General features: G+C 38.9%; 5 protein-coding genes and 1 long non-coding RNA gene across 9 annotated transcripts; 3 read left to right on the forward strand and 3 right to left on the reverse strand.

The window, feature by feature from the left end:
* Positions 1–9,913: 9,913 nt before the first annotated feature.
* On the reverse strand, positions 9,914–35,109 carry hsf4 (heat shock transcription factor 4). Its single transcript, XM_044356988.1, has 13 exons — positions 34,848–35,109; positions 32,557–32,665; positions 32,229–32,356; positions 30,090–30,214; positions 26,641–26,716; positions 22,524–22,591; positions 21,544–21,643; positions 19,665–19,783; positions 19,060–19,290; positions 18,769–18,886; positions 18,472–18,537; positions 13,449–13,546; positions 9,914–12,588 (listed from the first exon to the last, which is right to left on the reverse strand). Exons 1-12 carry the CDS (start codon positions 34,971–34,973, stop codon positions 13,487–13,489), a joined length of 1,326 nt encoding a protein of 441 aa, XP_044212923.1. The 5' UTR covers positions 34,974–35,109; the 3' UTR covers positions 9,914–12,588; positions 13,449–13,486.
* A 1,440-nt stretch (positions 35,110–36,549) lies between these two features.
* On the reverse strand, positions 36,550–51,236 carry LOC122986529 (cytochrome P450 2D15-like). Of its 2 annotated transcripts, XM_044357854.1 has the most exons (12): positions 51,156–51,236; positions 44,177–44,270; positions 43,437–43,599; positions 42,322–42,486; positions 41,944–42,104; positions 40,827–40,895; positions 39,916–40,020; positions 39,690–39,828; positions 39,368–39,453; positions 39,115–39,216; positions 37,661–37,802; positions 36,550–37,461 (listed from the first exon to the last, which is right to left on the reverse strand). In XM_044357854.1, the coding sequence occupies exons 1-12, from the start codon at positions 51,203–51,205 to the stop codon at positions 37,274–37,276; spliced, it is 1,464 nt and encodes a 487-aa protein (XP_044213789.1). In that variant the 5' UTR covers positions 51,206–51,236; the 3' UTR covers positions 36,550–37,273. The 2 variants fall into 2 exon arrangements, with proteins under 2 accessions (XP_044213789.1, XP_044213787.1); XM_044357852.1 differs by lacking the exon at positions 51,156–51,236 and having other exon boundaries at positions 44,177–44,338.
* Positions 49,084–57,995, forward strand: LOC122986530 (cytochrome P450 2F2-like). The gene is made up of 11 exons (XM_044357855.1): positions 49,084–49,264; positions 50,107–50,269; positions 51,165–51,317; positions 52,636–52,796; positions 54,172–54,240; positions 54,386–54,490; positions 54,599–54,734; positions 56,228–56,313; positions 56,860–56,961; positions 57,261–57,402; positions 57,518–57,995. Exons 1-11 carry the CDS (start codon positions 49,106–49,108, stop codon positions 57,703–57,705), a joined length of 1,464 nt encoding a protein of 487 aa, XP_044213790.1. The 5' UTR covers positions 49,084–49,105; the 3' UTR covers positions 57,706–57,995.
* Positions 57,996–59,758: 1,763 nt separating this feature from the next.
* psme3ip1 (proteasome activator subunit 3 interacting protein 1) lies at positions 59,759–69,309 on the forward strand. Of its 2 annotated transcripts, XM_044357546.1 has the most exons (8): positions 59,759–59,863; positions 62,295–62,431; positions 62,544–62,642; positions 63,632–63,753; positions 66,736–66,875; positions 67,519–67,601; positions 68,199–68,405; positions 68,876–69,309. In XM_044357546.1, exons 2-8 carry the CDS (start codon positions 62,305–62,307, stop codon positions 68,878–68,880), a joined length of 783 nt encoding a protein of 260 aa, XP_044213481.1. In that variant the 5' UTR covers positions 59,759–59,863; positions 62,295–62,304; the 3' UTR covers positions 68,881–69,309. The 2 variants fall into 2 exon arrangements, with proteins under 2 accessions (XP_044213481.1, XP_044213480.1); XM_044357545.1 differs by lacking the exon at positions 68,876–69,309 and having other exon boundaries at positions 68,199–68,496.
* Positions 69,310–72,565: 3,256 nt separating this feature from the next.
* cpne2 (copine II) lies at positions 72,566–120,530 on the reverse strand. Of its 2 annotated transcripts, XM_044357531.1 has the most exons (17): positions 120,315–120,530; positions 116,904–117,104; positions 108,780–108,959; positions 108,429–108,503; positions 106,941–107,012; positions 106,120–106,203; positions 105,784–105,873; positions 105,368–105,466; positions 102,889–102,975; positions 100,717–100,776; positions 90,824–90,957; positions 89,894–89,948; positions 89,419–89,470; positions 86,904–87,037; positions 86,232–86,255; positions 79,490–79,726; positions 72,566–73,956 (listed from the first exon to the last, which is right to left on the reverse strand). In XM_044357531.1, the coding sequence occupies exons 2-17, from the start codon at positions 117,078–117,080 to the stop codon at positions 73,849–73,851; spliced, it is 1,668 nt and encodes a 555-aa protein (XP_044213466.1). In that variant the 5' UTR covers positions 117,081–117,104; positions 120,315–120,530; the 3' UTR covers positions 72,566–73,848. The 2 variants fall into 2 exon arrangements, with proteins under 2 accessions (XP_044213466.1, XP_044213467.1); XM_044357532.1 differs by lacking the exon at positions 86,232–86,255.
* LOC122986325 lies at positions 99,139–117,260 on the forward strand. The gene is made up of 3 exons (XR_006404288.1): positions 99,139–99,259; positions 105,161–105,167; positions 117,249–117,260. It is a non-coding gene; the product is annotated as an uncharacterized LOC122986325 (long non-coding RNA).
* Positions 120,531–121,987: the final 1,457 nt, after the last annotated feature.

Raw genomic sequence — 121,987 nt, forward strand, 5'->3', positions numbered from 1 at the left:
GGCATGGCTTTCTTTGCCATGACCTTGAACAGGCTTTCAGTTGTGCTGTTCTCGTTCCATGCTCCACCAGTTTCCTCCCTCCATTTATTTTGAAAAGACCTTAGGAATTTTGCAGGACACTCTTCATCCCTTAGTCTTTCTCCCTCCAATTTAGATGGGTCCATCTTTTCAGGGTATTGTTTCCTCAGCTGGGCCCATATTCGGCTCCGATATCCATTAAATCCTAATGGATCGTGGCTATTTCCTAGCAGCACCGCCGGCATGTGTGCTCCCTTAAAAACTTCTTCTGTAGCAGCGGTTCCTGCCATGTGCATGAGCAATGCTTTGATGTCACCCAAAGCCAAGGTGACTCCTGCTGTGCTTTCTTCTAATGCTGTGATCCACTTATTAGCTCCCTCATTCAAGTCTGGCAGTCTTCCTGCTAGACCAATCATGTCACAGAAGGACCACGGAGTATATTGAGGAATCTGGTTTCGGCCCTTGGTCACTAATGGCATCTGGCGAAGGGGTGTCTGTTGAGCGTTTGGTCCTGTAGTTTTTCCATTTCGGAGTTGCATATCTAGGGGGCTGAAAGAGGCTTCTGGCCTGGTTGTCCATTCTGCCAATTCTATTGATTCCCCTTGTAATACTCTTGAATGTCTTTGCATCTCTTCCAGTTGTTCCATCTCCTCCAGATGTTCCAGCACCAGCCATTTTTTCTCCAAATTTTTTAGCATTTCTCGTTCTCTCTGCTCTTTCTGCAGACGCTCCTCTAGACGTTCTTTTGCTCTCATAAACTCCTCACGTAATATTGCTCGGCGTCTTTTTCCCTCCACTTCATCTTCTACTGTGTGAGCTTCTCTTGGTGGTGGGAGCTGAGTCTCCTCACATCTTGGGAGGGAATGAGCGCGGGGTGTCATTATATCGTCAGTTCGGTATCGTCGTTCTGTATACTGTGACCCCTTCTGGCTGCATCCCTCCTTTTTCTGGCTCTGCACAGGTAAGGCATGTCGTCTCTCTGATCCACAGGCTGTCATTTCCTTGTCGTTATATGTTGTTTTGGCTTTGTTTGGATCTAATTTGTCCACCTGGGAGCGTGTCTTCTGTCCATAAGCCTCACAGGCATCAAGATATGCTGTCCTGGCTTTATCTGTATCTAATTCATCCTCCAGGGTGCATGTAGCTTGCCTGTAAGTCTCATAGGCGTCATCGGACCGCACACCTCCTTTTTCTTCCTCACAGAGAGGGGAGGCAGCTGATACCCTTGATGACTCATTGCGTGCTGGAAGATCTTGTGTGTCCCAGTTCAATGTGAATCGTCCGGTGATTTCTCCCTCTGCTATAGCTTCTCGTCCCACCAGTGGGCACTGCTTTACTCGTACAGCCTCTTGCTGGGGGGAATATGGAGGTGGCTGGCTTGTTTCCATCAGAGCTGAGGGGGTAATTTGCTGCTCTGCCTTCTTTTTCTTGCTCTTTAAAGCGGGCATCTGTTTTATGTCCAATATATGTTGCTTAGCAGTGTCTCTAAACCATCTGAGCACTTCACGTTCTCTGGCGCGCTTTCCTTCCCTGCTATTGCTGGTGTCTTTTGCCTTGTAGTGTTTGATGTTAGCTTCTACTTCTTTACAGCAGGCCACATCGAAAGTCCCCTTCTCAGGCCACTGAAGGATGCCTGTTGTTCGCTTATGCCACGTCTTCATACAATGTCTTATTTGTTTGACCTGGTCTGGATGCTGTCTTATTACTAGCTCTACTGGGGTTAGCAGCCCTTCCTGTTTTGTTATTTTAGCTCCCATCACTCCTTGTTTAGCACTGTCTTCTTTTCTGGTGATTTCTGGCTGTCCGTCTTCCCTTGTTAGTATTAAAACTAATATTTTGCCTACTGTAGTAGCCTGTTTTAACCTTGGTACTAACTCTGGGTTGTACTTTAAGAACTCACTCCCGTCTTCGGCTCGGGTTTTTTCAAGATACCCAAATTTACCTGTCTCCCACTCTACGTTCCTGGGAACAATCCAAATCTGCAGCCGCGGATCTACTGCCCCTCTATGTCTCCCTGCGATTGCTAAATTTTCAGGGATTCCTAAAAAAGGGCGCAAAGGAAGAATAGCTACACCTTTGGGGTATAGGCAAAGATTTTCCAATATTGCAGCTAGGGTGAATGGCACCCATAAACTGCGTATCACGTCTTCCCAAGGTACTGCTGGGAACTCTTCTTTTGTTTGATTCAAATTTATGATCTTTGTCAATTGCCACAATTTCTGGTTAATTTCTTGTTCAGTCTGCCAGTGTTCCACGCCGTCCTCGTCAAAATATGTGTGTTCCAGCCAAAAATGTGTTTTTATGCCTTTAGTTTCCACATTTCCCTTATTCAAAAAATGACTGGGGGCCTGTATTTCATTATCACTATTACTTTCTTCTCTTTGTTGATCCATTCACTATTTTTACACTCTATTCTATTTGTTTAATGTTATTCTTGAGTTTGTGTATGTTCATACACTTTCTCTGCACCTGTGTATGTGGGAATGTGTGTATATGTTTGACACGATCATCCACTTTCTCCTGCACTTGTGTATGTGGGAATATGTGTGTGTCTGTTTGACACAATCATCCACTTTCTCCTGCACTTGTGTATGTGGGAATATGTGTGTGTGTGCGTGAGTGTGAGTGCGTGTAGGTGTATAAGCGTATGTGTGTATGTGTGTAAGCGTGTGTGTGTGTGTATGTGTGCAAGAGTGTGTGTGTGTGTATGTGTGTGTATGTGTGTAAGCGTATGTGTGTGTGTGTATGTGTGTATGTGTGTGTATGTGTATGTGTGTAAGCGTGTGTGTGTGTGTGTGTGTATGTGTGTAAGAGTGTGTGTGTGTGTATGTGTGTGTATGTGTGTAAGCGTATGTGTGTGTGTGTGTGTGCTCTGCACTCCTTATCTACACCTGCTCTGGCTTCGCGCCCAGATTTATGCACAGGCCTGCCTTGGCACAATGCCCAGGCTTACTATCTGTTGTCTTTGGGACTTCTAGCTCTTCACTTCTCCCTCCTTTTTTCCTCTCCCTTATACACTAGAAAGGGGCCTCTTTTTTTTTTTTTTTTATAATCCTTTCATACATGTATATTATATTTTTGTACACTACTTCATACTAACTTTAACAGAATTATCACCTCTTCTAGGTGATGTAAAAGATAAGCCTTTATCCTGAGGCTTAAAAATTAGCTCGTTTTACCCTTAAAACGCTAATTTCTGTTTCTCGAGATATATTTTGTTCACCCATGCAGACCCCCCACTCTTTGGGAGCGGTATCGTGAACTTTAAGATAAGCCTTTATCCTGAGGCTTAAAAATTAGCTCGTTTTACCCTTAAAACGCTAATTTCTGTTTCTCGAGATATATTTTGTTCACCCATGCAGACCCCCCACTCTTTGGGAGCGGTATCGTGAACTTTAAGATAAGCCTTTATCCTGAGGCTTAAAAATTAGCTCGTTTTACCCTTAAAACGCTAATTTCTGTTTCTCGAGATATATTTTGTTCACCCATGCAGACCCCCCACTCTTTGGGAGCGGTATCGTGAACTTTAAGGTACGCCCTTATCCTAGAGGCGTGACCTTTGACCTTTGACTCTAAGCGCTTACAAAAACTCACACTTATGTTTGTTTTGATTAGGTATGGCAGTCTAATTTAAAAAAACCTCAACCTTTGATCTGTTGGGCTGATTGGCATGGAACTTCACTCTACCAGATTCAACTTAATGAATGTTCCAGGATGAAAATTCCATGCCGCACAACCCAACGCTCAAAAAAAAAAAATAATAATTTTTTTTTTTTTTTTTTTTTTTTTTTTTTTTTTTTTTTTTTTTTTTTTATTATTGATCACCCGTCATTGATCACCCGTCGGTGAATTACATCGCATTCGACTCTACCAGATCCAATTTAATGGATGTCCCAGGATCGAAATGCGATGCGAATCCCAACTTGGCGCCCTTTTTTTTTTTTTTTTTTTTTGGATCGGGTGTCAGGGAAATACTGCTCTGATCTTTCTAGCTATCCCTGGTTTACTGCCAACCTAATCAACCCTCCCGCAAAAACCACAGTTGCTAACATCCAAACAACTATACATACATTAAATATGATCTCATCACATTCATTCTTTTCCGCACCATGGTTTTGCTGAGGCATAGCAAACACAAACATCAAAAGACAGACAAAACACTTAACACATATTACACCAGCTACTTGGCCTCTTATAATTTGCTTAAATTTAGACAGGTTAGGTTCAGAGGAATAGATCATTTACCTGGGCGGATCACATCTCCCACACAGACACCACTATTAATTGGCAGATATAAAAAAGGCTCTGCTTACCTCAAGAATTTGGTGGCCCGTGGGTCTTTAGGGAGGTGAGAGTGCCGCCCCGGCGAAAGGATCCGACTTCCTCCTGGCTGGCTCGCCATTTGTTGTGTCGAATTGTTGCAGAAAAATGTATCAGAGCAAAAAGAAACTCTCTCTTAATAAAAAGGGAGTCAGAGGTCCAAGTAGCAAAGTGTTCTTTAATGCCGGCAAAAAAGGGGAACGAGTAGCACTTTTTACAAAGTATCAAATCGCTCCAAAGGTTTTTCTCTGGGGCATTGTTTTTATGTCCTTGGGTCAGCTTAGGCCACACCTTATCATCCAGCCTCCCTAATTTTTGACCAATTATTATGTTACTTTTTCCTCGTCACTCGTTGCTGGCAAAAACTCTTCAAACCATGTTTTGAGCTGTTTGTGGGCATATCTCGGCCCACATAATTCTTCCTGATTGTGTCCAATTTTTTATATATAAGTATTGGGAATCATTTTATACCATTATTGTCCAGTTGTCTTCTGGCCTCTTATTTTATTCTAGTTATTCTTAGTCATTTTACACCCTTATTTCTTGATCTCTTCCAGAGGGTATTTTTCTAAAAGGTGAAGACTTTAATGCAGACCCAAGCAACATGACATGTAATACAAACACACTCAAATTTCTCCAGTGTATGATTATGATTCTTCTACTGTGCCTCTATATGTACAGTGTGATTAAATATGGTTCGTGAGATTATAACTACACCAATACAAATTGTATCCCACTAGCCCTTATTGCTTATAAACTTGTAAAATCAATCTGCATAGCTTAATATAGTCTTTAAGCACACCAATGACTTTTAATGAAACTACACCACAACACCCACTGAGATAGAACATATTTTAGGAAAGTGGGGATCATTTCCTACTTGGCTACAGTTATGGTATTCCAAAAAAATGAGCTCTTCGTTCACAGCCCTGCTTTCCCATTGGTGGAGCTGAAATCACAATAGCATGTCTGTGCTGACATAAGTTTTGACCAACAACAGCAAATATTACTCTGTGCACTTTGCACAGTTACTCTGTCTAGTGACAGACTGTTCAGTCCCCTCCTGCTAACTGCTTACACTGTGTTGTAAATCAGCCTAGCTCTTGATATGGTTGTTCTCATTTAGATAGTTTTCTGTTTCTGTTGTCAGACAACAAAACTAATATGAAATAGTGTTTTAATCAGGGCCCATACAGACTACAGTACATGTTAACCAGCAGTCGATTCCAAGCTTCTGCACTGCAGTGATAAAATCCTTCTTTTATAATCCTGGTGTCGTCTGACAAAATCAACATAAATACAGGTTAATGACAAAAGCTGAACTGTGGATTCCGCTGTATTAACACTGAAAATGATTGATCACAGAGAAAGTTAGAGGCAACAGAGAGTCTTTCTTTACTGCCACACAGCCCCTGACTCTCACTAGGATGTTTAGCCTACATCCTTGTTAAACAAAAGCTCTGTTTACCCCGTACACAGCGTTGCCAGATGTACGATAATCATATTGGTACAATAATTTTGCTCTCTGTATGATGTACGATCAAATGAGAGGGAAAAGGAGAAAGACTGATGGGAAATAACAGAAAGAACAAGAATCTCTGGTGAGTTCTGAGTTCAGAGGCCTACAAGGATATTGTCCCTTAACGTAAAGATCTCAGGTTTAATCTTATATACTATATTCCACAATTTCATTATGTGTAACAAGTTCTTGAGCAAGACTCTGAACACATACTGAATCACAAAACATAAACAAGTAAATGTCATAGACATAAAGACACAAATACCAGACATGAGGGTTACATACAGTAATATGAAAAACTGCAACTATAATCAAAAGAAAAGTGAAAATAAAACATACAAAATCCTTGTCTAAAACAACAGCTTTTAATAACTGAAGCTGCTCAGGTAGCTATAACACTCCCAAATATGGAAGGATCAAACAGCAAACCAAACAAAGCACAAATAAATCTAGGTTGCACCTTTTAAATATTTGCTGCACTGCTGCTGAACAAAGGCTCTAGCTTCAACAAACTATATCACTTTGAAATGCTAAACAGAGGTTTTTTATACGTGAATCATTCAGTCACGAGGACATGAATGGCATAATTTAAGGATAAATAATAGGCTGCTAAAAGTAGTAAAGGTAAACATCAGTGATAATAACAGCTAATGGGGCTGCCCCCGTGAAAGGTTGATTTAATAAAAGCATTAAACAGCAGCAGCAGCAACAACAAAGAGATCAGCAACATTAAAAACAAGACGAATGACAAGCTGAAGTTCAAAATTTAGAAAATTCAAATTTGTGCATGTTATGGGAAACAGCATTCAGCTTGCTTCATATCTGACTTCAACTCTTTATGTGCCAGTAATCAGAGAAAGCAACATTTTCTCTGACATCACTGTTGTAAGAATATTTCAGACAGTGATTTTACCACTAACACTCAGGTTGATGGCTGGTTGAAAGGGCTGAAATCTAATTTGGAGGATTCACAAAGGGAATATCTGCTACATCAGAGGCGTAACTGGAGAGGAGTGCGGCTCAACCACCATGAAACAAGGAGAAGACAAGAAGGAGAGAACCTGAGAGACAAGTTGAGAGGAGAGATAATGATATTTATAGCAGCTGTACTTCCCGTCTGTGTGTGTGTGTGTGTGTGTGTGTGTGTGTACACACATGCACTTTAGCTCTAAAGCCCAAACAATTAGATGCATCACACAGTATAACCTATAGTAAAAGTAGTCTGCAAAACTCTGAAAAATTAAAGTGCCACCAAAATAATAACATTCAGAATTTTTTACTCCATTTATTTTGGTAGAACAAACATAAATAGTAATGCCTAATATATATGATTTTGAAATGAACGTCATCTTCAGACAACTTCAAAACACTATTTTTTTTAGCTGTAATACTGGACAGCTGGCATATGCAAACTATATGTCCACAGTAAGTGTCTGTATGTTTTTGTTTGTATTTTTTAATGTTGTCTTAAATCAGAAGGTTCACAGCAGGTTTAAGTTTTGGCTTTGACTTGTTGGGTCAAAACCAAGACCAAGTCCTAAACTTTGTGTCACGAGTTCTTAACAAGTCATTATGCACCCTTTAACAAATTATATATTACATTTATTAAACAGAATTACAGCAAGTAAATTAAATGTATAGAATTATTGAGTGCTTTTTAAAATTTGTATGTATTACTTTAAAAAAAAAAACTTTTATTACTGTGAAACAATTACAGACATTGGTAACACGTTATAATAGAGCCTGTGATTTACAGTGTCATTTCACTGTATGAGTCTGGTAATAAAATACTTACCAGTTGCTACTGATACTTAAATTCAGGTACAGTGGATGAAAACAAGACTAAGGGGAACAAGACAGTAACAAATGGGCATTTTAGAGGAAAGGAAAAATTAATTATACTCTGAAGTATTTTTGTAAATATTGGGTACCTACGGGATACAGTACTAAGAAACCAACCTGAAGTTTGGGGAAAACAGTAAAATATAAGTAAATGAACTGAAACGATAACTAGTTTATTCACTAAACATTAAAGATTAGCTATGTTTGCTCCACCTACATATATGTTCTATTATTACATGACTTCATTATATTATCATTTTTCCTCCTCAGATGACAATAGAAGCCCTTCAATCCTTTGCTAAATATATCCTTGCAATGTCCTGATATCTGGCTGTCTTGGAAATGAGCCTTGTTAAAGGACAACAATTGCAGGTCTGTCTAAAAAGCGACATGCAACTGTCCAGGATTGCAGTGCTAGTCTTTTGTGCCACAAGGAAGACAAAATATAATTTTCATTCCTAATACAAAGCATGTTTTTTGAAGCCATTCTTTCAGATATTATATGCCGGTTACTACAGATGACCCCAACTCAGCGTCTGTTGTATGTCCTCAGACATCCTGTGAAGATAAAACTTTTATTTGTATAGTGCTACTCAAAATAGGGTTTTGTACGTTTGAGGATAAAGAAACAGCAATGTAAATAACATGTAAATTTAATGAAAGGAAAAGAAAGAACAACAAAGTGAATAAAACATAACAGACAGACAGACTCATTCTGGTTGGGTATTATTTATGGTCCTTGATTGATGGATGTTTACTGTACCTGGGATGAATAATCATTCATTCATTCATTCATTCATTCACAATCAAAAGTCCTCCAGGAAAAGTTTTTACCAACTGAGATCCAAACATACACCTCCTACTCTGGTGTGGCTCTAATCACCACACTATGGGGCTTTTTTCCTATCTTTATTCAAGAGCGTGGTCTCTCAATTTGAGAGCATGATTTATTGATTTCACATTCAGGTTTTGTAATTCTCTCCCTCAAACCCTGCCCTGGCACTGCAATAGCCCCTGCTTGCACTTAGATTTGCTCTGCTTCTGCTCAAACTGTATGCTTGCACTCAGATATATTGTTGCTTGCACATAGTTCCTGCTCCTTTCCTGCTTCAGGCCTTCTCCTTGCATTCAGGCTGCTTCTGTGCACTTGTGGAACGTCTATCTTAAAACGATAGTCAGGTGTCCATATGAACAGTGAAAGAGGTTTTCCTCACTGTAATCATTCCTCCTGTTCATACTGGCTGTTAAAAGATCCCCCTCAAATGTGCTTTCAATGTAAAAAAAAAAAAATTAAAAGTTGATGTGAAGCTTATATGAGGCTTCAGCAGTCTGAGTTAGATCATATCAAGTGGATATCTGACACATTTACAGTCTTTTTAGCATCAAATTCCCTCTTTGTGTTTCCTCACACAGTGTTTCCCTGTTGAGCTGCAGCACTAAAAAGACTGTAATGTTGAAAGATATCTATTTGATTTGACTCATTTAATGGCTGAAGCTTCATATTAGCTTCAGATAAACTTTTAAATACATTTTTGCACAGAGGGAGGCTTGCAAATTTCACAGCAATAAGTCCTCCTAATGAAACAACGGGATACATCGCTTCTCCCTTTTAGTAATCAGCAGGACAACATCATTTAACTGTGCTTTCCGAAACTGTTACAAATCACTGTTAAAAAATAATAAAGTTTTATGATGTGATAACACTGTGGTTAAGGTCTGGCAGTTAAGTTTAGGCACAAAAAACACTCAGTTAGGTTTAGGAAAAGATCATGGTTTGGGCTAAAATGATCATTTTGTTAAACAGGTGATGTGGGTTGAAATGACTATGTCCTTAAAGTTAGGCCTCCCATGCTGTCATGGTTACAATAATAATGGGGTGAAGGTTAGGCGACAACCATAGTTACAGTTTTTGTAAAAATCTCCTGATTTGCAGTTGGAAATGGGACATGTGAAATGAACAGCGGCTTCCTGAGGTGAAGTCCAAGCTCCAGGTTATAATTAATACAGCTGCTAGATGGCATCTGTCACTCAAATCTAACTGTATGTTGTTTCTGTGCGACTGACTTCACAACCTATTGTGTTGTTTTTCTTGAGAGGACAGTTTCTTTCATAGATAGAATATGCATATGCAAATGAATCAAAGTGTCTCTTTCAAAGTGTCTGCTTTCTTTCATTTTATTTATATTTTTTTAAATATTTCATTCACAGGTGGAATACATATTCAGTTTATTTGACTCTCTGTAACAATACACTTTAGTCTTTGCAAAAAGCCATTTAAAACAATTCACATTTTCAGCAGATTGTGGCCCACTTTCAAAAGCATCTGAACACTAAGACCGTTTCCGTGTTTTTACTGGCAGCGGGTGTGTTTGTTGTAACAGGAAAGGGTTGTTCTGTCTGTTGATTTGGTGATATATGTTAAATTTATTTATGATGTATTACTGTGCATTATGATGTATTATGATGTATATACAATGTATGTAGTGGGCAGTTGTCTTTCTATGTCCGTTCATAGTGCAGAGTTGCTTTTGAGATGCCAGGCTTTGTTACAGCAGAGATCTATTCACTCAATGAACAAAAATACTTCCTTATCAATCTGCAATCCTGACAAGCATAAATGTCATTTGAACACACATCCGTTCATTTCCAGTGCAAATGATTAAATGGAAAACAGAATAAATTAAGAACACAACAGCAACTGAATGTGTGTATCCATCACTCCTTGAAAAAAAAATCATTAACACTCATATTATTGTGAGGAACAAGAATAAATGCTATTTCTAAAATGTACTGTATACTCTCAAATATCATACAACTGTGATTTTTAGTGCAATTTCACGTGTCATACACCACAGCTCGCTTTCTCTCCCTTCTCCCCGAAACATGCACAGAGAAGAGGGTCAAAAATGTTTACCTCAGAGAGACAAGTGCAGGGGGCAGTTTGCATTAGCTTTTAAACATAATTAAATTATTATAATTACAAAATTTAGGTAAATCTACAGAATATTAACGTACTCTATCTATTCTATGTCCTCTTCAAGCTACTAGCTCAATTTCAATCATGTCTGTACCAGATTCATTTTTGACTTTTTGACTTTTGCATGGAAATCACACGTCTTGAAAGTTGTGATAGTTGTAGTTATTATAAAGTTAGTAGCAGTAATAGTGCTCAACAGATTCAATCTTTGAGAAAATTAGATTTTTAGCTCTTTTCAAAAAGCTAATGCAAATCGCTGCCCTGACTCATAGCCCTGCTACCAGGAACATGCAGGTCTGACAGCAGAGCTGCTGGTCGGATCTACAGTCATTTGGCTCAAATCACTTTGGTCCGACTCTGTGTAAAAGGCCAGCAGGGCCTTCAGACTCACAGGCTAACATTATTCCTCTGCAGTGCATTTCTCTATGGTGTGTTCCAGTCCACCACTCACAGTTGCTGTTTCCTACATTCCTATGGTCATCCATGTATTGCAATTATGTGAGTTCTCACAGTTCTGTACAGTATTGCACAATTCAACTCATCTCCAGGAAGCTTCCCAGAAGTATATTTAGTACTAAGTTAACCTTTAAACTGTTGCCTGCAACCAGTGCTGAGGAGTAATATATTACATTGAATGGCATTATCAGTTACAGTTATTAAGCATTTTTAGTAATCCAGAGAATAAATCTGCATTTCTTTAAGCAGGTATTCATAGTTTTATAACAGATTAAATGCTCAAGTAACCACCTCACCATACATTTAATGAAACACAGTCAACCATAATGAAATTCTTTTCAAAGACTGGCTGGTTGAGTTTTTTTTTTTTCTTTGTTTTTTTAGTTTTGTTTTTACAAAGTATGAAAGGCAGTACCCCACTCTGTTGACTGTTTACCAGGGTTTCCGTGCTCTATGCACACTCATTACGAGTTTGATTAAACCCTGCCATTGAGGCCAGTGTGTCTTTTTGACATGCAGGTGTAGAATGATGGTCATTTACAAACAGAAAATGAATGACCTTTGTCATAACTGTATATAACTAGTGATACAGATTGTGCAAAAATGCAGTGGTGTTCTTGGTTTTGTCAAATGAGAAGCCCATCTTTTTATATTTCCTTAAAACTTCACATTTAAATGGACAGAAGTAACTCTGAAGAGAAGTCTCTGGCTACATGTCAGGCCTGTGCAAAGATACATTAGATGGGTGTTGAAAGTGTGTAAAACCTCCTATTGTGTTATACTTTAAAAAAAAAAAAAAAACCTAAGGTTTCTCAATGGATTTTAGAGTGGCTTGAATCCATAGTTTTGCTAGAAGAACCTTTCATATTACTGAATGCTAACTCATCTCTCATCTATCTTAACACATTTAAAATGATTTGAAATGCATGAAGTATATGAGGAGCCCTTAAATGTTCTACACCCTTACACAGACAGAAAAAAAAAAAAAAAAATCACAGACACACTTGTAATATATGCTACATTGCCCCTCCAAGATGGTTTTCCACAGCGACTATTTTGCCAAAGTTTGCTCCTAGATACAAGTACAGTATTTTTGTGATAAGGATAAAATAATAAAAATATTCACTTGTATACATCCGTAATAGATTCTTTATAGGAAGAAAAAGTCACTTCCACAAGCAGGAACTCCCTCTCACACAAAGACTAAAGTGCTGGAGCCAAGAATGCACTGTCTGCATCCAGCTGGCTTAATATTGGAGTCTTGATATAAGAACTTTGATCAGTTCATTAAAAAAAAAAAAATATCACATGATCTATACAGGCTTTTTCATTGCTGCATTTTGTAGGTATGTGGATGTAAAGAAGGAAAAGTGAAGCCACGTGTATGAAACAGCCTGGCAGGGCCGTGGGATCAAACTCATGCAGAGTGGAATGAGGGACCGGCAGCTTCTGTGGCCTGAGGAGAGAAGTACAAAAGGATGGCAGAGTCAGTCTTTGGGCATGCAGAGACCCTCCATATTTACACATACACTATGGAAAGCAACAGTAAGCAGAATAAGCTGTAAGATGAAAATATGGTAAGTAATGGTGATCTTTCTTTCATGGAGGGGGCTTTAAGTTCCAGTTTAAATGAAACTGTTAGTCTAGATTTTTTCAAGTTTGTCTAATTACAATACTTACATGTCATGTGTACATTAACAACATTATTAAATGCTGTAATCATCCATCCTTCAACACTAGCCATGTGGTGATCCCTTCCTAACATGACTACTCTGTAAAAATTGGTGGACAAAAGTTCAACCAAAGCTGATATGAAAAAAATAAAACCATCAATGAGTTGATCTTACAAACAAATACTGTCTGCTCAGCCAGTGCTTCACATATCTCGATTCCAAAAACACATCAATGAGCCACACTGGTGCTCTGGCTGACGTGTTCCTTCATTACATGGGCATTGTAGTTTATTTTGACTCAACCTCACATACACTGTCTTGTTGCTGTAAATACTTGTTAGTGTATTAATCTGTGGAAATATCCCCCATCAAATAAATGTTTTACACATGTTTGAGAAGTGTTTGTTAAAAACTGCAGTGCTTGCACGTTTTAGGTAATTATTATTCCCTTTTGTTAAAAAAAGAAAAGAGTATGTATTAATGACCTTTTTTTTAAAGATTTATTTCTTCAGCAGGAACAAACAGTCTTGTGGCTAACACCGACTAACACATTGTTGGCTTTGACTTGACACTGTCAGATTAGTATGTCCTCCATTTGTTGAATTAGTCACCACTTCACTAACAGAAGTCACAGGATTGTTACCTTGCACTTCAGAAAGGACAGTCCACAGCACAGATCCATCACTGTTCCTCGCAGCCAGAAGCTGGAAAAGCCTCCGCTTCCTGGTTCTGGAACATGTACTGTGAGCAAAACACACACACACAAACACACATACATTTAGTATCTTAACCCCAAACCTTTAATTTTATAATCAAAAAATGAATGCTTGTGCCTCGTAGCAGTGCTTCCCAACCTTTTTCCTTAAGGGACCCCTATTTTACTATTGAGAACACTGATGACTCTACCCCTCTGTAGGCAAGTAATTTCTTAATGACACCATCATTTGTGGGATAGAAAATCAGCCACAGGAAGGAGTGACTGGATCATTCAGTAAAAGCATCAATGTATTATTTCTTCCCAAGTCAGGTTTTTCTCTTGACCAAAAAAGATTTAAGTTGAGTTAGTGCTGAGACTCCTATAAATGTCTTATAATCATGTAACATATGATAAATCAGTAGAACATGAGGCAAACAAGGCACAAACAGGCTGTGACTGGAAGTGGAAAAACCTGCAGCACACTCTAATTACTGGGAGTAGTATTGACTGCCAACTGCACAAACAAAACTAAACAGAAAGTGAGGAGAAATGAGCTCTCTTTTAGATGAGACTATACTCAACATCGAGTGTCTGCTTTTTATGCAGAAAATTAAAGAGCTAGTGTGTAAGATTTAGGGGGATCTATAGGCAGAAATTGAATCTAATGTTCATATTCATAAGTATGTTTTTATTGATGTATAATCACCTGAAACCAAGAATTACTGTGTTATCGTTAGCTTAGAACAAGCCTTTAATATCTACACAAGCAGCGGGTCTTCTATCTACAGTAGCCCAGAATGGACAAACCAAACACTGGCTCTAGAGAGGGCCTTTTGCATTTTTTCACAAGTTTCGTGGCCACTGTAGGTTCTCCTACACGCTTGGAAGGGGAGGGGTTATCAGTTGGTTGCAGTCTGCGACCTCACCGCTAGATGCCACTAAATCCTACACATTGGTCCTTTAAAGCTCTGGATGATGGATGATAATGTCATGCTGTCATGTTATGATCCATTTTTGTAGGAGCATTTGCGGAAAATGAGGCATAAAAGTATTATAGGTAGATCAATGACCAGTTTCTGGAATTTAAAGATTTTCATTAAAAAGCAGGAAGTGGAATCGTTGCCAAGATCAAGAGTTGTATATTGCATGACCAGACTGCAGAAGATAAGGTTACACTATGATAATCTGCTGGACAATCAGTACCACCATCAGTTAAGTCAATAGAAAGTGTTTATAAGTTGTTACAAACAACTTTGTTGATGGTCAATAAAAAAATACATTTTACAACATATATAAAAAACAAAATTCCAGAGTCTATTACTGTAAAAATATTTCATCCCAGAAGTTTAACTGCTGGACACAAGATGTCTCCTCCTTCACTGTAAAGCCCATTCTCAGTGTTTGTACACTGGAGGTTTCAAGCTTCCACTTCACACTTTGTAAATTGAATAGTGGACCAAGACTGGCTTCCAAACTAGTTGTAATGTCACAAATCCTGCTCATAGGCCCGCCCCTTAAAATCTGATCTTCCATGAGCGGGAGGAAACTTTCCACTTTCAGCAGATGAACATGAAAACAAACTCTGCACATACATCATCCTGTACAGTGAAGCTCAAACTTCCAACTGTAGGAACAAGAAGAAAAACACATTTTTGAGTGGAGGAGGACTTTTGTACAAATCATAACAACGGGCATGAATTGTGACATCACAACTAATCTGGAGTCAATTGAGGTCCAGTGTGATGTGGAAACTTGAAACCACCAGTGCACATACACTGAGAATGGACTTAAAAAACATTGAAACCTTTTTTAAAATTACTTAACTGAGTGTAATTGGAAAATTGATGTTTATTGCCCTTTGTTATTGACTTACTGACATTTGTAATTACTTACCTATGTATAACTACTACTTAATGACTAATTAGGAAGTGAGAAACTCATGAGTGTTTCTTAATGACACAACTTTTAATGACTCACCAGAAAGAGATTTTTCACAACCTGGCAACCCAATGCTTTTATTAATGGCATATAATTGATCTATTAAGTATTAACAAATGTTGCTTAGAACTTAACAAAGGGCGCCATATGAAAAAGTGGAACCAGAAAATCGTCTGGGAACTTACTTTGCACTGCTCATATCCTTAAGGTAAGGCAAGTTTATTTGTATAGCACATTTCAACAACAAGGCAATTCAAAGTGCTTGAAAAAGGAGTAGTTCAACATTTTAGGAAATATGCTTATTTGCATATTATTATTATGATTTATGCCTCTTTAATGTCTGTTTGTTAAATATGAAGTAAGACCTGGGAGACAATTAGCTTAGCTTAGCATACGGACAGGAAGCAGGGGGTAAAAGCCAGCCTGGCTCCAGCCAAAGTTTAACGAAATTTACCTACCAACACCTCTTCTCTGCCTCTCAGACTGCTCTGACCATTGGTAACACACTTCCCCATTGAGGCCTTAAACAGCATGTTCTCTTCATGCAGTCGGACAAATTAAGCAAGATAAACTGGTCTCAAGAAATATTCCATCTCTTTCAATGCAATTAAGCATTTGGCTCAAAGTATTGCATTGCATCTCCAATCAGCAAATATCTCTCATGATAAAGAAGCAACAAACACAGAGGGACTGAAACATGACTGCATGAGAATTCACTGTCTAAAGCCAATCTTGTGCGACAGGTGTTGCACCCCAATTCCACAACGTAGCACATTACAGGAAACGAAAACATTTTCGTGATCACAGCTGAAGATAAGAGTGCAGCTGTTGTGTTTCACAATACAGTTGCAACAGCATGATCAAAAATTTTAATATTACAAAACAGTAGCAATATTTAAGGAACTAACTGCTGCTGGACATTCAGAGTCACTGATGAGGACACGTTTGATATGGCACATAAGTATTCAATGATTTAAACCTGTTTGCAAATCAGTCATAATTTCACGGCACTTATTTCCCATCTAACCTCTCTCCTCTCCTCCTTAGCTGTTAGATGAAATTTTAAAATGCTAATGTAAAGCATTTTTGGAGAGGTGCTGTATGTTCTTGGGCTGTTGTGTACACTTCCTGTGGAAGTTGCTGGTAATGTGAGAACTTTTCACAAGGTGAATCACATGAACAACTATCTCTCTACAGTGTGTTGAGACAGACTGAACAGCCTCACCAGCTTATCTATTCAATGCCAGGTGGCCAGAAAATTAGACTTCAGTTCCATTATTGATTACTTTGCTAGCAAGCACATTTAGCAAAGGGCTCTCTGATAATGGTGGTAACAACATTCAGCAATGCTCCTGTTTGTATTACACCAGATCTCGAAGCTAAGACTCAAATTGGACAATTTGATCTTCATCCTCAACTGCACAGCATTAAGCATTTATAGTAGCTCCTCGAAAAACTGTGAGCTGTGTGTAAAATCATTACTGTAGTTTCAAATACGTACAACCACAGATTCCTCATATATTACTTAGTAACATTAATGCCGCAGTTCTGTTTAATTTGCAGCTGTTGAAACTTGAATCCTGTCTCATAGTACTATTAGCTGCTGTTCAGTGTTTGGGCATCTGATAATCCTTGACATGTCATGGATCTGTCACTCAAACTGGACCGGCAGCAAAACACGCACAGCCTCATGTGTCTGTTTTAACACAGTGCTATTTTCAGTCTCAACAAACCCTTAAAGTGAAGGCCTACCAGCCACAGAGCCCAGTGAGGAGATACCCATGTTATTCATTTGACATGGGATCTGAGTGAATCACTTCTCAGGGAATTGTGGGGCAGCAACTGACACATTTTTGGCATGACTGTGCAAGAGAAAAGGTAGGGTTGAAAGTTTAAACTAAGCTGATCAAGCAACTTCAACTTCATATTTTTCTCAGGAGTTGGTGGAGACCAAATCAGAGCTAAAAGGAGTGTGAATATTGGACTCACATTCATCAGGTGGCCAGAAACACAACTCCAAATGAATGCTTATGTCACTTCCTGTCTGCTATATGTTTAAATAAGCAATTGTTTGCTGACAAGTTTTCCATATCAACTTTATAAGGTGATATCAATTGTTTCCGCAGGTTAAAAGAAAATAACTTTACACAAATATATTTAAAATAAAGACCTCCTCCCAACAGGTGGCATAAGAACATACATCTACTTCCACCTTCACTAGTGAATGTAATCATACATTGTTTCAACAAATGCTGTTGTATTTCTCGAGAGGACAGTCATTATTCACAAAGACACATGATGTGGTTTGTCAGGAAAATTTAAATGTGTTTTTTTGGAGTTTCAACAAAAATGCCAAATGCTTTTGTTTCTCTGGAAAGAACTATCCCCGTCTAGTCTTTAAAAGGAGCTTGAAATAACCAGAGGGTTAACAGTGCTTTGTATATCCAAACTCTGTGTGTTAACACAGAATATAAAGTGAATTTTAGATGCAGCGCGATTATATACAAAGTCAATGTAAAGATGACATGAAGTTGCCTGGAGCAGTGCGAATTGACGCGAAGATACGTCTGAGTTGAAAATGTTGAAAATGTTTCAACTTTTACAGAAAATGTATGGCTTTATGAATCTATTTATTAATCTGCTTTATGAATCATAAACATACAGAGGGAAATAATAGAAAGAATCAGAGTTTTCTGGTGAATTCTGAGTTCAATCAGAGGCTGAACTGAACACAAACACGCAGAAACACTCCTACAGACAAGGTCAGTGCTGGATAGCTTACAGCTAAAATCCAGTTGGTACATCAGTACACCACCTTGAGTCCTGCTTGATATTGTTGTTATAATCCTCAGTTATCAGTTAGTAACATAATAAGTAAGGGTGCGTTATCTAAACTTGGGAAGCTAATGTGCATGTAAGTAGTCAAACAGAAAGTCTGCCATCACGTTGCATGATGGTTACTCTTGAGTGGAAAAGGCATCTTCCCTTAAGCGCTGTTCACGTTATCTATACAAAGTTGTATGTGACTTACTGATTTGAGGTTGGACTCCATTTCTGTGAAGTTCCACTCAGTCAGAGGCAGGCTTAAACTGAAGGGCTGAAAAGAGAATAAAATGTATTCAGAAGAGAGAGAAAAAATGTATTCATTCAGGTCAGTGTTTAGGAATAGCTCAATTCATCAGTCACTGTGTACTTTGTAAGCAGTGACGGATTAAACTACCAGATCATACATATCTGAATCTATGTGCAGTTCACCAAGTCATCTGTCAGTGTGTTTCTATATGTGCATGTGTAATGGTGCATCTATATACAGTATAGGCCTACTGACATCCATAACAGCACTGGTCCCAGCTTCCACAGTACTCTGCTGATGGCTCCTGAGCAGCAGCTGCTGCAACTCCTCCAGGCTCATATCCACGTTCTCCACTGCATCTGAAACTTCCACTCTGCACACACACACACACACACCCACAGTAGTATGTAATATATGAAATGACACACAGGGTTGCTTGCTCACTACTTGCATCAGTGTGCTGTTTAGTGTGTATGCAAATAACTGCTTGTACATTGCATTCTGTATGCATGTGTGTGCAACTGTGATCTGTATGTGAGCACCTACCTGTCCAGGGCAGGTCTCTTACTCCTCCTCTCTATCATTGAGGCCGTTGAGCCCCTCCCCTCCAGAACAGACTGGACCATTGCAACGGGGAGGACAGGAGGTTCTGAGGAGCACACCTCACAGGAGGAGGTCAATGCTACAGCCTCTCCTCCTCCTACACTGCCTCCTTTCCCTCCTCCTCTCACTCCTGGACTCACAGGCTCTTCTTTGATAAGCATCAGGCACTTCTCCCTGTTAGTAAAGTCAAATACTGCGAGTCAAAAACAGAACTACCAGTACAATAAGGCACGGTTCAATTTGCCACATCAAGCGCATCTCTATTAAGCCCGCGATCAGTTTGATGAATCAGCACCAACTGCCTCATCATACTCGTAGTACTCAATAATAAACATTGTTCTAGAAAAATGGTTGTTACATGCTGCAATGGATGTAGAGCTGATGTTGGACGTTTATGATGGGAAATGTCACATAGAAGAAAACCATACAAGAAATGATAAAGCAAAATCTCCATTATGGATGACATCAATCCATTTAGTAGTAGTGGTATTAATAGTAATAGTTGTTGTAGCAGTATTAATAATATTATGGGTATTAACGTCACTTACCTGGTGTCATCAGGCTGCATCTGGAGAGCCATGCTGGCCTGAGACATGTCAGTAACATCTGATATGATTGGTCCTCCTGTCAGCCCACTGGTGGAGCAAGAAGCAGTATCACTGGATGGCTTTGGAAGGAGAAGAGAGGACTGTGATGCATGTCTGCTCATGGCTGTAAAAACTCTCCTCTGCTCATATTTCTTTTCTTGATTTAAGTTGATAATGTAACATTGCAGATCTACACTGTCCTAAACATGTCAAATACATATTTGGTCAAAGTTGAGTAAAAATTAAAGAATCTGAATCTGATATTTGGACATTTGTTTCACCATTTGAAACATTTATGTCATAGACATATATACAGCATAATATTTGCAGTAGCTACAAATGGAGCTAAAAATCAAGTCAAACCACAGTAACTGCTCTCTGGCTGTACACTTACTACATCTTGGTTTTGCAATGCAGCTCAGGCTGTAATATTTGGACTGTAAATCCCACCATCACACTTACTGCACTCTCACAGAGGAATGGACAACTACACAGAGGTTTTCCTCGCTGTAATCATTCCTCCTGTTCATACTGGCTATTAAAAGATCCCCTTCAAATGTGCTTCAACGTAAATGAAAGAATCCACAGTGTGTCCACACTTTTTGTGCAAAAATACATTTAAAAGTCTGAAGCTGAATCTGAAGCTTATATGAGGCTTCAGCAGTCTGAGTTAATCATATCAAGTAGATATCTGACACATTTACAGTCTTTTTAGCATCAAATTCCCTCTTTGTGTTTCCTCGGACAGTGTTTCCCTGTTGAGCTGCAGTGGAAGTATAGTAACAAAAAGAGGGACTTTGGCATTAAAAAGACTTTAACGATGAAAGATATCTACTGAAGCTTCATATTAGCTTCAGATAAACTTTTAAATACATTTTTTCACAGAGAGAGGCTTGTGAATTTTGTCCCCCATCACTCACATTGTAAGAGCAATATGAAAGGATCCTCTAATGGTCAGTTTGAACTGGAGTAATGATCATAGCAAGAAAAACCTATTTCAATGTTTATTTGGGCACCTGACTGTTGTTTTAAGACAGACTTGAAAAATTGTGAACCTGTCCATTAAAGGCATGAAATTAAGGCATTAAAACCCAGTTACTGCTTTGTAGGGCAGTATGTTCCCCTTGTGTGACTAGTGTTACAAACTAGGATATAAAAATAGTCATTTCACTTCAAGGCTTTGTTTCTCATACACACCACATCCATAGCCCTCCAAATCTGTCACTACGCACTGCTTCCCTCTAGTGTTGATATAACACAACAACTAACCTGATGGCAGCAGGGTGCTAAAGGAGATTTATGTCCAGATAATATATTAACTATGATGTAGTGGATATGCCATGTTTCAAGTACACTTTAAATTTTGATTCGAATAAATGTCTTGAGCTGCTGAAGAAAGCGATTACTTCTGTATCAGGCATGCTGTGTGCACTAAATCAAGTGGCTTTAAAGATAAATTTGAAATCCCAACATGGCGAAGCACTTAGAAATGCCAGCCAGTAACTACAAAGTTGATGTTTACGGCATGTGGCTGCCAACATCATTTGTGCTGAATGTGGAAGGTCAGCAGCACAGTAGTGTACTAATTTTAGTTCCCAGCAAAATGACAAAGTGTCATTAAAAGAGGCTGCAGAACACTGATAATTCTGCAAGAGCTTCATTTTTGGAAAAGAGACACATTTACATGTTAGTACTCTAGAAAACACCACAACTAAAATAATTTTCCTCATGTTATACGTCCTTAGGGGCTTCAGGGGTTATGAAGCAGCTACAGTATATTTTGTCACTGTGGTAAACACATTAGGTGTAAAAAATGTCTATAATTTGCATATTTTCTCACCGACTGGATGTAGAAGGGCTCATGCATGGGCTCCATCGGGTTATTATGACTGAACTTCGAGGCAGGAGGGCTGGGAGAACCATCATCAAGCATCAGGGGCCTAGGAGGTCATTCGTTTTCATTCAGTTACACATCTGGAGTTATAGCGGCTATGCAAAGTCAATGACAGCACAACCTGATGAAACTAGTACTGACTTTTAGCATTTTTCCTGTTTTTGAAGGTGCTGAATTGTTGTATGAATGAATGGTTGTATGATAGATAAAATGAATACTGGGCATGTTTAGCCTTGATTAGACAATTCAAAGTAAGGATGTGACAAGAAATGAGAGGAAAGAAAGGGGTTCCAGTAATCTGGGATGTTATGATGTCAGCCTAAATACTGTAAAACTGAGAAAAAAACCCAGTATCTAACTATCGATAGTTATCATGTCTGTGATATTCAAAATAACTGATGTGTAAGTTTAATAATGTGGTCACTTAGAGTAAAAGATGGTGCATAATTGCACCTTTGCCAGGTAACACAACACTGACCCTGAAATACATGTTTCTTTAGTACTTTTGTGTTCCAGCGTGCCTTTCCTTTCTCATGTCGGCCTTGTTCACACTCAGCAGCAAAGCTGAACCAGCATTTTACACACACAGGCTGTAGCAGGGTCATGCACTCTGCTCTGCCTTCACTGTGTGCGAATGTGTGTGTGTGTGTGTGTGTGTGTGTGTGTGTGTGTGTGTGTGTGTGTGTTTGTGTGTGTGTCTGACTGACTGATTCAGCACTTGTCTCCATTCACTGCGCTTGTTGAGTTAGATTGTTCAGTTTGTCAGCTGAGCCAGCCCTTCCCTCTGCCCCACTGTGGCCCTATTTGTCTCACTTTTGTTGATTGCTCCCCTGTGTGTGTATGTGTGTGTGTGTGTGTGTGTGTGTGTGTGTGCGCGTGCGTGCGTGATTGTGTGGGTTTGTGTGTGTGTGCATGCATGTACTCACAGCTTTCTCTTTAGGCCCACAGTGCTGGGTGTGTTGGACTGCATCTGGCTGAACAGAAACTGAATCAGCTGGCAAAGAGAGAAAAAGCACAGCATGAATCAGCATCCTCCTCACACACACACACACACACAGAAAACACACACATACTGTCCCATTATTTCTTTCTTGGAACATAAAAGCAAAGAAAGGAAAGTGAATTGCATGACCCATAACCCCCCACCTCCCACTGTGTCATCTTATCAAACACAACTGTTAGTAAATGTTCCCTCGACTTTATCAAGAATTGTTGCTAGAAATAAATGTTTGATATGTCTTTGGGAAGGACTTCACTGCGTGGCATTTATATGCTGTAAATGTTTGAACCAATGAGAACACTGGGTTACATGATGTAACACACTGCACACATTAGCTTAGCACATGAGGAAAATATTGAGCATTTGTGTGTGATAGAGTAAGAATGTCACAATGAACTTAGCAACCAAAATCCCAGGATGAAAAAACAATGAATCCAAGGAATGATATCTGACAGTGAAATGATACTAAATTTCACACAGTGGCAGATATCTGGCTGGCTGCATCAGTTGTAGTAGTAGTACTGTAGTAGTGGTATTCGTTCAGAGTTATTTAGTTGTAACTGAAGCAGTGTGTCAAGGTAATAGAAGATCGCTCCTCATCTCTGCTTGAGGCTGAACTGTGACTGTACAGTTGTATTGTGGGTCGAGATGTGCCGGTTTACTGTTTTTACTATGTACTGTGGTGAAACATTTCCATTACCATCATTACTGCAATTATCAACATGAACACAACATAGCTCTCCTGTCTTTATTTAGCAGTTTAATTTTGATAAACCACAAGAAAAAAAAACTTGTTACAATCAAGCAGAGACACAAAAGTCACAGCAAGACTAGAGAAGCAGGCTTCTTGTTTGTCCAGCTTTAGCTACACTGGATATGACTTACTATGCTAAAATTAGCTAGTCAACTTATTCATGTACTTAATTGCTCTGCGGACCCCCCATGAGCTGTGTCCTTAAAGGGGACCTATCATGCTTTTTGTGATTTTCTGTTATTTATATACTCTTATGATATTGGATATCTATATTAAACATGGTCCAAAGGTCCAAAACCTGAGGTGAACATATGTAGAAATGCTGTTTGTGATGGTTTTTTATACCTTACCTTTTCTACCTACATCAGCTCATCATGCATGCCCATTAACAGCCATCTGTTCTATAGGCTCGGTTGCTAAGGTTGTAGCTAAGGTTTTTCCACGTGTTGTTTGCGTTGTCCGCTCTCATATTTCAGATTGGATTTCGGCTCAAGCATGTACGGATGTATTTGAGAAGTTGATGTTTCGAGTAAAGAATGAGAAAAAAAGTAATGAAATCCTACTGCTATAGTTTGTTTCATGGTTTGTTGACGTAGCTGTTTGATGTCTGCCAAGGGGCAGCTTCTGAGAGCTGGCCAATCAGAACAGAGTGCGCTCATCGGAAAGAGCCTTAAAGAGACAGGCACTAAAACGGCCTGTTTTAGACGGAGGCTGAACCATAGGCTGTATAAAGAAGGACATAGCAAGATGTGACGTCACCCATTGGTTTGTATTGGAGCCAGTTTGAAGCCCAGATTTGCAGATTATGGTCAGCACCATTGTTTCTGTTTGGAGCCAGGACCCTCCAAATAAGGAGTGTGGAGTGCTGCCTTTCCTGCTCTGGAAACACATCCCCAGAGCCGCCGCTACATATACGCGCATCACGGACTGTGCGTAGGGCACCAAGTGCCGGATGGGCACCAAACAGCACCTTAATAATTCATGAGTAAAATGCTGTTAAAACACAAACAATGCCTCTCTCCTACCGTAGTAAGATAGACAACAAGCTACAACTCAATTTTCACCCAAATGAGACCAATGTTATTAGTCCAAATAAGCTGGACTAATAACATTGGTCTCTGTGTACAGCCAGCTATGAGACGAGTGTGCAGGGGCTGTCTAAAAAGTGCAACACCAAAAAGAGATACTACAAAAATATTCGGTAACTTCACTCTTATACAGTGTACTGTACCTAAAATCACTTCACACATTAGCGGTCTCCTGTTGGTTATACTACAACACTTAGTTTGGAAAAATGTGCTTTGTTTTTTAGCCTGTTCTATAGTTATGTAGTATATTATATAGGCTACTGACTTTGCAAAGTGAGTACATTTTTATGACTTCTCTTCTGTTATGTGTGACTAATTGTACAGTTCAGTTTTTCTTATTTGTATTTATTTGAATTTTTTTATTTATCTGAACAATAATGGTAGCTTCCACATATTTGTGTGTTGTTGTTTTTGGGTTTTTTTTTGCCTGTTTTGTAGTTAGTTATATAGTGTCCAATCACCTGCCAGTCTCCATGGACGACTTCTCAGAAGGTTCTGTGTAACAAACTATCTGGCATGTCAGGTTAGGTATCGTTATCAAGTAACATTAAACTTACTGATATATTGCCACAATAATCAGACTCAGTGTAAGTCCCAGAGACGGGGAGAGCTGCATGTGAGCCAACTGTCACAGCTGTCAATCATCGCCTACACAGCAGCCATCAAAGCTACTATAAGTATTCAATCTTATTAACACTAAGCAATAACAATGACCAGCAGCACACTTATTAGACGGCCTGAATTTTGTGATCAATACCATAATGACTCATTGAAAAAAAATGATTGACTCAGTATTTCTAGAGAGAAGTTGATGCTTTTTGAATGGGAGTCAATTGGAGGGATTTTTTGGAGCCAGCATCTAGCAGCCATCGGTGGCATTGCACTTTAAGGAACTTCTGCACTGGTTTCAGCCTCAAGTCATGGTAATTGCTTGGGCTAAGATAAATAAGGAGTTTTTTGAACTGTAAATCATACAAAGATATTCCAGGAGAGCCCCAGATTAAAAATATAAGCCTGGAAATTTGCATAATATGTCCCCTTTAATAATCTTAATTGACATGTAGCCAGTTTATGAGTGCTGAGTCGTAATGTTCAGTGAGAGAGAGAAAGCTGCATTTTACATTACTGATAACATTTCACACATCACATTCTTCCTCACAGACCAGATGGCTGTGGTGTTTGTTAGTAGTGATGTGGAGAAGGTGTGCAGGCGGGCAGGTGGTGCTAGTGGCTTGTAAGAGCCCAATCTGTGCTGCGGTCCATCGCTATTATGTTCTAACATTCTGCCTTTTAACTATTAATACCCAACAGGAAACACTTAAAGTCCCCCTCCACTCAAAAATATGTTTTTCTTTTTGTTCCTACAGTTGGATGTTGTCCAGAATGATGTATGTGCAGAGTTTGACACTAGAAAGCTGATTTCACATTCATCTGCTGAAAGTGGAAAGTTTCTCCGTGCTCATTAAAAAAAATCCAATTTTTAGGGGCGGGTGCACAAGCATGATTTATCACACCTAGTTCTTAAGCCAGTCCTCGTCCAATATTCAGCGTACACAAGTGTGATGTGGAAACTTGAAGTGCACATAAACTGAGAATGGACTTGACTTAGAAGAAGTAGGAGACATCTTGTTTCCAACAGTTATACTTCTGAGATGAAATATATTTGCATATGTATAGATTCTGGAATGTGTAATTGTAAACTTTTTTTTTTTGGAAAAAATGTATCAGACACAAATTATTATTCAAAGTAGAGAATTTTATATAAATCTTTAAAAATGTCTAGAGGGGTTCTGTAAAGTTCTTGCACACTAAAATACAATTTATGAATTTTAGCTGATGAAAGTAAAACATCATGAATGAAAGTGAATCACAGTGATCAACCGTGATTCTCACAATGTTTTAGGGGTGCAATGCTAAATCAGTGGACTCTTTTAAAGATAGGTATACTGTAGGACCAGATATACAGATATGCACCCAGTGCACACTGAAGAAGACCTGCACAAATCTACACCCTAAACTACATGACTGACTGTAAGAGTTCCTCTAGATGATCTAACATGTGAGGCTCTAACTACAGTGTAAAAAGATCAGCAAGATCAGGATTCACTTACTGTTCAGAGCATACAAACACACACACACACACACACACACACACACACACACACACACACACACACACACACACACACACACAGACTGACCTTGTTCATGACTTTCTGTTGCTGTGTGTGGTTCTGTCTCAGTGAGACCACCTCTCTCCACAGCACTTCATTTTGCCTGCAAGGAGAGACAGATCATGTAGACAGATGTTTAGTACAGCAGAAAATTTGATTTGTTATAAAAGTTAATTTCATTTTGGTGAAAAATCTGAAAGCCTGTTAATCTGAACATAGCTTGTTTAACATCCTTTTATCATTCATGCTAAATGAATTTAATTAAATTTGTTTGGGGTTTTTTTTTGCTGCTCATACTGACCCAAAATGAAGGAAATTGTGGGTTTAAATAAGATTTGAGTTCTTCCATGTGGATTTTCAGCATTTTCCCTCATTAGTGTGAAATATCCTTGAACTGAGATGCAGAAATGGGACTCAAGTAAGTCAGCTGATCAGTACTAAAACAAGGGTCAATAGGTTTCCTTTTTTCTTTAAAGCCTACTGCGAACAAACTCGTAAAAACACACAAAAATAGTTTAATATCCCCCAAGTGTTTTCTTATTCACAGCTCTGTCTTTGATTTTTTTAATACAGACACCAAAGAGTGTGCCCATTAACCCTAACCTTTACCCTGCACCAGGGAGAATATTTTACAAAAGGCTTTACAGTAGGAAGATCAAACAGATCAGCATGTAATCTGCATTGTTATGTTTTGACTCCGATAGGACATACAGTATAGCTTTATGTTCATTGCATACACACACACACACACACACACACACACACACACACTCACACACACATTAGGGCGTCTTAATCCAGGTTTAACGCCCTAACCTGACACTGAAGAGTGTGCCCATTCATCCCTTTCCACTGCTCTTTGATGTATAAACCTCATCCACTTGTCCTCCCAACCAGAAGACGACAGTATTGCTATGGATGGATTCATCACAAGAGAGAGTGCAATTTTTGGTCGTGACAGTCACTTCGCAGCAGCAGCACTTTATTGTATCTGTCAGAAAGAGGGCAGAACTCTTTGAGGAGACTGTGTGTTTATATACTGTCTCTATTGTGTTCAGGACACCCACTGTCAACTGTAGTTCTGTTGCTATCTCAAGACAGTCCACCCTAAGATGGTGCACATGCGATCTTTTTGATTTACTTTTATTTCATTACAAGCTAGACAGAAGTGCCTAACGGTTATTTGCTTGTCTCACTGTGTGATGGCACCATAGCTACAAGTTATTCAGCTTCCAATTGCACCACCTGGCTAATTCCCCAGAAGACTTCTCAAGAGTATTGTCACAGGCATACTGTGCCTGGAGAGCAGTCCCAGACCGGGACGGGCTGGTTAGTGTTGTTAAGATTATTTGACAGACTTCCTAGGATGTGCATGCACAGTCCAAGCCTCTCAATGTAATGCAAAGTGACTGGACTTTCAGGAGGAAGTGAGGAGAAAACAGCTCATGCCATGAACTGAAAAATCAGCCCTGATCTCTCTTTCTTTCTGCACAGCTAAAGAACTAAATAGCAGCAGCTAAATACATTCTTTCTTCTTTAGAAATGGAGAATGTTTGTTATGTGTGCCCACGTGCACTGACATGGTATATGGTAAATGGGTAAAACTTATATAAAAAGTATATAAACTGCTAATTAATGTTTTATAACACACTACAGTGTAGTTGTAAGCAGATATAAATGCTTATTAATGTAGTACTCAACTATAATTCCTGTGGGCAACCATAACTGGATGCTGGTATATAAACAGATACCGAATGACAATTATAATAATATAATATTTGTTGTAATTGCTGCCTAATGCTTTACATTTATATACACTTAAAATGTCCATATATCTGCTACATTATAGTGTGTTGTAAACAATTTATTACATTTTTTATACTACTTATGAATGTTAAATAGCAGGATTTAAGGTATAGTGTACCAGTAAAGGTCGACAGTGTAACTGCATATTTAATATCCTGTCTTAGCAATAGCACAACCAATGCTGGATATGTCTGAGTAGTCAGGTCAAACATAACACTTACAAAATAGGCATTTGTGTACTGGTTGTGCTGTTCTCTTGCATTGTTGGGCTCTGGTGAGACCTGTCCAGCATGCTTATTGGAGGAGTAGATGGACTCTGACTGATCATATTTTGACAGTGTGCTCACCACCTTCTGTTTATTCTGGAGAGGCAGGTAAAGAAAGTTGGTCATTTTTTAAAACTCTTCTCTTGTAAGACGATTTACAGTCAATCAGGCTTGTTTACCGTCATGTTGGCTGCCTCTCCTCCTTCTGCATTGCAGGTTGGACAGGTGGAGAGTGGCAGCTTGCTCTAAGCTGAGCCTTTACGACAAGGGTGAAGTTAAGCTCATAGGCACCAGTTAGAGAGTGATGAGCTCTGTTATAAGGAAAAGCCTGTGTTCCTAAACCTCATGTATGTATATTTATGTAACCATAATTTCTGCCCTTCCAACTCTGTCCTGTGTGAGACTAAAGCAATTAAGAAATGCAAAAAACCCTCCTTTGACTTTGAGCATGTCAATGTGAATTTAGATTTGGACCTTTCGCCATTTTTAAACAAGATCTCATATTAATAAAGACAAAAGTCCAAAAAGACCATGCCCATATGCATGGTCGTACAGGTGCACGTGCGCACATATAATCATCCTTTCTAAGAATGTCGTTAGTCGCTACTGGTGTGCGCGTGCGTGTGCGTGCGTGCATGCGTGTGTGTGAGCGTGCGTGTGCATGTGTGTGTGTTAGTCAGGTGAGCAGGTGAACATTCTCTCCTCTCATTAGCAAACAATACGGAGCACAAAGCAGCTCCAGCACACAATGGAAACACAGCAGCTATTTTCAGCAACAATAGCCTCTAGAGAAAAACTCACTGGGTGATTTGTTCCAACTTAGCAAGAGGAATAACACACACACACAATTTACTTTCTTTGATTTTTTTTTTTAGGCCATTCAATTTCTATTGCTGTTCAACCCAACAAAGTTGTAGTCACAGAGGACAAATTTAGCTTTGTTTGTGAAATATCTATTGAAAAAATACTTAAACACAGGGAATGCAATGATTTTTAAAAGAAAGAGAGAATGTCCTGATTTATTGCTGTCAATTTTATCCTGTCACTTCCAAGTTAAGTACAGTGCACACCGTAGACTACTGTTCAGTTATTTGCCCAGACACTCAGAAACCAACCAGTAATTCTAAAAAAACTACCTGTCCTCAGGTATTCAAGAATGTGTGTTAAGAAATGAGGGGCAATTTAATTAAACACACCTCTTTTGACAAATATTCAAACTGTGAGCACAATATGGAAGAGAAAAAGGTACTAGTGCTAAAGTTTGGTGTACATTACAACCATTACCCCGCTAGTGTCGGTCACACATCAACAGCAGGTGATGGGAATGGGTTTTGGTGAAGGCCTAAGTGCTCGTGGGGCCATGACACACACACACACACACGCACACACAACCTCTCTACTCACTGTTTCATGTCCTGCATCTGGCACTCCATGTTGTCCTGTTGTGTTCTGAGAAGCTGAACTTCATACAGCAGTTTACTGAGGTCCTCCTGACGAACTTTGGTCTCTTCACTCTTCACTATGGATACCTGCACACACAAAGTACAGCTCAATTTAAAGTCAGTCTAAAGGAAAATCAGAGATTTCTTTTTAAACACATTATACAAGAAAATAATTGCTGAAAACATGAAAAGACCGTGAACTATGTAGTGCTGAATTGTGGAGTTAGAGTGTTAAACTGTCATCATTTCTGTGTTCAGGATTTTTTGGGCAGGCCTGAAATAGTGGCTCGATGACATAGAGGGGTTACTAGCACCTCCCCCACTATATAAACACTAAAGCCACAAGTACTCATAGTGACTATTATTACTGTTTTACAAACTTTCATCTGAGACAACTGGGATTCACTTCAGATAATCTGCTGTTACTGGTGAATTGAGCCATTTTTGGTCAACATTAGCATAGACGCAGGCTGACACCAGCCACCACCAGTGGCTTTGGCTTCAGCACTGGCTGTGCAACTAGGAGGTCCCCGGCCAGAGGGAGAGCATTTGCCAGGCAGCGCTTCACTAAAAAGTACAGTGTGAGAGGCAATTGCTCCAAGAGTGATAGCCACAATGAAGCTGCCAAGGACTTTCCAGCAGACAAGTGAGTGATGTTAAGTGCACCGTACTCCATTGAAAAAAATGACAATTTAAGATAACAATGATTGGTGATGGATCGCTTGTTAACTAGTCATTTAAGTTACATTTTTACTGAAACAAGTCTACATTTACCTAAAATATGTGTTGAATTAAACAGTGGCTCCTAACATTACTTTATTTTTAAAATATGATCCATTTGCCTGACACCTACAAACAAAGCCTATTGTAAATTGTATATTTTTATATGGGAGTTTGGTATTTGCGTTGTTAACTCAGAGGCTGTTCAGTTGGGCCATGCCTTCAGTGGACACGCCCCCAGCATTTCAGAGCAGAGAGTACTGTTTGTTTTTCCACAATTTTGAAACCTAATGTTATATACTTGGTCATTCAAATTTGGCTGTGTGGTCAAATACACATTTTTCTGTGGTGTGAGAAAGACATATTTATTATTGATTTACACAGACTTTACTGTCGGTCTGTCCACTTTGGTCTCAGTAACTACTGGGTTGCATAACATTCCTGGTCCCCAGAGGATGAGTCCTAATGACTTTGGTGATCCCCCTGACTTTTCCTCTAGCACCACTAGCAGGTGGCATTTGTAGTTTTGGGTGAAAGTTTTCAACAGCAATTTTAGTACCATAATATCTGGTACAGATGATCATGTCCCTCTCAAGGTAACTTTGGTGACACCTCCACTTTTTATCTTGCACCATGATCAGGTCAAAATTTTTAGGACAAATACCTGCAAAACTAATGACATTCCTATTAGTACTGGGTGTAATTTGTGTTTTTTGCTAATTAGCACATGCTGACAAGCAGTAGCGTTGTGCCCATTCAACTTGAGAGGACACATGCCCCCCTCAAATATTTAAGATAAGTGTTTTTAAGTAGCCTTAATAATATAGTATGTAAACAGAAGTCACTTTTCTGCATGTTTTTATTTGTATTTAACTCTGCCGCCACACAAACTCCCCTTTCTCTGTTTAAGCCACTTGCTTCCTTCCAGCTAGAAAGCTGGAAGTCATGTTGAGTCGTTGCATATTGCAGCTGTGTTAATTGCAGTGTGAGGTATGAATAACTCATAAGCACAGCTGTATGCAGTACATATTATAAAGCCCTTTGAGGCAAATTTGTGATTTTGGCATCTAATTGAATGAACAATTGTGCTACTGAGCCCTAGCTTGGGCATGTTAAGCTTTAATGGCTTTGATGGGAGTCTCATTATCCTAGGAGGGTAGATGAGTAAATTATTAAGTGTAAATAAATACATGTTGAAAAAAATCTGATGTGGTAGAAATGTGGTGAAGGAATCTTTTACATGCTTCATTTACATGTGCACTAAATTCAAATTACAGACTTCTTCAACGCTACACATGTAAAGCCTGTCTGTATTATTCTAAGACACATTCTGGTCGTTGTCTTTGAGACATTGTGTGTGCATGTGTGTGTGTGTCCATACCTTTCTCTTGATGTGCTCCAGCATGTGTTCATGTCCCTGGAGGAAGTACAGATGTTGGAACTCTGTATCGTCTCGCTCAGGCTTCACCAGACCACTCTGCTCAATGTTCACCACCTTACGGAAACCATCTAGATACACACATAACAGCAAACTCACAGCGTAGAATAGGAATACATACTGTAATGAAGAGGAGAGGAGAGGAGAGGAGAGGCGAGGCGAGGCGAGGCGAGGAGAGAAGAGAAGAGAAGAGAAGAGAAGAGAAGAGAAGAGAAGAGAAGAGAAGAGAAGAGAAGAGAAGAGAAGAGAAGAGAAGAAAAAGTTGACTTACACATGTTGAGTTGTCGAACGAAGCTCGCCATATTATTGTGTTTAAAGTACTTTGGCAGAACTTCCTTTGCAAAGCGTCCCTGGTCAAACACATGGAAACTAGTCCCAGTCTGAAATACAGAACATAGTCAGGAATAGAGTTAGTTAAAAGCATTTCTGGCAATATCTCACACATAAAAATGTGGATCCTGGTCTGACACACAGGCAAACTCCTGCTCACTGTGAATGAAAACACAAATTTTCATTTACCAAAAAATTTAATTATCACATGCACAGGGATATGAATAGCCAGGTTCATTTTCCAAGGCTCACAGGCCAAAAATGGGATAAGAGTCATAACTGGGATACCAATGTCCATGTCAACATAAAGAGATATGTTGGACTTTTGAACCCAAAGCAGAATAGTTTGGCTTTAGCACACTTTATCACAGATTCTGCATGAACTTTTTAGAGTCGCTTTGTTGTAATCTTTGCTTTTCAGCCATTTCATTTGTGAGTTAAGGTCACATATAACCCTCACTCTTGTTTTACCCAGTACAATATGGAGGCTATCTTTATCTCTTCAAAACTGCTGCCCAAAACATTTAATTTGCAACAGTCTGTCAGTGATAATGTTCTACATTACTGTCGTAAACATGACTCACCACCTGTTGACTGCCAAGGAAGCGGATGTTGGATGGAAGCAGATGAAGTCATGTGAAATAATGCAATCTGAATACTAAAAGTTGTTTTGTGAGGAGGTGGAATATTTTTCCTACAGTGCAGTATCTACTCATCAGCAGCTAAATTCAGCTCAGTCAGCCAATCAAACAGATTCTCTCACTGTGAGGGATGAGTCACGCTCTCTCTCCCAATGTTACACTCTACTAAACAACTGCAATAGCATTGTTTTGCTCTAAAAAGCAGTTCGGATTGTAAATACTTAAAATATCATTTACATCTAAAGGGAGTTAGCAAAGCCCAAAGCACAACAGGTGGTAAAATTTGTTAAGTTAAGACAACTGTAATAAGATGTTGCTGTTACCTTGTATGTAGTGATGCATACTTGCCTACTAATAGTCTGACAATGCAACAGCTGATGCTGCACACTCTAACTATAGATGTCATGGGACTGGACAGCATCTGTCTGTGTGTTTGTCTCCCTATGAAGAAGAACAGCTGTCCTCTTACAGCTCATCGCTGAAGCCTCCTCTTTGTGTCACAACTCATACCCAAGAACAAAAAAAGTAAACACGTACTGTAGAAAACAATGTATATAATCTCAATGTAAAACCTTGATTGAGTACTTTTAATTGCACTCAGAATTTTAAATTTAGATGATCATCCTGGGTCAAAGGTCAAAAGTTAAGTAATAGCCGAATGTAAAGGTGAGGTCATCAGAGTGCCAAAGAAAGCATGATACTCTGGCAGAGGATACACACCAGTTAAATGTTAATATAGTTAGTATAGCCTAGCCATTCATAAAATCTTTGAACCCATCATAAGTGGCACTGTTTTACTATTAATCTGTGGTACACAGAGTACATCAGATAAGCATGATAAAGGTGTTTTGATATAACCAGTTCAAAGTACCTTTCGATAGATAATGGATAGAAAGTTTAAGAATTAACAAGGCAACCTGAGGTCTTCAGGTAGGGCTCTTGTGAAGTTCGCCTATCCATATAAAGACCACAATGTACCAGGAGATTACCATCAGGGTAGCAAGACTGTGATACAGGCTGCCTGCTAATAGCATAGGCTAGCTAGCTCCTTATATTTAAACATATCTTTATAAACTGTCTTATGAACAATCAATCCTTTTTTTGATATATTTATTGCTGTATCACTTTATATTTATTGTTCATGTTGCCCTCTTTATTCATTTATTAGCAAAATTATTATATGTTTGTTGTTTGTAAGTTGCTAAGCAGTACATTGTGATTAGCCCTGTGTCTACCTTTCATGCTTGATGTTTTTTAAAATATATGACACTTTCTAACAACCGCCACTGATTAAAATTACTGTTAAACATTTGTAAGTGGTATGATAGTATCAACATACGTCATTTTCTTACTGTTTGAAAAGTAACCAAATGGGCTGGTCCTAAACAGAAAAGAACAGGAAGGTGATGCTACAGTAGCACTCAGTGTGTTCACTGAGGAAGACAATAAATACTGTAACTCTGAGTTGTTTTTTAAAACTGACATAACTTTTGAGAAATGGGAAACACACTGCCAGGATTATAATACCATAGACAATTACATTTCTGACAGAGTTACAACTGTACTGCGGATATTTTGTGGACTGACTCACAGCACTCCAGCAGATGAGGTGGTTGGTATCTGGATCCTCCACCAGCGTCCATAGCTTGGTGAGAAAGGCTGGGACATTGCTGGCGTAGCTGCCATCTACACCCATGGCACCTGGAGACTCCTGCATACTGACACCTGTCCACTGCCAACGCTGGTCACAACAGGAATCCAAATGTGTGTATGTGTGTGTGTGTGTGGAAAGTGTGTGTGTGTGTATGTGCGTATGTATGTGCAGACCCCCAGACTAGTCCATGTTTGAGAGACTCCACTTCTGATGATCCGTTACTGATAATCCCAAGTTTGTCTCAGTCTCGTTGATTCCATTTCAGTCGGTCAAACTGTCTCTGTGCGTCCTTGTCGACACAATCTCACCGTCTCTGATTTTCACTTTGTTTCTTTTCTTTGCTATTTCTCCTCACTGGACTTGTCTGTTGAATATATACTCCTGTGTTTGTGGCTCTTTCAGTTTCTTTTTCTCTATCACTCTCCTCTCTCGGCCACACCAGTCATCCAACTGAATGTCATCAGAAGGTCCAGGTCAGCACACACACACATACACATACACACACACACACACACACACACCATTCAAGCCCACCCCCTCCCCCCTACCCCCGGCCTCCCACTGACAATCAAGAGACCGCCCAGTAAAACAATACAGCATCCACACAAAAGCTTCAATAATACACCAATGTCCAACCATCAAAAGGCTACTGCTTAAACTGCACACAGGGTTCAGTGTGCCTGTATGCCAGGTAGAAAAGAAATAAAAAAGTCCCTTATTATTTCTGAGGATTATCATAAATGTCTTGATGTTGTTATGAAGTGGACATACCATACTGTTTGTGCAGTAACACCACAGCAACTATGCTATAACCACTTATTAAACTTTTTAGTTAACTGAGATGTTATAGGATTTCACAATGTGGGATTACTCTGTGTGATCATGTGAGGTTGTAAAGTGAACATATCACGTTTAGTGAATCCAGCAGTTTGGTCTAAAACAAGACATGTTGACACCTTTGGTTACCATAATATTTGCTGTGTCTGCTTATGGATCTGCAGAGGATGAATGCAGAGGATTTTAGTGATGCCTGATTTTTGCTCTAATTCATATTCATGCTTCCAGAGGATAAACACACTTGCTCCATCAACAAACTCAGGCCATATTGAAAATGAAATTTGGGGATAATCTAAAAGCTGTTTCATGAAATTTCAGTCAGGAACATTTTTGTCATAGATTAAACCTTTTATTGCCACAAATGGAAATACAGTTTAGCTTGGCACTGACAGCTCCACTCTATGATGCTCCCTGGATTAGCCAAGCAGCATGCTAAGCTAAAGCAGGAAGCACAATGCAGAAACCCTACTGGGTATACAAGAGTGGGCCCAAAGCAAGACATTTGAATTCCAGTCTACCTTAGAGCCATGTGAAGAGTCTTAACCAAAAAGGTGGAGGCAAGGGTGGAGGAGGCAAAGCTTTGCCAGCAGTAGCGTAGTGTGGCAGCACTGGTGTAGCAGGGATCAGTGTAGGAGGGACTCATATTTAAATGGACCGCCTTGTTGAGAGAATTCTGTGATTAGTGTGTGTGTCCTGCATGAACTAACACAATGCTTCATATGTACAGTGCGAACCATTCTTTGTTGATCAAATGACAAAGTTACACATGATCTGATAATGTTGCACTTCTTTTAATCCCACAAATTCAATTTTACACTGGCAACATGAGAAAAAGTGAGTCAGAGTTTGTAGTTTCATCTGATAAGATGTAATGCTATGATTTACAAACTGTAATCTATACTATGAATACAATCAGCAGCTTTGTTGCATTAAATAAAGGTTACAGAAAATATTTCTTTTTGATGATGTTTCAAGCTCCACAACAAGCTGAACATAACACACATAAGTTATTACTGCTAATATGCTATCAGACTGTTGTCCATCTGCCTATTTACACACCCAGCAGACATGAAGTACCATTAGCATTCATTAGCGTTTAAATATAAATGAACCATCCACTCTCCCTGTATGTTTTGGTCTCCAGCAACTCCTTAGAAAAATATCTGCTAAATGCTCCGCTATGTTCGCCAGCTAATCCCTAACTTTGTCTGCCATCTGGTGCTGGGCAGGTAAACAGCTGCTGGAACACTTTCCAACCCCAAATTGATGTGAGCAGCGAGACTGAACCAAATCAGTGAAGTTGCAGACTGTGAAATCAAAACAATCATGTGAAAGACACGATAACGCTCCATAAAGCTGAGGGGAGCTGTGGGTTTGTCACTACAAGCAAGCCCATTGTCCATACTCAAATATTAATAAGTGCAACGAAAAGTGGTTTTATATCAAAATATTGAATTTCATTTAATTTTCAATAAGCCAATTACAGTATCAGGATAACCTCTGTCTTGGAATTGTGTCATGACCTATTAGATGTTTTTTCTGAACTGGACCTCCATGCGATACTGTTTGGGGGTCTGAGTCGATCCATAAACAGGAGTGTAGTCTGGCTCTCCTGCATCCTCAGGCCAGATGAACTTGAACCTCCTCAGCAGAGTCACCAGGAAGAGGAAGAGCTCCATACGAGCCAGACCCTCTCCAAGACACATCCGTGGACCTGTGGTTTAAAACACAAGTGTGAACTACTACAACCGTCTTTTCAACTGGAGCTAAAATTAATGTCGAATTAGGGGTTAAGTGTGGTGACTTTCTTTCCATTTTTCTTTAATTTTCTATTATCTGGTGATATTTCCTCAATCAAACCTCCCAATCAATCTTTCTGTGTATGTATGAATGTAACAATCAATGTCACACACCTGCAGAGAAAGGCATGAAGGCCTCTGGTTTAACAAACTCTCCCTGGTCATTGAGGAAGTTTTCAGGGTTGAATTCATGAGGGTATTTCCACTGCCCCTCCTCAAACAACACTGAGGACAGGTTGGTAATGATGACCGTTCCCTGAAGAACAAACAACAAAGAAGAACAGAGGTCTAATAAATGTGTAAACACATCAGAAACACCTTGGTTTAATCAGGATGTCAGTTATGTGGAAAATGTGAGCCTCCAGTCATTGGAGGGGCAGCATATGACACCTATGAATTAAATACTGTGGGTACGAGTAATAATAGCTAAAAATCTAAAATATATTTTAATACCAACACAAAATATGTCTAAAAAATATTCACAATTCACATATTAATTAATATTCACAACTTTCCAAAAAGTGAAGTACACAGAAAGGTAGGAAACACCTGCTAATATTCTACGACTAAAACCATGAGAATTATAGAAGAAGTCTGAGAATTCTGTCATTGTTTTACATGACATGGTATTAAAGTTCTTCCTTCTTCAGGGGTTTTCTCATGATCACACTAAGACACTAAGACATATTTTAGTATCAGAAGTGAACGTGTGTTCTGAAGACATAATACAACATGTCTTTTCTAAAATAATCATACATACAGTAAGTGTAGAGCAGCTGAAACTCCCAGATGAGACATAAAGACATGTTGTCTTTCATTCTTCCATTCATGCACAATGTTGTATTGGGTTTGCCAATTTACAATGTTCAATGCAAAATTTATCAACTTGTCATTAATAATGAAAATGTACCATATTTATACTGCAACAGGACTTCATTTCACAGTGTTAGCACATTTTTTGTGCTAGAGTTAATGTTGAATTAATCAACTTTTACGCTTTTACAGAAACCACTATTGCAAATATAGGTTTTAGAAGTGGTAACAGAGGAGAAATACGTGTGGAGACTCTTAGACACCATGCACGTGTGTACATAACATCATGAGTCAAGATCATAAACTCTTGATTTTACCCTTAAATTTATTGTACAGTAAATTTTCTTTAAATCTAGAAAACCTTTCACAGTATCATACACAGTATACTCCTGTGTACTCGTTACAACACTTCGTTGAAGCTGCATAATGCTTAAATTGAATGATATACTGTATTCAAACCCAAGAAGTAATGTTTTAATGGCTGAAAAATTACATCATAGTCAAAAAGTCTTCTTGAATCACACATAGATCCCTGCCTGGATTTCATATTAAGTTCTGTGGCTTTGAACAGTGCACAACATTAAGATGTTTATAAAGATGAACCTTAGATGAAAATTTAGCATAGATTACTAAACAAAGTTCCCAAATGTTTCCTCTGAAGTGAGTTTTACCTGTCAGTGCTCAGAGGAATATTAGTATGATATGAATCTCTTTCTATATTTTTTATTATGGTACAAATGATGTTTTCTACTTACCCTAGGTATGGAGTATCCCATGAGCTCTGTGTCTTTAGTGGTGCAGTGGAAAACAGAGAGAGGAACAGTGTTGGCCATCCTCTGGATCTCATGAATGACAGCCTGCACAAGAGAGACAGCTGTTACAATATCATACTGTAGCATTGTAACATCTTGGATATATAACACATATACAACACGTTTTCCCTTCACAGGGAAAAATCTGATGCAAAAATGGGCTGTAATTATATATATGATCCAATAATTTTTATACTTGAACGTAGGGCATCTGATGTCTGTCTTCAAAACTGGCTTGATCCTTCCCATCCAGAACTTTGTCTATTTCCTGCTGGCAGCGCTCTGAGGAGTACAGAAAGAAAGATAGTATGGACATGAAGAAGAAAACTATGCAAGATATTTCTCAGTCTATATGTAATTTGAGTGTTTCTGCATGTGTCAGCTGATTCCAAAGGAAAGTGTGAATCTTTCAAACTGTGGAGAAAGAATATGACATCTCCATGTGACAACAATAACTTCCTAACTATTGAACTCCTGAAAAAGAGGAATAGTCAAACCAACAGATGATGGACAAATACCCTGTATCTGTGGATAGTTCATGAGATAGAGGAAAGCAGTGAGCATGGTGTTGGCTGTCGTGTCGGTCGCAGCAAAGTGAAGATCCAAAATAAATGCACAAAGCTGGTCCTCTGAAAATGACGAGTCATCATCTCCTCTCTTTGCAGCCAGACAAGAGAGAAAAAGAGTGAGTAAATACTACAAACTATTCCCTCATTGTTATCAGCCACCAAGAGACACACACACCTTATCCAGTTCATCCAGGTAGCAGTCTATGAAATGTCGTGGTTTACCAGGAACTCTGTTTTTTTTGCTCTCAGCCAACAGCTCCAGACGTCTTTCATGTGCCATCTGGGAAGAAAAAAAAAAGTTCAACAAATTGTTTTCAATAAATCTTGACCTTAAGATTCAAGGTTTCTAAAGGGCACAACTTGCATCTTTATATGCTATACTGATGAATATAAATCCATTTACAGAGACACACAGTCAATGGCCAAAAAATGTTGATATAGGCAGTTAATTATAGTACATTAGGGCTACTACTAACAATTATTTTCATTATTGATTAATCTGCTGATTTTTTTTTTGAGTAATCGATTAATTGCTTGATCTATAAAATGTCAGAAAACAGTGAAAAATGATTCTTTGGTTATCAAAATAGTTACAGAGACATTCTCAGTCAATTGACTAATCGATTAATCAACTAATCATCGCAGCTCTATAGTACATGAGAGGTCTACTGTAATGTCCCAGGCTGCCCCTTCTCATAACTAAATGACTGTTATTCAGCAGCCTTCTGAAGTTTTGCTGTTTAGGCCATTTTAGGTCATGCCTCTTCTCTTGCATCGTAGTTCTTATTCAAAAAATGTGCCTCTGTCATCACCTCATCACAGCACTGTGACCCATTGAGTTGATTGTTGTGTCATGTTGCAGTGTGCATACAGTTTATACAGCAGCCTCATGGAGCTGCTAGCTTGGCTGTAAACTTTCTATTGTCATTCATTTTTTCCTTCTTTCCGTCTTTTGAGCAGGGCATTTCTTCTGCTATAGCCTACATGGTGATCCACCAATTGAACCCATGCACCATTGTCTCTGTAATAAAACACAATTCAATGGTGGTTTGCTGGACTTGGAAACAAAATCTTTCCGAAACATACCTTAAACATCTTAAAGGCTTTCTGGAAGGGTAGTGGCAGGTTGCGTACTATGGGAATAGAGTCATAAATCTGTATGGAAGAGAAAAATGATAAATTACAAAGTTTTAAGAAGCCCTTTAGTCCTCTGAGCATTGCCCAGTTGAGTCTAAGAGAGTTACTGCAGTTCTCAATTACCTAGTTAGAAATTCTTAAAATTACATCTCCTTCTCCCTCATTGAAAATCCAGAATCTATGAATATGTAAATATATTTAATTTCAAAAGTTGATCTGCTGGATACAAGATGTCTCCTACTTCACTGTTAAGTCCATTCTCAGTGTTTGTGCACTGGAGGTTTCAAGTTCCCACATCACACTTGTGTAAGTTGCAAATTGGACCACAATTGGCGTTCAAGGTGGTTGTGATGTCAGAAATCATGCTTGTAGTTTTACACAGATTTTCAATAACAGAGAAACTCTCCTCTTTCCTCAGATGAAGGCGAAAACTTACTTCTAGTGTTACATACATTATTCTGCACAGTGAAGCTCAAACATTGAACTGAAGTAACAGGAAGAAAACACATTTTTGAGTGGAGGGGACTTTAATAATTTAACAATTCTTTAAGTATAATAAAAGATACAGGGTACCACTTTTCTAACTCATCTTAGTCATCTTTACATTCTTTTCAGCTGATTAAATATTTTTCAGCCAGGCTTTATAACAATAATATTAACAATATTAACAACAGAGTAGCAAAGTCTCAATCTTTTAGGTCACCCACACTTGACAAGAAAACTTCAGTCAGAAGGACAAATGAAAATGTTCCTGAACTGAGTACTGTATAAGGATAAACTCAGCTGCAGGATGAGACACAGTCTAGATTCCACAAATTTCCCAGATTTTATTGATTGTATCTGTTTTATCATATAAAGTGCATGTCTGGCTTTGCATGACTCTGGTGGGAAAGGAGCTATTTAATTCATTTTGTGTGAAGTAGTATTGAGACAGGATCCGTCTCCACATTCACTTCTGTTTGTTCTTACATGTATTATACATAACCTAATTCTGTTATACTTCCTCTACAGTTTCAGTGGTGATGCTACATTATTGAGTGGCTTTATTGTCGAAAATGTGACTCACCATACCCCAGCGCCCGTTGATTATTTTGGAGGTCTCATGAAAAAGGCCAACAAAAAACTTCATGAACTCATCCTCGTAGTCGTACTGCCTAGCAAACAGAACTTGGCAGATTACGTTGGAGGCTGCATTGTGGAACAGCATGTGAGGATCCATGGTCTTACCTGGAAAAAAAAAACATAAACAAACCTTGACCAAATAGAGTCACTAAAGGTGTAAACTTCTTATAATAACATTATAAAAAAAGATATAATAAGAAAAGAAAAGATGATAAAGATATTGAATTTTTTGAGTTTCTAGTTTTCAGCACAGAGTTCAAAAGATCCTGCTCAATATCAACATTTATCCAATCCTTGTGTCCTGCTTGGGAAGTTGACATACCGATACTCTGCTCCAATGGCTTTATGATGCGATGTATCTCTCCAAGAATCCTCTGCTCCATGGACTGTTTACCTAGACCAAAGTTTCTCAGGGTCATCAGACCAAAGCGTCGTTGCTCTTTCCAGCCAGGGCTATAATCTGCTAGAATCACTCCTGGAGCTTGAGCTACATGCAAAAATATGGATTTAAAACTTAGAAGAAAGTGTATCCACTTTCAAATACATTTTTAATGAATGACGTTTCAATGACAAGTTTTCATGGCAATATATTAATATCTGTTGAAGCTGACTATTGACTTCCTGTTATATTCCTACATCCCTGTTCTAAACATATCAAATTAAATGTTGTGTGTGAAAAAAAGTCCAACAGTGTCATTATTGATACCACCACTAGATGATGCCATAAAAGGGACTTTTTAAATCCAACACATAGTCTGTTTAAGAGTATCTCTGTAATTAATTAATATTAATTAATTATTTCTTTGTGAAAAAGAAGGAGGGTATTTTTTCTTGCTTTACCAGTTTAGTCAGTGGTGGAAAGTAATTAAGTACATTAACTCAAGTACTGTACTTAAGACTGACTTGAAAAATTGTGAACCTGTCTTTTAAGAATTTATAAACAAAACATACACAGTAATCTCATATGATGCATCATTTAGATTAAAGCAAAACCATTCTGCTTAACAAGTACTTCTCCTTTCGATGCTTAGCACATTTTTCTGTTAATATATTTGAAATAAAATGATGAATGGAGGACTATTTTTACATTGTGGTATTTATAGTTTTACTCTGGTAAATGATCTTAATAGCGATACTTCTTCAACCACTGGTTAATGTGGCAAGTTTCTCTCTGAATTTGACAGTCTGTTGACTGAGGTGTGTCTCAAAACTGTCCATCAAGTTTTGTATATTTTGGACATTTTGGAGTATAATTTGGACATGATCACTGAGATTTGTGCCCGTCTCACACACTTTCACACACATGAAATATAACTTGTGCTGGTTTTATTGTCAGGTATAATAAAAATAATTTGTATTATCAGTAACATTGTTCCAAAATAGCACAGGGTGACAGGACTTACATATTTGTAATGAAAGTAAAAAAACCTCTCCAACCTTTCACCTGTACAGCATGATTGACCAATAGGTCCTGTGGTCTGCCAGCGAAGTCAGCAGCTTTGGTGACAAGGGCTTCTTTCAAGGCCTGCAGGCCATTGATGACGACTGCAGGCTTGTGCCCAATGAACAGGCTGTAGACGTTACCATAGCGTTTGGCCAGCTGGGGACAGAGAAAGAGTAGATTATAACTACCATACATGGATTTAGCTGACATGACCTATAGTCAGTGTAATCAGCCACTGTATTGAGTCAATTATTAACAAGTTATTATTAGTAGCAGTGCAGTGAGTGACCTTATTTTTAATATCGCTGATATATCCACTTTCAAACAGAATGAGCAAAAGCACCTTTATTCTTCTGGATTTTAATGCTGATAAATGATACAAATGTGTATAGGATGACAGAACAGGTCACCCAAGTGTAGATCAATGTATATGGTAATTTTAGGTGAAGAGCTCAGCTCATCAGACAAGCCAATCATTAGAGAAAAGAGCAGCATAGCATTTTCTGGTGCAAAACAAAAGCTATTAAATACATGTTATTGAAAAAAATCCATTATTTTTCCAATCCCTACGGCTAAAAAACTAGAGAAAAAATGTTCACATGAATTCACAGATGCAAAAATAATGGCCATATTTAGATTTAAAGATGTATGTCAGTATGTAGAGTTCCCATTTAGGTTACTAAATCTCAACTCATCTATCAGTACAGTCAGTATATTAATATGAACCCTTTACCCTCTCCAGGTCTGCAAGGGGACTCTCCAGATTGAGCTCCAGCACGTTTCCAAAGATGGGGATGGGTCGCGGGCCTGGAGGGAAATTTTTAGCCCTTTGGGTCCGAAAGAGGAGCAGCAGGAGCAAAACAGCCACCAGGAGAAGAGCCACAGATGCAAACATGATGAAGCTGGGATTCTGACTAATTAACTGGCTTACACTCTCCTTTTCACTCTGATTTAGCTTTACTAAAACACACAACCTTTGCACAGTCTTGTGGCCTGCAGAATGATTGCATCAGGTGAACTCATTGGTTAGCCAATGATTTGACCTAAAAATCTGCAGCAATCAATAGAGAATAACTTCATTTAAGAATAACTTATCTGTCATTAATAAATGGGTGATTAAACCTTAGTGAAGCATGAAGAGTGTATTCTTTAGGTTTTACACTTCATTAATGGAGAAAAAACACTCACAGTCACACTATATTATGGTGCTATGTTACCTAAAACAGGAGAACAAAATAGCCATCATGATTTCAATGAATGTTATTGAATGTGAAGTATGCAACAACATTTTTGAATAGTGATTCTTGAATTTTTTAATAAATGTGGGTCAAATTTAACCTGGCACACTCTCTACAGTATATACAGAAAATGTGTATCAGCTGCAGAAAAAATTTAAAAAGTTAAAATATTTATGTATATTCGGGGTCACTTGTGATGAAGTACAAAGAAGTCTATTCTTGTGTATGTGTGATGTCTTTATTATCAAATAGGTCCAGCGCTAGCCACTGCATCATGGGTACAGTCAAAATAATATGAGGAGGAATGTAACTTAATACATCTAGCTCTACACTAGTGGAAATCATCCTGGCAGCTGACCTCAGGCCTGTCAACTTCTCTTATAGCCTGAGGAGAAGTCATCATTTGTTGACCTCTGGTCAGATTGGAATGAGTATATTCCTCGAAGAAGAGAAAACTAAATTAACAATACTCAAAGTCAAGGATGACTCACTGTAAAACTACTAGTAACCAGCTCACACAGAAAATACTAATCAAGAAAAATAGATTTTAATGATTCTAATAAGACTGATTCAGCAGAATTCTTAATATACAGTCAGACAACACAATTCTATCCAACACTTGTTGACTTGTTGTCCCATAGTAGCTAAAATGAAGAAGTGAGCTTCAGTCAGAGAGAGATGTATGTATTTTCCCCTTTATAAAAACAGACTAATTTAACTATATATATATCTATTTTATATCTGAATATAATATACATACAAAATGGTTTTTATGTTAAAAAATCAACTTTAATGTTAAACCTATTATCCAATTCTGTCCACTTGAGAGAGCCATTGCTTACCTTTTGTCCATTCTCTTTTCCCCCAGATAAAAGACAGTGCAGCAGCTGAACTGTGTTAACATTTAAAACAGTCCAGTGAATCTACAGTAACTCTATTATGCTAAGAAAGGCAAAATTAATCTAAATGTTGCCCATACCATAAGGGTGAATAGACACTAGAACTAATCATGATTTAAGAACATTATTCAAAAACTAGGAAGTTGAGGCCAGGGGTGGTCTAAAGGTTACCGAGGTGCATAGCAAAATCACCAGTGTTAAATTAACTCTGAGAGCATTCAATTTAACACTAGGAAAGTGTCTATATGTGTCCACTCTTTTAAGTGTTAAATTAACACATTTGAAAGTGCTAATTTTTAACACTCACCAAGAGTTATTTCAACACTGAAAGGAGTTGAAAATAACAGGCTAACACTAGGTAGTATTGATAGTACAGACTACATTAAAGTCAGTGTTAGAAAATCAACACTACCAGACGACACTTTACTCCAATACGAGTGTAACACAATTAACTAAGGTTTAGAATATTGTGGACAACCAATGCCCCTTTCAGCCACAGCTTGCACATAAATATTGTGTTAAAAGGCAGGTACACTGCAAACATAATTCTTGAACTGAAACAGAACAGTTCAGCATGAAGTCATACAAAATTACAGTGTGGGACAATGTACATTTGGTCATCAATGTCATATGAAAATTGCCTGTCATAAGGTCTGTAGTACAACAGGTCATCCACACAGATCCGTGCGAAGACTTCCGTTTTCTCCTCAATAATAAATGCATTTACTAAGTGATCATCAAGATACACTGTTGAGACTTTACAAGTTAGAAGATGAGCGTTGTCATCTCTAACAATTATTCTGACAATGTTGAACAAAAGCATCTAATTTTTAACACCAGAACATCCCGACCTGATACTACTATAAGTAGCAGATTGTAATGATTGTATGAAGTGAAGTTTTGTCAGTGTCAAATGAAATGATTTTTGGGAATTTTTGGGAAGTTAAACAAAAATAAAAACTTTTTTAGGCTGCCAAAACATAGTAATATGGGGTTCCTATAAATATAAGTCAACTTTTGGCAAAATTAAATTAGTGCTTGTAAAAAGACAAAAACAACTGTATCAGTGTATGACAACACTCATTATTAGCATAAAATATAGGACATTGCACAACCATAAATTACTTTGCCCATCCTGAGCCAGCCAATTTCCTGCAATGTTTTAGTTAGGCTGCCTTTTTTGACCAAGCCCATTCATGCCATCTTACTTATGACTCAGCTAAGCTTTTAGGGTCTGGTTTGGTAGATACATTTATTGAAGGGGAGAGCAAGAATGGTTGGTGTCCGGACCAAAAGAATCTTGATCTTCACTTCACTCAGAGAGAAATTGAAAAGGCCTTGGGCTCATTACAATCTAATAAATCACCAGGGGAACATGGTTTCCCCCTGAATTTTACAGAGAGTTGAGGATTTACTCATCCCCCTTATCATGGATGCAATTACCTTAACATGTAGAACTCAAACTCTCCCCAAATCATTCTCTACTGTCATAATCACTGTGATTCACAAAAAAAAAAAAAAGTGCTTTTCATTTCAGCCTATTTCATTATTAAATTCAGACTATAAAGTGATCTCTAGGGTCCTGGCCAAAAGGCTTGGCTAGTACTTGCCACAATTAGTAATCCAGACCAGAGTGGCTTTATTTCTAAATGCTCATCAGCTAACAATTTATGTAGGCTGTTTAATATTATCCACCTAACAAAATCTAAGACTGATTCTGATATAGCTGTAGCTTTATATGCTGAAAAGATCTTTGATAGGCTAGAGTGGCCTTATTTAATCATAGTCTTGGTTTGGCCAGTTGTTTATTAATTGGGTAAAAACCCTTTATCATGAATCCTGGGCCAAAATTACAACTAACGGACAGATCTCAACAGCATTTCCCTTGAGTAGATCGAATCTCAAGTCTCCAGGACTCTTTGTCTTGGCTATTGAGCCCCTTGCCGAAGCAGCAGACAGGATCCTGACATAAAGGGTTTCAGAGAAGATCAGACAAATCATAAAATTCTCCTGGCAGGTGATGTAATTTTGTACTTAACAGACCCTGATAACTCCCTCACCAAATTACAGATTCTATGAAATGCTTATAGTGTTTTTTCAGGATATAAGGTGAACCAGGAAAGAAGTGAAATTATTCCACTAACGAGTTTTGATCATGCAAAGTATCAGCATCTTGGAATAACTGTAGATAACAACCCTTGTAATTTGTACAAACTTAACTACCTCCCATTGCTCAGTAGAATTGAAGATGATCTACGTAGGTAGATGAGTTTGCCCATTATTCTAATTGGTAGAGTTAACAGTGTGAAAATGGATATATTACTGAGATTACAATATCTCTTCCAGTCCTTACCCATTCTACTACCTCAAACTTTTTTTAAGACCCTCAACAAACATGTTAGACAATTTATATGGAATTATAAAGTACCCAGGGTATCTATGGAAAAACTGACATAGATTATAGATTAGGGGGCATTTGATTACCCAGTTTTAAAAAGTTCAAATTCGATTTATTTCATCCTTTTTTTTGAGAGTGATGGTGCCCCCTCCTGGATACAAATTGGATTGCATCCCCTGAAAGTAAAAGCAATCAGTGATTTTATTTATAAATGGAACTCCAGAATTCTATCCAACAGGACAGACAATCCTGTTTGATTAAAATGTGGTGGGAGATTCATGGAAGTCTTAGACTGAAAATGGGACTGTCATCAAGAACACCTCTGAGACAAAAAAACCCCTCATACCCATGACTCTTAATAACAAGATTCTGGAGACTTGGCATCATAAAGGGATCCAGCATTTGAAAGACTGTTACGAAAAGGGACTTCTCATGTGCTTTGAACAACTGAAGAGGAAATATGACTTGTCCAGCAGGACCCTCTTCTGCTCTCTTCAGTTAAGACATTTTCTTAGAACCAGCCTGGGCCCTGGAATGACTTTACCTGTATTTACTGATGTGGACAAGCTGCTTCATGAGGGAAATGTATACAAATTTATTTCTAAAATCTACTCCCTGCTGCTGAATGAGGGCACAAAAGCCAGGTTTGCACAAATCTAGAGTGAAATGGGAATCAGATCTGAACATAACAATTGATGAACACCTCCGGTAAGATTTATATGAAAGCAGTTTGTCAGCTACCATTAATGCCGGTACAGACTGGTGCAACATAATTTTATTCAATTTATTCATTCATTACTAGTTTATTTCTATTGCTGACCAAATAATCCCTTTAATATTACCAGTTGTACATCTATATCCATTTATCTGCAAGAAGCTAAAATAGGTTAGCGATGTGTTGGTCTGGCTCTACTTGTGACCCAGGTAGATCAAGTCAAACCCTGTCAGAGCTTGTTCCTCTCAAAGTGTGTAACGGTACCCTGTTTGATTTGTCTCACTCACCTTTCATACAGAGGAGCAAAGTACAACCCTAATCCTAATCAGAAGAGGAAGTGCTGAGAGCTAACCAACCCCTTTTAAAGCAAATCAGTCAGCCAGTTTCTCCAGTTCAGTTCAGTCCCCTCACCATGTTTACTTTAATCATCCTAGGGTTCTGTGTTTGCTTATTCCTCATTCAACTCATAACCTTGAGGCCCAAGAACTTTCCACCTGGACCCATTATCCTGCCGCTTCTCGGGAATGTGTTAAACATAAGCTTGGAGAACCCCTTGAATGACTTTGAGAGGGTAAGAAAAACACTGCATGGCTCTTCCAATGCCTTAAATTGTTATGTTATGTATGTAATTACTATTATTAGAAGGCTACTTAAAATGGGTCTAAACTAGTTAAATACTTACTTACAGTGCTAGTTTCAGCTAACCTATTTGCTGTTGGGGTAAAATAAAAATACATGCAAAGCCACTGAAATATGCGCACAGTATACTATGCTTCTAAGGGCAAGGGTTATTTACAACAGCATTGCTCTTTTCGTGTGATTGCACAACATATTGTCGTTGTCTGTGCAGAGTTGACCACCTGTGTACTTTGACTAACCAGTTTAGGCCGTACACACTGGCTGTTTTCAAACTGATGCCCAATACAATAGATGAGTGGTCTTGTTAAGTCAATATTTGTGAGATTTTGAGATCTTCGCTGTTGAGATCTTAATACAATATAGGTGAAAAGGGATAGTTTTTTGGTGCTCAGTGCATTGAAAAATCCCTTTTAAAATCACAACTTCAAACTGCTTTTACAGAAACTATGTGCTGGAGGATAATCTACAGACCTCGCTGCCCCAAGTAATCACAATAAGGTTTCTAGAAAGAGACATTTCTGTTGATTTTTACAAATATAAATTTTCAATTCAAAATTCAATGCCAGAAATCCAGAAGTGGTGGTGGCAGTCTCAGAAATTATCTTAAGGCTGGGCAATTATAACCAAAACTATATGCATGCCTAGATAACACAAGCTTTAAGTGGGCGAATATACTGCCGCTGTAATTTCAGTGAGTGAGCGTAATATCCATCTGTTATGTGATATTCTGTAGATGTATTTCAAAAACTGACAAGCTGTTGTGTTTTCTCTCAGCTGAGGAAGGCTTATGGAAATGTCTACAGTCTGTACATTGGTTCCAAACCAGCTGTATTCATCAATGGTTTGAAGGCCATGAAGGAGGCTATGGTGTCTAAGGCTACTGATTTTGCTGGACGACCCCAAGACCTGTTTGTCAATGACACCACCAACAGGAGAGGTAGGACAGACATGATGTGTCATAGGAGAGAAAAGATCAAATTTAGTTGATTTTAAAAAAGGAGTCAGACGTTTAGGTTTCATATGGCAATAATATATCTCTTTCTATGCATGTACTGCATGTAGGGATGGGACAGTAACCAGCACGACTAGGGTTGCCCCTTAAAACCTGCTTCTAAATTAGTAAGAAGTATTTTGAAACTTTTATCAGTACTTGAATGTACTATAAATGTAATCTATCAAAACACATTCAACAAGAATACATTTCCATAAAAGTCTCCCATTAGTGCCAGTATGCTTTACACAGCCATAGCAGTCTTGTTGGTCTAATAGCAATTTGTTATGAACAAGCTAAGCCAAAGGCAAAAACAGCTCCTCCCCAGAGAGACAAAAGTAATGTCATCCATCTTTCATCTTTAACAAAATAAAAAGCAGAGAAGTCTAGAGCCATTAAGATCAAAAATGTTGTGATAGTGGGAATTATATCAAGCCCTAAGTCCTTCAATCCATTTATTAATTACAAACAAAGGGGATGCCCATAAGGTCAGATTTAAAGGTAGGGATGAGGAATATTGACACACTTATTTTAATTGATCTTGTGTCCAGATAGCCAAATAAATGAAGATTATGAACGCCTCGTGTAGAAGAATCTGGTCTGCTTATAGTGAGCAAAAACCCTACTGCTGTATTTTAAAGTGTAACTTACTATGTACAATAACTATGAATACAACTCACTAATCTGAATCTCAGGTTTGAAAGTAAACAACGACAATACATTAAAGTATTGCAGAGAGTTAATAATACAACAGGCTAGAAAGTAATTGATCTCTGGAGCAGACATTAGATAACCTGTAAGTTCACACTGTGTGCTTTTTGTGTCAACACACCTGTTGTAGGAGTGATTCTGGCAGATTATGGCTCCAGTTGGAGGGAGCATCGTCGCTTTGCTTTGATGACTTTGAGGAACTTTGGTCTGGGGAAGCAGTCCATGGAGGAGAGGATTCTGGGAGAGATGCAGTATGTCATGAATACAATGGAAAAGAGCATTGGTACGTCATCTGTAGGTCCACACAATCCTCGTACAACTTTAATCTGTACAGGTGCACACTAAAATCTCACCACTACAAATAGTGATGCAGCTGATTTAAATGAAACAAATATTTAAGTATTACCACATGGATTTTAATCATACATTTCCATTAATATCAGTAGATTTTATACAGTTCCTTTTAAAGTCGCCTCCACTTCCTTTTCCCTTCCTCTACCTGCCATTTTCTGCTCATTGTGTAAGTCTGTTGCCAGGTTGAATTTTGGTTCAAGTTTGAATATTTGTACAATGCTGTGTCATACTTAAGTCTGTGTTATGTCTTTTACCAACCCAGTATCATGGTAGTTTGTGAAATAGCCACGAAATTTAATCTATAGAAACACAAATTTTACATTTTTTTCGTGACACTCAGCACGACTTTTAAACTAATTTATTTCAGTTGGAAGTATGTTTCATGCCTGCACCACTTTTTTTTCTGTCAGTCAGGTTTTTTCTCATTTGTTATAATTTTTTTGAACTATAACCGCTACATTATTGAGCATTTAATCACAAGATTTCATCTATTTTTTGTTTTTATTTCTTTATTTTAATTTTTATCAGGACAGTTAATGGTCCGCTTCATTCTGGTGGACGGAGGACCCACCACCCAGAAGTATTTTGCTCACTGTCACCATGTTAACGTTTTCTTTTAACTATATCTTTAACATTTTTTAACACAAAAACACAAAAGTGTCCTTGATATTCAACAGTACGATGGGTCAATATTAAGGCCATCAGTTTTAATTATTTCTCCTTTGATTATGATATATAATGTTTTTGTCAGTTTTTGATAGCAGTAGGCTATGGCAGAGCATTGTGTTGTGGGAAACTTGACACGTTCAACTACTGTTTCGGGTTGTCTGCCATCAGTGGGCTTCATTCCATTTCAATTTGCCAGTCAGCTGCAACCCGGAGTCAAACCCCACTTTCTCTGTTAAGAAAAGGTATTTTATAGCCTGTGACTGTAAAATGTGAAGGTGCTCATCTAATTTTATATTTCCAAGAATATGTGGCTGAGGATATTTAATATGAAATCATCTTTCTTAAAACATAGAGTCTTCTTCAATTAATTTTGAGCCACATCATCCAATAAAGCACCCCAACGTGTGTGTGTATGTGTGTGTGTGTGTGTGTATGTGTGTGTGTGAATGGGGAGACTCACTGAACCAGCTGCACACAAAAATCTCAATCAGTTTGGAATAAATTCAGATGAAAAGTAAATAGCAGACATAATAATAAACCATAATAATAACTGCTGTGACACTGGATTGTTTTTACAGGCAAAACCTTGAGCCCTCAACTTATGTTTCATAATGCGGCATCCAACATAATCTGCCAGGTTCTGTTTGGTAAACGCTACGACTATGATGATGAGTTCATCACAGTGCTTGTTCAGTGCTTCACTGAGAATGCCAAGCTAGCCAATGGACCATGGGCTATGGTGAGTCAAAGCATGATTCACTACTCCCTATATAATAGACGCTAAATTACTCAATAGTGAGCAGCAAATCAAGATTTCAGAGTTTTCAAATCTTTAAAATGCAGAGCATTGCATTGTGGGATTGTTAACAGAAAGTAGTGTACATGCCATGGACACTTACTTTTTGTGGAACTTTTGAGGGCACAATATAGTGGATATATTTACACACTCAGCATTCGGAGACGCAAATAAAATGGAGGGTGAATGTAATGCACAATATATTAAATAGGGAGTGATTTTAGACACAGCCTAAGAGTCTTTGAGTTAAATATTAATTTTAGCCTTTAGCATGCTAAGATGCTCGCAATGATAATACTAACATGCTGATGTTTAGGAGGTGTAATATTTACCATGTGTACCATCTTAGTTTAGCATGTTAGCATGCTAACATTTGTTAATTAGCATGAAACAAAAAGTGCAACTAAGGCTTGTTGGGAGGTCATTAGTTGCAGGTATTGATAAGGAAACAAAGTATTGGCCACACAAAATGTTTTACCCAGTAATGGTGCTAGAGGAAAAGCCAAGGGGCCACCAAAGATGATAGAATTCATCCCAAAGTGAAGATGAATGTGTGTCCTAAATTTCAATCCATCCAATAATTGTTAGACATTTCACTTAAAACCACTGATGTGAAGCACATGGTGGTGTTAGAGGAAAAGTCAGGGGATCACCTACATAAGTAGGCTTTGTCCTCTGTGTATAATGAATGTCTGTACAAAATTTCATGGCAATCCTGGACTAAAGTGGTGGACTGACAGATAGATCAACATTGCCATCCCTAGAGCCATGCCATTACCATCACCTAAGAATAGAACCCCAAGATACCTGAACTTCTGCACTTAGAGCATCATCTGGGATTCTGGTATTTAGCACCTTAACTTTTTCTGAGAAATTCTTATTCTCAGACTTGGTGTAACCGTTGTGTCACACTCACCTGTAAAGTGCAGCAGGGTACGCTGAAGATTAGGGTTTGGATTAGAGGGTTCGGTCTCATTGTCCTCCAGAACCTCTTTGAGGCTGTCTGAAATCACTGTCCTCTCAAACCATCCACACTTCTGCAACTGCAGTAGCTGTTGACATTTGGTGTGTTGGTGGTTCAGTTGAACTACCTGTGCCAAACACTCTGAAGACCTATTTCTTCAACTTGATAATCTTACTCACCTTGCCTCATAGACATTGAAGTGTTGTTTGCTAACTAAAAACAGAATTTTAGCTTGCAAATTAACTTTTATCTCCAGTAGTACTTTGTATGTCTTAACTTTTGCCATTGAAGTGAAACATTTGATAATAAAATTATCTGGATTCAGATAAGTTAAGGATAAATCTTTCTTTACAGCTGTATGACTCCTTTCCCATGATTCGTAACCTGCCGCTGCCCTTCTCCAAGGCCTTTAAGAATGTTAAGGTATGTTTATAGGTCCTGGAAATGTATTGTATTTATTTATAATGAATTGTGAAAAATTTAATCTAAAACTCTTGGTGCAACCTCACACAGAGAACAACAACCAACACAAATGCTCTTAATGCTCTCAATGATTCATGTTTTTCAGACTTGTCAGCGTATTGCAAAGCGTGTGTTGGCTGAACACAAGAACACCAGAGTCCCTGGAGAGCCACGAGACTTTGTTGACTGCTATCTGGATGAAATGGATAAGGTGTGTGTATGTGTGCGTGTATGTGTGTGTGTGTGTGTGTGTGTGTGTGTATCAGTAAGGTATAATTTCATTTGATGTTTGCTTGAAGAAACATTCTCCTCTTTTTAGAGAGGTGACGATTCTTCATTTTCAGAAGAAGAACTCTCTATGTACGCTCTTGATATTCACTTTGCTGGGACTGACACTACCTCCAACACTCTGCTTACTGGTTTCCTTTACCTTATGACCCACCCACACATACAAGGTATGCATGCACAGGTAATCATAGGTTATTTCTTTTCTGTCATTGGCTCCATAGTCCTGCCATTGTCTTTCTGTCTATCTAAATTTTTTATCTATTCATCCATCACTTATTTCTATAATTATTTCTGTGAAAGTCACAAACAGAATAGGTATTTATCACAGAAGACATTTTGACATGTGTGACATGTCAGAATATCTGCTGTGAAAAATCAGTGAAAAGATGTAACACCATGCAAAATTACATCTGACATTTTGTTGTAAATATTGATACATACAAGAATTGAAAGAGGAAAGAGCTGGTCTTTGTCCGGGATAGAACCTGCATGTCTCCTCCTGAATCTAAGGTGTGTCAAGAGTCAAGAGTTCCATTTGATCATTTGGCCAATTTATGGAACTGACCTTAAAGGGGACATATTATGCCCTTTTTTATATTTTGAATTTGGGGCTCAACTGGAATATCTGCATGATTTACAGTTAAACGCAATCCTCATTGATCTTATACTGGCCCTTTATGTAGCCCCTCAGTTCAGCCTCTGTTCGCTCCTGTCTCTTTACGGACCCCCTCCCAATAAGCCAACTCTGTTCTGAATGGTTAGCTTCAGTTTGGGAAGCTATGTCAGCAAACCATGAAACAAACTATAGTAGTAGATTTCACTATTTTTTCCTCGTTCTTTACTCGAAATGTCAACTTCTCAAATACATCCATACATGTTCAAGTCAGAATCCGGTCTGACCCTTTATGGGCCAACGCCAGCTTGTCGGCAAGGTGGAAAAAAAGATTGCAAACGAAGCGTTCAGAGCAGGTTGAAACCTGGCCTGTTGACATACAGGGAGCATTTTTACATACGTTAATTTCAAGTTGTGGAACTATGACCATGTTTAACATAGGTATCTGACATCATAACAGTATATAAATTACAGAAAACCACAAAAAGCATAATATGTCCTCTTCAATTAGCTACCACAGCTGCTAAAATTAGCTGGAGACTGTCATTTCCATCAATGAAACTGATGGCCGCAGGCTAAAAATTAGAAGTCTGTGTATTTATTGTTTTTTGTTTGTTTAATTTTATAATTTGTCATTAGTATCCTTCATTCAGTCTACTGTTCTTCAGGCATTTCCACATGTTGTTCTAGTTTTTTATTTCAATATTCATTTATATATCACGGACAAAACACATTAATTAACACCAATGTGATATAAATGCGTCAGATTTAGCCAAAAGACGAATTTTTCCCACTTTGTCCTGTAGACCTTACAGTGGACACAGTGAAAAAAGCACATGTGCTCCACCTCATCAAGTGCGCCAGTAAGCCACGCAACCAAGCCAGCATGTACAACACCAGGACCCTGAATGCCATCATTCCACCATTTACCAGCCTCTCTATACCTGTCACCCGCTCTCAATCACGTTCTTCATTACATTGTTGTTGCATTGTTGTTGTGATAGTAATACACTGCCACCACCCCCCTCTCTTTGCTGTATTTTTCAGAGCGTTGTCAGCAGGAGATAGACCAGGTGTTGGAAGGGAAGGATCGGGCCAGTTTTGAGGACAGAAACAACATGCCTTACATGCAGGTAAATCATCAGATATAATAATTTCACTTTTATTTCATGTGTACACATGGGTCTCAGTGGCATATTTATCAGAGCATGACACTGAGTCTTCTAAAGGTAGGGGATCATTCGCAAAAGTGTAAAAATCAAACAATAAATCCGGTGGGAGAATCAATTTATGTTGGGGTCCTTGCTCAAATAAAAAATGCTGAGTTGACGTGGAGATCCCTGCTTTTAAATTGCTTTTAAACAACATTTATTATTTCCTGGTTGTCAACATATTGTTGACAGGTTCCCATGCTGCAAGTTTATTGGTCAGGTTTGAGCTTCTGAGGGCCTGCATTGTTTTTCTTTCGTCCTAAGTCAAATATAACATAAAAAGAGAGTTATTCTTTAAACATGTTGTTTAAAGATTTTCACCTCTGACCACACACCTCTGGGTGTCATGGGGTCCTAGAGTTCACTTTTGCATCACTGCAGCAAGCTAAGAAGTTACACCACTGGGGGTCAGCAATGATAAGATTTTTATCGGGTGTTAAGTTGCTCTTTCAATGTCTTTTCTTCCAGGCTGTGATCCATGAAGTGCAGAGGATCGCCAACACTGTGCCACTCAGCGTCTTCCACTGTACGACAAAAGACACAGAGCTCATGGGATATTCCATTCCTAAGGTAAGAGGCAGCTGGTGTTCAATAGTTTTGGCAATAGTGACAGTAAAGTGATGTTTTGTGGGAAAAAACTTCACAGGTACTCTATAGCTTCATGTTGAAAAAGCAATTTGTTTCATGGTTGCAAGCAGAGTCAAACTCTGCAAGGAACAAAGCTGAAATTGACTTTTCTGCAAATAATAATTCATAATTAATTAAAAATTTCTTGATTTCACTGCTTGTAAGAAAACAGTTGTCTCTCAATATAAGGTAACAGATTTTCCAAACAGAGTAACATGACCTTTGCTTCACTTTCTCCTCAGGGTACAATGATCATCCCTAACTTGACCTCAGTGCTGAAGGAGGAGGGACAGTGGAAATTCCCCCATGAATTCAACCCTGAAAACTTCCTCAATGACCAGGGAGAATTTGTCAAACCAGAGGCCTTCATGCCTTTCTCTGCAGGTATGAGAGCATAAAAAACAAACAACAGAGCAGGTCTTGTTGTATCACACCTGCAAATGCATACACAGATAGGGTGGGTTTAATCAATGACCTTTGAGTCTTGTTCATGTCTCAGGTCCTCGTATGTGTCTTGGAGAGGGTCTGGCTCGTATGGAGCTCTTCCTCATCATGGTGACTCTGCTGAGGAAGTTTAAGTTCATCTGGCCTGAGGATGCAGGAGAGCCAGACTACACTCCAGTCTATGGGGTCACTCTGACTCCCAAACCTTATCGTATGAAGATCGAACGCAGGGCAACGCAGTAAAGTGGTCTGCAGACACACAGCAGAGACAGTGGAAATGAACCCAGTTAATCATCCACAGTCAGTTACACCTGAGAACAAATATGATGGCTTTTGTGCTACTCTTACTGACCATTAACAATACATGTAAAATGTGCCAAACGCTGGGTGGTCATTCCCGTCGAAGTTCTGTATTATATAATATTAATACATAATATTACTCAAATAATATTGATTAGTTATTATGAACTTTGTATTTGTACTTTAGGTATTGTTATTCTTGTTCAGAATAAAAACAGAAACTATGTAATTGACTTGGGTGTGCGAACCCCTTTTTGTTCTTTGGATATTGATTAATTATAATACGAAACAAAACTTATACTAATACTAATACATGTATATTTTAAAATAGATTATTACTAATCTAATAATACAATGCCAGTCAAGGGTTTGGACTGTATACTGTATATTATATAATGTATATGATATATTATATGTTAAATGATGTTTTTACCTATCATTAGGTCCTGCAGTGGGTATCAGGCTGTGCTGTTATAAATGTACTAAATCCTCTGATAGACAACATTCTCTAACCGTGACCTGATAAACCTTTAAACTGCCTTTGAATCCTGCTCTCACCCATTACTCTACTTGGCGACTTGATCAAGCTTTATATCTGCATTGTATCTGTTTAAGCTAACCTACACTGGCCCCACTGTCTTGATGGGCAGTATAATTTGAACACCTTGGCACACTCAGTTGTCTAGCTGCCATCACTGCTTTTCTAGCGCCACTAATCTTGCCTATAGCCACTAGTTATATTCACTGCCACATCTACCATCAGCTAGATGTTGAATACAATTGTGTAGGCATGAATAGTGTATGTAAATATGTAGATTAACAGCATTTTATGAAATATGAATATATTGTGCTGGATCTCTGCATTGGTAGGAACATGCATCTGATCATTATTGGTATGTATTACCCTCCAACTCAGTAAATATTAATACTTTTACAGACATTGCCATGCTCTGGTCACTGTAGGCCTCTTCTGAATTAATAGTAATGAGGGGATCTGAACCTGGACATTTTCCGTTAGCAGTTAAAGGTAAAATAGTCACAAACAACACTGTTCACCCATGTAGTTTGTTGCATTCCACCACATCTGGTCTTTTCTGCCACACCATGTAATTTCTATCACAGCACATATTTTTACATAAAATGTATAAAAATAACAGAGTCCCACTAATAATGCTTTATTGAAAATTGAGCAATTATGGTCACAATAGATTTACAGAATTTGAAAATAATTGTGCACTGTAAGAAAAAATGTCTGAAAGATTTCATTGATGCAGTTTTACATTGTTTCCCATGTAAACAATGGGAAAAATTATCTTTAAAATCCTGAAAATTCATGAATTTATATATTGGGGCAGATCAGTGTGACAGATTTCCTGAAATATTTTGGAATGTCTGTAATTTTGTTTTAAAAAATCTGTTATGTTGTGTGATGGAAATGATTATTTCCCCTGAATGTTAGAATGAAATGCCAAAATTATATATCATTTTAAGTATTTTGTCACAATCAGAATGGATTAATAAAGCATATCAATACATTTCTATAAAAATGGTTAGATTTTCAAAAAAAAATCCCAGACCATAGTTGAAGAATTACCCATATACACATCCAAGAATATAATATATTAAATGGTAACCCATTTAAAGTGTATTCCTGCAGATGGCAGGTACTGCATGTCCTGCTACTCTACCAAGACAAAGAGCCAGTGGCTATGGGGCACAAAAAATGACAGAAGCATAAATAAATAAATAAATGCAGAAATGAATAATTAAATAAATACATGTAGAAATACAGAAATAAATTAATGTAGAAATGTAGTAAATGAGTAAATTATTTATGGAAATGTAGAAAATAAATCCAATATATTAATTTAATTATGTCCTTTTCCATTAAAAAAAACATTTTTTAAACTTATTTATTTATTCAATCATTTATTCCTGCATTTATTCATTTGTTTATGCTTATGTCATTTTTTGTGCTCCGTAAGTGGCGTCAAAACGGAAAGAAAAGTCGGAACTAAAGACGCACGTCGGAAATCGCGACGAGACATTTTTAAAGTGACACAAAACGTCATTGATTTGGAGTATCGACTAGCCGAGCTTGGTAAGTTCAAGTGTCACAATTATTCTATGTGATATTGATATGAAATAGTCATAAGTTGATGTTCGAGTCTGCTCAGCATCTGAAAGTATTAATATTCTAACATGGCGGACTGACAGCTTTCCTGGATGCTAATGAAGCTAACGTTAGCCGTTTTGCAGCAAGCAAGAAAGGCACCTGCGTGTCCACAGCCTTACAGAACAACTATCTGAACCTCAGCAATAGATAACCAATGTATCTGACTGTTATATTGCAGATTGATTGTTGTATTGGTTGATTGTTACGTCGGTAGCCGAGTGTGTCCTCTATCTTTAAATGCTAGCCTTCTTAAGCGGCTAATGTTGTTATTGTTGCAGTGTACGGCTGGAAAGGTAACTGATACAAGGTAAAAGCTCAGATCTATTAAACAGACACCTGTCGTCACCTCATTACAAATTGTTTGTGGTATCCTTACTGGGTTCCTGAGCTGTTTTCGTTGAAGAGAAGTTCGTTAAATTGCTAATATCTTCAGTTACATGTGATGATTAAAGGTGGCCACAAGGGAGAGCCAAAACCTAACATGTTGACTTCAGATTAGCCTTTTAATATTTAAACATAACAGTACTAGAAACATAAGTGAAAACATCTCCTCTCAGGAATGTGACCTCGGTTCATCTTTTGTAATTCATTTCTCCTGCTGAGAAAATACAGACGGGTGACAAATTAAAGGACATCTGGTCCAGGTCTGAATGCTTGGCCCCTACAGTGAGGGTATCTGGTGGCTCTGTTATGCTTTGGGGGTGTTTTGCTGGCATGATTTGGGATCACTTGTCCCCTTAGAGGCAAGGGTCACTGCAAATCAATACAAAGTTGTTCTGAGTCATTACCTTTATCCTATGCTGAAACATTTCTATCCTGATGGGAGTGGTCTCTTCCAGGATGCACCAATTCACAGGGCATGAGGGGTCACTGAATGGTTTGATGAGAAAATCATGTGAATCATATGTTATGGCTTCACAGTCACCAGATCTCAACCCAGTTGAACACCTATGGGAGATTTTGGACTGACTTGTTAGACAGCGCTCTCCACCACCATCATCAAAACACCAAATGAGGGAATATCTTTTTGAAGAATGGTGTTCATCCCTCCAGTAGAGTTCAGAGACTGTAGAATAATTGCCAAGGAGCATTGAAGCTGTTCTGGTGGCACATGGTGGCCCAACACTTTGCTAAGATACTTTATGTTGTTTTTTCCTTTAATTTGTCACCCGTCTGTATATAAGTAGTGATTTTATGGGAAATACATGCTGCCAGATTATTCATGGATCTGTTTTGTAAAAATATGGGAAAAGCTCTCGCTTTCTGTGCAGCATTTAACTGCCTTTGACATTGCATTTGTGACATTATCAACATTGTGCAGCTTGTTTCAGTGAGAAGCCCTGCTTAAGTTTTCTATGGCTTACAGGAATTTCATTTTAGTCATACAGAAACTGAACAGAAGACATTTAAGAGTATGGTGGCAAAAATCCAAATGTCAGGAAAGTTTTATTGATTCATTATTTTATTTTTGTCTAGATATGCAAGATATGCATGTGACCTGACATTACAGCAACAATCAGTCTTTTTAGAAGCTATTTTACTTACTTTCTTGTGCTTTTATGTTTTGATCACTGAAACATTACCATTATAAAGTCAAATTAATGTTGGATAGAGCTGCAACAACGCTATTAAATTAAGCGATTAATTGTTTGAAGTCATTTTTTAAGAAAAGATGTCCAAATTCTCTGATTCCAGCTTCTCAAATGTGAATATGTTCTGGTTTCTTTAGTCTTCAATGACAGTAAACTGAATATCTGTGGGTTGTGGACACAACAAGACATTTGAGGACATCACCTTGGCCTTTGGGAAACATTGATCAACATTTGCACCATTTTCTGACATTTTATGGACCAAACAACTAATTGATTAATCGAGAAAATAATCGTCATATTAACCATTAATGAAAATAATTGTTAGTTGCAGCCCATGTTTGATTGGTGAATATAGTAGTAACATGTTATTACCCTGTCCATTGGGAGTTGGCATGTTGATTTTGAAACTTTATTTCCTGTGCACCACTGAATCGTAGTCTGGGGTTGTTTTGAGCAGTTAACACTCACAGGTAATTAATGTGCAGTAGTCGATAGCGGTGGTTTTAAAGGATTTTGTAAATGGTGTTGCTCTGGGGACACAAGTTGAGTTTTAATGGATTAGATTGATTTATTCCCTCGTAGGACTACATAGCAAAGGAATAAATCAGTTGAATCCATGAAAATTGTCTGTGTGGGTCCCCGGAGGAAAACCACTACTACAGACTTCCTCACTTAGTAGTCTATAAGGGCAGAGCAGAAAGACACTGTGTCCACTCTTGAGTAAAAAAACATAGTTTAAAAAAAGCGTGTGTGTTCGTGTGTAGGTGTGTTGTAATGGCAGGGGGAGGGACAGCCGGCGTCGACCTCAGCAGGAAGTTTGTTTCGGAAGCAGAGCTTGATGAGAGGAGGAAGAAGAGACAGGAGGAATGGGAGAAAGTCAGAAAGCCTGATGACCCAGAGAGTAAGAACACACACATTAACACAGATCCCAAAAGAGAAGAAGACAACACACCAAACCTCTACAATACACACAGCTGTGCACACATCCACGTATTTGTTTGTGTATTCCTCAGACGCCCCAGAGGAGGAGTATGACCCACGTTCCCTCTTTGAGCGACTTCAGGAGCAGAAAGACAAGAAGCAAGAGGAGTTTGAGGAGCAATTCAAATTCAGTGGGTCTTTGTCTCTGGGTTTCTCTTTGTTATAAGTGTCACTTTTCCTCTGCTGCTGAGTTAGTGGCTCAGTGTTATAAAGATCAGCAGTCATGACAAGGATATGTCAAAATGTCAGTTTTATTACGTGTTTAGCTACTTCTCTTTACTTTGCAGATAAGGATAGGTTTAGAAATATATTACTTATAATAGAGGCACAACAACAATTTACATTTACTCAAGTATTGTATTTGTTCTAGAGTATTTACATTTTATGGTACTTTTCCACTACATTTCAGAGGCAAATGTTGTACTTTCTGTTCCATTACATTTATCTGACAGCTTTGGTTAGAAGTTACATCATAAAAATCATATTATATGCTTAAAATACTTGTCTAAAACTGTGTCTAGTTGGGGCCGCTTGTTACGTTTCACATGTCTGAGCTGTTAACAGTTTCACCAAAGACATCTCTCCTCTAAACTTCTCAAGTGATTTTATTTAATAACTCTTCAGGCAGCTAAATAGGAGGCTAAATGATCTATTATTTCACATTAAGCAAAAGACTTTACTATTGTAGAGTAGCTCTAGGTATCTTGTTCAGCTTATTTTAATTACTACCACGACATAATCACAGAAATATTCATAGCCAACGGTATCTGTTTAAAGTTTTCTTGCCACTGCTCAGAAGTTATCCTTAGTTGAAAGTTTTTTCTGCATTTCACTGCAGATTTGCAGCTATGCAACACCATATCCTATCATTCCTTCCTTTCTTCCTTTATCATTTTAATAGTTTTTGGTAAAGAGATGGATTGGGAAATAACTCACACGTATTTATTTCAAGTAATCATAAAACATTTTTTTTTCCAAACAATTCTGAAGGCAGCAGTGTTCAAAATGAACAATAAATATCACACATCTATTAACAGCACACATGCTTTACTATCTTCATCCCTGAAGTTTATCATTCGACCGCCATGTGTTGAGAGCATGTTTGTTTCCATGGTGACAGAGAACATGGTGAGGGGATTGGACGATGATGAGACCAGCTTCCTGGACGAGGTCTCCCGGCAACAGAGTCTGGTGGAGAAGCAGCGCAGGGATGAGGAGAAGCAGGAGCTGTTGGAATACAGAATATCCTTTTTATTATGCGCTCATTTTTAAAGAAAACCTTTTCATTAGCCGTTAGTATCACTCAATGATTATTTTCCCTTTCATCTTTTATTTCCCCTTTTAGTGAGCGATAACAGATTTTTGCAGGTTTAAAATAAGTAATGAGCACTTCATTTGTCTTTTGTTATTTTGTTGTTTATGAAATGACAATTGGAAGAGACAAGTCATAGAGAAAAAAATATATCAAAACAAGTATCCATTCAAACTGATAAGTAAACACTCAAACTGCCCCCAGAGCAAGTCAGTCAGATTCAATGCTTCCCCAAACTGAATACACATCAAATCCAATGCTAAAATTAAATTAAAATCAAAAAAGCATTTCAGTGCACCCCAGGATACTAGGATAGACACTATTTTATAGAAATAGTCATTCATTATATAAAATAGTATCTATCCTGGTGTGCGCTGAAATGCTTTTTTGATTTTCTGTAATTTGCCCTGCATCAGCTGGCACCCAGGAGAGAGGCATCGCTGTGCACGGGGTATCTTTGGTTTTTTACTAAAATAAACCTGTTAACACAATATGTATCATCATACAGACCAGAAACAATAAAACTCAATAATTTGAATGATGCTGAGATTACCTGCCAACCCGCACGCTGCCCCACTGACCAGCATGCTTTTAAAACAAAGGAGAATTTTCATTTTTGTATTGCAGTGCAGTATCTTTTCTGTAGACATTCCCTGCTGGGTTTCAGCTTTACTTTTCTAGCTCACTCACCCCTGTTGTGAAAATGTGACTTTATTGTTTGTGTCAGCGACAGGCGACTGTTGTGAGGTATCAGCTGGGCCACAGACCTGTTAGTGCTGATGCAGTTAATACTTCCTACTGAAAGAAGTTGATAGGAGTCATAAATTATTGTTGCACTTGTAACGACTATCTCATACATTTAGGTAGTCGATTAAAGAAGACAGATTGATTTTTTTTTTTTTTTTTTTTAACTTGTGAGAATTTTACAGCATGATTTACACACACAGTAATATGTCTAATCAGACATAATGTAATAGATCAGAGCCAGGTGTCCTACAGCGAGTGTCCATTGTGATGAGTGTGACTGTAGTTTTCTCCATACAGTATATTGTGTAGAGTTTTCTCAGTAAGTGTTTCAGTGTATCTCTCTATGCTAAACAGTAAAGCTGTTTGCTGGTAATTTCGTGCACTTCATGCTGTTTACAACAGTTGAAGGGCTTGCATGCTGCTAATATGGGAGTGTCTTGGTCCGTGTATGATAAGCAGCTTTATGTGTGTTGGCAAAGACAGGCACATCTCCAATGTAGTCGAGCTCCTGCTGGCACTGCATCATTACACACACACACACACACACACACACACACCTTCTACATATCCATGTGTCCATCCTCATGTATGATACCAGAGCCATGCTGTACATGAGTCATCCCACCTATAAACAGTGAAGGTATCTATCTTTATCCGAAAGACAAAATTATTACAACCAATGTCAATTATCTTCTTGTTGTAGCTTAATATTCATTCAGGTATTGTTATTTTGTTTTGTTTTGCTCTAACAAATCAGTAGCAAGTGATGTGTCTGTCCAGTCCAGTCTGCGGTAACGGTTGCTAGGAGCAGTTAACTACATTAACTACGTTTCTTTGATCACATTGATCAAATAAATATGTCAGTCTATGAGTTCTTATTTCTGTAGGTTGACTTTAAACGCTTGTACAGCTGATCCACATGCTTTTTTCATGAATGTAGTAGGAAGATTCCCTGTTCTTAATCCCGCCTTCTAAACTCTGATTGGGCAAAAGGAAGCCGCTATCAATATGCGCAAGCGCTGAGCAAACCTTAGGCCTGGGTAGCAATTTGGAGGTCTGCAGTCAGCCTTTCTGTTTGCCAAATCCCATCATGTTTTAACGGTACTATCACTGCATTATGTAACCTCAGAATTTAGCCCATGAAAGAACCGTAGACATTTTTCTTTCATCAGAGTCATCCAGACACTGACTGTTCTCTTTGTTTCTTCTCTACATTACAGCATATACAGAAAAACAGACATATTTGCATTGATACAGTTACTAGTTTAAGTGAAAGACTCGTTGTGTCAACAGTTGGTCAGTCTGTTGATCAGACCATCTAAATATATACAGAACTCTTATAACCTATAGGTACTGTGCTTCACATCAAAGTGTAAATACTCTTACTATATGAAATTCTTGCATGTCCATGGTGCACATTTGACCATGTGTTCAGTAGTTTTTCTTGTTGCTTGTTGCTCTCTGTGCGTTTCATGTGTTCCTGTGTGTCACACTCTCTTTGTTTTTACGGACAGACAGGTTTCTGACAGGCGGGTTTATCTGCAGATGATGAAGAGAATGGGTTGTCGTGGAAACTGTATCATAGGCTGGTAACTACGGTGACGATTTAAAGCAGTCATTTGCTGCTGTGAACACAAAGTACATGCACACACACACGCGTATACACACACACACACACACACACAGGTGCAGACCTCAGTTAATGCAGTGAAAACTCAGAACTGCTCATTTATACCACGCACATATCTAACGTCCCACGGTGTGTCTGCTGATCCGCATCCACCTGTCCCTTTTGTCTTGAACCTTGAGTGCTCTGTCTTTGTGTGTCTCCCTGTCCAATGCTTCTCTGTCACTGCATCTCGACCCTATTTCATGTCCCCTGAGCTATGTCTTGTTTTAGGCTCTTTATCTGTGTCACTCTCTTGTCCCTCCTTCTCTCTCTCCACCTCTCTGCCTGAGTGCTTTTCTGTGCCTGTCAGAACGGTGTCACTTCTTCCAACACACTGATGGAGAGCTGTAATGGCTCCCCCTGAAGGGAGGAAAGGCTGCAACTTGTTGAACCGCTGCTGAATGGGTCGTTTGTTTCTTTCTGCCCCTGAGCACCACTCTGTGTTCTCTCTCCAAGGCTCCATTATGGCTCATTCACCTTAACTCTGTACTGTCACAGTGCTCTAGCGAAGCAAGCGTCCGCTGACAGCCGCTCCGAGCCTGAAAAGAAGTCAGCACCTAAACATTCAGGGGCGGAGCAAAGGACCAGCCACCTGTCTCAGGCCCATTTATTGGCTGGAGCTGTCAAGAGACGCAGGTAGGTACACACAGACACACATCCTTTAAACCTGCATGTGTTCCATTTTTTTTGGCCACTTGGGGGCAGCAGAACAAGCTGTAAACAACATCAATATTTTATCAACTTATAAAGCTCATATGGAGAACTTTTTAGCAAGCAGTTGCCTATTTACAAATGCAGCAGACACGACACACATTAGCATTCATTTGGAGTCGTGTTTGTGTTCACTTGATGAATATAAATCAAATTTTCACTCTCCTTTTAGCTCTTTTTTTGGTCCACCAACTGCGGAGGGAAATTAACTCCTAAATGTACCACTATTTCCAACAATTATTTACTAACCTTATCAGTCTGTCCTTGAGCGTTGGAAAGGAAGTGTAAGTATGAGGATTTTTTTTGCTGAAAGCAGCAGCCAGCTGCAGCTGGAAGCGACGCGGATAAGAGCAGTGAGACCGAACTAAAACAATGAGCTGAAAGTCACTAACTAACAAAAACTCTGTAGCGCTGAGGGGAACTGCAGAGTCAATTGATAATTCTCTGTTGGTTTGTCACTGCAGTGGACCCCACTCGCATTGCACGTAATCCTTTGACCCATTGTTAATATGAAAATATTGATCAGAGCAGCTTTACATCTTAAGAATCTCTTTGTTCTCTCAACCAGTTCGTCCCAGTCGTCAGACAGCAGTAAGAAACAGAAGGTGGAAATCACAACGGCAACAACAGGAAACGGAGACAGACACACAGGTGGGCTGCAGCCTGAGGCCTAAAAGGAGGAATATCTTTCTGTAGTGGGTTTTCAGCTGTTTTCCAGATTTTCAGATTTTGAGTTGTGCATCATTTTGACAATTCCTTGAATTTCTAAATGATATAACTATCAGACCAGGAAAACATAAACTCCTACACAGCTCACTGCAGCAAAGATTGTGTGTTTTTCTTCTGCTACAAGCTGGAATCAGTTATTATTGAAAAGGGCAACCAACGTTTTTTTATAGTATAAGTGTGATGTAGATTCATTGGAACCACTTTTACTCTTATTTTAAGCAGCTCTGCCTCATAATAGAAACCTAAGAAAAGAAACTCACACAAAGGCCTAAACCTGAGTCTACATAAAGCCCAGGGTTGGCTTGACCTTGTTTCACACTCTTGTTAATACCACTTTTCATCCAAGGCAGTTTGAGGGCCAGTGCCTAATCTCAAATCTGGTTTTCTTTTTCATTGGTTAGATAATCCACTGAGTTGCCTACTCTCTGCATTTTCATCTCTGACCTTTTTAAGAAGAGCCTGATACGGCAATGTCTGCATGTACAAACTCTGAATCTGACTGTCTGTTGTGCTGTTCAGAACAGGAGGGAGGAGCAGGAGGAGAAGCAAGGGGAGCTGAAAATCAACAAACAGTCCCTGGCCTGACGGCGAAGACCCCCCCGGCTCCCCTGAGCTCCGGTCAAGGCGTGTTACATCTGCCATCAGCAGCCGTGTGTGTTGGAGTTTTACCAGGACTCTGGGTTTATTCCGGCAGCAGCGACTCTGACAGCAGCTCGGACAGCGAAGGTAGCGTGGACGCAATCATGTCGCCGTACCCCCGGCACAACAGGGCCTACAGATAGACACACAACTGCATACATATCTACACACACACACACACACAAAAGTCAGAAAAGCTAACCTCACACAAGATATGTACACACAGAGACAGATTAAAAGGTCAGACATACACACATATAGAGACACACACACACACACACACACACACACACACAGACACAACAGCCTACAGAAACACACACACACCTAGCAAACATTTTCAGTATTCCTGTTGTTTTCACAGCTGTGAGTTGAACTGTTGCTCTTTGTCACCAGACAAAGTTCAGCCCAGTAATATAATCCTAATAAACAGTAAGATTAAAACCAATTTTAAACTCTATTCTGAACTAAATCTGTGTATCTATTTGTGGTTTTGCTATTGTGGCACTCAAACATGACACCTCCACCCTTCCTTCCCTCAATCACATCTCACGCAGTTTAAGCCGAGCAACCAATCCCGCACTGCCTACCCCGACGACATCCCGCCCCCCCTACACCCCCCTCCCAACCCAAGCCACAGCGACTGCAAGCTGTGCTTTTGGCTGAGGGAACAGTGATTGACAGCTGTGGAGCAAGGAAGAGACTGCTTAGACTGTGTCACATGACTCACACCTTTTTTAGCTATGAGCAGCAGAGGAGAGCGGAGAGAGAGAGCCGGGGCAGGACGCTTCTCGCTCTCCTCGGGTTAAATGCAAAGTCTGAATTATTTTGAACATATTATTTGTGTGATGTAATGTGTTTTCTCAACAGTAGTTTGTTTCAAAGTCACATCGTTGAGAGATGCTGGACTGTTTGCTGCTGTCTCAGGCGTTGGAGCTTTGTTTTGTTGGTCAAAGTCTGAGCAAAGAGAAATAAAGAGCTTTCCCTTGTACTGTGTCTTTACTGTGTCACAAAGAGCTTTTATTTGCAGGGTAATGAGACTGACATTTTTTTAAATATCAGGAAGCAATTATATATTGTAAACAGTGCATTAATTCAACCTTTTTCGGTCTGGTACTCATTAGGCACCAGCAGATACCACTTCCTTGGGTTAGTGGTTCTTAGCCGCTTCGGATTGTGATGAAGTCTACATCTGACCTCTTAAAGGTTAGGTTCACGATTTTTTAAGTCTGTCTTAAAACAATAGTCAGGTGCCCACAAGAACATTGAAACAGGCTTCGCTCGCTGTAATCATTCCTGCCGTACCTTTCTGTAAGGACTCACTGGAAGGATGCAGGTCTAGATTGTCCCTCTCACCTGTGGTGTTCCATAAGGATCGGTTCTCAGCCCTTTCCTGTTTACCCTGTACATGCTCCCCCTTGGACATGTTATCAGCAGACGTGGGATGTCTTTTCATCACTATGCTGATGATACCCAGCTGTACATCAAAAAGTCCTTCTGCAGCCATGTCATGCATCAGGAGATAAAGCACTGGATGAACACAAATTTACTCCAGTTAAACAGCAGCAAAACTGAAGCTCTCCTTATTGGCACTCCACACCAGATTCATCTGAGGGCAGCACAGACCCTAAACTCTTAAAAAAAAAAAAAAAAAAAGCCTAAAAATTTTTCCATTCAGGAAGCCTTTTTCATCTTAATTCATTACTATTTTCTTTATATTGTGTGTTCTATGTTATTTATACTGTAGCACTTTGAGTTTCACTATGAATGAAAATGCGGTAAAAATAAAATGCATTATCATTATTATTATTTATTATACTGACCATTAGAAGATCCCTTCCTTAATCAGGCACTTTGAAGGTAAGTGACGGGTAACAAAATCCACAGTCCTTTATTCATGCAAAAGTTTATTTAAAAGTTTATCTGAAGTTAATACAAAGCTTCAGCAGTCTGAGTCAGACAAATAAAGTAGATATCTTCCAAAATTACTTTTTTGTATCAAATTCCCCTTCTGTGTTTTCCTGTTGAGCTGCAGTGGAAGGATAGTCACAAAAAGATGGGATTTGGTCCGAAAAAAAAATGAATGTGAACTCTGAATGATATCCACCTGATATGGCTCATTTGGATGACTGAAACCTCATTACCTTCAGATAAACCTATGAATACATTTTAAACAAAAACAAGGCTGTGGATTTTATCCCCACACTTATATTGAAAGTGCATTATGAAGGGATCTTCTAATAATCAGTATGAACAGGAGGAATAATTACAGCAAGAAAAACCTATTTCAGTGTCCATTCAGGCTCCTGACTGTTGTTTTAAGACAGATTGGAAAAACTGAATCTATCTTTAAATGGTCCATGTGGGCAGAAATTATGATTGAGCATCAACGATTCTTCCATTTCATTTGTTTCATCTGAAGGATTGGCGGCAAGAAGAGGTTAAAGTATCCAGTACTGCACAGCGCAAAAGGCAAAGTGAGAGACTAGTCAGAAAACATGTATTGATCCCTCAGGAAAAAAAACCTGACTGACAACCAGACTCCACCCACCAGGCCTAAGTATGTGAGGCAACAATAATAATACTGTTCCAGCTCAGTGGGCTTAAGTACTGAAGTACAAAATACATCATACAAAACCTTTCTTCAAGTTAGTTTTAACAGGTTTGGGACCCGTTGGGATCTTAAAGCCTGGGTGGGAACGACTGGATGAGGAAGATACTGTAAAAAAAAAAAAAAAAAAGAAGAAGAAGAAGAAGAAAGTACTGAGTATGCGCCACAAGCAGTGTGTCTTGTATGCGGTAAAGCTTAAAGAAAGCATTTATGTGACAGTGCATAGGGACAGTATGACAGGTATTGGTGCTGCAACACGCCTAATTCTGACCTCTGTAGACTAAACATTTCATTAATGTAAAGCAAAATTCAACGAAGGACAAAAACACAAGAGGGGGGGGGGGGTGTCTGACTGTCTGCCTGCCTTGTGTAGACTAGCCTGTCAGTCCAGGTGAGCTGACAACCTGACTCCACCCACCAGGCCTAAGTATGTGAGGCAACAATAATAATACTGTTCCAGCTCAGTGGGCTTAAGTACTGAAGTACAAAATACATCATACAAAACCTTTCTTCAAGTTAGTTTTAACAGGTTTGAAAGATGCCTCTTGATTTTCCTCTCTAAGCCTCTTACATAGGGTGGGACAGATGAATGCTTGTAAAAATTGCTGATTCTTCACAAACACCTATAGATGGCTCTGCCAGTTTGTTAGGGCTTGTAAGATTTGAGATGTATCTTGGAGCGAGACCTACATGGGCCATAAAATTAATGTGTAAAATTGCACTAGATCAGAACTAATTTGTGTAATTGGATTCTTGGATGTCTGTTCAGTCCCTATTAAAACCTTGGCAGGAGAATTGTGCATCTGAAGCTGAGTTCAGTTCACTGATTGAGATGGAAAAAAACTGGTTGGCAGTCCAGGTGAGATGATATCAAAGTGTTAAGTCTGGCAGTATCATTAAACAACATAGGCAGTCTGTTTGTAATTCTCTTTGTAACTGTGTGGCTCAAGGTTTGAGAGGGAGTCTAAGCCTTTGTAAACAGTGTACTCATGAGTCTAGAAGATAAATTTATCTTGTGTTTGTGGCCAGTAACAAGCATTTCAGTTTGTCTGAGGACAGTTCACTGACATCATTTAGGCAGCCGTTGTGGGTTTCTCAGTTTAACCGACAGATAAAGCTCTGTACCACTGGTGTAGCTGTGAAAGTAGTTGCTATGACAACAAATAATATAACCAACATACAAAAAAGAAAATATCAGTTCAGGATTTGAGCTTTGAGGCACCAAACACAAGCATTTAAGATGAAAATCAGTCCCCAGCAGCCATGTTTTTTTTTTTCCAATCTGACAATTATTACAGCTTGTTGAAGATGGGTTGTGCCAAAGGCAGCAGCACTAAACCAGAACAAGAAATCCACATACTGCCTAAAAATGTTGGAAGTGTGATGAGGATGAAATGTGGACTGAATTTTCTTAAATTTCTTAAATTAAGTTTCTTAAATGCCACATTTTGTATAAGCTGAATTTGCTCTGTTCACTCTGATTAACCAGCTGTGTTGATCTTTTCAGTCACCAAAAAAATGAGAGCTGAGTCATGTGGACTTAAAAACAGACCTGGTGCGAGCAGGTTTTTTTTCACCACCCACCCCTCTATTTCTTCTCTTACATCCACAGACACAGAGGACATGAGACATTTCGTTCAGTTTATTAACCTGAGTATGGACAAAGACACAATATTATAAAATGAATAGCAACACATTTAGTACAAAGATGCACAGCAATACACGTAGTAGTATAAGTACACAACTCCGCACTGCATAAAAAGTACATTAAAAACATGTCAGAAACATGAACAGCATCATATAAATATACATTCGATATATATGCATATCAGAAACTCCTCTTCTGCTTCCACTCGGGTAAACTCACAGTAACAGCCTTCTCTGATATTTCTTTGCTATTCTTTTATATAACACTTCCTTCTCTTTAAACAGAACTCATTCAAATATTTACAAAATCTCGATAAATACATCATTTGAAAAAAAATAAATCATGCGTTTGTGATCATCAGCATCAGTTTGTAAACAGTGAGTAGATATTGGCAACATGCAGGATGAACTGAAGTCATAAGAAATACAATAATTTTGCAAAAGCTAGCAAAATGGCCCCATATTTAACAGCAGTACTGCCAAATGAGTTCACACAGTATCCCACATCTATCCTGTGTTAGTGCTACAGCTGCCATTGCAGCCTCGTCCTCCATCTGATTCCGTCCTCTTGAATCAAATAAGCATAGTGGAGCATTAAACCCGCCTCTGAAGACGACTGGTGACCAAAACTTTAAAATGAAAACCTCCCCTGACGAAGGAGCAGGGGTGAAGAAATAGTGCTGTGTTCAGGTTCAGTCTGTGAGTCTGCAACACGTGAGCACAAAAGCAAACAGCCTTCATCTGATCTGCTGCCTGAAGAGGATCCATACGACGAACGGGAAGGGGATTCAACCACTGATATATTTCGGCTTGGGGGGGGGGGTGCACACCAAAGAGTTGTATGTATCACATGGTATCAATCACAAGACACACACATGCAAAAAGCAAAAAAAAAAAAATCTACACCCTGATTAATCAAGGTTTTTTTCAGTCCTCTAAAAACAGACCAGTGTTTCACCTGCATATTCATATCATTTGGAGACACCTGCCATCACTGTGGACATGCAAAGCCTCATAAACATTATCATCACAGCTCTGGAAAGCTTCAACAAACACAAAATATCACTTCTGATGGATTCACACTGGATATTGATCTAACATTCTTTAACCAGTAAAAACTTTGCGAACATAATGGCAGGGATTTCTTCAAATTTTTTTTCTCCGCAACTCTTTTTTGTTCACAGTTTATATACACACACTTTCTGCCGTAAAAGAGAAGAAAGGTTTTGTTGGGCTATTGTACAGCATGTGGGCTACTGTCTTCAGGTCATTTCACTCCGGTGCTGTGTTGGCGGGTGGTAGATTCCGCTGTTTAAAGTATTGGGTGACCTGCTGAGGCAGCTCGGCCAGGACTGACTTGGCGAGGGTCTCCTTGGGTGCCTGACAGAGAAAGAGAACAAGAAAGCACATTAACCTTTACAGAAACAAAAGCATGGAGCAAAACAAAGGCTTAAAAAGACTGAAATACTAGTTTGGCCCTGCTTTGACTTTTCCAGTGTAGTCATGATTTGGGTCAGGCCCCTTATATCCACTGAAAGATCAACAGTGATTCCAACTTTGCAGCAACAGTTTGTGGACGGCTCTTTCCTTTTCAGCATGACACCCTTGTGCACAAAGCCAGGTCCTTAAAGAAACGTGTTTCCCAGTTTAGTGCAGAAGAGCTTGACTGCACTTGTACAGAACCCGGACCTCAGGGATGAATTGCAACTCAAACTGCACCCAATACCACTGTTGGATCTCACTAATGCTCTTGTGGCTGAATGGCAGCAAATCCCTGCAGCCTGGTTCCAAAATGTTGTAGAAAGCCAGCAGGCAATCATTTGATTGTAATGTTCAGGTGTCCACTTACTATGTGGCTAAGTTGTATTTCATGAGATTATATCTAGAACATATAGTGCTTTTTTTTAAAAAAAAAAAAATTTGTGCATGCTTCTGCTGTGAAAATGAAAAATGCTAAAAGTTAACTTTTGCCAAAGTGCTTTTACACAGAAAAGACACAGTTATCCCAGGTTCCTGAGGTTATCCCACTTCTTTGACAGTAAACCTGAGAGGACAGAAGGCTTCTTCATATTTTGTTTTTGTCTGATGTGTTTGATCCATAGATGTATGAAGAGAACTGGATACAGTGTCGGAGGTGGGGCCCCGCTCATTCCTATAAAGTAGCTCAGTAGCGCCAAGCCCCCAGGAAGTGCGCCAGGCTTTGAAGCCAATTTGATACAGTAGCCAAACTGTGTAATTACAACTGCCGGGTCCTAAAGGGGCCCAAAAAGCATTTTTACCGCACACAATCATGGGAAAAGGAACAGTTGTAAAATGGTGAATAGATTTTTTGAGCGCCACAACCCCCCCTGAATGACTTGTTTGGACAGCTATGGGAGATTTTGGACTGATGTGTTAGACAGCGCTCTCCACCACCATCATCAAATGAGGGAACATCTTTTTGAAAGAGGAGGGATGAACACCATTCTTCAAAAAGATATTCCCTCATTCGGTGTTTTAATGATGGTGGTGGAGAGCGCTGTCTAACACGTCAGTCCAAAATCTTCCAACTGGGTTGAGATCTAGTGACTGCGAAAGTCATAGCATATGATTCACATCATTTTCATACTCATCAAACCATTCAGTGACCCCTTGTTCCCTGTGAATTGGGGCATTGTCATCCTGGAAGAGACCACTCCCATCAGGATAGAAATGTTTAGGGATAAAGGTGATCACTCAGAACAACTTTGTATTGATTCACGGTGACCCTTCCCTCTAAGGGGACAAGTGGACCCAAACCATGTCAGCAAAATGCCCCCCAAAGCATAACAGAGCCACCAGATCCCCCCACTGTAGGGGCCAAGCATTCAGACCTGTAACAGTTTTTCCTTTAATTTGTCACCCGTCTGTATAACAGCAACACTATTTTTAAATGAAAGAAACAAATCTTTCTTAAGCATTTCTGTACTGACATTTCTTGTTACTTATGGACAGACATATTTACAACAATACCAATATATCTGTAATTAACTAATATCTGCTGATATATTGGCCTTTCTGATTTAAATAGAAACCGTGCAGAAGACTCAACTCACTGTGCTTGGTCTCTGTTTTCGTGTCATAAATTAGATGAATTCTCTTACAACAGCTACTAACATTCGGAGTATCTAATCACCACAACTATACCAACTTTATGAAGATAATACTTTGTAAAAGAAGTTATCAACAGCTCATCATTTCAGATCATTCTCATTATTACGTTTCGTCTGTCTCAGCTTCATGCCTCCCTCTTCTTCTCTATTCTGTCTGTTGCTGTCTCTCACTCTCACCCTCCCACCAACAAACTGGAGTGAAGCCAGCCAACACTGTCTGTTCCTCCCACTACAGAGGAAGTCAGCTCGCCCCCCACCAGCCCACACATACACACACACACACACACACTATACAAAAATGACAAGAAAACAAAACAAAAATGCAGCGAGTGCACAAACGTACACACTCTAATTAACCTGTGTGCTTACCTACGGCACACATGTATGAACACTCACATGAACACTTTTTGCCTCCAAGTATGCTCATCAGCACATCACATCACACACACATGCTCACAGTGTCTCTGTTGAGTCTGAGATAAGCAAGCAACTATACTCATCTAGCAGACCCTGCATGTTGTGGTGTGTGAGTAGCTACAATCTGAGCAGCAACAGGCTGCCATTTGGTAACACATTCACACTCAGACAGCATGACATCATGTCATTAGGTAATGCCTCCACTGCAGAACTAAGATGGAGTCAAACTGACTCTGCAGATTAAACTCTGTGGCTGATCCACCAGAAAGTCTCTTCATGGTGAAGGGACAGTATTGTGTATGTTCTGAGTATTCATGTTTCAACATATTTCGACACTTAAGAGTTATAAAGTTCAAGTGTGTTACTGAATTAAAAATGTTAAGTGCTCATTTTTGAGCACTTCAATTTCTCAAGAGTTTATACTGTTTTGGTCTCCACTAACTCCTGAGGGAAATATTTGACTCTTTAGCTGCTAAAAGCTCCACTATGTTCACCAGCTAGTTGCTAACTGTCTGCAAAAGGATTTTTAGAGCTTGTTTGCTTTCTGTAGAGCTGAGAGAACCTACACAGTCAGTCAGAGTTAGTCATTTGATCCATTATCGTAAAAATATAGATTATTTCCGCTTCATGGTTTAAACTTAAACATGGAGCATTGAGAAAACAAGAAACACAAATACTTTTTAGAGATTAAGGCTGTGCGTACAACATTATTTTCATGTATCACTTCAAAAGGAAACATTCAAATATTGAAGTGCATTGTGATGTAAATATTCTACTTTTACTAAAATAAATTTAAATACTTTTAATTATGGCATTGATATTTACCTAAGTGAAGGATATAACAAATTCTTTCACCTCTGGGACTTTGACTGAGAAACATCACTGGATAGAAACACATTTATGCTCACTACTGGTGATAGGATCCTACATGAACTCAAGTGTCTGCCAAGCTTACATCAGTTTTGATTATTTCTGTCTGTGTTGTTTTGTCTGAACTCTTGTCACTGGTTTGAAATGAACAGGAACTGACAAAAATGTGTATTTGCATGCAGCAGTCACTATGTAGCAACATTTGAATCAGAATCTGATGACAGTTGTGAGGTTGTTTGCTAAAGTTGCCAGGCCACTGTCAATCACATCTGATCAAAATCATATCCACACAGTCCTGATGAAATGGATTAGATGAGTATTAAGCTTCTAATAAATATATGTTTTACATTATACTTTAATTGCTTTGAATCCAAGTTTTCAGTGGCTTTAATTCAGTTCATTTCGATGGAAGAGCACTTTTCTGCTATAGAAACACGTTTTGAAGGAGTTCAGCGCAGCAAAAGAACCAATAAATGATCTGAACAGCTACTGTGACGCTCATACATGATTTGAGGATAGCTACGGCCATTTGAGCGAACAAGGATACCTTAGACTGGACTTTTTCTACGTGTCTGTATATAAACTTAGCATAAAAAGTAAGGAAATTTGTGTTTGGTAGATTATTTCTTTGTTGTAACAATGCTTCTTGGCAATAAATCTTATACTGTTGGAAAGTCTGTTTATTTCCCTTTTAAATGGTGCCACTTTTGTAAGGAACATGCATTTGTGGGATGAGCAGCAGAGCTGTGTATGTGGGTTGCACCCATGAAAAATTTGCCAAATCTTCTCTGCCAATGCCAAACAGTTTATTTTGCTGTTTGCTTGCACCTGTGAGCATGGGCCCTGCTACAGTGGTCAGTAGGTGTCTGCTCCAAGAATCGGCATGCCACGTTTGACTGATCTGGATAGGGCCCGTGCGATAGGGCAACTTCAAGCTGCTGTTCCGCAAAACCAAGTTACGGCATTATTTGGAGTGAGCCCTAGTACCATCTCCAAAGTGATGGCCAAGTTCCATAATGGAATGTCAGTGACAGGCTGTGAAGTGGGTGTCCCAAGAAGACGACACCCCAAGAAGACCGTTTCCTCACCCTGTCAGTACTTAAGTACTGTAGGCTGTCTTTTACAGATTTACAGTCAAGGTTTGCAGGACGATATGACCGACGGCTCTCTGCCCAGACAATCCGGAACAGACTGTATGCAGCCAATCTCCGGTCTCATAGGGCTGCCAGGAGGCCTGCCATGACTGCCCTTCACCGTCAGGCCCGTTTCTGCTGGGGTCGGCAACACGTGCACTGGAACCTGAACATGTGGAGGAATGTTATGTTCAGCAATGACTCCAAATTCTGCCTACAGCAGTTGGATCATGCGGTTAAAGTGTGGAGAAGACGCAGAGAACGCTATGCTGATTGCTGCACCGATAGAGTAACATTTTTTGGTGGAGGCAATGTGATGGTGTGGGGCGGCATCTCCCTCACGGGAAAAACGAGGCTTGTCATCATTGGAGGCAATCTCAATGTACAGAAATATCAAGATGAGATTCTGCAACCAGTGGCAATCTCATATCTCCACAGTCTGGGACCGAACTCTATCCTCCAAGATGACAATGCTCGCCCCCACCGAGCGGGGTTTATCAGAGACTACCTCAAGAATTTGGGAGTGGAGAGGATGGAATGGCCTGCCAGCAGTCCTGACCTCAACCCCATTGAAAACTTGTGGGATCAGCTTGGGCGTGCTATTCGTGCCAGAGTGACCAACACAACTACATTGGCTGACTTGCGACAAATGCTGGTTGAAGAATGGGATGCCATCCCACAGCAGTGTGTGACCAGTATGAGGAGGAGGTGCCAGGCTGTTGTGGCTGTGTATGGTTCTTCCAAACGCTACTGAGCTCCTGTTTGTTAAATGAATAAATTTTTTAAATTGCCAATATGTCTTGTTTCTTCAAACTTCAATCATCCAATCCACCAAACAAGAATCAATGGCAGAATAAACTGTTTGGCATTGGCAGAGAAGATTTGGCAAATTTTTCATGGGTGCAACCCACATACTCAGCTCTGCTGCTCATCCCACAAATGCATGCTCCTTACAAATGTGGCATCATTTAAAAGGGGAATAAACAGGCTTTCCAACAATATAAGATTTCTTGCCAAGAAGCATTGTTACAACAAAGAAATAATCTACCAAACACAAATTTCCTTACTTTTTATGCTAAGTTTTTATATAAATAGTACTGTAATGTATGTGTGTATTTAAGACACAGTGCAATAAGTCTAAAAAGAATTTTAATGTATGTATGTATGTATAATTGAAGTATGTAGTCAAAGACTTAACAACTTACCTGGCACCAATCTAAACTGAGCACACCTCAACCATTTAGTACTTGAAGCAGTTCTACTTCTTTTCTTTCTTTTTTTTTTTTTTTTTTTTTAAAATGTATGCAGATGCGTGTCATCCCCCTGGTATCCATTTTCTAACAGCTTGAGACCAATACTCACATTACGGAAATCCCTAAAGGGAACGAACTGCACAATGTCCCGAACAGCCTCCTCTCCTGTGTTGGACCTCAAAACACTGGCGTCTCCATCTAAGAACTCCATGGCTGCAAAGTCTGCGTTGCCCACGCCAATGATGATGATGGACATAGGTAGCTTAGATGCCTGTACGATGGCATGACGTGTCTCGTCCATATCGCTGATGACACCGTCTGTTATAATGAGGAGAGTGAAGTACTGCTGCAGAGGGGCAAAAGGTTGGTAGGAGAGAGAGAAAATAAGAGACAGCGGGACTTTAACTTGAGCTTTGCTGTGTTGTTACTGGGTAAATCAATTACAGTTATGAGGATTATGCAGAGTGACATGAAATGATTCGAGGAGAAGGAAACAGAGAACTGGACAACACTGCATGAGGGAGAGAAAAATAGAACCAGAATGAAAGCTTTTCTGCATTACAGCATGTTGGGCTCCATTCATATAACAAAGCACACCATCTGCTCCTGGATATAATTGACAGAGGGAAAAAAAAGAGAAAAAAGAATCTAGAGATGAACACAAGAAAGAGACTGATGAATGACTGTATAAGAAATTAATCTGAGAAGAGAAAGGAAGAACAAACAGTGGATCAGGAGGAAAAGGGATCAGCATTTTGGATAAGATGGAAAAACTGAGCATGTTGCAATCAATACGTGTTTATGACTTTTGTTGTTCATTCAACATATGGATGACAAATTAAAGCACAAATCTGACTAAATGAGTGGAAAAACATAATGAATCCACACAGGACACAAAGGGTCACTGAATTATCCGATAAGTAGGAAAATTTGTGTCTATCTAAACTGGAAAAAAAAGGGAGAATGTTTCATGGCCAAGTCTGGAGATGAAATTGCACAGACAGATGGCTCTCATCCTGTCTCTTCTCTGTCATTTTTATTTATAAAATAACAACCATACACAAATGATAAATAAACCACTTTTAGGGGACCATATCCTGTAGAGAAAAATACACTTGAATAGATGTTAGTGTAAGAGAGAGAATGCTATTTTAGGAGACATGGAGCAACATTAGCTTTAATTTACAGTCATGTTTATGGCCACCTGATGAAGTTAAGACCAATATTCACACACTTTTTTTAGCTCTGTTTTGGTCTCTGACAACTACTGACAGAAATATCTGCCTCAATAGCAGCTAAATGCTCCATTTCACCAGCTAGTCGCTAACTTTATCTGGTTTGGAGCTGGACAGGTAGTGCACTGTGAGTTTATCAGGGTAAAAAGCTGCTCTTAACAGGGTTGATGAGAGCTGTGAATGAAGCAACAAACTAAAACAATCAGCTGAAAGACACTAAAATGCTACATAGAGCTGAGGGAAGCTGCAGAGTTGGATGATAGTTTTCTGTCTTTCACCTGTAATTTAGTCTTTTTATCTATCGTTAGTAAAAAAAAAAAAAAAAAGATAAGCGCAGCTTTAAAGAAACTGATATTAAAAATGGCACTGCATCCAAATTCATTTGTTCAGCCCCAGAGTTGTACGATTCCTGAGTATAGTCTAGAAATCAGAGGTCAAGCAGTATTCTCAACTGCAGTGCTACAGTATATCATCACGAATTTCATAATAGGAGATGTATACAGCGAATAAATTCTGGGATTATAAGAGAGCAAAATAAACACAGTGCTGAAATGCTGTTGCAAGGTAAAGATAGAAACCACAATATTATCTCTGCCTAAGAAATATGTAAAAGACCTTGTACAGTCTGCCAGTCTGCATCATCCTGAAGGTGCTGATTTTATAAATCATGAGAAAAATGTAAATTGTTCACATACAGTACCAGTCAAAAGTTTGGACACACTTTCTCATTCAAGTGAATGGGAAAGTGTGTCCAAACTTTTGACTAGTACTGTATATTTACTGGTATATTTACCAAATGACACTTCACCCAAAATCATCCAAACATTCCATAGCTGATGTGGAGGACAATTTTGAGTATCAGACCTGAAGATTTTAAGACAGGTTGACTGTGAAGTGATGTAATCAGATATGAAACATTTAACAATATTAATAACAAAACCACTGGCCAATCAGAGATGGAAATTCAACAAAGCTGTGAAATATAGTCACAATACCTATAATACGGTTTTCTTTATTGTCCTACTGCACATAGACACAGAAACACACGCACACTCAGGATACACTATGTGTGTACTGTGGAGTTGAGCAGAGAGACATCAGCGAGCATGCAGGACACACTGCATCGTTTCTCATTTTTCTTTATGACTGGTATCAAACATGAGTTACACACACAAGGTATCTCTCTTTTACACACACACACCTTTGCCATTTCTAGAGAAATTTTATTGACCTCCTGAAGACACAAATTAGGTTACTTTCCACTGAATGCAACAGTGACAACAAACTGGGTAAACCAAATCTATCTGGGACAAGTTTCAAGTCTGAAAATTGGGTCTGATATAAGGCAAACCATATGTACTCTCACACTCACACAGGAAGTCAGCTCACCCACTACCAGCCCACACACACACACACACACACACACACACACAGAACATGCATCTGTTCTGCGTACTGGACTGTGAACGGTTATCCTATGATAAGAACAGACAAGGTGAAGACTCACACTGACTTTACTCTGAACAAAATCAAACTTCCATGTTACACACACGCACAGACATACACACACACTCGCAGGGAGGGCTCTGAAGCCTGTCTCTTTAATGTGCTAACAGCAGCGCTCATTAGAGAATCATTATCACACAGACAGACAGGGCCGCTCACACACTGGGACACACACAGACTGCACTGGCCTGCAGCTTGTGTGTGTGTGTGTGTGTGTGTGTGTGTGTGTGTGTCAGTAGCAGGAGTGTGATTGTACAGTCGCACAAACTGCAGTCGCAGGTTCTCTCATTATCTGAGGAACAGGAACAGAGCAGCAGCAGCCGATTTGTGCAGCCTACACCTACCCACCCACACCCCAACACACACACACACACACACACACACACCCTAGTCTAACCACTACTCCAGTATGTGGTCCACATACACTTCTACTGTGGCTGTCACATCTCATTGTCTGTTACTCCTCCCCTGTTTGAACTCACTGTAATATAAAACAAGAAAGCGTCCTGCAATCATTTCCTTACAGAAACAAAAGGATTCTGGCACAAAACACACAGACGAGTACAATCCTTTGTGTATGTTGCTCATGTATTTGTTCTCCACAGGGTGACAGGGTACAATTAGGGACAAAAAGCACTGTGGGAGCATAATGATACCCAGCTACTGCACTCTCTTCAGATTTAGGCAAGAGATGTGCCACTGGATACATACGGGAGGGATACATGTACCATTTGTTGGAACTTTGTAGATCTAAAGCTCCTGTGACTGTCACACATCTGTGTATTTGTTTTGTGTGATGACCCCATCATGCTGAGCCTCACAGGTAATGTAATTCCTAACCTGAGTCTTGCTCTCTGTCATCTTGCTGCCCTACAGATGCAGCAACATGTGCGAGATCTGTTTGTGCCCACACTTGTTTTGTTTTAGCTGCAGTGTAGTCACGCAGGCAGAAAAATAAACCCAAGTGCAAAACATCAGAGTGCACAAGCATAAATTGAAACACACTGATCCATGGATGGAGGACAAGATTCTGTCAGCTTCCTCCAGCTGCACAGCCTGCTATTTAAGTTTGCAGTTGTAAATGAAAATAGGCATACTGGCTTGATATGATTCTGCTGCATCAGTGAACCTTTCTGGGGTTTGAACCCTGGGACCTGTGACAGCGCTAACCACTGCTGCCTCACAGTGAGCAAATCTGTGGCTCAAAGGCAAATACTTCCTTTTTTGGATCTCTGTGATAGTGATAGATGTAGAAGCCCTACTACAGCAGTAGTGATTACACATGCAGTTGTGATTTGAATCGTCTCTAAGCAGCCAAGATTCGAGACTTCTGTAGAACCACAGTGAAAAATCCTTATTCTGATGCAAAGAGCGAAAGAAATGTTTGGAAAACATTTGACAGACCAGTGTAGTGAAACCAGACATTTAGTGCACAAACAATGAGGTGTTAACTTTTACGTCAGCTGGATGATGTGATGTGTGTGCAGCAGGAGGGGCCGAAATTAGGCTATAATTAGAGACTCAAAAGTGAGTATAAAAAAAATAAATCCTCAGTATTAAACACAGAGGAGCTGTTGCAGAAGCTCAAACATGAAATGGATGATCTTTCAACATCACCTTATGAGGATGATATGGCAAACATTTTAGCAAAAAGTTGGTAGTGTTTCTGGCCACCTGGTGAATGTAACTCTGCTCTGCTTTAGCCTCCATCAATTCCGGAGGGAAACATTTGGCTCTTTAGTTGTTGACAGGCTCCACTGTTTCCACCGGCTAGTCACTTACTTTGTCTGGTGCTGGGCGGATAGTGTACAGTGAGTTTATTAGAGCTTTTTGCTGAAAACATCTGCCTGACACTGCTGGGAACAAGGCTGATGAGAGCAGTGAGAGTGAACCAAAAATATTGGCTGTAAACAAAAACAATGGGGTGAAAGATGCTAAAGCTCCATAGAGCTGTGGGGAACTGCACAGTCGGGTGATAATGCTCTGTGGGTTCATCACTAAGAATAAAACCTCTCACATTATACATTGTTAAAATAAAAATATTGATTAGAGCAGCTTTAAGGCTGTATTCAGACCAACAATAGTAAAACATTTCTGCTGGTACGGAGGGCTTTGTTATAAAAAGGCAGGGTAATCTGGCAATACTGGAACTCTTGGTTCCTAATCAGTTTTCTTACTGGTATCTATAGCAACATGACCACACCAACACAATAATGAGATGGTCCCACAGCTCGAGGAATACTGTATGACTTCCTACCACGAAGTGCTACCAAAATAGAAGGCCTTCTTGGGTGTGAGACAGAGCCTTAGGCTTGTTCTTAATTTGGATTCTGTGTGTTACTGCCTCAGATACATAACCCAGTTGGAAATACAGTATGCTGCAATTCACTGGTTCTACTTAAATGAAACTCGGATCAAACAAGCTGATCTGGGATTGGCTCTTCTATTAAAATTTGACTGCTAATTGGAAGAGATGACTACGGGTGTGCCACTAATCTTGACTGATCAAGCGGAATGCTAAAGGAATAATGTAGAGTGGAACGGCTACAAGACAATATGAAAAGTGGCTTCAAGTTGCATTTTAGGAAGTCAATAAGGATCACAATGCTGGTAGAATTCACAGGTTAGACGAACCATATCTAGTCGTCACAACAGTTAACAATACATACAATACACCAAAAGGTGGGTGAGTATTCCTATGGAAGCCCAGTATTAATGTTAAATAATGTTTTGACTTATCATTAGGTATCAGCCCTGCAGTAGGTATCAGGCATTAGCATCATACATCTATTGAGCCCTCTGATGGGTGACACCATTCCCTAACTCTGACCTACCTTATCTTTAAAGCGAGACTGTAGCAAAAAAACACAATATAAACTTAATTTCATAACATAATCAGCAGTTTCAAGAGTGTGCACTTACCTATCTCATTCACTGCCTGTTTTAGGCTCAACATCCTTAAATCCAATCCAGTTAACAGGGATAAAACTGATCTGCCAAAAAAAAACCCTACAACCGATCTTCACCCAACGGACCTTTAGTTTCCAACATTGTTCCTCTGAATCTGCTGCCAACTCTGTATATTTAGTTTTTCCTCTCAGAGGCCATTTCTGCTGCATCCTCCCAAATAGACAACACGCTTTGTTTCTGCCCACTGACACTTCAACACTTGGTTATATCTCCAGGTGTATTGCCCTTGAGACAGGCTTGTTTTAAACTCTGATAGAATATGCTGAAGTGAAGCTATACCTGAACACATAGGACAAGTTGGGTCCTGGCCTATCTGTTTACTGAAAAAGTGACCCAGAAAAGAAGAAAATGAGATGAAGGGTGCTTCCCCATCATGTTGTTAAGCCCGAAAATGTGAGAAATGACTGGTCAGTGTCTCAACTGATACCGTGTCAGAGGGAAGAAGAGAGGACAGAAGTTGTCACTCCAGTCTGTCACCTTTCTCCCTGACACTCTAGTCAACATGAGTCCGAGCCAACAGATGCACACATGTGTTGAGTATAAACTGTCCTGACAGGCATTTACTACTGACTGCTGTTCTACTACTAGTGAGTAAACTATTATTTAGTGGTGTGTTTGTGATTCTTTGTTGTGATTCGTCTTATGGGAGGATAATAAAGACCAATATGATCACACCTTGGCCTGTGTGGGAATGTGTACCAAACAGCAAATGAAAAGGGAAGCTGAGAACCAATTAAAGCATGCAGTGTACAAACTGAACAGACAGAACAAAATTTCAGAAGCCCACATAACATCTTAAACATTTAATGCAAGAGCAGGTCATTCACACATAAAAAAAGAAAAGAAAAAGGCCTCAGAAGATGAAGGAGAGGATATCAGTGAAAGGATCAAGTAAACCTAAAAAGCGGTTTGATATGACTGAGAAGGGTAGAGAATCCTGTGATAAGACGAAATGGAAGAAGGAAAGAGCATTATACAATCTGTGAGCTGTCAAATAATTCAAGGAGAAGAGCAACAATAGCAGGAACAACAATCACTCTGAAAAGGATCAGAAGCCAAGAGTTTGAGATACTTTAAAGAAATGTGGAAGCAATTTTGGGGAATTATACATTTATTCAATTTACCCATAGTTAGACAAACCTGTGGATGTCTTTTCTTGTATACCTGTGGGTAGTTATAAGGTGCATTGATTAATTTATGGATGTCAATGGGATCAATACAATATCACAGAAAATAAGTAACAATTAAGTGCCTCTTTTCCACCCAAATGCCAAATTTCCACTTGAACATAACAAACCTAAAAATCTAATGTGCAGATCACCACGTTCCCCAAATGCTCTCTGTGCAGTTTGGTTCAGTTCATAACCTGTGCACATATTGGCATGATTGGCTTGAAATTTGCAGTCAATATCAATTTCCCCAGATGATGAAGCCTATTGAATTAGGTGATTCTGTGGCCTTTCCTCTACTTATTCTTAAATTTTAGCTATACTAACTGACAACAATTCAAAACCTTTAAGAAACCTATCACAGTGGCTATTTTTTGTGCAGTCTATTTGTGTAAGATGGACATGTGGACTGTAATGAGTAGGTGTGTTGAAAGAGGAGGGCAGTAAATAGATGGCTGCATGGATTTGTAGTGCAGATATGGTAAGGGTCATACACAGCTACTTCAGCAACATCTTCTACCTTCAACTCAGAAGATGTGGAATGCATATAGTGCTTATCTTTCTTGTTTGTATTATACAGGTTCAACTGAAGAAAAATTAAAATGTGGAAAGGCAGATACATAGGAAAGGCATTGTTACCTACCGCTGCTTTCTCCTGTTGAAGGGCCTGGGCAGCAAACCGTGCTACATGGTTGATGATCGGAGCAAAGTTCGTTGGGCCGTAGAAACGGATGTGAGGCAGACAGGCAGAGTAGGCATGGGCAATACCCTCCACACCTAGAGACAGAGAAAGACAGAGAGGAAGAATTTAAATTCCAGCACACTTTTATTATGTTTGATGATTGCCCAGAGTCCGGCCACATATAGAAAAAAAGGCTATTACATGTATCCTCCAACTTGGATTAAACATTTCTTACCTAAGGCCAGAAGCTCAACATATTATTTTTTCTCATCTGCATCGCTATTTTAGACTTCAATTAGCTAAAACAACCAGACTATTGCATGTGTGGCCAGCAAGGGTTCATTTCCTGAATGCTAGTCTCCTGTCTCAACAACCTGCAAGTTTTTAAGTCAACGCAGCAACTTTATATATGGTTGTCCATATCAGGTTTTATTGTCTGGTCTGGAAACTTTCAGAACGCACTGAATGCCATATTGGCCTTTCCAATCTTTATAATGCTGTCTTACGTAGTTTGTAGAGAAGCAGTTCATCTGCTGACCTTAAACAGAAAGGGCATTTGTGGAGGCAGATGTTTTAATAACAAACAAGCTGTAGATATATTTTGAAGAAGCACACAGAACTTTATGTTTTGACAAAGGTCTCTTTCAGCAGAGTATAAATGTACTTATTTAGCATAACCTCCTGCCTCTGTCAGGCTAATGTGTTACACAATTTCATTCTGGGTCTCACAGTTGTGCTCTAAGCAGTTGGTACTCAAGTTGTTTTGTATTTGTCAATAAACACATTTGCATGCTACACATTTCAAATGCTAATGATGCGTTAACAGATCTAAATACACCATATTAAACAGGCGTGCTTACTTTATGGTACAGGATACTAGAATATTTACAAATTTGTTAAAATCTAACAAGATAAGATGACGGTGAGGAAATGTTAGTCACTGTGTGTATTTATACTAAGTAACCTTTTTACTACTAAGCATGTTTAAAAATGCTAATTCCAAATCATGATTTTATCAGGTGTTCATTGCTAGCATGCAGCATGCTGAGCTAGCTTGATATTAGCCCGATGCTATTTGACTATACTGTTTGAAACCTTGAGTTCTTTATCTTACTGCATGTAGCAAAAATGTGCTAAATGTTCAGAGAGGAGGGAAATATCAATCATTTTTTTGTGAAGACCCTCAGCCAGCCAGATCATATGATATCTAGAAGTGCTAAGTCAAAGGCAATTTGATTTGCTGTAGAGTCCCGAAGACGTTTCGCCAAAAAAGCTTCATCTCTGACTGCGGTTTTAGATTATAAAGCTCCCTGAGGCAAAATTGTGATTTGTGACATTGGGCTGATACAAATAAAAACTGACTTGACTTAACTGACTGGAGGGGATTCCAAGGCATTTCTCCTCTTTAGAGTTGTACCCCGTCAGTAAATACATGTAAATGCACTATCTTTCACGGGCCTGAAATGTCAGGAGCAACTGTTTGATGTCATAGTGTGCACTGGTGGTTATACAGCCAATTTAGACAAATGTCCTAGAAAGTAGAACGCATAAGTGAAGTGTGAAGGTGTTATTTACTCAGACTCAGCAAGACACTCACAGACTAGTGGAGATGGCTGATGGCATGTCTGGATTTTATTGTGTGTCTTCAATTTATAAGAATTGCAGCTGCAATTCTTATAAACTGAAGACTCCAGTTTTAGTGCAATGATGATGAATTAGTTCTGTCCCTGTAGTGCCCTATTTATTTCCACAAAGTCACAATGACACTGCAGCCTACTATCTAACTGTTTCATGAAGAATTATTATACTGTCCTACTACCTCAATTCTATACTTCAATTCTGTTTCAGTCTCTCAAGCTGTGCTCCCAACACTAGTGTAGTCCTATTTTAATAAGGGCCAGTATTCTCTTTTTACACGCAATATGATTGTAGACAAATAACAAAGCTTTACATTTTCATAGGAAAAGAAACAGCTTAGTAACCATCTGTATTTGTTCATGCAGCTTGCTGGCAGAAAATGTAGGTCCAAGCCACAACAACCAACAGATAAGTTTGATATGATATGATTTCAGCTGATGCTATTATAAATGGAACAGAGCTGTAAACAGAAAACAAGGTGTTGAGAGTAGTTAAAAGTTCAGCTGGTTCTGCTGAATGGTCAACTCAAGTTTGTTTGTATAAATGTCACCAAATTTAAGTGTTTATCAAAAATGTTTGTTAATGTTATGTGCTTTATGTTAAATGTCAAATATCAGCACATAAATGATCAGTAATAATCAGATTTTTAACAGTCTTAATCACTTTCAGTATCTATCGTAATCAAGTATCAGTCAGGTTCTACAGATTAGTCCAAAAAAAAAAAAAAAAGAGACAAAAAATAGAGCCATGATACAAAAATGTAAAACTATGAATATTTTCAGTGGATGCAGCAGGGTCATCGATGATGTCTGTAACTACTACACACACAGTAACTTACCTGAACAGAAGGGGTTTGTGGGGTCAAAGTTGATGGCAAATTCATGTGACACCTGATGAGACAAGAAACACAGATGTTAAGTTAACGCTCATCCTTCACTATACTGTAAATATCGTAGCGAGATACTGTCCATTTCTCCCACTCTTTCCCCCTCCCATCCTCTCTCTCTGTGTACTGTGTACTGCTCTCTCTCCTTTGTCCTTTTCATCAGCTCAGTGCCATGGCAACACAGATGGGTTGACAGTTGCGTAATCATGTGAATATGCATGTATAATTCTTACAGTTTTGTGTGTGTGTGTGTGTGTGTGTGTGTGTGTAAAATGCATGTATAATACAGGCTCGCTTTAACTGTAAGTTTGCATATGACCCCCCCCCCTCTGTCACACACACACACACACACGTATCACACGTATCTATATCTAGCACACACACAACAACAACAGCAACAACAACAACAACAAACACACACATATACCTTCCAGTCTGGTGGGAGTTGGGCTCCAAATCCCAGTGCAGGAAACATTTTGTCACTGAGGGGGAAACCATGACAACAGATTGGAACGTTAGTTAAACCTTTTTTTTTCATCCAAATTCAACAAGCTGGATTTAGACAACAGTGGAAATCCTGTTACCTTTTTCACAAAGAAACACATTCAAAGACGTTAACAGGGAAACAAGCTGGTAGAGAACTGAAGCAATCTGGTAAAATGGCTTCTCACAAAGATAGACACACTTTTTTTTCTGAGGGGAACAATATACAGAAATTCTGAGGTTTTGTCTCTTTGACCTACAGTGATTTTCATGACACCTTCAAAGTAATTGCTGAGAGAGATGAATTATCTTCAATACGGCATATAGATCTATTTCATGCAGTCCATTGTGTCATTATTGGTGATTTCAGTATGTTTATAATGTCACTAACTCAGGTTTCTACTCTGAATATCTTAATTTTATCATTCAAGCTGTGAAAATAAATGGTTGTGTGTGTTGTGTGTGTTAATGTCAGGGCTGAAGTGCTGTATATCGGGTCTTGAGTAGATGATGGGATATAAGGAATATTAGGAAACTGATAAACTGGATCAATTCATTTTGCAAAGCCCACAATGATGTACATGGAATTGACAGATGGGAAACCATTTCTTTGTCAATGTTAACTTTGTAAAAATCCAGTAATGAAATATTTGAGCTGTCACTTTGTTTGCGGAGACACATTGAGACCAATAGATCATTGTCTTTCTCTCTTGTCACAGGTCGATTTTATGCTATCAGCCTTTCAGTGGGTCAAAAGGTAAATGTGATCTTAGCCCTTGGAAAAAGATCACAACCAACCTTGCTTATCTCTTAATATTGTATGTAACTGATTCAAAACAATGCAACAACCAAGAAGGCTGCATTAGATACTCACGTATCATAGTCCTGTATGATTTGTCCCACAGCTAAAATGGCAGCGAGATACTCATTGCTGCCCAGTGGGTTAATGTAATGGAGAGAGGACGGTTCTCGAGGGTTCCCATTGGATGCTGTAAAGTCTATACCAACCTATAGAAATACAGAGAAGTGATTAATTAGAGGTAATCTTGAGAACCTGCACTGTTTTCAATACTCAGACTGTACCGATACTGTGACTGTTGTATGTTGTTATCTGTTTTCCTTTGACCTTCCACTACAAAGCAGAGTCAAAATCTGAAAATCTGAAATAATGGAACGACAGGTCAATGTAGGCAACAGCAGGAAAACAGCATGAAATGCCAAAAAACAGGATTAATTGAATCTGTTTTGACATGAAATAAAAATGTAACAGGAGGAGCTCAGTCTTTGTGTTTTTATTGTTTTCCCTTTGGGCAACAGTTTTCTGTGATAGGAACAAGAAGGCAGAAGAATTCATCTGGCAACTACAGTAGCTGTTTGAAAAAACACAAGCTGTGAGTTTTAATATGTTATTCAATTAAACTCTACTGTATCTTATCTACAATAGATGTGGAATGTGGCACAAATGTTGCACATGCTGCTCTCATTAATGCTTCAATAGCTTAGCTGGAGCCACTAGTGACTTGGTTTGTTTCTCTATTAAAAGTGTAGTAATCAAAATTATGTAAAACTGCACTACTACAACTACTGCCTTACTTTTTGTTAACTTTTGAGAATGTGAAAAACTGAAACTGAGTTGTGAGCAGTGCTTTGTCCAGAAAAAGCTGGGCTCTGCAAAGCTTCATGGGCCTGTTGTGTAAGATTTACTGGCATCACATCACAGGACAGTCAGCATGTTACTGTAGGCCATTTGCTTCAAACGGTTGCTTCATACTGGTTACATGGTCTCATTTTCAAAAAGAACACCTTGATAACTCAGAAGTCACTGAAAACATGAAACCTCTATTGATGCAGTCAGCTCATGGTTCAGTATGAAAAACAATACTTTATGTTTTTCCTGATTATTCCTGATTTATTCCTGCCATTCAGTGGCATTATACAAAGTGAAGTGAGGGAAAGAAAGAGAAGCTAGAGATTAAGTTTTGAAAACAGTGTCTGAGCTGGGACATCATCAACAGTCAAGAGCTTGGAAAGATCTGATGGGCTCCCACTTTGCACCACTCAAGTACCTTATTTGAGAGCCAACTGGCATTATTTAGTTGATATTGTGATGAATTTTTCAGCTCCAGGATGCATGCCTTGGCTTTTTTGTATCACAAAATATTGTGCCACAATATATCGTCATAGCCTTTTGTATCTGCAATTTTGACATTTAACTAGATAAAAAAATATACATGGTCTACTGGATCTACTTAGCATGTTTTCTGATTCATCAAACATGTTTAAAATGTAATTTCAAAACTTTAAGGGTCACCAAGCAAGGAATCAATCTTTTTCTTAATTCTTGGACATATAAGATTTTCATCTGAGGACAGATACAAAAATACTGTAGTGCAGTCGTGTCTAAAAAAGAAATAATGGCCCTGAACCCACATAGAGGGATATTTATAACACCGATGACCACAGGGTGACACTGCGTTGACATGCTGTATATATGGATGTGAACACACAGACACACACGCATACACACACACACGCTCACACACAGCCTAACATAATATGAGATTAAGAGTGACAAGCTTTTCCTCAGGCAGTGAATAGCGGTTTGTGCGCTGACAAGAACCCGACCCAGAAACTCCGCCTCCCTCCTATCAGTGTAAAGATGGTCTAAACCATTTCTCTCTTTGTTTGGCGGTGCAAGGAATGCTATAAAACAACAATGTTCTGGTTCAATAAAGACAACAACCGAGGAAAGAGAAAACAGAGGTGGGAAGAGAAAGCAAAGGTGGTAGATGTGAGTAAAAGAGAGGAAATTGGGCAAATGAGATAAAGTTTTGGGGGGAGAGAGAGGGAGCATAAGGAGCAGCAGGAGTGACGGACAGAGAGATGCAGGGTGACAGAATTAGGGTGCTGCTGTGTATTTTGTACATGTGTATTAGTCCTGGAATGACATATGTGATAAAAGAGGACCCAGATAGCACATTACTCTCGGTTCAGGGCGCCAAGTGATCAAATTATCTTAGAAACCCAATGGAACACTGAGTGGGGATTTAACATAATATAAAATGATAATAGTTCTTTGTTATTGTGTTGCCTGTTTGGCTTGAGAACATGCTTTCATACTGGTGGCTCAGTCTTTCTCCATCTTTGAACTGCATCTCTATCCTTTTGCCAAGGGAGCTTCACATGTATACATGTTTGCTGTGTACCATCCCTACCGAACACAGAAATTCATTCATTCCTTCTTCATGCTTGGTAACACCAGTATTTGTAACAGCAAAATTTCGGACTGAAATAATTTCATTTCAGTGGAATCACTTCAATCAATGGATTCACTCATAGAGGTAAAGTGACTTCTTGCTGTGCTTTTCCGTTCAACTTTGGCGTCTTGGACACAGAGATCCAAAAAAGGGAGATTGAGATGAGATATCATATTAGCTGTGTCACCATCACCATCCAATTTTATACAAGCCTACTTTTGCCAAATGAGAAGCAACACAGATAGAGCTTTTTTCTTCATATCCAGGTTGCCACTAACAAAACTAATCACAAGCAATGGTGGCCTCTGCACATAAGTCATCAATATGTCACCAAACTTCCAGAGCCACCTATTTCATGAGTGTGTGCAAATGACCCTCTCTGTGCCAGTCTCTCGTGTCAGTCAACCCCAAAACAACCCCAGAAGTCTTTCTTCCTTCCAATCAACATGTGTAGCTGTGACTATGTTCGCAACTCAAGCTCCTCCTCCACCAAGCGACAGGTTATGTTGATATTTAATTTCCTCCAGTTGTTCATATTTTCCCCCTCTAGGAAATGAATCTGAAAATTCTGACAGTAACACACAGGATCATCCCCAAACTATTAAGGTATGTTTCCAGTGCCCTCTCCAGTGACAGACATTATCACTTTGATGGCCGTGAACTTGGCGGCAGTGAGAAATGACACCATTCTGTTTCCAACCAATTCTTCGCCCAGAGCTATTAGTAATTGCTAACACACAAGCAGACTAAACACAACACGACAATCACACAGTTTCAATAAGCAAGTGCACAGAATATAAATGAACGGGGGGCGACAGCGCAGCATCTCATTACTGTATATTTCATAATCGCGATGTGGCAGAAAGCGTCTGTGACTGCAATAAATTACAGGGATTCCACTACAGCCAAATTACTGTCAAATAATTGACGTGCTGACATTAACATTGGAGTTTTCTCAGCCCTGCCTTGTCAAGTATCAGCCAATTCTCACGCCAGGACTTCTCAGACTCATTTGCAGTTAAACAGTCAGAGAGATGGATGGAAGGCTGGTTGGATGGATGAGTGTGTAAAAGTCTGTGTGAATATCTTCTGGAGTCATTCTCTGCCTCAGTCTGAGTTGTTTCCAGTGACAACCGGGAGCTGCTGTCCACTGCGAGGTTTGTCCTGTGGTGGTTCTGTTTTTGGTCAATATTTGTTCCTGTGTGTTTTCATGCAACACGTAACAATAAGTGCATGCTTCCACTAAAAAAAACAACAAAAAAAAAACATTAAAAATCCCAATACTCCCCAAGTGTGCATCGGTGGGTGACTCATTGTTGCTGTATGGATAAGCCATATACTGTGATATGAGGTAACGTATACCAGTGATCATTTTGATTGAGGATGCCTACTGTCTTCAATAATATATCATACATTTTGAACTTTAAAAAAGACCATGCATTTCCCTGCTTTTATATTATATAATATGTATATTTGATCATATTTAGTAAGACATTTCCCTGTTTATCTGATATGCTTTAATTTGTTGTGGATACTGTGCTGTTTTTTCATTGGTGTTAAGTTACTGTCAATGACACTCAACACTTTCTGCACAGATGTTACATTACAAGCCTTCTGGTAGCTCAAAGTGAATAAGCCCTCCCTCATCTGGTATGATTTTAATGTGAAACATCTGTAGGAAGAGTCTCATTGACAGTAACTGAACACTGATCAAAAAAACAGAATTCAGACAGTTTTACTTCCCTAAATATTACTGTAGAGCCGCTGGCCCATGTAAAGCACAGACCATGTTGCTAGCCACGGGAAAACTTTAAAGGGGATGTTGAAAAAGTAAGTCAGGTGGCAGGAGTAAATGCAAAAAAGGTGGCAGTCTTACCTTTCCTCCCTCACTTTGACAGTGCCTTGTAACTCACTGCTTTGACTACCTAATGATGCACACTTGATTTAACACATGATCTGCCCTAATGTCAGAAAACACACTAAAAACATACATCACAGCAAGACTGAAGCCCTTCAATAAACATAACTGTGAAAGACAAATAACTCAACTGAAACTTGTATTTTGTTATTTGTGTAACATGAATGATAAATTAACTGATTAACAGAAACATTGGACTGAAATGAACAACCTTTTCACCATCACATTAGTGTTATTTCAACTGCAACGTAACATCAGATACTGTCAGGGTTTGGGAATTAATAACTGTATCATGATGTAATATTTTGCCTGTCGCATGGCCTCACTTCGCTGAATAACATGATAATGTCCTGAGATCTGTTGTGACAATGACATATAATATCTGAACGGCATTGTAGACTACAGTATAGAGCAGGCGGAAACTGGGAAGAAAAGCTGACTGATATTATCTGTTTGAATATTTTGAGCTGTGAAGATGCTTGTCTGTGCTCTCATTCATGAGAAGTTTGTTTTCTCCATGAATCCACAGGAACACAAGTACAACGTTTGTGATTTTTAATTATCACCTGAAGCACGGGGTGAGTTAAAGCGCTGGTGACCTACTATATTTCATGTTGTTGTTCTCTTCCCTTTGGCACTGATGGATTTGACAGTTTATACAGCAGATACTCTCTGTCACTACCATAAGCAGCTCATACCTCAGGAAGTGGTCTCTTTCGCTGTGGTGTGATACATATACTGTAGCTTCTGTATACTTTCTACACCTCTTACACTCTTAAGTCTGCTCTCCACTCACTGAAATCCCTTACAACCAGTTATGCTCTACACAGCTCTGAATTATATCAAACATAAAATATGAATAATAGTGTCTTTCAGTTCAAATGAGTCTTTCACAAACAGCCCATCAGCAGTAGCAAGCTGTCTCTTTGTGTTGGAGTGTGTAACAGAGAAATGTTGCTCTCTCCTCCAGCTCCCACAGCCCCGAGGAGAGACTTTCCCTTCCTGGAGATTAGGATTAGAGCCATACTAAGTCTGATTGAACACCGCAGAACAGCTCTTTCTGCATGTGTGTGTGTGTGTCTGTGCGGCTGTGTTTTTGTACATGGCTGCTTCTTCTCTGTGTTTATGTCAAATCTGTGCATATAAGTGGCAGTGTGTATGTGAGAAGGAGATGTCATCAGTGATTGAACGTCTGCGTGAAATTATGTGTGCTTGCGCGTGCCTAAATCAGCCAGCCTGCGTAAGCAGGGAAGGTGGATGTTTGAAGATACTCTATGTGTGTGTGCGCACCTACAGAATATGTGTATATGTGTAAGTATGTGTGATAAAATGTCTGTATGAAGAAGATACTCTGTGTGTGTGTGTGTGTGTGTGTGTGTGTGTGTGTGTGTGTGTGTGTGTGTGTGTGTGTGTGTGTGTGTGCCAGTAACAGGGTTTGCGAGTTTGCATGTAAATCGGTCGGAGTGCGTAAGTGTGAAAGCAGGAGCGAGAGTGTGGCGAGGATATTATATGTTTGTGCTCACGTGTGTGTATGTAAATGAGTTTGTAAGCAGGAGAGAGGAAGTATCTGTGTTAAGACAGTATTACGTATGCTTGTGTGTGTGCATCACTGAAAGAGCTGCAGGTCTGTGACAAAAGGCGAAAGATTAGGAGTGAGCAGCGAGGATTTAAGAGTTCCCATTCCGCCTTAAATTTGCTCATCTCATCACCACTAAAACTGGCAAATGTTCCTATTGCACTACGATTCTGCTCATTACAAACAAGCAAGGCTCTGGCTAAGAAAATGATTAAAATATTTACACCAGTCTGCCAGTAAATAACTACCAACAGCCATTTGCAAATTCCAAATTTTATGATATTTCTATTTTAACACAGCATGTTGGATGTTGGCAACATCCTGATTGACTAATACTTTAAATATTTCCACAGCTGAGAGCTGCCCTGCACTGTCCGACTTTTCACTGAGGCACTCAACTGTTGGCTGACAGCAGATGGAGAGAGTGTTTATTCACCTCAGTCATCCAAAAGAGAGCAGGCTGGATGTGGAGAGTCCTAATGGTTATAAACTTCAAAGCTCATCACCACCGGACAAGTCGAAACTGCACATTGTGGTTTTAACTGGTCATGAAGAGGAATTACTTACTATTACAGTAAAACTGTTTTATCATTCAATGAATACCCGGATCATCAGATTTTCAGTTTTATTAAGTGGAACCTACATTACAGTATGTAGAGAGTAAGGTTTTATGATTTTATGCCCCATCTAGACAGTTCTTCAGTTGAAATTTGATTTGGTTGCAGTTGACTATTCACTAAAACAGTTTCCAGCTTTTAAAACCAGAACCCTGTAAAAGACCTCTTAAATATGCACTTGATGGCTACATACATGTTATCATGCTAACAGACTGAGGATGAAGCTGCGTTTCCCATCCTCACTAGCAGATGATCCAGTAGATAGAAAACACAGAGATAAACAAACAGCATTGATCTTGTATTGCAGTGTAGAGCTAGTTAGTCCTCATCATATAAGTATGATAAGGAAAAATAATCAGACTGTCATTTCGTCTAATGTAACCCTGTTTTGCTGGCAAGATTACATACTTTCTAACTATTTTTGCTTTTAATGTTACAAGAGATAAAGCTCATAAGATGAAAGCTAACCAATGTATTTGATAAATGTAACATTATCTTGGGTATTGTTGGCTGGGGTTGCTTGAGGAGAAGAATAGAGCATTAATATTTCCAACTCTGATAGCATTCACGACTGGCTTCCTTACAGTGTGGAAATGATACACAATATTGTAAGTCATTTTTTTACATGTAACTTGTAACCCAACAAATATGACTAATGTAATGTAACTACACAAATGTAATGTAGCTAGTTGGTTAATGATAAGATCCTTGACTTTGTAACACTCAGATACTGTAGGATGGTTTAACCTTTGCAGCTCTTGTTAGAGCAGATACATACACAGTTTATTCATTCCTTACACTTATGCTGTGTGCTTTTGTTTTTTGACCAGCCTCCAAACTCTTTAATTGCTGTGTACCACTTTCCCATGTAACACCATGTACACTGCTTCACATGTGGAAAAATTCAAAGTTTGACTGACCTGCCAGTAGCCCGTTTTTTTTTGTTTTTTTTTGTCATTGTTGTTGTTGTTTACATGACTAACTTAAATGACCAAAAGTTAGTCAATTCGAAGAAAAAGAAAAATTAACGTAACGTTCTGTCAATTCAGAACTGAATTTTGTGTTACTGAGTAAATCTATTGTGTACTGAGAATAATAGTGAAGATATATTGATACCATCCTCTTAACTGCCAGAAAAACTACATTCACTCTGCTTTAATGCCCTTTTTCACTCTCTTGTACACATATTTCTCCCTCACGTATTCATCATGGTGCAAACATTGTCATCAACAGCAGCTAGAGTCACTATAGTAACACAACTATGTCTTTACTTTAAAGCCTCATATCTCACAATACGATAAGGTGAAAATAAAATGCTGGCAGTGAAGGTCGTCATTGTGCGCACGTGTATGTATGTGTATATGTGTGTGTGTGCTCCTTAACAATGCCCTGAATTTCACAGAGGATCCAGCAGCTATCTGCCCCCAGGAGTCGTACAGAATACGTCCTCTGACAATGACAGCACCTCTGCACAACAACACAGGCAAAGTCACCCCTGCACAAGAACTCTCTTGCACCAGAAATAGTCCACATAATCACAGCATTATTTTCTACGAGAACAAGAAGGGTACAGGTGCAATGTGTTTTCCAGCAGAGCGTTTAAACAGCTGCCCGGGGCTCCAGGGTCCCAGAGTCTAACATTCATTTTTCCCATAGACAATATTATGTTGTCAGCTGTTTGAGAATGCCACCACTTTACATTTGAATCATCAGTACAAACAATGTGCAATGTGTCTGAAATAATTATTATTCATTCAACAAAAAATCAAAGGTTGAACTAGAAGGTAAAATTAATTGGCAATTATTTTGATAATCAATTAATCATTTTGAATCATTTTTAAAGAAAAAATGCTAAAAATCTCTGATTCCAGCTTCTTAAATGTGAAGATTTTCTAGTTTCTTAAGTCCTCTATTATGGTAAACTGAATATCTTTGGGTTGTTGTTGGTTGGGGAGAAAAAGCATCCAAAGCTTTGTAAAATGATGGTTTTCACTATTTTTGGTATTTGATAGACCAAACAACTAATCGATTAATCGAGAAAATAATCAACAGATGAATCGATAATGAAAATAATTGTTAGCTGTAGGTCTACTTTACTTTCATGAAATGTTCTAGGAGATTCCTGTGTTTCTGAACACACAGAATACATGTTAATAAGCTTCTCAAAATGAAATCTAATTAATGGGATTAAAGATGCAAAGCAACATGTATGTTTCTTTTAAACAACACCTTGAACTGACAGCACATTCAGCCAAAGTCTGAAAATAGCACATAAGAAAGGTACAGTATACACAGGACTACATTTAAACTATTCTCAGGTTTGATCCTCAAGTATTTAGACACTATTATTACCATCTTTTTGACATCTCATGTCAAAATTACACATCAGAAAAAAAACTATTTTACTCCAATACATTTTCAGAGAATGAATGCAATGGTTCCTGATACACACTACTATACAGTGTGGTGCACAGGTGTCTCATCTAAGAACACACTTTAAGAGAAATACTGCAAAATCAAGCATGTAACAAACTACATTATCTGTACCATGCTACATCTGGAGCCTGGTTCTAGCTCACAAAGCTGGGAAATTGTTGAGAGATAGAGGAAAAAAGGGACACTATGCATGTATAGTTGGCACAGAGAGTGTATGTTCTCTCATTGTATATGGGCTGCACTGTGAGTGTGTCTTTGCATTTTTCTTAGTGTGCAAGTGGATTCTGAATTTGTGTACATTTTTTGGTGTTCATTACGGTAAAAGCGAGCCAATCTGAATGGTCCTGAGATTTATCAGCGAGGAAGTTGTATTAAAGCTCTTCTGGACAAAAAAACCCCGGATAACACTAATACAGCTCTACGTGTGTGTGTGTGAGATTTGCTATTATAAAACAGGGCTCTCTCACACTCAGTTACACACAAAGGAGTGACGTCACCAGGCACACACAAGAGTTTCTCCTAACGAGAGACTAAAATAGACTCTCTTTCTCTCTTCCTCCCTCTATAAAATACCTTCTCTTTCTATCCCCATATCGTAATCTCACACTCACTTTCTATTTCCACCATTTCAATACATCAATTTATTATATTTCTACTTGCTCTCTCTCTGCCCTCCTGTTTTCACAATTCAAAAAAATTACCAACATTTCAATGTTTCACAACACCCCATTACTCTTCTCTACGCTGCTCATTTTTTCTGTCTCTCAGTACCTTCCCCCTGTCCCTCGCACTCTTCCCTTTCTGTATGTAAATGATTGTGATCCAGCTGTAACCCTGGGAGATGAAAATAGAAATCCTGAATGTTTTCCATCCGCTTTTAGAGAGCAAAGCATGCAGAAACATGTATCTCATTATCGCGTCATGGCAGAAGCAGAAAAACAGGCATGCTAATATCATACTCACGGTAAACATGAGCTGGCATCCTCCCAGTATGTAATCCAGAAAAGTGTAGTCTCTTGTAATCTAGAGACACAAGACCACAGGCTACAGTAAGGCGACAAGGAAAATAACAATAGCCAGTAAAAGAAGAGGAGAGTATTGACCTATTGAGAAAAGCAGAAGCAGAATGTTACAAACTGAGCTGTTTTAAAAGTATTTTTTCTTCACTAGTTGATAGTCCACTTATTCTAACACCACAGGCTATGCAGTGAACAAACTAACAGCACACTGAAATAATAAACGAATTAGTTCTTTTCATAAGCAGAAGCCTAAAATTTGTTTGTAAAATGACAAAACAACCCATGTTTATTCTGATATAAGGTACCGCCAATGGAGCGCCAATTATTATCTTGTTTGAACACAATTTCGACTCCACTTACAACGAATATTTAGCATGGATTTTTCTGTCATTAGTCTAATCCCTGCTGGCAGCCAACAAATATAATTACTGTATTAGCAGTTTTGCGCATGTGTTTGAATGTGTACGTGTGTGTGTCCATGCACATGTCATGTACAAAAGCTTGTTCATGATTGTGCGCTTGAAAAAAGGAAGAAGGAAAAGAATCAATTATGAAGGCTTGTCATCATCTGCACACAGCTTTAATGTCATTCCAATAGGCATCTGAAGACTCAGTGTTCCAGCTTAATGTGTCCTCTGTGGGGCTCAAAGCTGCCGCACTAATTAGTTATTCAGAGGCAGTTATGACGGCCCAGTAAGAATTGTGTCAGCTGATCAAAACCACAATGGTTTAATCAAATGTTTCATTGAGTGGAGTGTAAGATGGGTCATTATGAGGTGATAAGACGTGAGGAGAAATTTGAAAGATTTGTCTGACAGCTGAGTTAGTTATTTTTGTTTTGTTTGTATTTTAATGGATATAACCTATTTTGTATTGATATTTGGAATAATTGGAATTTACCAGGAGCAGACAACAAAGATTGTTTTTTAAGTCGCTTGTGTTTAATGTTTTGTTTTTTTTTTGTTTTTTTTAAGTTTTATGGCATTAAGTGATTCTTTTGATATTAAGACAATTGAATATCATTTAAATATCAGCCAACTCTGTAGCCCTGTGCAGATTTTCAGCCTTTTCAGCTCATTGTTTTGGTTTTATAGCCAACACACTGTGGAAGATTCTTCTGTGTGGTTGAGTCTCATGGTTCAAATCAACTCCCCATAGAAAACCACAAGTGGCTGTTTTCTGCAGAGCACGTTCATGTAAGCGTGTGCTACCTGCCCAGCACAAAATGGCAGGGTGTTGAAGTAAACAAATGTCTGGTATCACTTGGCAGGTAAAGTTATTTTTCTCAGGAGTCGGTGGATCAACCAAATCAGAGCTTAAAGGAAAGGACTTCAATTTATCAGGTGGCCAGAGGCACAACTCCAGTGGGATGACAGTATTGTTTTGTGTCTTCTGGATGTGTCAGCGGACAAACAGGTCAGCCCAAACTACTTCATAAGATAATACCAAGTGTTTCTGAGGGTTAGTTTTGGAAACTTTTTGCTCTCTAGTGGATGGAAATTACTTAGAGAAGCTTTAAGTTTGAGAGGTGAGGTTTGTTTTCAAAGGATGGATGGCTGCCGTTAGAGCATGACAATATGTATTTCTAAAACAGAAATTAGTTAGCACCTTCCTGAAAGGTCTAATGTTTTTTTCCCCTTATGGTCTTTGATTTATATAGAAAATAAAATGGTTATCATGTTGTAATCCTAAAAGTTATATACAGTACAACAAACTGAAAAAAGCCTCACTATAATACCTGTGAATTCTGACGATGTATGTTGATAAATTTCTACTATCTGTTGTACTTTATTATCTTGATAAACAAAGCTACTAGTTTATCCCTGTGCCAATATAAAAACTCAATGGCGGGAGATAACAAGAAATAACATGTCAAAGTGATTTCATGTTTTATTCATTCTTGCTGTCTGTCTTCATAAATAGCCTGCATTGATTTGAGATGTGGGAAACATGCTTACATGTGATTCCACGGTTCTGATGTGCCACCCTTTTTTAAAGCTATATAGATTACATCCACCATCTATTCAAAAAGTAGTACTGGAAGTCATAATTTAGAAGCAACCGAAGATTAAAATAAAAGTTACATCCATCCATCCCTCTATTCATCCATCCTCACCTTACATGACTTGACGATGATAATTCCAGAGTTTTTATAATTCTTCTTCTTCTTCTGTTTCTTGGGGTTGATGCAGTCAAATTCCACCTGAAGAGCAATAAAAAAACAGTTGGAGACAAAAAAAGAGTAGTATCAGCATCAGATAAGTGGAAATATAGAAAAAAGTTAGAGGGAAAAAAAAGAAAATGAGGGTAAAAGTAGAGATGACAGCAGAGTTGGAAGGTGCAGTGAGATGGGAAGAAATGAACAGAGGAGAGACTGTGGCTTGGATCTGCATGTATTCCACACGCTGCCGGCAGTAATTTCAACTTGAGAGTCAAACTTGAAGCTGTATTATAAGCTGACTATATACAATCTACAGTCTATCAATTTGGAACTGCTGTTAGATGACTTAAACCCTGAACGATTAAACCAGATTCAACATTTCACAGACACAAAATGTTGTTAAATTTGTTATAACAGAGCATAAAGGAATAAGGGAAACTGTACTGGAAACACAGCAATACTGTTTATTAAAAATACTCCATGTGTATTTTTATATATGAAGATGAAAGAATAGTTAAGCATGCTGTCTTGTATATCACGCAGTAATACACTAGATAGCAATGTGTTTCAGACACGCTGCACAGTTTCAAATGCCTTAAGTCAGTTGGTGATTCATATGACAGGTATCTCTAAATGCCTTGTCGTGTTACTAGGGCTCAGCTAAAGACTGTTTTACATCTCAAAAGCACCTCTCATTTTGTTATTCTTCTCTTCACTCTCTCTCTCTCTCCATCCCCCATCTCTCCATCCTGTCTCTGTCTTTTTTCACTTGTTATTTTGTCCCCCCCTCAACCACATTACCACACATGAAGACACTCAGTGGGGGAACAAGTCATGATGCTGCTTTGGCACATGCACACACGCAGTTTCACAAATTAACACACACGCACACACACATATAATGAATGAACGGTTTTCTGATCTCCGCATCTTTACATCTTTAGCAGACCAGAAATGCAAAAGTGAGAAGAATAAATCTCAATAGTATTTATTCATTAGCATCTCAGACTTAAGACTCAACCAAATCCTCTGTGGCCATAACGTGTGAAAAATGTAGCAAAATATATCTATGCCTGATTATTCCAACTTCATTGTTGATGGATGCAACTGAATGCATTTAAACTGCAAATTAGCAAGTACAGGGTAAAACTGGGATTTCTTGGTTGATGACATGTCTCAGTTAATCTGTGAAAGATCAGATACTGTAAATGCTGTTTAAAATAATGGTTTAGTGCTCCAAAATGATTCAGATGGATTCAGCAGCTTAGGTGTCACATTATAAACTAGATGATGTAACGGTTTACATCCAGGTAATGACCTTCGCATTGTAAATTAAGCTACAGCTAACATTTCCGTAATGCAGGATTTGCTTCAATGTAGTGGAAAGTCTGCAGCTAATTACACAGTAGCAAAGAAAAATGTTGGGTCAATATAAAATTGAGAAAGAAGAAAAGAAAAAAAGAATTTGCTATTCATAGATCCTTACTGCTAATAGGGGGAAAATGTCAACTTTGGCCTGAGGGTAGTGTCAAGTTCAGCTCCACATTATCTGATTTTGTTCAACTTTAAGTTAAACTTTAAGTAGTCTCTGGTGTACTTAGTCTGCCTCTGCTGTTACTTGAACTCTGCTTTGCTTGAAGCTGAATGTTGATTTTAACAACCCACAAGCTAAGATGCATGATAACATACAGTACATGTGAGCATATTAACAAATATTTTGCTGTTTTATACATGTGAACATGCTGATGTTGAGTATGTAACATATAGCATGTTTGCCTGTAATGAACAGTTACTGTTGTCACATGCTGCTAGCATGTTAGTGTTACAAGATGTTTAGCGTGTCATGTGCATGTTGTCTCCAAGTAGAGCTGAGGCTGATGGGAATTTAGCCATTAGCTTTCTTTCAAACTTTACATTGTGAGATACCTCAGTCAGGTTTCAGAGTACCAGGGTTACACTGGTAACCACATGTTTAATAGGTATCCAGTCATGAACCAAACACTTAGATACATAATGTTTGGTTCTAAGCTGTACTTAAACACTAACTAAATGAAAGAACAGAGCTGCAACAATTAGTCGATAAGTTGCTAACTATTAAATTAATTGGCAACTATTTTGATAAGCGTTCTTTAAGAAAAAAATCTGTGGTTCCAGCTTCCAGCAATGTAATATTTTCTGGTTCCATGATGATGAACTGAATCTCTTTGAGTTGTGAAATGTTGGTCAGGACAAAAGTGGGATAAAATGATCACCATTTTCTGACATTTTATAGACCAAACAACTAATCGAGTAAAAAATGACAGATTAATCGATAATGAATATAATCGTTGGTTGCAGCCCTACATGAGAACGTAACATAACTTTCTGTACTCATGTATAGATGACATTACATGGAAATGATGAACACACACTTTTAATGCCAAACATATTTTACCTCCACCGAGTTCTGGGCTTCACTCATCTTGGAAACTGTGGTTTGAAACTCTCCTATGAAGTCGTGGCCTCCATCATTGTCATAGTCATAACACAGGACCTGTCATTGTGTAGAAAACATCATACCATCAACTTTTCTATGCAGTGGTTAGTGTGTATAGCTTCCTTTTTGTAACACAAATCGCTACTTCGCTGATATTTTTACCCTTTTTACCCTTCTCCACATGTGTCACACTCAATTATGTTTATAACATAGGACCTGATGACACAACATCATAAAATTACTTTAATATAATGCTAACCAGTGCATAAACACTGGCACCTTCTGTCCTTCTTTCTATTGTCAGTATGCAGTGTAGCAAGTAGTAAAACTGAAAATCTATATAATACCAGTTTCGTAACAAATGAAACTCTAACCTTGATGTTTCTCTCCACATCTCCATTGCAGAGAGAAATGAGAGGCACAGTAAAGGGTTTCCACGCTGGGTCTAAAGTGTTCTTTATGACCTGAAGTCACAGACACAGAAATAGGCACATAATCATTAAATTATACAGCAGCACATAGGATGCAGTTGTAGCCACAGTAGAATTATTTAAACTTGGGGCTGTAATCAGTTTCACCAGCCTTCTGCTTACTGTTAAAGTTACAGTGCATCACCTACTATATTAGCTGGTTTAGCTGACAACGACAGCTCGTGGTTGACAGTAATGACAGTTAAATGAAGGTGGTTTTAATCCCCACCCATGACTCACCTCTGTCCTGTGCACCAGCATCCATTTGCCATCTTCGCCCTGTTTGTGAAACTCCAGATAGGGGTCTGACTTCCCAAAGAAGTCCTGCAGAGAACAGAGACACTGATAAAGTCCTTTTTAGGATGATTCCTGTTTTATCCTCTTTTCTCCTCTCCTCGGCCAAACTGCAACACATGTATCATCACAATTTGACCACTGCAGATGATAAATGAAATTGCAGTGGCCACATTGGGCTTGCATTTTATTAATTAACATATTTATTAAAAGATTTATTACTTAATTATTTATTATATAAAACCCTTCTGTCTAGTGTTCTTTCTAATTGCACTGGTCACCAGTCAGAGTTTGCACCACAACTCTTTCAGAGTCGCTTGTAAGTCACTCTGGATAAAAGTACCTGCCAAATGACAAGATGTAAATGTAAATGTTAAATGTATCCTGGTGGTTTGACCAGAGGGTGCACAGCTGACACACACCAGCATGAGTTTAAATCACAATTCAAGCTGTGCTGTCTCTCACCCGCTGTCATTCGTCCCTTCACCATACACCAGCAGCTACTTCAATCAGTCCGAAATTAAAAATAAATTGTTATAAAAATAAAAATAAATTTCCAACCATCAGTGCACCTGATAGCTCATTAGTTGGCGGACAAAGGTGCAGAGAGTGAAAACATTTACTGTAAATGTTGTCTGTGTGGGCTTGGCAATTGTGTCCTACAGTAATGTGTGTTGCTCTAATGCACTGTGTGTGTGTGTGTGTGTGTGTGTGTGTGTGTGTGTGTGTGTGTGTGTGTGTGTGTGTGTGTGGGTCTAACCACCTACCTTCTTATCCAGTTTACGCCCACTCAGGGTCAAAGTGATGATTCTGTTGTCAGACAGCTCCTGAGCTGTTATCTAAAATAATATTACAGCACAACATTAGCTGCAACAAAAATACTGGCAACTTTTAACATTAACAACAACAGTAATGGCAGCAACCTCAATAACATCTTCATCATCACTGCCATCCAGGGACATATATTTCCGTAAATATTGGGGGGGGCAACAATAGCAGGGTTGCTATTGTAACAATAGCAACGATAGCAACCCTGCCATACTTCACCCACCACACCATTATCACTTCTTTTATGTGAGCCTGAAATGGCCCACATGTAAAATAAAAAATATGGTCCAAATATCCCAAATCAAATGTGGGCCTTTTTGGGTATAGATGCAGTGCTCTCAGGTATGTGTATTCTGGATGTGGGCCAGTTCTAGTTCATCTGCTTTGTTCTTGGTTGACATACAGCACGCTTGTGGCCCAGATCTGGGAAACAGGAGTGGACTGCCCAAATGCCATCATTCCACGCCGTATGTGGGCTTGGATGAAAGTTCCGAAAGTGTAGGGTGTGGGCCAGATCTGGGTCACAGCAATTTTGCTAACTGGGTGAGCTATTAATGAGCCTGACCCAGGGCTTAAATTTCAAATAATTTGAGAGGTATGAAGCTACTAAAAAAACTAGAAAGTAAGATTTGAATGTACACAAAGCATCTTTATTATTATGACAATAAAATATGGTTTATATCAAAGAGGCATAGCCTGTGTCACACATGCTCATATCATGAAACTTTAATAAAATCCTTTAATAAAAAGTGCCACATCAAAAGTCATTAGGCAAATCAAAGGCCCTAGAAGGTATAAATATTTATAGCTTACTTGCACGAGAGACCCCTTCTGAATGAAGGCTGGCTATTCCATATAGTCATATACCTCAAAAATAAATTGCGTGAAACAGAACATGAGGCCAAATGAAAATAGAAAAACAGGTACCTGCAGTTAGCTCAGCTGGTGCAAGGAACCTTCAGTATATGTTGTTTTAAACTTTATTAACATGGGTCAACAGTTTTTCTTGCTAGGTTGTTAAGGAGCCCTTCTTGGCTTAAGATGATGCGAACCCCTCAGCCTGGCTATTTGTTTACATAGTTAAAGATGCATGAAGCACTTTGAGCAGGATAAGGCTTATCATTTCTGACTATCACATCACTGGGCTATGAAAGCATATATTCTTTATGTTGTAAGGAAATATGAAAGACAGAAACAAAAGTCAGACAAATTTGGTGCAGTAAAGGGAAGCTGTCACCCCTGCTTCCAACCTCTCTGCTGTCATCATCATCAACAACAGCAACCCTGCCATTATAGTTAAACAACAGCAACTGCATCCACATGACCTACAGTGGCAGTGTGTATGTGTGTGTATCAACGGGAAAGAAAAAGAAGAAATAAGAGTTTTAGATACAGAGACTACATTTAAAAGAAATATTGGTTCTTACCGTAATGGATCCCTTGCCAGCTGGTTTCCCATTGGCTAAGATTAACGGTCTATGAAGTTTCTTATTAGACACGATCTAGTAGACAATAATAGAAAGACACAAGACAGGAATCGTTAAGAAATGAGTCGGACAGAACACAAACCTAAAGAAATATAGGTTTGAACCACTGAACATTTATTCTAACCTATTCTACAATAAAATAGTCTGAAACTTATCACCTGAATCAGTTCAATTTAATAGTTTCCCAGTCCCAAAGCTAACTCCTTATCTTTAACTATACCCTCTATGGCGACTTCTATTTCATTTAATACAGAACCAACTTTGGACTGAAAAAGAGAAATCATTCCATACCACTCCAAGTGTGCAAATGAACTCTCCCAAGAAGTCGTGTTCGTAGAGCTGCGTAGCACACTTGTCTTCATCGAACATGGCAAAGCGAAGCTTCTGAATCTCCTCAAAGTGGTAGTCCACCTGAAACTTCACTCCAAACACTGGGTTCAAGTTGTTCACAGCTGTTTCAGTGCGGCTGAGCTAAAACAAACAAAAAACAATGAGAGAGAAAATCATTTTAACAGATGCAATTTGAGTGGATTGTGGTTGAAACTGTGTAACCAGTGGAACAGTATAGTTTCACCAGAAAGGCTCTGTACAGTGGTTAACTTTTAACATCAACCTGTTCAGGAACGGTGGATTAGAATTTGTCATTTAATTAAATATGGCAACCTTTTATGAAATTGTTTATGTTTACATGCACACTAGGAGTTAGGAGTCTTACCCTGGTTGTGATCATACTCAAGATATTACATTTAACATGGAAAATAATATAACCTGGTTATATTGTTCCATTCTTCTAACATCATGCAGGTTTCTGATAGTGTCAGTGCAGGCTTGTGCAGCCTCCCTCTGTCATATCTGTACCTACTGAGTAACGTCTGTGGTCGACGACTGACTAACTTTAGTTTCTGGCTGCCTGGACTTGGCTTCTCCATCTTACAACCAGTAATGAAAGACAAGTAATTCAACTTTAACTTCAACTTTATTTGGCTTATGGCACATGGAGCACCACAACTTTTTAAAACAAGAAAAGGTATTGAAGGTACAAATGTAAGGAATGTTATAACCTAAAACTATCAATATGAAGGAATCAATTCAGTATAAAGAGGCACTGGTATACTCTTACACAGCTGCTAGCCTGCTGCTAACACTCTGGCTGCCCTTGTCTAACTGGCCATAGTGGCCACGTCAACCTGTAACTTCACTTCCTGTTAGTGGAGGGCTTGCAGCTGTGCCTTGAGCAACTTCTGCACAAATCTGTTGTTTTTTTTTCTCCATGACCTACTCAGTCATTTTCTGCCAACCCCTGAGAGAAAATGTCTGAGTCTTTACTTTTACTATTTCTAACTGTGTCTGTTTGCTGTTTGGTGTTGGACAGGGAGTGCACAGTGAGACTGAACCCAACACAACATATGCATAAAACCAAAACAAAGAACTAAAAGAAGCTGAAAACCTCAGTAGAGTTGCAGAGTTGGGTAAAGATTTCTACACTTGTTCAATTCAAACTATAAAAAAGTCTAAGAAATGTTGATTATTGTAGATTTAAGACCATAATGATTTAACCCTCAACTCGATTTTCCTCATTTTCCACTCTTTTCCTAAGTGAGTCCAGCTTTGAACTATTACAAGTCATGAGTTCTCATGGCCCCAAAAAATAGCCCGGACAGCACACAGACAGATCAGAGTGTGTGGGTGTCTCTGAGAGTCATGCTATTTGCTCTGAGTCCTCTAAACCAGGTGGTTGGATGACTAATACTCTCTGACCGTGCTACTCTCAAGTCTGACTCACCCAGAACACACTGCATAGTGTGTTTATCCACCATTAGATTGGGTCAGTATAGGTCTGGCCTGTCACCACTCCTGAATTATAGTGAATATAAAATACCTTTTTGAATGGTTATTGGACTAATACACAGGAGATGGCTGTCATGAAATGTCAACACCCTAAGACTGAATTACATCTGTCATTCTGTCCATTCACAGACACTAAACAAAGTACTTTACAGTACATTGTTTGTGTGTCATCTTTTACTATAGTGTGTTGTGATGTAGTGTTTCAGTGTTGCTGAATTTAACTGAGCTGATTTGAACTACTGTCAGACCAGATTTATTGCAGTTGTACAGACTAGTGTTTTCAAGCTTTGTGTTACTGTGGATATACGTCTGAATATTGTTTTCTGATGATCCAATGTTGGCTGGTCAGTCCACCACATCGGTGGAGATGCCCTGACTTTTCATCTGACATCATTATCGAGTAAACGTTTGAATTTGTTTTACAGTTTGGTTTTTAACCAAATACCTGCAAAACTGTTGACATTCACATCAGCCTCAGCTGTAATTTGTGTTCAGTGTATTTTGAGTATAGTGTGTATTAACTGTAAAGACACAGGGTGCCTCAGTATAATGTACCTTTTACATGCCATCATGAATGCTTTTATCCAAAATCTCTCATAGAACCAAGAAAAGAGAGGCTGCAGACCTCAGAGGGAAAAGGGTTTTAATGGGTCTGATGCATGGGAAGAGAGCAGAGGAAAATGAGTGCATTTTGTAGCTTAACAACACTAGGTCAAAACTAGGGATGTACTGATCCAACTTTTCAGTCCCAATACTGATATGGACACCTGGGTTTTGGTATCAGCCGACAGTGAGCACCTCACTGTGTAGAAGAGACTGGGATCATTCTTTTATGTGTAAAGCAAAATCAGGCTTCACTTAAACATTGCTTTCCTAACCTTGTAAAACAAAACATAAATAAATACATAGATATAAATGTACTGAATTGTTATTTATTAAAATAATGGTATCCGATACCAGATTGATCCATTGTCACCAATACCCGATCCAGCTATTTGAGTCAATGTCGGAATAATATCTGATATCGGTATCAGTGCATACAGCCGGCTAATCAAAACCTAGTATATGGCTGGAACATGTATGAAATGCTAGAGGGCTTTTAATTGTACGTTGCCTGATTACCACCAGACATTGCAGTGTTTTATGTACGTTTATTTATTTGTATAGCACTTTTCATGCAGTAGTTGTAACTCAAGGTGCTCTACACGTAAGAAAAACATTAAAAATACTTAAAACACATTGCCCTAGATTTTGGAAGAAGGGTTAAGATTTAGGTTTTTTTTTGTTATGTACGAGCAACCACGATGCATTCAGCTGAAAGTTGCCAGTTAATACGGTCACTGGTTAACTGGTTAGACCGAAACAGGTTCTGTATGGTTATCTGGAGACTTTCAGGGGAATGTGTCATGGTTGTTGTAGTGACGGCAGCTGTTGAAAACACGAACAGAACATGTAGGTGTCCTCTTAAAAGTCTTAAGTGTGGGTGCGGGCCCACCCATAAAAACCAAATGCCCGGCAAGTTACTTTCCTCTGGTGCTGGGACTGAACCCAGCAGTCTCACCAGATGATGGAAATGAATCACACCCTTGTGGTATTTCATCTCCTTTCTGCCCTATTTGTTTTTATCAGTCCATCTTTACTAACAGATACATGAAATACAAACCAATAAAACAGGCAACTGAAACAGGCAGTTTTCTCTGAGCTACTAATGGGGCAATAATAACAATATGAACAGCTGGATGCCATGATAGCTTCTTACAGGGCAATGATAACCAGAATGTCTTGAGACTGTAGTCAAACATGAAAATTAAATATCACATATGCCTCAATAACATCCCACAATTTGTTCATCTTACTGCTTGGCCTGAGTTCTGCCATGCGTTTCCAGAGTTTATAAGAATTTGTGGAACATATGTTGTTGGCTGGTGTTTATTGAAAAGTTGTTTGCCCACTCGTGGAGCTGATACTATCTGAAAGTGTTTAAAGTTAACAAATATGGACTGGTATGGATGTGGTTTTTACAGTCCTGCAGCTTAACTTACACTGTTTTACTGTACATAAAATGACTTTTGTGACTATGTTTGGCAAACGTTTGTGTGCCTTGGAACGGAGTGTGCACTTGGCAATTTAAAAAATTGTTAATGACCAGTATGAATAAAATGAGGGCGTTTTATGCTGTCTGCTGGTGTTCAGCAGACACGGAGAGAAAACACAGGGACACTACAGCCAAACAGCTAAAAGCTAAGAGGTTGAATCAATGAGACGAGCCCAAGAGGCTTCAAAAACTCAGACATCAGAGAAGTTGCTGCTAAAAAGGATTCAAACAAACCTGCAGCTCCAAAACAAACACGTAATTGCAAAATAAAGTCTGTAACAGAGTTTCAACATCTGTAATTGATTTTTTCAGCCCAACACAACATTGACATATTATCACTTTTAAAAAACTTATCAACTTGTTAGCATAAGCATTATTTTTATTTATTTTATTTGTGGTTGGTATAAAATACCAAATGCCTTTTCACTGATAACAGTTCTCTATGCTGCTGAAAACACCGCTGATGAGAGCCATGAGAGTCAATCAAAATAGTTCAGTTCATAGTTAATAGTTCAGTAAGCTGAGGGGAACTGCAGAGTCAGATGATAATACTCAGTGGTAACTAAAAGTAGTAATTAGGTTTTGTAACTGCTCTCTTGCACAGTTAGAGGAATTTTGCTTTGTAATTCAGATTTTTGTTTTGTATTTATTTGTATTTCTTTCACTTGTATCTGGCATGTACTGCATGTAGACCATGTGTCTGCATGGACTGATCTGTGTTCTTGCTTCTCTCCTGCTTAAGTTGTGACTAGAGCTGCAACGATTGGTTGATAAACTGATCATCAGAAAATTAATTGTCAACCATTTTGATAATCAAATAATCATTTTAGTAATTTTCTTTTTAACAAAATGCCCAAAAATTATCTGGTTTTAGTTTCTCAAACGTGATGATTTGATGCTTTACTTTGTGAATTGAATACTTTTGGGTTTTGGACTGCTGGTTGGACAAAATAAGACATCTACAGATGTAACATTTGACGGTGTGAAATTATAACAGGCGTCTTTACTATTTTCTCACATTTTATAGACAAAAAGATTAATCGACAAAATAATTCACGGATTAACCAGTAACGAAAATGTTCATGGGCTGCAGGCCTAGTCGTGACCAAACATTGGAAGTGGATATTATGTATTGGGGAGGTTGCATCACTGATGTGACTACGACTGTAGCAGGCCACAAGATTTGCTTTTGACTCATTTTGTTTTAGGACACAAAACATTTGAAAACTTGATCACAAAAAAACACACAAAAAATACTCATGAATTCGTCACAACGAACGAGTCATGTAATCCATGAATATAATAATATTAGTATATGAATTATTAGGGCAGCTTTAATAATCCAAAGGTTCATGTTTATGTGAATTTAAATTGGTTGTTAAGTTACCAAACAGAGGAGACAAACATTATGTTCTGGTAACGTACCTCATCACTTTCCTTAAACTCCCCATTTAAATGTGTATAAATAAGAGAGGAATGTCACTAAAATTAGTGTTCAGAGTTCAGTATCAAAATATGAGTTAAAGCTAAAACAAGATGTTCAGCAAATGAGGTTCAAGGCTACGTAAGGATGCACTTTACAGTAGAACACTGCTAAAGATGTCATTTTAAACCCTGCTGATTTCAGCGTCCCTGCTATATGTGGGAAACATCACACTGCCTGTGAGCTCTCACTCGCAGTGTTACAGGCGGTGTCCATGACACGTGTTGAGATTAGTATTAGGATTTGGAGTTCGGAGAGAGAAAAAAAAATCAGAGGATTTAGAAAATAGCCCAAGTAGTCTGCTAACTGGGTGCCACGTCATTTGCATAGCTGAGATCCATATTTATGTAGGCCCATCATGTCCTTCAAAGCCTCTCTAACACCAGTGTTAGCTGCTATCCTAATTTTCTATCATGGTTCCCACCTCTCTGCCATTCTCTTCTCCATCGTCTCTTTCGCTTTCTTTTGCTAATTTTCCCCTCACCTTCTCTTTCCCTCCCCGCTCTTCTCATCTCTTTCTCACACCTCCTCTCTCTCACACTCTTACCCTCTCTTACCCTATCTCGCTCTTTCCCCCTGATGGACCCAGCTGCTTCTCACACCTCTAATGTATCTCACAAGACAGACGAAGATAGACAGAAAGTGAGACAGAGAATGACACGGAGGGGGAGAATGGCGACAGAGAATGAGAGAGACAATCAGAGAAAGGAGGGAAGCGAAAACAAAGATAACAGGAGGAGATCAGAGAAAGTGAGAAAGCCGGAGTGTGAGAGAAACAGCGAGCTGTGGATAATATCCGAGAAAAGGTTTGGGCCTCATTTCGCCTCCTCCGTCGTTCCCTCACTCCAAGAGCACTAAGCTTTTGTTTCCCTACCTGTTACCATAGTAACCGGTGGCAATTTAACATTGGAGCCACATGCCCTGCTGACCGACAGCTAGCTACAACCCGAGGCATTCGCCTACACACACACGCACACACACACAGGAACACACACAAAAGCTAGCTTGCCCTGTTGACCAGCTGTTCTGAAAAGCTACTGAAAAGCCTTGAAGCAACAACCCACACACACCAAAACTTCATCACCATGTTCCTCTTGAGCATCTTCAACTTAGTGCTCATGCATTGTTTTTTTCTACGGTATGAAAACACACCATATACAAATTCTTTGTGCATGGAACCATAGCAAGGCAGAAGACTATCCAAACAAAGGCAAAGTGCAATGTGCCTGAAGTCAACTTATCATTTGGAATATGGACTGTATTCTGTGTCAGCTCACTGATGCCAGCATGATGCATAAAATCTACAGTTGGTTATTATTTTATCTATTATGGTACTGATCCGGCTCATCCTGTGCAGGGTCGTCACTGACTGGAGCCTCTCCAAGCACACACAGAGCGACAAATGCATTCACACCGACAAGCATTAACTATTGCCACATGTCATACAGGAGTTACCATGACTACCAGTTTTCCACTTGTAAACATTGTTCACATCAACGTCAAAGTTGTGATTATGACTAGGAAACTCAGATTTTTCTGAAAAGATCCAATATACTGTATGTACATTACCCGTCAAAAGTTTGGACACACTTCCCATTCACTTGAGTGAACATGAACATGGTGTGAAGCACGCTCTCGGTCTGTCATATTGTGTGTATGTTGATGCACACACAATGCAAAAATGCAGAATGTTTCTTAATAAATCTCCAGTTCTATCCAACCTACCGAAAGCAACCAGAATTTAACACCCTGTGAGAGGAAGTAACAGGTAGAGGAGGAATGTGGTTTAACTTAAGAGTGGAAAGTCATGTGCAGTACTTGTGCCGCAGAACGCCAAATAAAGTTTGTTTTTCTTTCCCAAGAAACAGATAACTATAGAATTTTCTTTTACCTTTTCTAGTCTATATTCCTAATGAACTGGAAGATTTACTACTCTCTACAATACTAGTGATTACATTTTTTACATTACAAGTAATAACAACGCATGTAATATAAATTAATTATTTATGGGAACTGAAAATATCCATCCATATAGTGTAGTATTCGACACTTTACATCTAAATTAAATAAACAATCAAGGAAAAACTGTGCAACCTAAAGACACATTTTGCACTGAATTTGGACAACTGTATAGTTTAAATTGAAAGGATGCTCAAATATTCAGCCCCTGCTACTGGATTTCCACTTTCAGGGTTTTTCACAAACGTTGGTTTATCTTTTCCACTTTCTCTGCTTTTCCAACACATCTATGCTTTTCTTTTACCCACATAGTTCCTGCTGCACAATCAAAGGTTTGCAGTGATGACACGTAGTGGAAGTGCCTGATATTTCAACGTCGGCGGTAAAAACAGTAAGCTTACTTGTGAACCGTATATTATTAACTTTGGAACCCTAATAGCGCCTTTAACAAGGTTTACTATATCAGACTAACGTTGGAGCAGTGCACACAAATCTTGCAGCATCATACTAGGCTCAGCATGCAGGGCTCATGCCAGGTGGTCAAGACATCATGAGTTTGGATCTGGTTCACAGCATATAATGTGTGCAAAGACATGAAGAACAGAGACATTTACAAACTAAATCCTGTGGTCCATTTGCTTTGCTGGAAGAGTCAGCATGGTGGATGTAACCTTGAGAGCTTTTCTAACAGTCAAATCTTCATCCTCCCCACAATTTTCTTTTTATTGCCTTTTCCCTTTTATCCTCTTCTGTCCGCCTCCCTGGAGTTACAATACACAGCATGGAGAGACACCAGAAATGGGTTTGACTCCTTGTGATCCAGACACTAATTTATGATCTCTCTGTTCAGCGTTTTCTCCTCAATCTGCCATTTTCATCCTCCATTGATTTCTCTCCATGTTCCACCTGCTTCATGGAAACCTGCATCTTCTTCACTCCTGCCCCTTTCTCTACTGTCCCCTCCTCACCCTCTCTCTCTCTATCTCCACCTATCTTCTTCCTCCTGTGCCCATCATCTCTCCGTCCTTACCTCCACCCAGTTTCCATCCACTTCATGGAAGAGAACACAGAACGGGTCCGACTTGGAGGCTACATCTCGGTCCAGCAGGCTGGCCGCGGTGACCGACAGCTCCACCCGTGTGATGCAGTGCTGAGGTCCGACACTGCGCGTCTGGCCCTCAGTGGCCGAGCTGAGGGTGTAGGCCATTATCTGAGGTCGCAACTACTCACCCTGAAGGAGAGAAAAAAGGAAGAAATGAGAGAATAGGATTTCATACACACCCACACACGGTCCCACATTGGCTGTTTCTTGGCTGACCACGGCTATCTTACAACAGTACACGTAGAAATGTTGGTGGCAGTTTCAGTTGGTCAGACAAGACATTTGTAGATGTCATCTTGAATATTTATGACTATTTTTGGACATTTTGTAGACTAAACAATGAATTACCTCACTTCAGATCAATCAATAATTGTAAAAAAACAATTGTTAGTTGCAGTCTTACATGAAATCAAATATTAAAAAAGTTTATTACTAATATCTCCATTTTCACCAGCATGCATGAGCTGATGTTTCTACTAATCTTCAACTAGTTTGGGCTTTTAAAAGGCTGTGGACCAAAATGTTTGCAGAGATAACTGGATGAAAAATGAACTCTTCTACTCACAGCAAGATGAGCCACCACACATATTCAGTGATGGGGAATAATACTGATAGATACTTCTACTTGTTATTAATATATGTGTGTGTAGGCTTATCCACATGTACTTAATATTCCCTATTGATTATCTTTAGAATGTTGTTTGTATTTCATGCTTTCATATTTATTCAGTTGCTCAGTGAAGACCTCTGACTAAATATTTCTTGTAAAAATAACATACGCTCCTTTATCTGCTCCTTGTGGTTATTACTTTTAGATTTTGGGGAACAATACTGACACATTTCATATTAGGAAATAATTTCAAAATACATTATTGAACAATTAAATCATAAATTCAACAAAAATATCAACATTTTGTGAAACTATGATAGGCATATACATGATAATGACTGTTCAAGTCTCTGCCAACAGCTGTTCTAACAATAATAATGTAAAACAAATTCATTGCTCTACTAATATTTGAAAATAAAGGTTCAACTGACACAGTCTATATGAAATGAACTGCAGGTTGTTACACACTGTACATGCTCACGCCTGGTGTCCAGGGTAACGTAGCTTCTCGTTAGGAGTCTTACGTAACTCTAACACTTTACAGGAGCAAGTGTGTGTTACAGTGTGTGTGACGGCTCACAAAATCATAAATTACTGGAAACACCACTGCAGAGAGGAAATAAGATGTGAGAAACACACTCAGTCTCCATATTTGTTACAAGGCCAACCGTGCATTTCCCTGCTGAAATCAGAAGTTCAACTAATGTTGCAAAAGATTATGAATTTTCTTGAATTAAAGTGATATTGAAAATGTTTATTTTTGTTCAGATTTATAATATATGCATACTAAAAACATGAACAAATGAAAAAATAGACAAGTAAGTACTTACCATATAATCAAAAAATTACAATATGCCACCTGTGGTTTTACAGCCCTTAAGACTCCAGTTTAATTAAACTAATTATACTGTTTGTCTGACAATACACACTGAGTTAAACAGATGTAAACACACATGTACAATATGAGGACTGTTTCATGCAGGATGACCCTGGTGTAGGTCATGGCTGCCCTCTGGAAACCCTGACCACACACACACACACACAGGTAGTGCCCTGAGCCCAGATCAAAGCCATCACAGAACCTCCAAAATGGAGAACCCTGAGGCATGGAGTGGAAAAGACGTACATGTATTTTGAAGCACTTTTTGAGTGTAATAAAAACTATGACCATGTTAACATGAAACATGATAAATGTCATATCTGAAAGATTTTCCTCGGCTCTAAGGACAGACAAACAGCACAGCACCTCGTGTCCATAAAGGTGGTTTTGCTCTCAGAGCGGCATGCTAAAAGGATGCTGTCTGTTGCTAAGAGACTAATGTGTCATAACCAGCGTGCTCCTCCCGTTCTGCTCCTGTGATGTCACACTGGTAGTGGTAATGTACTGAAAATACCAGCGCAATATTTTCATTCATTTACTCAGTCATTCATAGGTGATGATGTTTTGACTCGCTGAATGACTTCATCTAATTCATTCATTGTTCATGCATTCATTTGCTCAGTGGCTTTGCTCCTGTATTTACTGATTATATCAACAATGCGGGTCAATCAAGGGACTGCTCTCAGCAGAGTCCTGCACAGACAGAGAGATAAACTCAGCCTCCAGCAGACACCTGCTGCTCTCTCAGCATCCCTCACATGGTTTGGATGAGGAACGCTTAAAGCAAGACACGATAAGCAATCCTAAAAATAAAATTAAGAGGATAAAAAATGACATTTAAAAAGGTTACACTGTCCTGCAGGAATTTGTCTTTATATAACACGAAATGTCTCTCAGCACCTAACGATAACAGACACGACAAACACAACGTATATGTTATTTTACAATGCACTATGGCAGCTGTTAAAGCAGGAGATGCTAGAAATTTGGATATTCTGGTATCTGGAGAGAAAAACAGTATTTCAACAGCCAGTGTGGATTGTGCTCCATTATTTTGTTGTTTTAGTTTTACCAAACTTTCAAAGCTGCAGGCAGGAGACGCATCATTTTAATGTCCTCCAATGGAAATCTTATAGCTGCTGGTGCTATAACCTGGAAACAACTGGCTGCAGCTGTACACAACCAACAACCTCTCCCTCATGTCATTATGAACTGACCACTTGAATTCTGTGTGTCAGAGTGGAGCAGCATTACACTGCATGTGTGAGTGCATTACAGGTGAGCTTGTAGTTGTATTAGCCGTGCTGAAGCCCTTCACACCTGACCTGATCACCTCTCTGCAAGGCCAGAGCAGGAACACCTGACACACAGAGAGCAGGTGAAGTGTGACTGACAGGAGGTTGTCTCATACTTGTTAATGGCAGGGTGAGCTCCGCACACAGTCATTAAGTCTAATTACAAGTCCTGTCTGCCATATTCGTGACCACAGAGGCCAATAGAAATGGAGTACAGACTGTAAACATTAACCATTTAGAGATTTGACAACTTAAATTGTACATGATCAAAACAGCTGACTCTTTTTCGTGGTACACAAACGCACCTGAGCGTGTTTCCTTTGTTATTAACCTGTAAGGAAGGTGTTGAGCAGAATGTTCCATCTTTCCTTTCCCTCAGTGTTTTAAGCTCTCTAACTGCACATTTTTACCTTTCTTGTCATTTTGAGAACTGAGCGCGTCTTTGCCGCCTCTCAGTGTGACTCTGACAGCAAACAACACACACCAGCCAACTGTTAAAATCTCTACAAATGATTCAAAGCGGGACTAAATGTGAAAACTGATGCTACACTCACCTCAGTCAATGACGTCCAACTTCTTCGCCGCCTTTTAGTTGGCAATTTCTTTAATTACTGCGCACAGTGAGGAGAAATAAAATCCTCCAGAAGCCGCTTTTTCTACAAAAGAGTGAAAACTGAAGTTGTTGCCATTTTTATCCTGAGTGTCCTGTACAGCGCAGCAGTGAGCGGCTGTAAATCATCCTGGTAGGTGAACCGTCTCCTCTCTGCCCAGCAGCGCCACTGATGGACGCAACTGAGGCAAGCTGGCGGGATTTAACCAGCTTCAAACCGGAAGTACGGCGACTGCACCATCACAATAATAGCATCACTGTCAAGCGCAAACAAAGCACTTCCGTCCGAAGTGTTTTACGTTATAAACCAGTGTTTCTCAAAGTGGGGTACGGGGACCCTCAGGGTCTTTGAGAGGGTTCCAGGGGGTCCCAAGAAAAAAAGGGGAATAATTTATTTTCACTATAATTCCATCCATAAGTAACATACAGAATATATGACTATTTTGGTCATGGGTTTCATACACTTTCTTATCAGATGGGGGTCCGTGGTCTAATTTGTGTCAGTTTAGGGGTCCTTGATGTGAAAAAGTTGGAGAAGCACTGTTATAAAAAGTATGACCAGCCATTGGTTTTCACTTAACAGTCATATACACATAGTTTGTGCGACTGCAGTACCTTATGGGGCTTTTCATCAGTGTATTCAAAGTTACAGTCACATGAATTTTCTGTAATATTCATATGTAATATGTGTTCCTCCTAATCTCTGTAAATTCTTTGTGTGCAGTACTCCTGGATTGCTACTTAGCTTCAGGTTTGCTGTAATTTGATTAAACACAAATTATTTAGCAATATGTGCACTTTGTAAGCAAAACATAAAATAATATCAAGCTGAAATAGTGAAGCTTTTAGAACTTGATTTTGACACGGGGCCCCTCTACAAGACAGGGCCACACAATAAGGTAAAAAAGGACCCACTTTAAGGCCCTTATCATGTCAGTTGATATTGTGTTTTAGAGGAGCATGTTCACAAACAAAGATAATTAATCAGACTCTGTCATAACTGATCACAAATCAATTATGACAGAGTGAACCTGAGGCATTTAGGGAGCCCTGGGGGTCTGGGGCCCCTGGGCAGTTACTTGTTTTTCCTAGTTGGTTCAGACTTAGTAATATTATATTGTATTCTAAAATCTAATATGAAAAATGTATTGTTCTTGTGGCACTCTCTTGTGGTTAATACAGGTATCACCACCCAAGTTTGTTTGTTTTTTCCCAACAAATTGCAGACATATCACTCACAACAAACTGTTATGGTTCTGTCTCAGTCTGGCTTTCTGTCTCTCCAGCAGTCCACCAGATGCCCTCAGGCTTTCCTGCCAGTTAATGACTGGACTGAGTGGGAAGAAGGACAGATAAGAGGTTGCAGATTATATTCAAGGACCACTTTAGATACTGTTGCTTGCTACATTGACTCTCACAGAAGCTAAGTGTAAAAGTGAACTGAAACTCAGAGCAACAGTTGTCTTTCTTTATGTTGTTAAATTCAGCATTAGGCCACTTGGTTCATGTTTATGTCAACAGCAATTTATGTTTCTAGTGTTTATGGTAAAGGCTTCTAGGTTGGTTATGTAATGTTGAAGTTTATTTGCTGTTTGTTCAGTGTGACTTGTGCACTTT

Source organism: Thunnus albacares, chromosome 7 (assembly GCF_914725855.1).
Source record: "Thunnus albacares chromosome 7, fThuAlb1.1, whole genome shotgun sequence".
Classification (NCBI taxonomy): domain Eukaryota; kingdom Metazoa; phylum Chordata; class Actinopteri; order Scombriformes; family Scombridae; genus Thunnus; species Thunnus albacares.

Bases quoted from the DNA above. Each gene is read 5' to 3' on its own strand.
- hsf4 (XM_044356988.1), bottom strand. From the start codon at position 34,973: ATGCAGGAGTCTCCAGGTGCCATGGGTGTAGATGGCAGCTACGCCAGC. The intron at 26,717-30,089 runs GTGAGTAGAGAG...CTCTCCTTGCAG, and splicing joins CAGATGCAGGACATGAAACA to GCAAAATGAAGTGCTGTGGA. The intron at 18,887-19,059 runs GTAGGTGCTCAC...GTGTGTGTGCAG, and splicing joins AAGAGACCTGCCCTGGACAG to AGTGGAAGTTTCAGATGCAG.
- LOC122986529 (XM_044357852.1), bottom strand. From the start codon at position 44,338: ATGTTTGCATCTGTGGCTCTTCTCCTGGTGGCTGTTTTGCTCCTGCTG. The intron at 43,600-44,176 runs GTAAAGGGTTCA...CTCTGTCCCCAG, and splicing joins CCCTTGCAGACCTGGAGAGG to CTGGCCAAACGCTATGGTAA. The intron at 39,829-39,915 runs GTGTGTGTGTCT...CTGGCTGCAAAG, and splicing joins ACCTGGATGAACTGGATAAG to AGAGGAGATGATGACTCGTC.
- LOC122986530 (XM_044357855.1), top strand. From the start codon at position 49,106: ATGTTTACTTTAATCATCCTAGGGTTCTGTGTTTGCTTATTCCTCATT. The intron at 50,270-51,164 runs GTAGGACAGACA...CACCTGTTGTAG, and splicing joins TGACACCACCAACAGGAGAG to GAGTGATTCTGGCAGATTAT. The intron at 56,314-56,859 runs GTAAATCATCAG...CTTTTCTTCCAG, and splicing joins ACAACATGCCTTACATGCAG to GCTGTGATCCATGAAGTGCA.
- psme3ip1 (XM_044357545.1), top strand. From the start codon at position 62,305: ATGGCAGGGGGAGGGACAGCCGGCGTCGACCTCAGCAGGAAGTTTGTT. The intron at 62,432-62,543 runs GTAAGAACACAC...TGTATTCCTCAG, and splicing joins AAAGCCTGATGACCCAGAGA to ACGCCCCAGAGGAGGAGTAT. The intron at 62,643-63,631 runs GTGGGTCTTTGT...CCATGGTGACAG, and splicing joins TGAGGAGCAATTCAAATTCA to AGAACATGGTGAGGGGATTG.
- cpne2 (XM_044357531.1), bottom strand. From the start codon at position 117,080: ATGGCCTACACCCTCAGCTCGGCCACTGAGGGCCAGACGCGCAGTGTC. The intron at 106,204-106,940 runs GTAGGTGGTTAG...TGTTCTCTGCAG, and splicing joins GGCGTAAACTGGATAAGAAG to GACTTCTTTGGGAAGTCAGA. The intron at 89,471-89,893 runs GTATATGTGTGT...TTGTCTCATCAG, and splicing joins AACTCCCACCAGACTGGAAG to GTGTCACATGAATTTGCCAT.